Genomic DNA, 144,179 nt, shown 5'->3' with positions numbered 1-144,179 from the left:
TTAACAGCTGATTTCTCAGCAGAAACTCTACAAGCCATAAGGGAGTGGCATGACGTATTTAAAGTGATGAAAGGGAAGAACCTAAAACCAAGATTACTCTACCTGGCAAGGATCTCATTCAGATTCGACAGAGAAATCAAAAGCTTTACAGACAAGCAAAAGCTAAGAGAATTCAGCACCACCAAACCAGCTCTACAACAAATACTAAAGGAACTTCTCTAAGTGGGAAACACAAGAGAAGAAAAAGGACCTACAAAAACAGTTAAGAAAACGGTAGTAGGAACATGCATATCGATAATTACCTCAAACGTGAATGGATTAAATGCTCCCACCAAAAGACACAGGCTCACTAAATGAATACAAAAACAAGACCCATATATATGGTGTCTACAAGAGACCCACTTCAGACCTAGGGACACATACAGACTGAAAGTGAGGGGATGGAAAAAGATATTCCATGCCAATGGAAATCAAAAGAAAGCTGGAACAGCAATACTTATATCAGATAAAATAAACTTTAAAAAAACAACGTTACAAGAGACAAGGAAGGACACTACATAATGATCAAGTGATCAATCCAAGAAGAAGATATAACAATTATAACTATATATGCACTGAACATAGAAGCACCTCAATATATAAGGCAACTGCTAACAGCTATAAAAGAGGAAATTGGCAGTAACACAATAATAGTGGGGGACTTTAGCACCTCACTTACACCAATGGACAGATCATCCAAACAGACAACTAATAAGGAAACACAAGCTTTAAATGACACAACAGACCAGATAGATTTAACTGATATTTATAGGACATTCCATCCAAAACAGCAGATTACACTTTCTTCTCAAGTGAACAAGGAACATTCTCCAGGATAGATCACATCTTGGGTCACAAATCAAGCCTCAGTCAATTTAAGAAAATTGAAATCATATCAAGCATTTTTTCTGACTGGACACTATAAAACTCTTGAGGAAAACATAGGAAGGACACTCTTTGACATAAATCACAACAAGATCTTTTTTTGATCCACCTACTAGAGTAATGGAAATAAAAACAAAAATAAACAAATGGGATCTAATGAAACTTAAAAGCTTTTGCAAAGCAAAGGAAACTACAAACAAGATGAAAAGACAACCCTCAGAATGGGAGAAAATATTGGCAAACGAATCAACGGACAAAGGATTAATCTCCAAAATATATAAACAGCTCATGCAGCTCAATATTAAAAAAATAAACAACCCAATCAAAAAATGGGCAGAAGACCTAAATAGACATTTCTCCAAAGAAGACATACAGGTGGCCAAGAGGCACATGAAAAGCTGCTCAACATCACTAATTATTAGAGAAATGCAAATCAAAACTACAATGAGGTATCACCTCACACGAGTTAGAACAGGCATCATCAGAAAATCTACAAACAACAAATGCTGGAGAGGGTGTGGAGAAAAGGGAACCCTCTTGCACTGTTGGTGGGAATGTAAATTGATACAGCCAATATGGAGAACAGTATGGAGGTTCCTTAAAAAACTAAAAATCGAATTACCATATGATCCAGCAATCCCACTACTGGGCATATACCCAGAGAAAACCATAATTCAAAAAGACACATGCACCCCAATGTTCATTGCAGCACTACTTACAATAGCCAGGTCATGGAAGCAACCTAAATGCCCATTGACAGACGAATGGATAAAGAAGATGTGGTACATATATACAATGGAATATTACTCAGCCATAAAAGGGAACGAAATTGAGTCATTTGTTGAGACGTGGATGTATCTAGAGACTGTCATACAGAGTGAAGTAAGTCAGAAAGAGAAAAACAAATATCGCATATTAACGCATATATGTGGAATCTAGAAAAATGGTACAGATGAACCGGTTTGCAGGGCAGAAGTTGAGACACAGATGTAGAGAACAAATGTATGGACACCAAGGGGGGAAAACCACAGTGGGGTAGGGATGGTGGTGTGCTGAATTGGGTGATTGGGTTTGACATGTATACACTGATGTGTATAAAATGGATGACTAATAAGAGCCTGCTGTATAAAAAAATAAAATTCAAAAAAAAAAAGAAATACAAAAGGGAGTCTTTCAAGCTGAAATGAAAAAACAGTATACAGTTACTTGAATCGACATAAAGAACATCACTAAATGTAACTGCATAGGTAAGGATAAAAGACAGTTTAAAAGGGGTCAGAGGGCTTCCCTGGTGGCGCAGTGGTTGAGAGTCCACCTGCCGATGCAGGGGACACGGGTTCGTGCCCCGATCTGGGAAGATCCCACATGCCGCGGAGCGGCTGGGCCCGTGAGCCATGGCCACTGAGCCTGCGTGTCTGGAGCCTGTGCTCCGCAACGGGAGAGGCCACAACAGTGAGAGGCCTGCGTACCGCAAAAAAAAAAAAAAAAAAAAAAGGGGGTCAGAAAGTACAAACTTCCAGTTATAAAATAAATAAGTAATGGGAATGTAATTTAAAAAATAAAGACAGTTTAAATCTATTTTTGTTTGTAACTTTTTTCTCCTATATGATTTAAAAGACAACTGCATAAAGCAGTCATTATAAATCCATGTTGATGAGCACACAGTGTATAAAGATGTAATTTATATGACAAATAACAGCACAAAGGAGAAGGAGGGAATGGAGGTATATAGGAGCAAAGTTTTTGTATATTCTTTAAATAAAGTTGGTATTAAATATGTAGAGAAGAAATATTTAAGATAATTATATTACAAACTGGGAAGTTATAGGATGCAAAGGGAGATAAGGTTTCTACACTTCACTCAAACTGGTAAAATGATAAACAATGTATATACAATAAAATACTTAGAGCAACCTCTAAAAAGGCTATACAAAGATATACACACAAAAACAGTATAGATAAATCAAAACGGATTTCAAAAAAATGTTTAGGTAATCCCCAGAAGGCAGGAAAAATACAACAGAGAAACGAAAAACACAAAGAACAAACGAAAACAAAAATAAAATGGTAGACTTAAGACCTAACATATCAATAATTACGGTAAATGTAAATGGCCTAATACACCAATTAAAAGACACTGAAAAAATCAAAACAGGCAGAGGGGATTGAGATTGACAGAGTGGTTTAAAAAACATGCTCCAACTAGAATGGCTAAAATTTAAAAAGGTGACAACAGTAAGAGCTGGCAAGGATGTGGAGAATGTATCATTCATCCATTGCTGGTGGAAATACAGAAGGGTACAGCCACTCTGGAAAACAGTTCGGCAGTTTCTTCAAAAAACTAAACATGCAACTACCATTTGACCCAGCAACTGCACTCCTAATCATTTATCCCAGAGAACTAAAGACTTATGTCCACCCACAAGCCTACACAAGAATGTTTATAGCAGCTTTATTTGTAATAGCCCCAAACTGGAAACAACCCAGATGTCCTTCAATGGGTGAATAAACTGTGGTACTAAAGACTTATGTCCACGCACAAACCTACACAAGAATGTTTATAGCAGCTTTATTTGTAATAGCCCCAAACTGGAAACAACCCAGATGTCCTTCAATGGGTGAATAAACTGTGGTACATCCATACCATGGAATGCTACTCAAGAGCAAAAGGGAACAAATTATGGATAAATGCAATGACCTGGATGAACCTCCAGAGAATTATGCTAAGTGAAAAGAAAATAATCACAAAAGGTTACACCATAGGATTCCATTTGTAACATACTTGAAATGACAAAATTATAGAAATAGAGAACACATTAGTTGTTGCCTGGGGTTAATGAGGGGCTGGGGGTGGGAAGGAAGTGGTTGTAGCTATAAAAGAGCAACATGAGGGATCCTTGTGGCCATGGTAATGTTCTGTATCTTAACTATACCAGCCTCAGCAGTTGGGTTAAGGTCAGCCTCTGTACTGGACTCTATCAGGAGCCTGTTCCCATTGGTCAATGCCTCATTCTGGTGAGTTGATGCTATGATGCACTAACTGTCAAATATTTTGACCACGATGCTGGTAAGACATACTCCTGACCCACATGGTCCATGAGGGAGCCTTGAGGAAGTAGCTCGTCCCCTCCTCTGGGTATGTTCAAAATGGCAGGATACATTCTCTTCCCTACATAACTCCCCCTAGGAGAGAAGTCAGAGAAAAAACATGCTGATTCATTGCTCTAAGGACCCTGATCACTTTACAGACCCAGGACACAGACTTAATGAAATAAAATCAGATATCCCCAGACAAACATAGACTCAAAAAGACCATGAGAATTCCACCCAAAAGTGTTTAACCGAGCAGAGTTTACTGAAGGGGACTAATTACAGCGGCGAGGCCAGGATAAGGGAATCCACGAGGGACGTTAGTTACAACACTCAGAGATTTGCCACGGTGGGAAGACGTTACCACCCTGATACTTCGTCACTTGGAAAGGGCAAAGTGAAGAATCAGGGCGGCAGCACTCGGAGAGCTGGCATTGGGGAGGAGGGGACCGTACTTGTGGGGGACACAGCCACTGCCAGAGCCCAGCGCAGGGAGGAAGCAGGAAGAAACCCCCCAGCCTCTGTAGCCTCCCAGCCCCCTATCTTCCACAGGTGCCTGCCATCGGCCAAACCCAACCAGAAGGCAGAAAGCAAAAGGGCCCAGGCCAAAGCGAGCTACTCCGGGCATAGAGCAGGGCACGGAAGGGCAGATATGTATGTGGGGGACACGAGAGGCAATCAGACACCCAATGGGTCAGAGGATACCTATCACACACGGCATTTACACACCAAGTCCCAGAACCACAGGCTTGGTACACGACTGCAAGACTCCCCCGGCTCACCAGCTCACAGCTGTCTTCCGCATCCTCCTGTCCCCACCGGCACAGCCTTGGTGTGTGCAGGGGTGAAGCCACGGTGCCCTCCCTGCCCCAGGCCCCCAGGAAAGGGAGACAGTGAACGAGGGTTTATCCTAACACGGTCAGACCGTCAGCCCGCAGAGCTCTACAGCCAGGCTGGGCTGGCCCCACCCTCTGCCAGGAGCCCAGTAATCAAAGTAATTACTTTTCTTTCCCTCCTCTTGGCCCACTGCCCCTCAACAACACAGCACATTTCCCCCACCCCCCACTGCCAGCTCTTTGCCTGGTCTCTACCCACAAATGCAGCCTCCCCATGGCAGGGACTGTCGCCAGAGACTTGCTGGCAGATGTACTGAGGCAGCCGCCAGATCAGAGTCCCCACTGCCAGGGACTCCCTGCCCTCAGCCTGCACGGGAAGCACCAAGGGTCGGGACTCAAGTAGAGGGCTCAGGCAGGTTACCTCAAACCATGGGATGCAGGAGGCGTCCAAAGGGAGAGAGAGCTGCAGGCTCCAGATAGCTGGAAGGAGGGTGGGCCAGGCTCTATGAGTGGGGTGAGCCCCCTTCCCAGCCATGCAGATCTGCTTGGGGCTTAAGGCGGAGCTAGAGAGGGCCAAGAAGTTGTTTGGTGACATCAGGAAAAAGGGCAAGAAGGAAAAGTGATGGGAGGCAAAGCTTATAAACCCTGCATTGGAGGAGTACTGGTGAGTTACAGCTAACTCAAACCTGAAATTAAAATTCAGAATTGCCCCCCTCAGCCTCTCCTGCTCTCTCTGACCCCTTCCTTGTGAATAAAATAAATGAAATCAGCCAACTAGCTACTTAAGATCATAGGTCATTATAGTTGAACGGGATCTGAGCTAAGAACAATCCTTCAATTTATGGATGAAGAGAATCAGAGAGGGGAAGCAAAATGTCCAAAGTCACACAGCAGGATGGTAGCAGCACCAGAGCCTGAAGTCCTCAAGTCTCCAAATACTGAGCATCTAGTATGTGTTGGGGACTCTTCGAGATGGTAGGGATATGGCAGTGAACAAAAAGGCAAAATTTCTGCCCCCATGGGTTAACAATCTAGAGCAATGCTACCCAACAGAACTTTCTACAGCGATGGAAATGTTCCACATCTTGCTGTCCAATACAGTAGCTTTTGAGCACTTTGAAATGTAGCTAGTGTGACCAAAGAACGACATTTTTGCTTCATGTACCTTGCAGCTCTGTTGTTTGGCGCATAATATTTAGGATTGCTATATTTTTATGCTGAACTGACCCTTTTATCATTATGTAATATCCCTCTCCATCCCTGGTAATTTTCTTTGCTCTGAAGTAGACTTTGTCTGATACATACAGCCACTCCTGCTTTCTGCTAATTAACGTTTGCATGGTATATCTTTTTTTCCAGCCAAGAACTGAACTTTAACTTTTATTTATTTTTAATTAATTTTAATTTAAATAGCAACATGTAGCTAGTAGCTACAGTTTTGGACCATGCCGTTTTAGAGAACTCAGCTCAGTAAGTCACGTCTCCATTCTGCCAGTAGCTGAGCAGCCCAACACCCCCATCCAGGGAAACATTGTCAGTGATTGCCCCATGGTACTCTCAGAGGCCCCAGGGTAGTCCCCCCGCCACTGTCCAAAATGGCCCTGGACCCGCCCCTCTATCTGAGACTCAGAAGCAGTTGGATGTATCCAGGCAGCAGGGGAGACTGAGGGTGAGCTGCCTATTTCTGAGAGCAAAACTTCGTCCTTGCTTCCGGCAGCTTCTCCCTCCCAGCCAGGAAGGGCTGACCTCTCCCAGCTCTGGTCCTCATACTGCGGGGAGCAAGCATTCTTGTCGTGCGTTCTGGACGGGAAGGGTGGGTCTTGTGCAGCAGCGGACAAGCCCTTGTTCTCCTGGGTTGGCCCAGGCCTGTTCAGCTGGAAACGACACAGCAGAGGGAGAAAGGGCAGGCCTCAGGGAGGGGGAAATTGGTGGCACGGTTAATTGAGATTACTTACGCGTAAAGCCGGCCAGGTAGCACCCAGTGCTGCCAAGGACTCTTCAGGCGGAGTGACCTCCTCTCTCCTCCAAACTCCCACCCGCCCTCCTCCTCACTGCATTGTGTTGTGTCTGCTTACTCACCAGCTCGACCCCCAAACCTGGCATCTCCTCAGAGGAGCTCATGGAGCTGTGGGCATCCTTCCTACATATACGGCACATGGAGAGCTGCCCCTTCCCTCCCACGTAACACTGTGCCCAAGACCCAGCTCAGAGTTGGTGCAAAATGAATATGTGCAGAAGGATGATGGGGAGGGGAGGGGAGGGGCAGAGAGAGGGAAAAAGAACAGGATTGCTACCCCAGGTCAAGGGTCCTGCTTGCCAGGGCTGAAGAGCAGAGGGGAGGCAAATTCACAGGGAACCCAGGGAAAGAGTCACAACGTCTTGATCACCATTAACCTCCAGCTACAATACCTCCCCCACCCCTTTGCATGAAGACCAACATGCTAAACCTGAGTTCCAGTCTCAATGCATCTGCCTATCTCTTGACACATCCCAGGATCTTTACCTCCCCTGACCATTGCTTTGTGTCCTTGCATCGGTCACTTTCCTGAGCTTCAAGGGCAGAAAAGTGGGGAGCCCAGGGCAGGGAGGAGGGGAAAATGGAAGGGCCCAGTAGGGGCACCTGAGCCCCTGGAACCTCCACATTGCACCAAGCACACCTGCACTTTAATTTACACATCTTATTTCATTTTCTTACCAAATAAGCTGTCACAATAACACAGGAGCTGATTCAATTCTGGCAGAACTGCACAGATCACATCAGAAAATGACTGATAGTCTTGATGCGGAAATTGCATTTATCATACAGGCAAATAAAGTGGGAAGACATGCACTCGGGATAAAGGTTTTGTCAGCACTGGAGTGCACAACTGACCCGGAATCCTCCCACAAAAGAGACATCAGCACAGGTTCAAGACAAGACGGAAATGGGGAACAGGAGGGTCTGTGGAATCAGGGGCCAGCAAAGACCAGAGGGTTGGGGTGCGTGGGGTCCAGTCAGCCTTGGAAGGAAACGCTCCCCAGATGCACGAGGCCACAGCCTCCACCTCCACTGAGGGAGGGAAGAAGGGAGGGAAGGCCCCTGAGAGGACCTGGGAAGAGTTCCACACTGGTAATTCATGGCAAATTACTCCTGTAATTTACTGGTCCGGCTGGAGAGATGCATCTTTGAACTCCAGCGAGACACTTTGAAAATCACTCTCCACCCTGGCTTTCCAAGCCCCGTCTGAGATGAATTAAAGGGAATTATGCACGTAAAGCCCCCAGATCAAGGGAACACCCACTCTCCTTCAACTGCCTGCAAGCTGATTAGACAGATAGAGTTCACAGCAGAACAGGCAACCAGGCTGGTAAAATAAAATAAATTTGAAATGCAGAGATTGATGGCTTCTGTCACAAAGTCCCTGCAAAACCAGTCTGTAAATTGGAATTTCCATTGATGCTAAGGCAAAGGTGGCAGATCAGTGGCAGCTCTTGGCCTGGTGAGGTCTTTGAGGAAGGACACCAGATCCCCTTTAAAATCCACACACTGAAAATCCCGACAGGGACTTCCCTGGTGGTCCAGTAGTTAAGACTCCACGCGCTCCCAATGCAGGGGGCCCAGGTTCGATCCCCGGTCAGGGAACGAGATCCCACGTGCCTCAACTAAGACCCAGTGTAGCCAAATAAACAAATATTTTTTTTAAAATCCCCCCAGTGCAGGGGGATCCATATTCCAGGGGGGTGGCTTTGGTTGTAAAAGATACCCCGTCACCCCAAGAAGGAGACACTGAGGCACAGGTCAGGTCTCACTCAGGACCTCATGCCCTTCCCACAGCAACATTGTGCCCAGTGTCAGGCACCTAGCTGATCCCAAGCAACAAGATGCTGGCCTGTCTTCTCAGGGTCCTGCTGAGCAAACCCACACCTACCTCAGCCCTTCTCTGGGGCAGTTCAGGTCCCAGGTAAGCCATAGAGCAGAGGCAGTGGACAGGCAAGTCCTAGAACTCAGTTACGCTCAGGCCCTGGTCCAGGCCAGAGGCAGCTGACAGTCGGGAGTGCAGAAGTCTAGGTTTTCCACCCCCAGAGACTGATGCAACTCAGGCTGGGGTAGCTAGAGAGGGGAGGCTGGAGAGGGGACGTGTTGAAGACTATGGTGGGCACCCAGATTCCCCCACCAGGACTGAGACATTCATTCCCAAGTCCCTCTCTGGAATTGCTCCCAGCCAGAGAGAGCCACCTGGCTCAAGGTCATGCCCCAAACCTGAAGGCAGCTGGCTAGCTGGCCAAAGAGAGGATGGTTATAAAGGTCTGGCCTCCTTGCCTCAAGGTGGGATGATTTTGCAGGCCATCCCTGCTGCAGGGCTGCCCCACAGCGGGGCTGAGGGGGGCTCAGCCGCAGCGGGGCTTTGTTGTGACTGCATCACAGCCCAACATCTCCCTCTGCCCCACTGTGCTGTCTACACTCCCCACAGGTGCTAATACTGGGGGCATGAGGGAGACAAGCCCTGATGTGGCAGGTGCCACAGAAGTTGAAGTGACGTGAGCTCCCTTGTCTAATCTAGTCCCTCAGGTCAGACCCAAGGGGACCCAAAGGCGGGGGAAAGAGACTTGCCTCTATCTACACAGCCAGTCCGTGGCAGAGCTGCCCCTAGAACTCAGGCCTCCTGACTCCACATTTCCCCAGGAACCCTCCAGAAAGGTAAGGCCCCAAGCATCTCTCCCTAGAAAGAGGCTCAACCCCAGAAGAGTAATTAAGAAAGGTCACTTCTCAGTCTCTACCCACTCCAGCCTTCACTCCGCCATTCTGTTGGCCCTTAAAGCCAAAACACTCTCAGCATCTCTTGGAGCCTCTCACCAGCATCCTTCTCAGAAGAAGACATTGATGCCACCATTTTGTTGTGAGATTTATTAGGAACCTTTTTTCAACTAAGGAAAGAGATACTTTGATCCTTCTCAGCTGGGTTATTGCAGTTGACAATCACCTGTCTATGTGTCCCCAAAATTTAAAGATGGGGAAAAAATCAGAATCACCCAGCATTTACATTGATTTGGTTAATCCCTAGAGGAAAATACAATTAAACGAAAGGAACAAAACGAAAGCTGACTGATGAGTTGCCATTTTAAGACACTCAGTTCAATTAAGCTAAAAGCCTGCTCTCAGGGTCACAACAATAGTTCCCACGCACTGCCAGCGCACCAGCTCTTCAGCAACAGTCAAGATGCTCTCAAAGCGGAACAGGAGGGAATTCCTGGAATCTGCACCTGTACCTCATTTCCATTTAGGACCAACTTCTAAGAACCCTGCTGACAGCCTATCACTCCTCCCTGCTGGACGGGGCTCTACAGGGGTCCCAGGGTCTAAGGCAGGGGTCATAGGTTCTAGCGCCAAAGTGTCCAACTGCTTGTTTTTTATTGTTTGCTTGCCTGTCTGCTTGCTTTATAAAAGGTGGTTCCCGGTGGGAAGCCAGGGCCTGTTTTGCCACTAACTAGCCTCAGTTTTCTCATCTTTAAGATGGGGAAGTCCTTAGACCGTGGAAACCTAGATGTTAGTTCCCACTCTGTTGATAAATTTCAGCGTAACTTCCTCAGCAGCGAAATCATTCTAAAGTGCCTGTTATTCCCACCACCTTGAAGCTTAAAAGTGCTGGGACAGAAAAGGATAGACTTTTCAACATATGGTATCAGAACAACGTGAAATCCATGGGCAAAAAAGTGAACCTTGACCTAAACCTTATCTAGATATATCGATATAGGTATAAATAAGTCTATAGAGAGATATAAAGATACATATTTTAACACAGAAAGTGTAGACTTAAATGTAGAATGTAAAACCTTTCAGAATAGGGCTTCCCTGGTGGCGCAGTGGTTGAGAATCCGCCTGCCGATGCAGGGGACACAGGTTCGTGCCCCGGTCCAGGAAGGTCCCACATGCCGCAGAGCGGCTGGGCCCGTGAGCCATGGCCGCTGAGCCTGCGTGTCTGGAGCCTGTGCTCCTCAACGGGAGAGGCCACAACAATGAGAGGCCCGCGTACCGCAAAAAAAAAAAAAAAAAAAAAAACCTTTTAGGAGAAAATCTCCTAGGGCAAAGAGTTCTCAGACATGACCCCAAAAGCAGGATCCATAAGAGAAAGAATCAATAAATTAGGCCTCATCAAAATTAAAACCTTTTACTCTGCAAAAGAGAGGGTTAAGAGAATGAAAAGACGTGACAGAGTGGGAGAAAAATTTGCAAATCATGAAACAAAGGATTGGTATCTAGAAAATATAAAGAACTCTCTCAACAGTCAACAATCCAAGTGGAAAATGGGTAAAATACTTGAACTTGAAATACTTCACCAAAGAAGATACACAGATGGCAAATAAGCACGTGAAAAGATGTCCAACATCACTAAAACCGCAATGAGATGTCACTCAGGATCTCACGTCAGAACTGCTAAGATAAAAATTAGTGATAAAAACAAATGTTAGGGCTTCCCTGGTGGCGCAGTGGTTGGGAGTCTGCCTGCCGATGCAGGGGACGCGGGTTCGTGCCCCGGTCCGGGAGGATCCCGCGTGCCGCGGAGCGGCTGGGCCCGTGGGCCATGGCCGCTGGGCCTGCGCGTCCGGAGCCCGTGCTCCGTGACGGGAGGGGCCACAGCAGTGAGAGGCCCACATACCGCAAAAAAAACCCACAAAAACAAATGTTGGCAAGGATGTCGAAAAGCTGGATCACTCGTGCATTGCTGGAGGAATTTTAAACGGTGCAGACACTCTGGAAAGCAGTCTGGCGGTTTCTTAAAAAGCGAAACATGCAACAATTGCATGACCCGGCAATTGCACTCTTGGGTGCCTATCCCAGGGAAATAAAAACTTACATTCACACAAAATCCTACACGAGAAAGTTTATAGCAGTTTTATTTGTAGCAGTCAAAACCTGGAAACAACCCAGTCAATGTGTGATTGATTAAACACAGTGTAGTATACCCATACCATGTGTACAAGCTTGAATCGTGTCCTCTAAATTCACATTCACCCAGAACCTCAGAATATGACCTTATTTGAAAATATGGTCTTTACAAATATAATTAGTTAAGATGAGGTCATACTGGACTAAGGGGGTCCCTAAATCCAACAACTGGTGTCCTTATGAGGAGACCATGCGATAACAGAGTCGTGTAACTACAAGCCAGGAACACCAGGGGTCGCTGACAGCCGGCAGAATCTAGGAAGAAGCAAGGAAAGATTCTTCCCTAGGGCCTTCTGAGGGGGCATGGCTCTGCTGACACCTTGATTTCAAACTTCTGGCCTCCAGAACTATGAGAAAATACATTTCTGTTGTTTTAAGCCACACTGTCTGTGGTACTTTGTTAAGGCAACCCTAGGAAAATAACACACCACGGGATACTACTCGGCAATTAAAAGGAACAAATTGAACCACACAACAACCTGGATGAACCTCCAGAGAATTAGCCAGAGTGAAAAAAGCCCATCTCAAAAGGTTACATACTGTGTGATTCCATTTATATGACATTCTCAAAATGACAAAATTAGAGTGATGGAAACGAGATCAGTGGTCACCAGGGGAGCAGGGAAGGAAGGGTAGGACTATAAAAGGGTAGCACAAGGGAGTTTTGGGGGGTGATTGAACAGTTCTGTATGCTGATTGTGGTAGTGGTTTCATAACTTTATAAATATGACAAAATTCAAAGATACACACACACGTGTACAACGTGTATTCTTGTAAGAACTGCTGAAATCCAAATAAGATCTTTAGTTTAGTTACTAGAATGGTGGTAATGTCAAGTCCTGGCGTTCCGACTTATATTGATACTATGATTATGTAAGACGTTATCATTGGGGGAAGCCAGGTGAAGAGTACCCGAGAACTATTATTTTTGCAACTTCTACATGAGCCTAAAATTATTTCATATTAAAAAGTTTTTAAAAGCAGGATTCAATATGTTTTCAATATGGGAGGATTTCAGTTTTCAATATGGGAGGATTCAATATGTTTTACAACTGTAAAGAAAAAGATGTCGTTACTATTTCAAGTTGACTCCTAACAAGCTCTGAAGGCAGACAAACACAGGCTAGGGTTTCAGCTTCACCACTTAACAAACTCTCTAGCCTTGGGCAAGTCCCTTCACTTCTCCGAGCCTCCGTTTCTTCGCATGTAAATTCTCATACAGGAATAATGACACACAACACACATATTACCTATGAGATGGTGGGTGTAAAAGCATCTGTACTTTCCAACCGTAAAGGAGTAACTTAGTTCCCATCTTTATCCCAACCAGTGCAACTCCGATTTGTCTTCTGGTCCTGCTGTTGTATTTGATTCCACCCTTCAAGGTCAAATGAGCTTCTCCTGAGAACCCAGGTCCCTCTAGAATTCAGGTCTTCCAGATCTCCTCACCTGGCCAACAAAAGGGCTGGGCTACACCTAAAGCTCAAACCTCCATGGAAACAACACCCCCTCTGGGTAGCCCCGGCCAGGCTTTGCAAAGTTCCCCTGCCTTTTGGCCCTCAGAGTTAATAGGGTGCAGCTGACAACCCTCCCAGCTCTGAGACCCCAATTACCATCCCTCCCTTTCTTCCCCTCCATCATGACCCTAGCTACCACTTCAAATGGTCTCGCAAAAACAAGAATTTCTCCTTTATGGTTGCAAAGTACAGTTTACAAAGTACTTTTTACACATGTGTTATGCCTCCTTAGGGCCCCAACAAGACCCTAGCTGGAAGCAAAGCAGGTGTAAGAATCCCAAATTTCCAAATGGAAAGAGGTACACATCAGGGAAGTAGGTGAGGAGTAGGAAAGAGAGAAGCGAACCAGCACAATTAACCACCTACTGTGTGCCAGGCACTTTATTTTCTTTCATTTGATTATTACAACAAGATTATGACATAAGTATTATTAAATCTCCATTTTGCAGATCAGACACCTCAGTTCAGAAAGGTTAAGTAACATATCCAACAACACACAACCTGTGAGGGCCAAATGGAGATCGGACCCAAGCCTGCCTGTGTGCAAAGCAGGGATCTTTCCTTTACACCAGGCACAAAGCCCATCACGCTCTCATCCATCCATTCATTCGTTTCATTCCTTTTTATCTAGAAGCAATTGGAAATCTTTTCTCTCTGTGGGGATTTCCTGAGTTGACCAGACCCATGAGCGTTCTGGCCGCACACATGTGAGGGTCATCAGATGTTCCTCTTCACTCTACATCCCCCAAAGGGTCAATCCACTCATACTGTGTCATGTATTTCCACCCTGGGAATTCACTGGAGCATCCTCTGTCTACCTTAGGCAATGACACCACCATCCCTTCTCAGCCTCACCCTCTAGGTCTCTCCTACAGCTCCCCCAACTCTACAGATGGCCAGAGTCTTGGCTGTGTCAAGTGTCAAGGCTGGAAGGACCCTTAGAGAGCGTTCAAGATGACACCAAGATCCACAGAGGGCAAGGCGCTTGCCTCAGTTCTACAGTGACATAGTGGCAGGACCAGGACTAGCCCCAAGGCCTCCCAGCTCGTGTCCAGCCCTCTCCACCCGGGTCCTAACACAGCATCACTCCATCACCACTGACAGATCTGCCTGCCTCCCTCCTGGCACCTCTCCTGGCTGCCTGGGTCAGGGCCTCACAGTGGTTCCATGGCTCCCTTTTCCCTTCCACACTCCTAAAGCCTGCCCGTCCTCCCAGCCCCAGCTCAATCCTGCTTCTCCCCTGAAAGCTTTCCAGATTATTCTTGCCCACAAGGGTCTCTCCTTCCATCAATCACTGCTGCTTGTACCCTCCATTCCCCTGATACCTCCAGATCTCATGATTTCACAACCATCATGAGCCTCAGTTTAACCTTCCCTCCACCGCCAGACCACCACCCACCCCATGCCCTTGGCCTAGCTGAGTGAACCAAAAACCAAAAAAGTATGTGTGGAGGGGGGAGGGTGGGGGAGGGTGGGGGAGGGTGGGGGAGGGTGGGGGAGGGTGGGGGAGGGTGGGGGAGGGTGGGGGAGGGTGGATAGAACACTGAATGTTTGTCCATCTTATCAGTCTTAGTTGTGGGAGATTTCTCTTATCTTTTCCCAAACTTACGGGACTTGCCATTTCCCCCCCAAAGTACAATCTAGAAGACCCCTCATGCCATGATAGCGTTGCCTAATAACCTACTCAGAATTAAACTTTGGGGTAAAGTTCCACTTTTGAGACTTGCTCCCCTCATGACTAATTGAGATGCCAGGATCAAACCAAGTCTTTCACCCCATTAAATAAAACCACAAAAAAGATGCTCCTGCTAACAGCACTCTCCTAATTTCCTCAAGCTGGCCTGCAATAAGTATTCCTAATTGTGCTTGTTAAAAAGTCGATTTATGAATCCCAATTAGGCCACTTGCACTTACGCGGCAGCAGCTTTCAATACCACCCAACCTTCCTTCTTCCTGGGATGAAATTATTTTTGGTGGGTGACAGGATAATTACTAAAACATAAAAGGACCCACTCAGTACCACAGCAGCAGCTTCAGCAATTCTGTTAGGAGGGCTTAAGGACAAGCAGGGTTTGGATGGCAAATTTAAAGCCATGTTAAGCTTCCGCCACTCCATACCCTCAACCACGCAGGTGCCTCTCCTGGTTGTTTCTCCCTGGATCCAAAACAACCTTCTAGATACCTGGACCCACCTGCCTCACCCTTCCCCCTGCCCTTTATTTCCCAGCTGTTCCCCACCTACACCTGTACCTCCCCCTCCCAGAGCAAGTTCTTCCACCTGAACAACCTTTCCTCATTCCCATTCTCCTCCAGGAAGCTTTCCTTCCTTGACCCAGGCTCTCGCACCTACTGTTGTTCAAGCACTCACCATATCCATCTAATTCCTCAATTGTGTGTGTGCCTCTAGTCTGGGCTGTGAGCTCCTTGAGGGCAAGGACTGAGTCACTCATCTTGACATCCCAGGATCTCACTCACTCACTCCATTCTTTCCTTCAACAAACTTGTTGGAACCCAATTTAAAAATGGGCAAAGGATCTGACATTTCTCCAAAGAAGATATACAAATGGCCAATACGCACATGAAAGATGCTCAACATCACGAATCATTAGGGAAATGCAAATCAAAGCCATAAAGAGATATCACCTCACACCCAACAGAACAGCCACTGTTCTGTTCGAAAAGAACAGAAAAGAACACGTGTTGACAAGTACATGGAGAAACCGGAACCCTGATACACTGCTGGTGGGAATGTAAAATGGTGCAGCCACTTTGGAAATCAGTCTGGCTGTTCCTAAAATGTTAAACGTAAAGTTACCATATGACCCAGCAATTCCACTCCTACATATATACCCAACAAAAATGAAAACATATCCATGCAAAAATGCGTACACAGACTTCATAGGAGCATTACGCATAGTAGCCAAAAGGTAGAAACAACCCAAGTATCTATGAACCAATGGATGAATACATAAAATGCAATATATCCATATGCTGGAATATTATTCCACAATAAAAGGAATGAAATACTAGTTCATGCTATAATGAGGATGAACCTTGGAGCTTTATGCTAAGTGAAAGAAGCCAGTCACAAAAGACCACATACCGTATGACTCCATTTATATGAACTGCTCAGAACAGGCAACTCCATAGACACATAAAATAGATTAGTAGTTGCCAGGGCTGGGGGGAGGAAGAATGAGGAGTGACTACGGATGAGTATTGGGTTTCTCTGGGGGGTAACTGCAGTGATCACGACACAAACTGATTGTGGTGATGGTTGCAGAACTCTGTGAATATACTAAAAAACATCAAATTATAATTCAATCAACGACAGGACAGCTTGCTACTTTGAGATATAAAATAGTGTAGCAGTTAAGAGCAGTTTCTAGAATGAGCCCACTTAGTATCAAATCCCGGCTCTGCCTGTTACCAGCTGTGTGAGCTTGGACAAGTTATTTAACGCCTCTGAGTCTTGGTTTTTGTCATCTATAAAATGAAGGGATAATAGCATTATCCACCTCATAAGGCTATTGAGTAGATAAAATGAGTTCATACATATAAAGTACCTGTCATAACATAAGTGCTATACAAGGATTAGCTAGAATATTTCCCAAGATGGATGAGCGAATCTCACTACTTGGTTTAGTGATGGGCAAGTCTTACAAAATTCATATTCATCTCACCACTAAGCACCCATTTCTCCTGGAGGTGTACGGTTCTTCCCCTAGCCCAAGAACTAGCCCCCTAGTTCTTCCCGCATGGGGAAGGGTCTTGGTCATTCAAGTGCTAAAGGATATGAGTGCAAGAAAGAACATGGCAGCGTTCTCTGGCCATCCTCGAGACGCTGAGACAAGGAGGCAGGTGTCTGGCAGGGAGAGGCCCCGGATGGCAGAGCAGCCCGCCGGAGAAGCCCGGCCCTGCCATCTGCTCTCCCGGCTGAGGTGAGTGGCCTGGCATGGATTTACACTTGGTCACAGCCCAGCACCTCTACCAAGTGCGCATTAGGGAGGAGTGCCAAGGCCCAGCCTGCAGGAGCCATTTCCCATCGTGGGGGAGAGGCAGCGAGCAGCCCTGCCCCAAAGAGAGGCCTCTTCAGTATGCTTGCCCACCATCCACACTCCACATTACTTAAGAACGGCACCAAAAGCCAGCGCTCTCCCAGGAAAGGTGATGGCTGAGGGAGCTGTGCAGTGGGCAACGTGGCATTAGGAGCCCCAGGGAGGAGGTGGGGGACCAGCGCTCAGCGGGTGATGCCACTCTGCACCCCACCAGGGTCCTCCACCAGGTTTGAGTCATTATAATACTTCCCTAATGACTGCCCTTTGGAGGCAGGGACCCCAGGGGCTTGACTCATTCAGTCATATCTGGTTCACGCCCACTCACACCAGGCATACATCTGCAAGCACACACTCACACGTGGTCCCACACATTTAGAACACCCACACTCCATAAATAGCTCACATACATATACAGTCACAGACACACACACACATACGCGTGCACGCATTCACACAATACACTAACCTATATACACTCACAACACAGACATACATTTGCAACACACATGCACATACGGTCACACACATTGAAGTACACACCGTCAGCAAACACATACAGTCAGACATACACACACCCTCATGCACATGCAAACCTGCTCATACCACACGTTCACTCCCATACACGTTTATGCTCAGTCTTCCTCAGACTCACATAAACACACATGCATATACTTACCGCTCACGCGGGCCCACAATCACACATAGGCGTTCACACACACACATCCAATGCTGTCCCACACATACACACTCACACACTTACCCAGAGGCAGCCCTTCGGCCCTCCAGGCCTCCAGGCTCTGCTAAGAGCACAGGTAGCAGGGGGCGGTTAAGTCAGAAGGTTGTCTTTCCCATTTGCCGGGCTCTTTTCCTCCTTCAGAAAATTGTCACCTGGGCAAGATTCCCAGGGAGATGGCAAGAGGAGGCAAAACACACAGGTCCATAAAGACCTCTGAAAAAACCCCACTGTGGAAGAAGCGTCCATCCATCTCCAAGGATGTCCACAGCCCGAGGGGAGTAATATTGATGCTGGTAGGATAGCTTTTCTTAGGTCCACAGAAAACATGTCGGGGTTTGCAATTTATGGAGAACGTCTTCCAACACTATCGCCTCAATCCCCTAGTCTACTGCCCACCCGAGGGTCATCTCGAGCGTCAGTTTCCTCGTGGAGTTGCTGTGAGGCTTAAATGAGATCCTGCACAGAAATTGCTGTGCCCAGTGCCTGCCACCAAGTCTCAATAAATGAGTTTTTATTCTTGACATTATTAATATTGGCTATTAATAAAAATAAATCTTACAGCAATCCCATCAGGCATTGTTTTCCTCATTTTGTATGAGTGAAAACAAAAGCCCGGCACTTTAGATGATCTGTGCCCGAGATCACATCGGCAAAGTGGGAGAACAGGAGTCAGGCCTCCTCCTCCAGGGACTCCTTCCTCTTTCCTGTGCCCACCCCCCCGGGGGCCTGCTTCTCCCCATCTGGCCTCACATTTCGAGCTCTTCCTTGCTTCTCAACATCTCCCGGAAGAGAGGGCAGGGGGGGAGAGGGGAAGGGAGAAAGCAGAGTGTGTCTTTCCTCCCCGTTCATTCCATGGATACGGTCCAGGCTCTGCTGTCTGGGACGTGCTCTGAAACGGCTCTTAGCTTCTATTTCTTCATCCCCATTCTGCCTGAGGCCCCCAGGGAAGGGTAACCCCGGCCCAGCTAGGCAGCAGATCCCTTTATGCTTCAGATTCCCCCTCCTAAGACCCCCTGGGCTCCACAACCCAGCCTCTGGGACTGCCCCTGCTCCCCCCAAAACACCCACCAGAGTAACTGGCGTGGAGGCAACCCCAGGCCAGGAGCTAGTCCAGATTCCTTTTCCTGCTCTAGCCCTACATCACCCTCTGACCTTGGACCGGTCACTTCCCCTCTCTGGGTCTCAGTCTGCCCTCTGCCCAATGAGGGGACAAGAAGGTCATCAAGCTATAACACTCTCTGAGGCTGGGAAGCTGGCAGAATCTCAAAATCCAAGGCAGGCTAGTGTGGAAGGCAATCTGGGGTGAGGGAGCTCTTTAAATCATAGCACAGCAGGAAAGCTCCTCAGAAAATGCCGCACACAGAGGGTATGCAGGTAATAGATTCAGTAAGAGATGCTGCACTGCCCGAGGGCTTACCGGTGGGCTGTCCCCCGCCCCAGCCACAGAGCCCTCACAGACAACCAGACCTGCTCCTCTGGGCTTCCCTTTAGAGCCACTTGCGGAAACCCACGGAGCTCCAGAGAAGGGGGTGGCTGGTGGAGGAGCTCTCTGTGGTGTGGTCCCCACCCTGAATGCCCATCAGCACCCAGCCAGAAACGTCAGTGAGTCCAAGGCTCCCAGGGGACCACGGCGACCCAGACAGCAGGCACCCCAGCTGGACAGGAAGCCACCACTCAGCTTTCTCCACTGTTGGCCAGGCAGGAATGCGGGCCAGGAGTTGCAGATCTTCTAATTATTCAAAGGAAATTGGAAATACATATTTTTATGTGAAATCCTCTCTTGGCTCACACGGTTTAAAAGCAAAACTCGAGCCAAATGCATCTGCAGCCAACAGAGGGTTGTTTGTTCCCCCACGAGTTCCACTCTGATACTGAGATTCCACCTTCTATGTAGACGATTCAGAGCGATGATAGCTTTGGTGGCCCTGCCAAGGCTGCACACTCTGAATCTCTGAGTCTCTGCCTCAGGGAAGGAAGAGGGCCGGCAAGGGTCCTCGAGGAAGAGGGCCCTTGGCAAAGCCCAGACCGCGGGGAGAGATGGGCAATGTCGGCAGTGAGGTCAACGGCCCCAGGTCAGGAACAGGGAGCCGGGCGAAATGGGAAACTGGATTGAGGTGATTAGAAGCGGGTCATTGGACAATGAGCTAGCCTCAAGAAAGGTCTGGGTTACTTGGGGTTGGTTTGTTCATTCATCCATTTGTTTATTACCAAGCTCTGTTTTGAGGATGCATCAAGTTCTATCTGAAAGTTGCAGGGGTGGCATAGTCCCCATCCTGGTGGAAGGTGACAATAGCATCTTTATCTCCTGGGAGACAGGCAAATTAGCATCACTTACAAAGGCCTATAGTCTGTCCTCCTTCAGAACCATCAAATCACTGGGTGCTTAGATGACTGTGTCCCGGAAAGGACATCTTATCCCTCCAGCTGCCTCCAGGCCCAGCCAAACTGCCAAACTCCCAAACTCGCTGGGACAGGAAAACCTCTCCAAAGAGGAAAAGGCTCTAGCCAGACATCCCTTGGCCTTCTGTCCTTTCCTTCCCTGAATTGCTCCAGAATTGCCGATTCCCTCATCTGGCACTGCCCAGGCACCACCAGGTATTGCCAGGCTGTTTTCTGGATCCTCCATCTGTCTCACCTGGCCACTAGATTGTAAGCCCCCCAGGCAGCAGGGTTGGATTTTAAGCTTTACCCCCCATCTAGGCTCACCCTAGCTTCTTACAAGTGGAGTTCCATAAATATCCACATGATTAGGCATTTTTGGTGATATGACTGGGTAGTAATAAGAAATTACAAGCATAATAACAATGATGACAGATGCCTTATGTTTATGTAGCACTTTGAACTTTAGAAATAAGAAATAATAAACCTAATAATAGTAATGATAGATGTCTTACCTTTGTATAGCACTTTGAAGATGGCAAAGCACTTTCACAGACTTAAATTTTATATCATCTTCAAAATCATCTTTATAAAAAGTTAGTGGGGGGCATAGATGAAACAAGATGGGCGAAATGCAAATTACTGCTGAAGCAGGGCGATGTGGACATGCAGATGCACTATACTGTTCTCTCTCCTTGGGGATCTACGTGAAATTTTCTACTGTAAAGAGTTTAAAAAAACAACACAAAACACTGTACTATGTAAGTCAAGTAAGAGGCTTGATCATCACCAGTCTTATTTTAAAGCTGAAGAAACTGAAGCCCAGAGTGGGGGGTTGGCTTGCCGAATCACTCAGCTTGTGTGGACCCGCCTATCTGAGAACAGAGAGGTGGCGTCCCCGCTCCTTGTCACATGCTCTCTTTTCTACATCACTGTTGCCCAGAGTGGGTCCCACCAACATCATTCCCTTGGAATGTTAAAAGGGTTCTACGGGGACTTCCCTGCTGGTCCAGCGGTTAAGACTCCATGCTCTCAATGCAAGGGGCGCAGGTTCAATCCCTGGTCGGGGAACTAAGATCCCACATGCTGCACGGCACAGCCAAAGAATAAATAAATAAAGGGGGTTCTACAGAAACTAAGATCCCATGGTTAAATACGTTTAACAAAGGGCCAAACAAAACAATCAAGTCCTTTTCCTGCAGGACTTGTCAGAGCCTTTACAGAGCACTCTGTAGAGCTAGTGTTCCCTAGCACACAGTTGGGGAACACCGAGCTACATCAGACCCACAGGCACACAAGAGCCCTATTATGTACCCAGACGCCTGCCAGTCCCCAGAGCAGGGCTTTTCAGACATCAGAAGCCAGGCCAAGTGAAAGCTGTATGAAGAGGTACGCTACAGATGAGCCCTGCTAGGTGTGTGCAAAGTCCTGGGTGACAGAAGGTGGACAAACATAATCTGCCAGGGGAGTGGGGGACTATTATGGTGCGTGGTAAGGCCTCTAGATAATGGCTGGGTCAGAACAGGAGTTGTCAGCAATGCCAAGAAGGTACATGAGGCCCAAACTGGGCCTGGCCCTCCAGGCTCCCAAATAACATCAGGGCCCCGCAAGGCTTCCCTTTGGAGGAGGGATGGGGGTTGTTTTTCCTGCACGGGCTGCCCCTGAGCACTCGACAGGAACAGATGCTCCAACGCTCTCCTGTGCCAGGAACTGAGCTGCTGATTCAAGCTGCCACCCGTCCCTTCCTTGCTAATCCTCCAGCCCTGGACACTTTTGTGCTCACACCAGCTTCTCTGGCAGTTTCAAGGACCCTTTGGGCAGCTGTACTGATACTTAATCACTAATGAAGCAGGGTTTTTCCATCTTCCTCTCCACCCTTCTCCTCCTCAGTAGCGAGGCCTTGGGCCATGGAAGAGCAAGTACAAGTAAGTATGATCTGCTTTGTGAAAGCTGGAACGCAATTGTTTATCATCCTCAAAAAATAACAATTGGGCTTCCCTGGTGGTGCAGTGGTTGAGAGTCCGCCTGCCGATGCAGGGGACACGGGTTCGTGCCCCGGTCCGGGAAGATCCCACATGCCGCGGAGCGGCTGGGCCCGTGAGCCATGGCCGCTGAGCCTGCGCGTCGGGAGCCTGTGCTCCGCAACGGGAGAGGCCACAACAGTGAGAGGCCCGCGTACCGCAAAAAAAAATAAAAATAAAAATAACAATTAATCATCATTGAGCACTTATCATGTGCCAGGCCCCATGCTGGGTGCTTACCCACATACAATGCCCATGATAACCCTAGGAGTAGGTTCTGTTTTACATCCCATTTTACAGCTGGGCAAACTGAGGCACACAGAGACGAGGGGATCTGGCCCACCTGACCCAGATGATGAGTGATAGAGCTGAGCTTTGAATCCAGGCAGGGGGCATCTGGAGGCCCTGCTCAGAACCACTCTGCTAAGCTGCCTCAGCTGACAGTCTCTGGTCAGGAGCCTGCAGAGCTGAACTCACCCCAATGGCAGGTCTTAAGAGTCAAGGATGGCCCAGGGGCAGCCAGCCTGGATGCACCAAGACCCCTAGGCTGTAGAGACCATCTCCAGCAACCCCAGCAATTTCCCAGCCCATTGGCTTATTCCTTTGCCTTTGTCCCCTTCCCCACCCCAGTCCTGGTCACCCGTGATCAGGAGCCCTTTACCTGCAGCTGGACCAGCCCTGGTCAAGGCAGACGGTGGGAGCTAGAATTAGCCGCGCGGTCAGAGACACAGCATCTAAAGTCCCCAGGGAGCTCTGGGCAGCCTCACGCCATCTGAGCTCTGGCCTTCCCTTTGCCCCTGGCCTTTGGGCCCCTCTAAAATCCTGGGCTTTGGCCTTGTCTCCGGCCTGGCACCCCAATCCCTTGGGGACCTGGATGCTAACTAATACAGCCTGCTTCACCTTATCACCCCCAAGGGAAGGGACCCTGATCCTTAGACCTCTCGCCTCTGAAATGAGCATTCAGGAGGGAGAGGAAGACCAGGGAGTTTCACTGAGGTCTGGAGTGTGTAAGGCTTATGCCCGCTATTTGCCGTACCTCCCGCCTCATTTACTGAACCCACCTGACTACGTTATGAGGTAATAGTAGCACCATTTTACAGATGAGGAAACTGAGGCTCAGAAAGGTTAACTAACTTCACCAAAGACACAGGTGGGTGGAGGAACCTAGTCCACGCTGCCATCAAGGATGCCATGGGGTTACGACCATAATAAAGCAGCAGGAGTGTTCACAAAGGCAGGTGTGACTCTGGAGGAGATAACACCACCTTCATCTGACACAGCGCTGACACCCAAACAGGGTAATCAGTGGCCTAGACTTCACTCAACTGCTACTATTACTAACACCTAACTTAACACATACTGCACGCCTGGCACCCTGTATGCACTCAGCGTGCATTATCACATTTAATCCTCACAACACTGTAAAACAAGTACTATTATTATCACTTTACTAAGGCTTAGCAAGCTAAAACAAATTACCCAAAGTCACTGCAGTAAGTGCCTACCCAGCAGCCATGCCAACTTCCTCATTCCCAGAGTGCCTGACTTTTGTCCAGGTGCCCCCTCCTCTCCACCATGACTCAGGGAAGCATAACCCAAGTGGAATTTCATTACTCTAAGCCAATCACAGTAATTCCTTTCCTTTTGCTGGTGACTGATTTAGGAAAGAGCACTTGACCCAATTCTGGCCTGCTGGAGGGCTTCTGGGGAAAGCTTCCTCGCTTATAAAAGGAAATGTCCAACAAGAGACGGGCAACCCCTTCTTCCACTGAACATTGTCATTTATGAATGTGATGGCTGGAACTACAGCAGCCATCTCACCACCATGAGGCGCCAGCACGAGGATGAGCCAGCATGCTGAGGAGAGCAGCCGGAGAGGTGGAAAGGACCTGGGTTCTTGTCGTGTAAGCCCCAACGTCCTGCTTTTCTGTTACTTGCAACTTCACAGAGAGAATGTGAACTTGCATCTCTCCCCCTCTAGACTCTAGATTGAGTCCAAGCCCAGAGCCTGTATCTATATGCCCCTCTAGAGATTGGATACCAGACTGTCAGGCTACACAGATCCAGGGATGGTTCCGTCTCCTCGACTGTGGGCCTGTCAATCCTAAGTAGGAAACACAGGCCAGAGCTCAGCCTGGCCACCAAGCCCTGAAGGACAAGGATCCCAGCAGCTGCCCTCAGCAGACACTGCACAGTGCAGGGAGACCCGGGAGCCGGCCCCTGCCCCTTGGGAACCAAGTCTCGTTTCATTCTCCCTTTCCACTGCCTTCCTCTGCCATTGCCCCATAAATCTCCGGTTTATTAATTCTTTACATGAGGCAGTCGGGGTGGGATCCTGATTTACTCCCTGTTCATAAAACGCTGAGAAATTAAAGGTGGAAATTACCCAGAAAGGCACAGAGCCTCCACCGGGGAGCCCCAGAGCAGTTCCTGGCCCAGAACCAGGCCCTCTCTGCCCTTCCCACCTTCGGAACTCAGGATCCGGTGATGTCATTGCCTTGTCCTCCCCCACAGACACCTCTCGGCTCCTACTCTGCGCAAAGCAGGAAAGGGGGTGCCACCGTCTCCCTGAAAACCCATTTCAGAGTCTCCTGTTTTTTGAAGATTTCCTCTTCTTGTTTCCTCTTCTTATATCCCCTCTGCTGAACGTGATGGGGAGGGGAGATCAAGTTCGGGACCAAACGTAGGGAGCTGATTAAAACAATTCAAACGCCCAAATATGTCACAAATCCAGAGACATGACCAGGAGGGAAAACAGAAACTTTGTATTAAATGACTTCACCAACTCAGGTGTCTCAGTGGCCCGGATCATCCTCCTCGTTCCTCTAACCTCTGAGGGCACCTCAAGAGCACTTCACCCCACCACTCCCCAAGACCCTCCAGGTACTCAGAACGCTGACAGTCTCTAAAATCCAGCAAAGCCTGGATCCTCCTAACAAAACCCTGCATGGGTCTCAAAGCTGCCAAGGCTCCCACATCTCACAGCCCACCCGATAATTGGCTGCCAGATCCCACCTCTGCCCCAAAAGTCAGGGAGAGTTACAAGCAGGCATCAGGGTCTCATATCAAGGACGAGGACTATCCTAGTTCAGTATAACAACATATCTTTAGCCCACCTATGTGCCAGGGATGGCACTAGGTACTGAGTCCATTTTTGACCAGGTCCCTGCTCCTGAGGCTGTCACGGCAGTTTTGAAGTTGTAAGACTGTAATAAGCAGAGTGCCAGGGGAGCAGGAATACAGGCCACTTAGCCCAATGGAGGGAGGGGAGTTCAGGGAAGACTTCCTGGAGGAGGAGGTGTCTGGGCTGAATTTTGAAAGACGAGTAAGCGGCAGCCAGACTAAGGAAATAGGGAAAGGCGTTGCAGTCAGAACAGCCTGAGCAAAGGCTTGGAGATGATGTAGCACTCTGTGTTCTCAGGGAGGGGGACTGGAAGCAGGTCATCATCACCAAAGCGTAAAGCGCGGATGGATAATGGAGAGAGGATAGAGAGAGGCAGCTGGGCCTTGACTGCTGTGCTAATGAGTTTTGACTTTATCCCAAGGGCAATGGGGAACCATTAAAAGTTTTCCGACAAGACAGGGACATGATCCGGTTTGCGAACAATCCCCTCTGCCTGCCACGGGGAGTGTGGACTGGGGGGGACAAGAAGCAAGAAGGGAGGCCACCACCAGCAAAAGATGGAGAAGGGTCAAGGCAAAGCAGAGGGCTCCTGAACGAGGAGCAGCTCTTGGTTCTGGAGGCATAAGCCACGTCTGCTATGGTCTGGACAGGACAAGGAAGAGTGACGGGGCAGCCTGGGGGCTCCGGGGGTGAGCGGAGTGAGGGCCTGGGAAGGGCTGCCCTGGAGAGAAGGAAAGCAATTCGAATCCCAGTTCTTTAGCCTGTGAGGGGTCCCCTGTGAGCCTCTGCGCCCACCTGGTCCCAGTGGCTGTTTGCAGGCAGCCTCCCCATCACCCCCAAGCACCCCGGCCCCTCCTGCCTCTGCTCAGCCTCCAGCTCCCCTTCCCTCCCTAGGCTGGGGAGGAGGCTCTGCCCGTTCAGCTCCATCTCCTCCCTGAGAGAGCGGAAGGACAGAGGGACGGAGCCAAGATGGGCAGCCCACCCCAACGCCCCTGGGAAAGACTGGACCCTTGTTCCCACCATCTCACACTCAAAATTCACCTCAGTCCTTATTCTCAGGCCCCTCCCTGTGCTAGGCACAGGCCACACCCCACCCACCACCTGGCACCTCCTTCCTTTGTGCGGTGACACCACCACCCCAGGGCCCCCCGCCGTCAGGGTCCTGCGCCTGTGTGCTGACCCCCGTTATGCCTCAGCACACTGAGTATTGAGTCTGTTCATTTCCACCAGATGCGGTGCCTCAAGGACAGGAACCATGTTTCCTTCATTCCTAAGGCTGATGCCAGTCAAAGCCTGGTGAAGGAGACTTCCCGGGTGGACTCTGTGATGGGAGCTTCTCACGGAGCCCAATCTGCCCAGGGAAGGTGTGTTTCCTGACAACAGGGTGTTCAACACCTGTCTCTTTCCAAAATACTCTCTCCGCCAACAAAGACCACCTTGCTGGCAAAACAATACGCTCAAAAATGATGTTCTCACCATTCACTTCCAAAAAAGGAAAACAGTAAGCACGTTTCCAGTGCCTAACACGTGCCGTTATCTCTAATTCTGGAATAATCCTTCAAAGGAGCAACTGTGGCTGCCATTTTATAGGCTAAGAAACTAAGACTCAGAGAAGTTAAGCCGCTTGCCCAGGTCACACAGCTCACAGTCCAAGCCTGGACCTCCAAGCTCTCCCGTGCAGTCCACCGACCTGCAGAGAGGCCCAAGTGTGACCTTGGGTCGCATTACCTCTCTGGCCTCGGCTTCCTCATCTGGAGAGTGGGATAACAGGAGGACCTCCCTCACCGGTCAGTTCACGAGACAACCCATGAGGAAGCTGGCACGTGGTACCCTCCCACACGTAGCCATCCTCCTGCTTGGCTCAATGCTGTCTGGAGGGCTAGCTTCCTACCTTCATCCACTCTACGGCCCCTTCCTGGGGAAGGAGGGAGAGGCATACTCCTGCATGATAAGTGAACCAATAAACCAATCTTTTTGTTTGGGTGGGTATAAATTATAGCAGGAAGCTTTTTCAGTTAGTGTCCTCTGTGGCATTAGAAGTATCATTAATTATGTATTAGGTGTTTGAAAGGAAAAGACATCAGTAGCCTATAGGATGCATTCGCCTAGTAATAGAGGATTGATTAGATGCAGTATCTATACTGAGGGCGACTGAGATTCAGGTCCCCGGCTTCACAGTGGTGGTAAATTACAGCCACAAAAATCTCTGCGATAGTAAATAACAGCGTCCCAATTGCTGAAGGAATTCCCGGTGCCTGTTGATGGGAAGTGGGCAGCCACCCAGTCACTTCTGGGGAAAAGCAGGACAGGGCCCCACGACTCCGCTGCTGGGGGTCTGGTTCTCATGGTGGGCGACTCCGACCCCCAGCCCAGCTCTGAGCTGGGCCATAAACACCTGCTCAACTCAGTCTGCAGATGCTCCAGAGAAAGGCTGGAAGCTGCTCCCTAAACCTGGATTTTGCTAAAGGCTCTTCCACGACTCCCTCTGGGAGTTAGATGCTCGAGGAAAAAGAAAGTGCATGTGTCGCTTCTCCAACTGCAAGGGTGTGTGTCCCCTTTTAATGAGGAGGGGTGGAGGAGAGCTGCTTCCACTCCTGGAGAGATGAAGGCCACTGAAACTCCTGTAGTCTGGAGCCCAGGAGTGTTGCCCAGAGGCGGCAGGGACAGGGTCCTGCCTGAGCAGCAGTGACAATAATAACAGGCAACATTAATGAGTGTTCACTGTGTGCCAGGCCAGGTCTAAGCCCACTACATGGATTAACTCAACCCTCAAAGCAGCTCTGTGCAGCAGGTGCTGTCATAACCCCACTGTACAGGTGAGGAAACTGAGGCACAGAAAGATCTCCCCTAGTGATCAGCATTGTCCCCTCCCTGACTTCCTTTGTGCCTTAACTTAAATGCCACCTTTTTGTTTTAATTAATTTATTTATTTATTTATTATTTCTTGGGTGCATTGGGTCTTCATTGCTGCGCATGGGCTTTGTCTAGTTGTGGCGAGCAGGGGCTACTCGTCGTTGCGGTTCGCGTGCTTCTCATTGCAGTGGCTTCTCTTGTTGCAGAGCATGGGCTCTAGGGGCATGCGCTTCAGTAGTTTGTGGTATGTGGGCTCAGTAGTTGTGGCACGTGGGCTTAGTTGCTCCACCATGTGTGGGATCTTCCTGGAGCAAGGCTCGAGTCCGTGTCCCCTGTCTTGGCAGGCGGATTCTTAACCACTGCGCCACGAAGGAAGTCCCAAACGTCACCTTTATATTGAGACCTTCCCTAACCACTGTTTAAAACTGTATTCCCATCCCCATTCCATCACTCCCTTGTCACCTTCAGATATGCTCTATCGTCTACTAACTTATTTTGTTCATAGGCTGGCTGCCTCCACTAGAATGTAAGTTCCACAAGGGGAGGGATTTCAATCTGTTCATCTTGTGTCATTCACTTCTGTATCCCCAACAGCTAGAACAGGGTCCAGCACGTAGCAAGTGCTCCATCAAAGTGCGTTGAATAAGTAAAGGCTGAGTCACCTGCTCAAGGTCACCCAGCTTTTAAATGGCAGAGCTTAGGTTCAAACCCAGGCACCCTGGTTCCTGACCCAGGAAGGACCTTCTCCCACTGCTGAATGAAACTCCATGGGCAACGGTGATCTCTGAGTCTTTTCTGTTCCCCTGAACTGAGTTGGGAATACCAGGGTTTCTGATAGCAGCCCCCATCTGACTTTTTGTGGGCAAAGACAAGCAGACTTGAAAACAGACCCTCTCCAAATAACCCTTGTGTCATGGACTGAATGTTTGTGCCCCCCTCCAAGATTCTCAAGTTGCAGCCGTAATGCCAGGATGGTTGTATTTGGTGTAAGGAAGTCATTAAGGTCAAGTGAGGTCATAAGGGTGGGGCCCTGATCCAATACGATTAGCATCCTTACAAGAAGAGTCACCAGAAAGCACTCTCTCTCCCTCTCTCTCTCTCTCCCCCTGCCACCTTCTGTGAGTGAGCACATACCCAGGAAAAGCCATGTGAGCACACAGGAAGAAGGCAGCTGTCTGCACGCCAGCAGGAGAGCTCTCACCAGAACCCAAATTGGCGGGAATCTTGATCCTGGACTTCCAGGCTCCAGAGCTGCGAGAATATGAATTTCTGTTGTTTAAGCCACCCAGTCTGTGGTACTGTGTTATAGCAGTCTGAGCAGACTAACATACTCTGTCACTGCTGAGCGCTGAATGGGTCTCTCGCCTGCTGAAGAATGCCGATGGCTCCCCACTGCCTGCAGGGTAAGGCCCAGACTCCAGCACCTGGTCCCAACTGGGTATTAATTAATTGACTAATGGTGGCTGAAACAGACCCTACTTAGGTGCCTTCCTGGACTTGCTCTGCCACAGCTTCCTCCTATACCATCCATCAGTTACTTTCTCAATGGAGAGCCAGGCTGCCACCGTTGCATCTCACCTAACACCACCGCTGTCTCAGCCTCCCCTAGGATGAGACTCTGGCACAGCCTCCCCTGCATCCAACACAGGAGCCATAGCAGCTCCAGTGCCCAGGTTCAATCCACTGGACATAAGGAGGTGCTGGTGGTTCTCACTTCTGGACTCAGCTGAGGCACCATACCACAGGGCGTGGGATTTGGCTTCCCCAGTGGCTGCCCAGAAGGGCCAGGTGATATGACCCAGAAATGCAAGGGAGTTTCCTCATGGGGAAAACTGGGACCAATGAGAGACCAAGATGCTGGCTGATAGACTCTCTGCCTTCTTCTACCCTGGGCAAACTGTTCTGAGTCACACTGGTTCCACTCGGCTTAACCACAGACATCCCTCATGAGTCAGCAACTGACTGGCTTTCCTTCCTCACTTCCTTACAAAGCTGTGGCTGGTCGGCATTTGCTTTTCCTCCTTTGTTGCCTCCCTCCCTTCCCTTCTCACTCTCCTTGCCCTGGGACTATACCCCTACCCCCAGGATAGCACTAGCACTAAGTTTTGCCTCAAGCTCTGTTTTCTGGGAACCTAAAATATACTCAGTCATGGATGGCCCTTGGTGCCAGTAGGGCTTTACTCAGAGTTAAGACCAAAAGAGAAGATGAATTATTGACTTTGAGAAGGAAACAAGATACTGCTGACCCTCTGATGAGGGAAAGTGACCCAAATCCATGGAGACACAGACAAAGAATCTCTCCCGCTTCCCATGCTGCTCCTGGAAATGTTTCCACCCATGGGAAGGCAAAAGCAGCCCAGGTTCCCCGGGGACTTGACTTCCTGAAAGACGTTGAAGGGATTCGAGCCTGTTGCTAGTCTGAGGAGCATCTGATAAACAACGTATACGAGAGTGTAAAAGACATACTACGGAACCTCTGTTTTCAGAGGGAGCCCATGAGAACTGCTGATGCTAACATTCGCTGAGTCTTTATTGTGTTCCAGGAACGAAGCTAAGCCCTTTACCTGCACTGTTCATTTAATCTCCACAAAAACCCCATGTACTGTTATTAGTATTAAGTACTATTATTATTGCCCCTTTCACAGATGAGAAAATGGGTGCTCAGACAAGTTAGGTAACATGCCAGAAACCACGCAGAAGGGGTTCAACCCATATCTACAGAGGGAATGCTGAGCATAGTGATGGCCCGTACGGAAGATACTTTGGGGGGACAGCCCTCCTAAGGAAGCCTTCTGGGTTGGTATTTTCTGTGGCATTAGAAATATCATTACTTCTGTACTAGGTAGGGATGTATGTACAACATGATAAATATAATTAACACTGCTGTAGTTATACATGAAAGTTGTTAGGAGAATAAATCCTAGGAGTTCTCGTCACAAGGAAAAAAATTTTTTCTATTTTTTTTAACTTTGTGTCTACATGAGATGATGGATGTTCACGAAACTTATTGTGATCATCACTGCGTGATGTATGTAAGTCACATCATTATGCCATACACCTTAAGTTTATACGGTGCTGTGTGTCAATTATATCTCAATAAAACTGGAAGAAAATTAATGAATATACGTATATACATATATATATACATAATGTATTAGGTATTTGAAAAGAAAAAACATCCTTTGCTCCTTTGTTTCCCATAAGGCCAGCCCTGGCCTCAAGGTCCCTCCCCAGCCAGAGATGGGTAGAGAGGTGCTGAAACATCCAAAGTGACCCTTCCTTTTCACCCTCCCAGGGGGAAGTCGGTGGGGGCTTGAGAAGCAGGCAACAGGGCACATGTTGGAGTGTATTTGTCTCTGGCTCCCATAGGACATAGGTGGCTCTGGTCAGAAGCAGCTGCCGGTGGAATAAGAAAAGTCTCCTCCCCCCAGCTGCTCCTCCCAGGGTCCCAGGGCCTCTACCCACCAACCAATCCCTCTGCTCAACGGAGGGAAAAGCAGAGGTTTCTTGGGCTTTCATTCTCCCCCAGTTCCCCAGTTCTGAGAGGGAGTTCTGGACCAGAAAGAATAAAAGAAAAAGCAGCAATTCTTAATATAATGACCTTGAAGAAGAGCAACTCCATTTTACCTTGAAAACTGCATAACTGAAAGCAGAGTCTATGTAGACAATGCAAATGATATGCATGTAATATGCAAACGTAATGCAAATGATCCAGGGCCGGGTCAGGGCTAAGGCGCCCAGTGGCCTCTAGAGGGAGGTAGAGGAAAGCGAACCCAGGGTAGTTAGGACCTGGGGTCAGGAGCCAGGTGAATGCTTTGGCTGGGAGCATCTTTGAGAAGACCCACGTCCGCGGCACTGTGAACCTTCCCAACCCCACGGACTCTTCCAGTCACACCAGCACTGCACTACATACACGTGTACACACACACACACACGCACACACAACTTGTCACCACACTGACACACACATTAAAACACACACACACTCACAGAAACACAGTCATGCTGTCATGAAACACTGACGCACAGACACCCAGCCATTCACAAAGACACACAGACTCACTTACACACCTACCCACTCCACCACACACATGGATGAACGCAAACACATACGCAGACACACACACGTAGAAACACACCAACACAGACGCAAACACAGACGTACGCATCTCCATGCTGACCCAGTGCATCCAGTCTGATAAATCTATCTGGAAAAGAAAACAGTCTAGACGTACTAATACCTACTTTGTGCCAGGCATGGTGCAGGAACTTTAAATCCTCATTTGATCTTCACGAAGCAAGATTAAGAAGTGGGATGTAGGGGGGTGAATATTCCAATATTTACTGACAAGGAAAAGGAAACCCAAAGGTGAGCATATAGGCCGGAGCTTACCCAGTAAGCGGCCGGAAAGAGAGAGACCCAGCTTCGTAGGGTACCATGAAGCCACGCCATTCCCCCTCCCCCAGCAGAGCCTTCCCTGTACACAGTGGGACACAGACATCACTGCCAGCTCTTCACTCCTCCACCTCGCAGTCCTCCCCAGACAGCGGTTAACCTCTGGCTTCCTCAGAGACACTCCTGCCCTTCTCCATCTGGCCCTTTCATCACTTTGGCTGGGGTGTGCTCTACCATGCGACCTCACGTTAATTCTGGCCTTAGTATAATCTAATTTGGAAATCTCCTGGGGGAGGAAGGCAACCACTTCTTTCAACCCAAATGGGATACAAGACTGGATTTTCAGTCTCTGCCTGTCTCTGGGTGAATGTTCACACTAGAAAAAGGACTCTTTCCCCAAAAGTATACAAACTTTAAATGCCACTCTGCCCACCACTTCCTACACACACACACACACACACACACACACACACACACACACTGAAAAGGAAATGTGCTTTTCAGGGCAAAGAATGAGTAATATTTGTCACTCCCTGCCATAAAGTCACCATGTCACTTTGGGCAAGTCACCCACCATCCCAGGGTCTCAGTTTCCTCATTTGCCTCATTTGAGAGGTAAGACAAGCTGATTCTCCAGGCCCCTCCCTCCCCCACCTTCCATCTCCCTGATAGCACAAGAGCCTGAGGCTGGCAGCTGCCCTGCGATGTTCCCCAGAACTGTCCCCTGACATTGGGGACTCACTGCTAACGCTGGGATCTGACAGGAGCGCGGGCCTGGGCCCTGCCAGGGAAGGACAAGGTCAACCACAGCCCCAGGGGTTAGGATTCAGCCATCACCCCCGGGCCTCTGGCCTGCCTACCTGAGATATTCTATGTCCCCCTGGTAGCCTCAGAGGTTCAAAAGGGAGGTCAGCTTGGAGCAGGGGAACCCTGAGATATAATAAGGCCGTGATTTCGGAGCAAGCTGGAAGAGTTGCAAAATGCCACATTGAGGGTTCTGAGTGTATTTTAGGACCTTGGGCTCTCTTTCCAAAGTAATATTCATGGGGACAGGCGTGCCATCTATTTGCTTATGTAGAGTGTTGCTCATCCACTGCAGGATAAAAAAGTTTTGGGGTGTTATTATTTACTATAGTTATTTTAAGCTTGGATGATAAACCAGTCGAGTCAGGCAGGGGGAGGGCAGCTTCCAAGGGCAGGAGTAGGTTTTAAATAATTTTCGATCTGAGGAAAGGTGGGTTCCAGATACCCAGGAATGAGTCACGCCGACCCTGACCGGCAGCATCAATTCCAGGACAGCCCTTCCAAGGTCATCCCATTCAGCCCCTACCTCAGAAAGCCTGGCCACCTCACATGGTCCCACAGAAGCCTTTGGAAAACCAAGCCCACCACTATCACTCAAGGTCATGGTTGAGAGGCAGGCAGGCAGGCACAGGTTCGGGGTGTGACTTTGGGCAAGCCACTTGAGCCCTTGTTTCTGAGGATAATGACCTGCTTTGCAAAGTTGTAAAATACACACTAGAAAGTTATGGAGAGGGATGGTGGTGATGGCTGTGTAATATTATGAAGTATTTAATACTAGTGAACTGTACACTTCAAAATGGTTAAGATGGTAAATTTTATGTTATGTGTATTTTATCACAATAAAAATAAAATTTAAAAAAAAAAAAAAAAAAGGACAGGGCTTCCCTGGTGGCGCAGTGTTTGAGAGTCCGCCTGCCGATGCAGGGGACACGGGTTCGTGCCCCGGTGCGGGAAGATCCCACATGCCGCGGAGTGGCTGTGCTCCGCAGCGGGAGAGGCCACAATAGTGAGAGGCCCACATACCGCAAAAAAAATAAAAAATAAAAAATAAAAAAAAAGGAGAAACTTGAAAATAAATGCACCAAAAACGTGCTTGTTAAAGTGTGAAGCCCTAATCAAGGTAGCCGTTGTTAAGGTATCTTCTCTCCTAGGGTAACTGGCATCCACTCCTCCCACGCACCTTCAGGGAAGCCTCCATCCCCTGCCACTGCCATCCAAAGCCACCCGAGGATCTGAGAACCATTATCCTGCTCTCTACTAGCTTCACTTCTCTTTTCTGCATCAAATAACACCCTAACTACTCCACCAGAAAGCAGTGAGTCCATTGGGAGAATCTAGAGGTTCCCAAATTACTCCAGAGTCCTTGTACTCTGATCAAAGAGCCCTGAAACCTGGTGAGGGTCCGTAGGGAAGGAGGCAGTGAAGCCTGGTAGCAAATTCAGGGGCCCTGAGTCATGCAGACCTGGGTGGAATCCAGACGCTGCCAGTGTCCAGTGGGACCTTGACTGCTCAATTTCTCTGCGCCTCAACCTTCTCGTCTGTGCGATAAGGCCAATACTATTCTACCTACCTCTTGAGATAGTGGTGCATGCAAAGGTCCAACATGTGGTTTCTATTATTAGGATTGCAGAACCATCAGCCACAGCTCTAGCATTAACTCTTTCAGACCCCTGGGGGCACTCTTTCAGAGCACTCAACATTTGTTCTCAAGCAGGGGTTCCTTAGGCACTGAAGTACTAGTGCTGCGGTTTCATTTCAGCGATCAAGTAGTCACACTCAGTCGCAGGGCAGCTTTGCGTCAGCGTCTGTTGTTGCACTAGAATTAAAGAGAGCTCCTTTAATTGTTGTGGGCTAATGACAAAAAAGTGGCTGCCTGACACACAAATGCTTTTGTGCCAAGGGCTGGCCAGATGACCCTTCAGCACGTTGTAGGAACAAAAGCTTCACAGTTGTTCAAGCTAAGAGAAGCAGGGGGAGAGCTGAGTCACCACAGGGCGTGTGGTGGAGGAAGCAACCAAAACCATGATCGTGTAGCAAGGGCTGATGTAGTCTTAGCACAACAGCATCTATCACGTTAAATTAATATTGTTAATCTGAATGTTATTGGCTTTGTAGTTTGCATTTTAATTTATAAACTTGTTTGGGCGCTAAGACTATGTATGAGCTATAGGCATCAGTTGTTTATGTCTAGTTTTGTGTTTATATATAATAATATATATATTATTATATTAGTAATTTAAGACAATATTGGAGGTCTGTGGGAAGCATTTTCCCCCTTTATTTATTTATTTTTTTAATTTATTTTTGGCTGCACTGGGTCTTCATTGCTGCATGCAGGCTTTCTCTAGTTACAGTGAGCGGGGGCTACTCTTCGTTGTGGTGTCTCATTGCGGTGACTTCTCTTGTTGCGGAGCACGGGCTCTAGGCACGTGAGCTTCAGTAGTTGTGGCGCACGGGCTTAGTTGCTCTGCGGCATGCGGGATCTTCCCGGACCAGGGCTCGAACCGTGTCCCCTGCCTTGGCAGGCGGATTCGTAACCACTGCGCCACCAGGGAAGTCCCTCTCCCTTTAAAATGGAACCATCTGTACATTTCTCAAGTTTTAAAACCATTGACCTAAAGATTAATGCAGAGACCAAGCCTAAAAATCAGGCTAATTGTCCATTTTCTTCTACAGTGGATGGACAGAGGGGAGGTTTGGCTGAGAAGAAACTGCAATCGGTGAAGGTTAAGTGATTTGCCCAAGGTCACTCATAGGTCAATCTCCACACTCAGGATCCCTACCTTGGATGTCAGGGAAGTCTCTGGACTCCTGGGTAAATTCCTTCCTCCTTTGCTCCTGAAACATCTTATTCTACTTTCACTGAACAATAAAGGCTAATAAACAAGTGGCTTTCTCTGCACCCCAGCTCCTCTCCCCACCACACCTCAGAGCCAAAATTTCATCCAAGTCCTGAGGAAAAGTGGATTCCTCTCCCAGCTCCAGGCAGAGGCTTCCAGAGGCCCCCAGCTCAAAGTGCTCCAAGGACGTCCAGAATAAAAGATTTCCTGTCTATTGTGAAGGGATAATGAACATAGTATGAAGAAAATCCCACCCACAGATCTTTGCAGAGCCTGCCCCTTTCCCACTTCTGACACCAGCATCACCAACGGGTAGACACTGAGCCCTGCTCAGTGCTGGCTCCTGGGGAGAAGGAATAAACCAGTTTCAAGGAGCTGGTTTGTTAGGGAGGTGAGACCTACACAGACAGAGCCCAGGTGAAGATGAACCAGCCAGCAGATACTCAACAGCTCGGTTGTGTAGTGGAGAGATGGGAGTTGCAGGAACTCAGGGGAGAGGTAGATCAATGAGAGATGGCAGAGATGGAAGCCCCCTAGAAGGTGGGGGGCCAGAGCTGAGCTGTGAAGGCTGAGTGGGACCTGGCTGAGTGGAGGGAAGTGATCATTTCAGCCAGTGGCAGAAGCTGTGAGAAGGCAACAGCGTTCCTGAGGCAGTGAGAAAGCTGGAGGTGGGCAGCCCTCACCTCCTACCAAGCTCCCCTCCTTCTCTCCACTGTCACCTTCCTGCTTATCCTTGGACGTACCAGGGGAGTTCTCACCTCAGGGCCTTTGCACTTACTATCCCCTCTGCCTGGTGTCCCTACGTCCAGATACCCACATGGCATCCCTCCTCTCAGTCTCTGCTCAAATGTCACCATCAGAGAGGCCTTCCCTGACCACACTGCATCCCATCACCATACATACCCCTTCACCTTGCTATTTTTCTTCATTGCAACAAGTGTAAAGTATATAATGTGTTCAATTTTTACCACCTGTCTCCCCCACTTCAATGCAAGCTCCATGAAGGCAAGGGCTTTGTTTTGTTCCCTGCTATACTGAGTATGTGATCAATGATCAGTATTTACAGAATGAATGAATGAGAGGAAAGAAGAATGCTATAAAGGATGGAAGAATGCCAGTCAAAGCTCCTGGAGGTAGCAGAGACCTCCTTCCTGTTGACAGGTCAGCAGTGTCTTCCTTCCACATGTAAGACACCAGAGACACAGAACAGGAGTGGTGGCAGGCGAGGGTGGATGGATACAAAGGGTCAAGTGGGGGTAAAGGGAGGGCAGAGGAGTTCAGAAACCCTGGCTCAGATCCAGCTTGATCCCACTAGCAGAATGTTTTATGCTATCAAAGGAATCTCTGGCCCAGGCTTGAGGGTGGCAGGAAAGATAGTCAAGGTAAAAAGGTGAGGGGTCAAAATGAGCCACAACCTAACGGGGGCTGGAAGGTCTTCAGGAAAGAATTGTTGTAAACATCAGAGTTTAAAAAGTCCCCCAACACACAAGAGAGGGCCTGAGTCTTATCAGAGACAAGAGACAGAAGGAGGCTGTGGGACACGGCAAATGGGGAAAAGAGACTGGGAGAACAGGGCACCCATGGGTCAGGAGAATGTCGGGAAGGAGTCACTTAACCTCTCCCAGCCTCCACTTCCTCACCTGTAAAATGATGACCATAATTCCGACCTCACAGGGTGGTTACAAGGCTGAGTTAAAACAACTCCCCAAAATCACTTAAACTAGTGCCCAGCATATAGTAGGCAGGCATTCATCGAATTGAGTCCCGCCTCCAAAGTGAGGTTAAGGTAAAAAGGGTGAAGATTACCTGACTTTTCAAGTAAATAATCTTATTTCCCTTATTCCTGTGATTTATTAATTCAATAATTATTCACTGAAGTGCCCTGTGCTTGCATGTCATAACTGGATACAAAGAAGGACCCACTCCCACCCCATCTCAGACCTCGACGGCCTTACCTCCAATTGGGAAGACGAGGAACATTTCAACAAAATGCTGAACAATGACCCTAGAGTGTATTATGAAGTACCGAATTTGTGGTGTAGGCAATAATTGCTACAGAAGTTCAGGGGAAGGAAAGATCAATGCTTCAAGATGGCTGTGGGCTCTGGTGTCAGGGAAGGTCAAATGAGGATGTGGCTCTAACAATGGCCTTGAAGGAAAGGATGGTTTGGCTTAAACACGGAGAAAGGCAAAACTTGAAGCAGAGTCAAAGGTGGTGGTGAGTCCTGACAGGTAAAGATGGGGAGAAAGGATGCAGGCAGATTGTGGAGACTTACAAGGGTCAATGTGAGGAGTTTGGGCTTCATCCAGCGAATACTATGGGGAAAATTGTAAGGTAAAAACGACATTTTAGGATGACTTGAAGGAGGGAGATAGAGGCTGGGAAATGGCACCTCAGGCCACATAATGTGTCTACAGCACAGATTCTAGGCTCATTGCCGCCTCTGCACTAGAATTCCAGACGATCCTATTTGCAGAGCCCCGTAGACTGCTCCTGTAGGAGATGTACGTCCCTATGACCCCCAGGCACTATGCCTTGGGGCTTGGAGGTCAGATCAGGAGGCCAGTGCCACCACCCAGCACGAGGTGGAAAGAACCTGTACAAAGGGGAAGTCTCATGCCAGAAAGGAGGACTTATGTTCAAGAAACATAATGAAAACAAAAGAAAGTCGGTGCTTGAATACAGGAAATAGAGGAAGGAGGCAAAAGTGTTGCTAAGGTTTTGAGCCCAAGCATCTGGGAAGACGGTGTTGCCAACAAGAATGAAGAATCCAGGGGGGCAGATGGCTTGAGAAGTGGGAAGACATTAGATTTCATTCTAGGCATACAGACTTCATAACGGCAGCCAAACATCATCATCGTCATATCATCTAATCGGCAACTGAAGATAAGATAGAGGATCTCATCTTGGCCTAACGGTCCCATTTTCCCACTGAGAAAAGAAAAGCAAGAGGCAGCAAGCTGGGCAGGAGCTCATAACCCATCCATACTAAGATGCTGGAGTTCCTGTATGCACTATGAACAACCTCCTCCAGGAAGTCTTCCCTAACTACTGTGGCTCCTACTGATGTCATGTTCCTCCTACCATGGTTGGTCTGCAAGTCATAATTATTTGTTTACTCTCTGGGTGTGTTCTCTGATTATTTGATAGTCTACATGGTCTAGTCCTCACATGTCTCCTGCACTAGATTATAATCCTTTGATGTCAGAGATCAAATCTTCAAATAATGTATTTCTTCCATACTAACCAAGTGCAATTATTGAGTTAATTCAGATTTATCTGCCCAATAAATCCCTATTGCCCAGATGAGTAAACTGAGGCACAAAGAAGTGAAATACTTTGCTTAGGGTCACAGGACTAAAAAGGAGTACAGAAAATTCAAACCCAGGTCTTAAACTCTAGAGGAGATATTGTTGATCGCTCCTTTCTTCTTTCCAAAAGCGCCCTAATTTTTTTCCTCTCTGAGGCTCAACACACAAATAAGATTATTCTAGATCAATTATGATGGTCTCCTTCCTTTGCCTGTGTCTGGCTTATGCATGAACATGTGACTCACAATTCCAGCCAACTGGACACGAGGGAAAGTCTGCTGAGCCTTCTGGTAAAGGTTCCCCTCCTGCCTTTTCTGCCTCTGCATATTGTAAAGGTGTAATACATGGATCTGTTACAGCCATCTTGTGACCATGAGACCAAGAAAAGATGAAAAGAATCTGAACCTTTGATGATGCTGTTGAACCACTGAAAGAACTAAGCTTGGGGCAGACAGCCCACACCTGTTGTACTGGGAGATACTAAGTTCCTTATTGTTTCAGCCAGTTGTGTTCAGGTTTTTTGCTACTTGCAGCCCTGACTGATACCCACTCCAATCAAGGGCTCTTGTCACTACAGGTACTGAGCCAAGCATTATGGGAGATATACAAGTAAAAGTCCTGGTCCCTGCCCTCATTGTTCCTTTCCCAAGATTAGACGTTCAATAAGTATTCAATCTATCTCTGATTCATTGATTCTCCCTTTGCTCATCAGTTACAAAGGATATATTCCCTGAAGGCATCTTTCTTCCCTTTACTCAGACTCACTGATTATCTCTAAATTTCAGCCTCACGTTTGGACTGTGGTCTCAATACTACCAACCATGTCCTTCCCCATCACCAGGCACCACCTCTAAGGATCAAGCTAAAAGCGAGGGACTCACGCTTAGTCCAGAGAGACCATCAGCGAAACCCCGCATTCCTAAATATTTGTTCTTTGAAATGTCTTTCTCAATTAGATCTCACCCAAATGTTTGAGAGTCAGGCTGAGTTCCAACTTCCTGCTCCAGAACAAATATGTTGAGCCTGCATAATTACTGCAGCCAGCTTTATTTGCTATAAAAACATGGATTTTTTTTTTGCTCCTTCTCGACAGTAAAATAATAAATAGAATCCAGATGAAAAATACCAGCATTTAGTAGAACAACTCTTTTATGGTTCTTTTCTTTGGGGCCTAATTAACACATTGGGGATAAAATGTGTTTTTACATTTACCCAACCAGCTAAGGTGAGACACAAACTCTCCTTTCCTCCTGCTGAGATACAGCTTCCCATCAGAAACACAGGTGAAACAGACAGACAGTTTCAAAACATTTTGAAATGTTCCACAAACAGATCTGTATACCTGTGAGGTGGACCTCCTCCAGTCCCTCTCTGTTCACACTGTTCAATTTTTTTCTCTGCCCCTTAAAAACACATTACATAGTTGCTGTCAAATGAAACACAGATAGCCCCATTAGCCAGAGAAGCAATCTCTCTTTCTTTCTTTTAAATGAGGAAGACATGCCTTTCAGGACAATGACCACCGGGGCCATGAAAGTTTCATGAGGGGCTCTTGGAGTGGATGACACCTTTACAATTGTAACAGTGCTATAATAAACCCCCGCAGAGCCACAGGGCATGGAGTCTACATCCAACACACAACACCTATTTATTCCCTAATTATATTGCAATATATTCTCTCTGTATGTGTACTGATGAAGATAAAATATTCTTTTAATTCTATGGCCTCCTGGGAGGTAAAGGAGAGGGGATCATGCATAGGTGAATTCTGGGAGTTCCTAGAGCTCAATCACAGCCTTTGTTCCAGGCTCCCTCATTGTATAATCTCGAGAAAATCACTCACTTTCCCTTGTTCTAACACAGTGGTTCTCTCATTGCGGGTCCCGGGGCCTAGAGCATTAGCATCACCTGGGAACTTGTTAAAAATTCAAATTACTGAGCCCGCTCCGGACTCTTTGAGTCAAAAATTCTGGGGGTGGAGCACAGAAATCTGTGTTTAAACAAGCCTTCCACATTGAAGTCTGAGAAGCACTGGTCTACAAAACAGGAAGGAAAGAGCATTATTTTAAATTGAATCAGGGATCAGGGATACCTGGACTCTACAGGGCCTGGGCTCCTTTCTGAAGAGCTGTCTCAATCTAAATGGAGTCAGGGCTCCATTTACCCATCTGTATACAATGGGGCTACAGCGTTCACCAAGAAGCTGTGGATGCTGGAATTTGACAGGTACATGGTTACCTGGCACCAGTCTCTATGGATAGCAAGATCACAGTTGCCAATACTCACCAGCTCCCTCCCGCAATACTCTGACTGGCAGAAGCTCTGCAGAGTGGTCCTCCAATGCCACATCTAAGGTCATCATTGCAGCTGCCTCTGGGTTACCCTTGGCAACCAGGAGCCGGGGTCATGGAAACCCACAGAATCTCCAAATCTCAGAGTCAGTAGCTTCAAGCCTTTTCACCTCAGAGCCTTGAACCACTAGAGGGGAGGCTCAGGACTATTTTTTTTTACATTGTCCCATTTCAGCACTTCTTCAGACATCTTTTGTGTGTTTGCCTCCACTCTACAACTGGACTTTAAGCCTGTGGAGGATGACGCCTAGAATGTCAGCATCACGAGGTATGGGACTCTGACTGACTGGCTCACGGCTGTCTCCCAAGGCCTAGGCCAGTGCCTGGCACAAAGTAGGAGCTCAAGAACTGTTTGTTGACTAAATATTCCTAGCACGTTAAATGCCCTGACCATACTAAGTCCAGTTGTAGGCCCCAAACCTTCAAGCATCTAGAAGTTATGTTTGGAAAGGGGCAAAGAAACTATTTGAAACCCCAGGGAAGAAGGAGAAAAGGGAAAAGGAGAAGCAAGAGCCTGAATATTTCCCAGCTGGAGCCACAACGCTTGGTTCATAGAGTGCTCACTACCCAGCCAATTTCTCACCCTGAATTAGGAACTAGAAGACCTCTGGGCCAGGGTTGGGTTTTTTGTTTTGGGGTTTTTTGTTTTTTTTTGGTTTGGTTTTTTGATATTAGGATCCTTGTGCAGGGAGGGGCCGGAGCTGAAGGGTGATCAGGCACTGACCACAGCTTCTGAGCTTGAGTTCTAAGCAGCTGGGTCTTCTAGCTGCTCTCATGCTTCTCACTCAAAGGCCAAATTCTCATTGGTGCTGACTCTACTGTCTTTTGACCAGACACTTAAGGAGAGCTTTTCTAACCTCTTAGGACTCAAGCCTCGTGCCCCATGATCCTTCTCCCTCAATTAGAAATCTACCCAAGACTCAATTCCAAATCATCCCTTCTCCAGGTGCTATCCCTAATCCTGCCCCCTCCAAACAGTGATTTCACCTGGGAAGCCTTCCTTGACTACAAAACAGTGGCTGCTCTTTCCCTGTGGACTGTACTTTATGGGGCTGGGCCGAGTCTTAAGGGTTTCCTTTACCCCCAGACTTCAGTGCAGGGGCAGGATAGATATGCAACCAACTGTCACCTAAGTGATTTATCCTGGGGGATGATCACAGCACAGCACCTGACAAGAGACCAGTCCTCTACCTCTAACCTCACACACACCCAGTCCTGCAGCCTCCGAAGGCCTTACAGTGGCCTGGCTGGGAACACTTGCCCTGTGCTGAGAAAGTGGTAAGGACAGCACAGAGTACTAGAAAAAAAGCCCTGAACTAGGAGTCAGGAGACCTGGTTTACATTCCCTCACACCCTTAACTAGCTCTAAGCGAATCCTTTCACTTCTCTGTGCCTCCGTTTGCTGATCTGTGAGTTGGGAGGAAGAGGTGGAGACTGCAGTCGCGGACCTGGAATTTCTAGCGGCTTAAACAGCATATGATCTAAGGAGAGAGCTGGTGCGTGATGTGCAACCAGGGAAAAACCCGCCAAAGGAGCTGAAGATGGAGTGTCTGTAGACGGTCGATTCGACGCCCTGCGGGGACCCCGCCCAACTGTCAGGCGACAAGGGCCGAGGGACCCTCTCCGCAAAGCCCCCAACTCTCGGTCCCACTAAAGCTGCTCTAAACCCTTCAAAAGAACCTCTCCAACAGCACTCCCCGCGACCTCCGCGGAAGCCGCACCGAGTTAAGTCCGGCCTCCCGGACTCCGGGAACGAGAGGACACGTGCCCCCAGCAGGCTGCGAAACACCCGGCCAGCCTTCGCTTGCCGACACCCCTACTTTCCCGGCAGAGTGTGGAAGGGGCAATGATGCTCGCGCACGAGTACCATGGCCTGAGCGAGCAGAGACGGCCCGGAGCCCAAACCACCTAAAGGCCTCCTCCAACCTCCTGGAGGCCTTGCTCTTTGCGTCCCCGTGGGGTGGGGGGGGGGTGGGGGGGAGGACGGTACGGAGCGGGAGATCCTGAAGCGGAGCCACCCAGGTTCCGGTCGGGTGACGGCTCCGTCCCACTCACAGACCTTGACTCCCGCGAGGAACGATTTTGCGTGGTTTTCGTCGTATTTTTTCAAACAAATAAGGAAAATAAACCAAGCGCGGGAGGAAGGCGGCTGCGTTCTGCTGCTCCAAGGGACCACAACCGCCACCCGCTCCACCTCCAACACCACCGCCCAGGGCTAGGCGAGAACTTGGGAACTTCGGAACCGCGCTCCAGGCGCGTACTGGGAGTGACTAGCTTCTCTTAACTTCGGGAGCTGGGGTCGCCGCCGAGGGCAGGAGGGACGTCCGGGGAGTCGACTCGGACTTCCCCTTAGAGTCGGGACGACTGGATGAGAAAGACAGGAAAGGGGTATACGTACAATTTCGCGCCTCTAAAAAGCAAAAGTGCACATGGTACCGCCCGGGGCTCAGCGGCAACTAGGCGCACCGCTGGCCACCTCGGGGGACCTGGCCGCGCCTCGCAGGCTCTACGCCCGGACCCCGGCTCTCCCGGGCGTCTCGGGGCGGCTTCGGGGGCGGGAGTCCCGAGACTCAGAGAAGGGCGGGCGCCTTCCCTGGGACAACCGCGCCGCGCCGCTGCGCTCGGGTTTTCCCTCGCCGCGGGCGCTGCGTCCGGACTGAGGCCAGGGAGTCCGCGCCTGCCCACGCCGGGGCGCTCCACATCCTGCCCCGACCCCTGGCGTTCTACCGGCACTCACCTCCTCCCGCGCCAAACTCGGCTTCCGCAGCCCGGACCCCGGCAGGGCAGCGGGAATCCACGGGGCTGGTGTAAAGTTAGTCGCGGGGATGCAAAGACCGTTCCCCGGGATCAAAACCCCCAAACCCCGTCCCCCTGTGCCCACAGCGCTCCGAGGCTCCGCATCCTTGCCGTCCCCGCCCAGCCACCTACCTGCTTCGCGGCCCGCCCGGGGCTCAGTCGGCCAGTCGCGGTCCTGTCCTCCGGAGCCTGAGCCGCGCCGGACCAGCAGCCGGAGCAGCGAGCGGGCAGCCCAGAGCCGGGCGGCGGGCGGCGGGCACCGCGCACCGCGAGAGAGTGAGCGAGCCGGCGCGCGGCTGGAGCCGCAGACGCTGCCGCTGCCGCCGCCGCCGCCGAGCCAGCCCCCACCCGCTTCGTCCCTCGGCCCCTCCCTCTCTCCTTCCCTCCCAGCCTCCCTCCTCCCTGCTCGTGGCTCCCTCCCTCCGTTCTCTCCCCCCACCCACCGCCTCTTTTTTTTTCTCCTTCTCCCTCTTCGGTCCTTTCAGACCCTGCTTTCTCGCTCTCGCTCTTGTTCTTTTTCCTCTTTCAGTGTCTCCCTCCAGCCTTCCTTTGGTTTCCTTTTTCTCTGAACCTTTCCCAGTCCCTCTTCTCACCTCCCTCCACCACCACCCCCCAACTTTACGTTCATTCCCTCGTCTCTCTCCGTTTCCTCCTTTCTCTCTCTTGCCCCTTTCTATCTCTTTTCGCTATTTTCTCCTCCTTTTAACCTTCTCCTGTGTCTGCCCTCCTCTCTCATCCCTACTCCCCCTCTCCCTCGGGTGGGTCAGAGTGGCCCGCGTTCCGCCTCCGTCTCCCAGCTCCGGTCTGGCGATCCCCCCGGGGGTCAGGAGGACCGGGGGAGCCCCCGGGCCGTGCTGGTGACAGGCTGAGGAAGGAGGGAGAGGGACGAGCCAGGGCTGGAGACGAGGGCTTGAGAAACAGCTGGGCAGGGGGCGGGCAAGAAGGCCGGGAACTCAGACTGTCAGGCCTCTAGGCCAGCTGAGCCATGCCGGGTAAGATGAGGAAACTGAGGCCCTGAGAGAAGAGAGCAGGGACTTGCCTTGCTGAGGTCTACTCCAGAGGCAAGGCCCAGACCATCACTGCTCCTCGCAGCCTGGGAAGGACTCCTCCGCTGACAAGAGGCCCATCCACTGCTTCCAGCCTCTCTGCCTGGCCCCAGCCCCAAGCTCCCAGGGCCACCAGGAGGAAGCCTTCTCGCTCCAACAGCACCTTACGCCACTCCACTGCCCGCACAATATTCTTAGGGGGTCTGAGCCAGGCAGAAGGGAGCACCTGGCTTGGAAGTAACAAAGGGAACCCCTTCTTCCCACCCGCACTCCTCCAAGCAATGAGGGACTTGCCGACTACTGCTTATCAGGGATGGAGTAGCAGCAGGGTGCTTTGCTTGTGTGGTTTGTCTCCTTTTCTCCCTGAACTACATTGAGAGCAGGAAGGCCCAGACTTGGAAAAGGTGCTGTACACACCTCAGGAGAATAATTATTTTGTGAATAAAGCAGACACATTGTCTGAGGCTTTGGGAAATGCATGTCTGTACATGTGTCTGAGCACCTAGCCCTCTCAGTTCAACCATTGATAATGGACTTCATTCTGGGTCTGATGGGGTAAGTCCCACCCCTAGAAGTTCTTCCTGGCACTTCCCCATTTCAGCCCAGTGGGATCCAGAGGAGAGGTGTAGGGTTCCGGTTCCCATGGACCCCGTTCTGCAGCTCTGCTTTGTCAAGACAGGATCATGATTCTCCTACTTTCATCCCTAATTGCTGAGGCCAGAGTTTGTTCCCCTTCAGTACTGTCCCTTCCGTGGTACCAACCAGAAGCAGACCCTCCATCCAGCCCCTGGGTAGAAACCTACCTTGGGATATTGACAAAACCCCACACAAATATCACACCGAGTTACCTGCCTTGGGACATCAAATCAAATAATTAAACCCATGCCTCGGCCTCTGTTGTTCACACCACACAACCAGAAGGAGAGTCTGGTCAGGACTGGGGCCAGGTTGAAGCCAGTGAGACACACCTAGGGCACAAAATTCAAGGAGGTGCTCACTCTCTGGGTCGTGCAGTCAAATCTTAGGGCTATCACCAACCACCTGTGTCACCTTGGTCCATCGCTGCCCCTCTCTGGCCTTTCGTTTTCCCACCTGACTCTGAAGAGGCTGAAATAGATGTTCTATAAGGGTTTCTCCAGCTCTCAGGCAATGCAGTTTGTGGGTATCAGAGATGCTAAAGGTTAAGAGAATGGGTTCTAACTTTCTCGGTTTGTATTCCTGCTCCACCACTTACTAATTATGACACTGGACAGACACTTAACCTCTCCAGCTTCAGTTTCCCTATCAGTAAAATGGGAATGATAACATTACGGTGAGCCCTGTGAGGAAATATTACACGTAGTAGCACGGGATAACTGTTAGCAACTAATATAATACAAGATAGGTTTTTGAATATCTTTTCTTCATCCTCACATTCCCTTTTGGATTATGAGTTGCAACTCCCACCTTCTCAAACTTCAGTTCTAACAGGTTTGGGGAGGTGGGCAGTTCTTCCTGGATAACCATTGCCCCCCACTCAGCAAGCAAATGCATGGGAAGCAACCCACTTCCCTGTCTCTCTCTCACACACTCCCATGCTGCCAGGTGTGAATTGCGTGGCTGAGTGTTGCTGGCCCCCTCCACGCGGGGCTGAGGATTGCCTGGTTTTCTGTCATACTCTAAAAAGCCACACGGATCTATAAAGCTACACCTTCTCCACCCAGCTGGCAGGCCTCCAAGGACACATGTCCCAACAGAGCCAGGAACACTTTTAGCAGATATCTCTGAGGGTCAGCTCCAGGTCACGCTGGAGCCCGCCATCCATCATTCGTTTGCCAGTCCCTGAGAGCCTGCTTATGGGAAGCACTGCTTTGCACATCCTATTGCTGTATAATATTCAACCCAACTGCAACAAGTTTATTTTGGAGTTACGACAACATCTAGGACCGCTCTACTCATCTGAAGGTATAACTGGAGACTAAAGTCCACTATTCTAAGCTATAAGCCCTGATCTCTGAAAGCTTACACTCTAACCGAGCAAGAAGACATTAAAACAGAGGAGTCGAATGAGGTGATTGAGAGCAGGAGCCCTGGAAGCATCTGCTTGAGTTCAAATCCTGGCCCTGTCACTTGTTAGCTATGTGACCTTGAGTGGGTGACTTCATTTATGCCTCCATGTTCTCATCTGCAAAATGGGAAAAATAATGAGGTCAGCACTGCTATCATCCTCATCTCTTGGAGGAAACCAAGGCTCAGAGAGAATTCCCTAGCTGAGGGTCACACAGAAAGCAAGTAGAGCCCAAGCAGAATTAACTTCATAGCCCTGGCTCCCACCCTCTACCTTCTCCTCTCAGCCTCTCTAATGCTTTTTTCTACCGGGCTCCAGAGTGTATCTTCTCCAGGGGGGTGGCATCTGAAACCCAGTTCCATTTCCACCTCTGCACACTTCAGCCTGGACAGGGGTGGGAGGTGAGGAGGCCAAAACTCTGGTGACCAAGGTAGGAAGACCACCTCCTCCTCAGAAGTAGATTGTCAGAAGGCTACGTTGCTGGGCAGAATGTCCAGGCTCAGACCATGATAGTCCACACGTTTTCCTTGCTCAAGTGTGCAGGAAATTCCCTTCGTTTTCCTTCCCTCTCTCTCCTTTCCTTGCTGAGGGATCCCCCTTTTCCCCTCCCTCTTTCTGCAGAGCTCTGGCTCAAAGTCCCAGGGAGGAACACCCAACACACGCCAGGGATGGCTAGAATCTGTGAGTGGTGGAAAGATTTTTGGAACTTGCAGGGTCTTTTATTTTTTTTATTTTATTTTTTTTTTATTTATTTTTTTTGCGGTATGCGGGCCTCTCACTGCTGTGGCCCCTCCCGCTGCGGAGCACAGGCTCCGGACGCACAGGCCCAGCTGCCATGGCTCACGGGCCCAGCCGCTCCATGGCACGTGTGATCTTCCCGGACCGGGGCACGAACCCGTATCCCCTGCATCGGCAGGCGGACTCTCAACCACTGTGCCACCAGGGAAGCCCTTGCAGGGTCTTTTAAACTCCTCAAGTGACACCTGACATATTAGAGCACTTGAGAAAATGTCTATCTTTCCACCAGACTCTAAGATTTGGGGTCTTATTTACCTTCATGTCTATTATGAAGCCTCACATTGGGCCTTGCCTTGTAAAAAGAATAAGTAAAATATTTACAATTTATTAATAAGGCCTATACATGATCTCATTTAAAACTCCCAACAATGCTATACACCAGGCATTATTATCCCCCTTTCCAAAAGGGTTAACTGAGGGTCCAAGAGGTAACTTACCCAAGGCCACATAGCTAGAAAGTGACAAAACCAAAATTTGAACTCCAGCCTTTTCAAAGCTCTGTCCTCGATGCTATAGTGTCTCTCACTGCAGGGCTGGGACTAGGGTAAGGCAAGCAAAGGGCCAACTCTACCCTTGCACAACCGTGAGAAAAAGCAATCTTTGGATACTTCCAAAGAATTAGAGGGGACTGTGGGATCCCTGGGTCCTAGCCATTGACAAGGTGCAAAGAAGAAACTGTGGAGCAGGCAGAATCTAAGGCAACTCACCAGTGCTACATCTGCTCACATAACACACACTAACACAGTACACTCAGCACATCCTCAAATATGCCCCCACACAACAACCCTGCCCAGGACACAAATTTCTAAGAGATAACAACCCAACACTCCTACATATACACCAACACAGCCCAAAAAACGCCTACATGCACGTATAATACAATTCCTACACTCACTTAAAGACAGGGGAGGGAGACAGAGGATCAGGAAAAACTCAAGAGGAATGACTCTTTCACAAGCTTTTTATGAACCCACAACCACCAATCAAAGTCTTGATTAACTTGGTTGTATTTATTAAATCATGTTCACTATTTAATAACTTTGAACATGGATTGGATATTTAATGAGATTGGTTGAGATCTATTTACGCATAAACGTCAGAAGTGCCAATCTCTTTGAATCGAGAATTGAGTTTGTGAATCGTTCTCAGAGGCTAATGCTGGAGATCTCTGAATTCTACATTTCATGGGTTTCTTGAAAGTATAGGTTATCATCATGAAATTGTTACACTATTTGTTATGATGCTCCACTATTATAGATTATTATACAGTCCCAAGAAATGTGGCATTTAGACACCAGATTTTCTTGCATCCAGGCAAACTCGGATTGGGCCTCTTGTTCTCTTTCCTCCATGTTTACCAGGAAAAGAGACCAAATATGATGCTGTGAAATGCATCTTGTCTCAAGCCCTTTGTCCTTCCACAGGCACAAGGTGATCTGGAAGCAATTTATGTGGCATACTTTGCCCAAGACCAATTTGTCCAAGAGAGGGAACTCTTCTTTGTGCAATGGAGACAAGCAACATGAATTTCTAATTCTTTTTTATTGCAGTAAAAGGATCGGATGCAAAACGAGGCCTTCTGAGGCATCATGGAGATTCAGGAAAATCCTCAGAGGATTCGAGATTCTGGAAATCAATGAATGAACTTAATATACCCATATGTGCAGATTTCACATAAGTTACAGTTATATCATGGATGCTATCTGGGTAAAAAGTCATTATAAAATGTGGTTTGTTAGGGGTCAAATTTAAATCATTGGAAATAGCTCCTATACCACAGCAGTCTGCAGCCCAGCAGGATATAAACTGCTTACAAAAGGGAGCAAATGCATTCTTCATCAAATAACTCATCTCATCCACACACCCTTGTCATATTCTGATTTGCTTTGATTTGGGGTCCAAAGTAAACATAAATAAATGCTCCCAAAAGAATAGTAATGACAATAAAACCATCTGGAGGAGAGTAAACCTCTGACTCAAGTCAATGTCGGCATATTTCTTCAATACTACAGCATTTTAAAATTTTATTTGCAACAGTTAATTGGGGAAACTATACCTCTAAACACATACCCCCTCTCCCCATCTTCAATAATCTGTCAACCATTACATCCTACCTGGTAGCCGCACCAGTTTACTGCAGGTCCCGAAGTCAATACAGTGTTCTGAACCCCCTGGTTTTATTTCTGCTGTTCTCAGAGCCTGAACGCCCTTCCCATCTTCTCTCAAGCTTGGCGAACTCCAGTCTCATCCATTAAAAGTCTGCTCATTGACAAGGCCTTCCTTGGCCCCCTCACCCTACCTGTTTACCTACTTCAATTAGCACTCTTCTCACTGTCAGTTGACAGTGGTGAACTGAATGACGAATTCCATAAAGTCATTTCAATATCTCCAGTGTCTTGCACAGTGCCTAGCCATGTTGCATGGATGCATGGATGGTAAAACTTGGATGGGTGAATGGCTGGTTGAACTTGGAAATAAAGGCTTTTTTTTTTTTATAAATTTATTTATTTATTTATTTTTAATTTTTTGGCTGTGTTGCATCTTTGTTGCTGTGTGTGGGCTTTCTCTAGTTGCAGTGAGCAGGGGCTACTCTTCACTGCGGTGTGCGGGCTTCTCATTGTCGTGGCTTCTCCTGTTTCAGAGCTCGGGCTCTAGGTGCACAGGCTTCAGTAGTTAGGGCACGTGGGCTCAGTAGTTGTGGCCTGTGGGCTCTAGAGCACAGGCTCAGTAGTTGTGGCGCACGGACTTAGTTGCTCCGCGGCATGTGGGACCTTCCCGGACCAGGGCTCAAGCCCGTGTCCCTTGCATTGGCAGGCAGATTCTTAACCACTGCGCCACCAGGGAAGCCCAGGCACATGGTTCTACTTGTGACATTTTATCCTTTGACTTAAATTGAGCAGGGTGTTGGTACAGTAACCATCTTACTTTCCAGGATGTTCATAATGCCACTCATTCTTAGGCTGAAGTCAAAGCTCAGAGGGATTAGCCACTCCTTTATTTTACAGATAAAGTCATCACCCTCATGTTTTCATTCCACAAACATTTATGAAGTTCTCACTATGTACCAGGCTCTCCACTCACAGCCTTGATTCAAAATCCAATTACTGAATCAACCCAGGGGGATTTCTAGGAGTACACAGGGTCCAGAAGCAGCCACTTTTCTCCAGCAGTGTTGGCAGTCTCCCTGCAGCAACCAAGAGCCTCGGGGGGAAGCAGAAGAATCTCCTCCTCAGGACGGGGTTTGGGATTCCTGCCCAGTGGTAGTTTGATTTGGCAAATCCTTAGCTTTTTATGTGCCTCAGATCCTTTGTGGAAGTAGGTAGGGTATCAACTCAACTCTTCCACGTAAAACAAACTGCCCACCTCCTCTTCAGCTTCCTCCACCATCACTCCCTGCTCCGCACTGGGTCCTCCAGCAATGCTGAAAGGCCTGTGGCCCCTGTGTCCAGTAGAACACAAGGTCCGCCAGGAAAGGGACTTTGTTTTGTTTGCCACCATATATCCAGCACCTAGAACGACACCTGGAACATAATATGCCATCAGTGAATGTTGATGGGATGGATTCATGAATGAGATGTCATACCTTTATCTTTCCTAGTGACATCTCCTCTGTTTAGAACGTCCTTCCATCTTTCTTCAGCCTCACTCTTGTCATCCAGCAAGGCAACTCAGGCATGACCTCCCCTAGGAAGTCTTCCTTGAAGCACCTGGGCTGGATGGAGCACCCTTCCTCTGGGTTTCCTGTCACCGTGTACATAGGCCTCTCTTATCACTAACCTCAGCATACTGCATTTATCTGTTATGTGTCTGCCCTCCATACTGGACTTTGAGATCGTGAAGACAGGAACCGTATGCTATTCATCTTCATACTCTCCGCTCCGTGGCAAAGTATCTGAAAGCACTCTATAAAGATTTGTCAGGTTGAACTAAACAACCCCCCACAAGCGGCTGCAGATTGGGTCATACCAAATGTGATTGCTGATTCATTTGGTCATTTGGCAAATACTGATTGAGGACCTACAATGTGCCAAGCACCATCTAGGTACTGGAGAGCCAGCACTGAGCAAACAGACAAAAATAATGATAACGATAGTGCTCGTCTATTAGGCACAACCCAGATACTTTACCAGGCTAGTCAAGTGGTATGTGGAGTCAATATGAAGGCTGTTTTAAATTTCAGCTTTAACCATAATATTATTTAAGTTTAGGCAGGAAATTCAGGCCCTAATAACTCAATTGTCTCTCTTTCCTGGGCTTCCGTGTCCCCACCCATATAATGAACACATTCTGTAGTCTCCCATGAGATATTCTGATATATGTTTATACAGGGTCCACTGAAATTCCTTGCACATTTTAAAATCTCAATAATTTGCCTGGAAATGATTTGCAAATAGCAGTAAGTACTTCAAGGCCTAGAAAACGCTCCACAATAGAACAAAATGCATTTGTACTTAAGATCCCATGGTAAATAAAAAATTAAAATCCAATCAACTATCAATTCAGTTGAAATTCAATTTGCCTTTAAATTCCATTCATGGCTTTCTTTGATCAAACCCACTACCTATGCTACATTTAACAAACTTTTATTGAGTCCTTGTGTTGTATCAGGCACTGTAGTAGGCGCTAAAGAAAACCAAGGTTAATAAGACATGATCTTGACCTTTATAGAGCTCCCAGTTTAGTGGGAGAGGCTGAAACACACCTTACCTTCTGTAACACATGAGATAGAGATATTCTGCAACCCAGGTACACAGGAGCACAGAGGACAAACATACGCATCTTGCCTGGGGAGGTATCTGGGAAGGTTTGGGGGAAGTGGTGAGCCTAAGCCGAGCCTAAATCCATGAGCAGAGTTTGATAAACAATGAAGAGAATGGAAAGGACAGGCTAGAGAGAGAAGTGACATGGGCACAGTGATCGAAGGCATTCGGCGCAGTCATGAAGGATGCTTGTCATAGGCAGCTGGGACAAACGCAACTGCAGGGGAAAGGAGAGAAAAAGGTGGGGCAGGTGAGACAGGATCTGATATTGACCAATAATAAGTTAGAATTTTATTCCGGAGATAACAGAGACTATTATTAAAGCTCAAATGTTTTAAAATTATATGACATCTTTATGTATACATGTTATAAAGACATATATTATATATATGTATAACTGAATCACTTTGCTGTACACCTGAAATTAACACAACATTGTAAATCAACTAGACTTCAACTTAGAAAAAAATTTTAAATTATCATACGATTTTGCTAAAAAAAATACATAAAATATTCTGTCACTAAAAACTGAATAAAGACCAATATTATCTGCCTTTTATGGAATACTTACTGTGTGTCAGGGGGTGCTGTGCTAAGCACCTGATAACCACTGTTACATTTTCTCTTCACAACAACCCTGAGACATAGGTATCATGATTCCCATTTTACAGATGTGGCAATAGAGGTTCTTTTTCTTTTTTTTTTTAAATACCCTCCTTCTTTCCTACAACATCAATTCTTTTTTTTTTTTCATTCATTTATTTTTTGGCCATGTTGGGTCTTCGTTGCTGCCCACAGGCTTTCTCTACTTGCGGTGAGCAGGGGCTACTCTTCGTTGTGGTGCACGGGCTTCTCATTGCGGTGGTTTCTCTTGTTGTGGAGCACGGGTTCTAGGTGCATGGGCTTCAGTAGTTGTGGCACATGGGCTCAGCAGTTGTGGCTCGTGGGCTCTAGAGCACAGGCTCAGTAGTTGTGGAGCACAGGCTTAATTGCTCCACAGCATGTGAGATCTTCCCAGACCAGGGCTCGAACCTGTGTTCCCTGCATTGGCAGGCAGATTCTTAACCACTGCGCCACCAGGGAAATCAACAATAGAGGTTCTGAATGGCTGAGTCTCCCAGTTAGTCTGTAACAGACCTGGAACTTGAATGCAGATGGATCTGACTTCAAAATCCATGATTTTAACCTCTAGGCTGCAACTTGTACAAACAATTAAAAAAATCAGGAATGAGGGGTTTACATAAAATTCTCTTCTTAGCCTTAGTATATATCAAAAATCATAAAATGTTCACACTCTTTAACTCAGCAATGAGATTTCTGGGAACAAATCTTAAAAAGATCATTAGAAATTCACCCAAATATGCATGTACAAAGATGATTATTGCAATGTTATTTATAATGGAGAAAAGTTGGAAGCAACCTAAGTGCCCAGCATTAGGGAAACGGTTCATTATAAAATGGAGTATTATATAACCAGAAAAATTATGATGGCATAGGATAGAAAATTGTGTATATATAATCTGAACTGTGTAAAGAAAAAATGCACAGCAAAAAAAAACAAAAACAAAAACACGGTGGAAGACACATGCCAAAATGTAATTAGGCAGTGACTTCTATGAGGAGGTTAGGATTTTTTTCCCCACATTCCAAATTTTCTACATTTGAGCACCTCATTCTTGAAATCAGGAAAAAATTAAGTTTAAAAAAATCCATCCTGTGTCTTTTTTTTTTTCCATCCTATGTCTTGACTGGAGTCTTGTAAGCTGGGTCAGCCTGGGCAGTAGGTGAAATGAGAGATGTCACAGCCAAATCATCTCCCTGCCACTTGATCTCAGGACATGTAGATGTCAAAACATGGACCTAGCTGGTGTCATGGCCATGACATGCAAAGGTCTGAATTCAAATCATTCCATTTACTCAAAGATTCAAAGAAAGCAGAATCACTCATCTTAAAATCAAAAATATAGGGGCTTCCCTGGTGGCGCAGTGGTTGAGAGTCCGCCTGCCAATGCAGGGGACACGGCTTTGTGCCCCGGTCCGGGAAGATCCCACATACCACGGAGCGGCTGGGCCCATGAGCCATGGCCGCTGAGCCTGTGCGTCCCGAGCCTGTGCTCCGCAACGGGAGAGGCCACAACAGTGAAAGGCCCGCGTACCGCAAAAAAAAAAAAAATATATATATATATATATATATATATATAAAAATTGCAATGTTCTTGCAATTTGTTTAACACTTCTGTTAAATATTATCGTGTTTGTTCTTTAGCCTGACAGTGTTAATTCTTCAGGGGAGGTGGAGAGAAGGAGGAGAAAACAAATCCAGAACCTTGGGGTCCAACCTTGGGAAATGAACTGTCTGGTTAAGTGCTGAAACTTACCATAAGATTGGTGGGCCCTCTCAGAGGAATTAGAATTAAAGCAAATAACCCAATTTGGAATAATTTAAAGCTCTTTTTAGGGAAGTTTTTGACTCAACTGGGCTCATTATGCATGGGTTTAATGTGTAACAATTTGTTCTTGAAAGATAACATTATTGTTGGCAATAAAGATAGGAAGTGGAAATAAGTTTCAAATATGGAAAGCAGATTTATCTCTTGTTTCATATGGACTTGTTCCGGGTCTCTGCTTATGAATTACACGGTGCTCCCCACAGTAAGATGCTGTCCATGCAGCTGGTTATGATAAATGGCCTGTAATTGCGAATCTGATATTGGTTTTCAATGTTGAATTTATCATTCTGTCCTCTTAACAGATATTAAATACTTTTAAGAATTTATCCATTTGCCTGACCCATCTGTGATTTTTCAGTATGTAAAATTTATTAGTTACCTAGTTTTTTGAGATTTTAATGGCCGATAACATAATTAATAACACTGAGTAATGGAGCTGACCTCTTTTAAACCTCATTCCCTTCCACTAATCCAGACCATCCAAATTGAATCAAAATGTATTCGACGTAGAGACCCGAAAAGAAAACGGCCCTGGTGTGGTGCCTGATTTGAAACGCACCTCCAGTGGGCTGGTCACCCTTTCACCTCTTTACCCCCTCCAAGCCCCCCAGAGGGAGCCAAGCAGAGGCTGCCTGCACCTTTGCTCTCTCCTCCTTCTCATCCCACTAGATGAGCCAACTCAGGCAGCCCTCCTCTCCCTCAGCTGCCTCAGTTTCTTCAGCGCGAGATGATTGATAAGGATAATAATGCAGCTTGTCTGGCTCCCTTGTGGAGAACGTTTTGTGAATTAATGGAAGCGTTCAGGCTGTGCACTTGAGGACAGCTCCATGGCTGCCCTGGAACTCCCATCAAGCTTGGCTGGGAAGGATTCCTGCGCTTCGCTGAGGGGGAAGTGCGAAGGACAGCTGAAAGAAATCGGCCTGGGGGAAACAAGGCTGTGTGGAATACCAGCAATAATGCAGGACTTACCCTGACCCCTGGTTCTGTGCGTTTAAGGACACCCCTGCATGTTGCCCCCAGAACAGCATGAAGCTAGCCCAGGGCCTGTGCCTTTGCTGGGTTTTGTTATTCCTGGGTTCTGTAGCCTACAAGACTACCTCTCATGGTTCCTGCAGTGTCTGCTGTGTTCAGTGGACACTTAGAGACACAAAGGCCTACAGATCTGAGCTCCTGAGGTCAGGGAACACGTTGGCCACCAGCCTTGGGGGACCCTCAGCCAGGGCCTGGGAAGGGGATGGAGCCAGGGCTGTGCACACACACAGAAGGACAATGAGCCCCGTGAGAGGCCGGGGGATAGACAGAGCAACCCAGAGAGGGGGCCAGCTGAGTTTCCGGTCACGCTTAGGCAAGACAGAGGGTCACTTCTCAGGGTGACTCCAGATGAGCAGCCCCACTGCTGCCTCTGACCTGTGGATAATTGAAAACTAACTGCCTTTCCATCCCCGGAGGCCTAATTTCATATTCTTGCAGTGGCCCGATTGACTTTCAGTTCAACGCAAACCGGCTTCCTTGGAAGTTGTGTCTATTTAAGGATTATGGGCCAAGATCAAACCTATCAGAAGAAACCGGGAGCTGTCCACAGGGTCACTGAGAGGTGACAAGTTTCCAAAGGGCCCCTGAGTCAAGAGGAAACTTCTTTTTTACTGCAAGCCAGAGGCTACCTGGTTCCAGACCTGGCCCACGTGTCCATATCAAATAAATTGTCCCAGTCCAGACCAGAAGCCAAGGCTCCAAACTCCCAATGCTGTTCTTTTTCTGCCCTACCAGGACATGATTTACAAACTGTTATAAAAGAAAATACGTCTTCCCCAAATCCCAGGCATTTCACAACCTTTTGTAGATTCAGCTTTTATTCCCCAGGTCTCGTGTTATACTTTTCATATCAATGGCTTAACTATCCCTCAAACCCATCGTCCTTCAACAGCAAAAGCTAATCTCAATCTGACAGATGTTTACTGAATACCTGTGAGTGCCTAGTTGCTTAGCACTGGGCAAACCGCTGTGGAGACACAAAAAAAAATATATAGGGACTTCCCTGGTGGCGCAGTGGTTAAGAATCCGCCTGCCAATGCAGGGGACATGGGTTCAAGCCCTGGTCCCGGAAGATCCCACATGCCGTGGAGCAACTAAGCCCATGCGCCACAACTACTGAGTCTGCGCTCAAGAGTCTGGGAGCCACAACTACTGAGCCTGCGTGGTGCAACTACTGAAGCCCGTGCACCCTAGGGCCCATGCTCTTCAACAAGAGAAGCCACCGCAATGAGAAGCCTGTGCACCGCAATGAAGAGTAGCCCCTGCTCGCCCCAACTAGAGAAAGCCCACGCAGCAACGAAGACCCAAAGCAGCCAAAAATAAGTAAATAAAATAAATAAATTTATTAAAAAAAAAAATATATATATATATATATAAAATACAGTCTCTACCCTCAGGTAGAACTAGTATTGGCACTGCACTTAATAATCAATTATTAAACATTTACCGCATGCGTGGCACTGTGCTGAATGCTGCAAAGACACAGGAAAAAGAATCATGCTTAGTCGCTTCCCAAGGAGCTTACCTTATTAGAGAGAGAAGATCTTAATATACAAACCAAGACTTCTTATAGTGAAATGTTAAGTCGTGTGGTTGAGGCAATAAGTAGAAAAGAGTTCAGCAGGATCCATGTGGGCTGGAAATAATCAGAGTAAAGCTTGTGGAAGAGGAGGCAGTGAAAAGGGGCATGAGAAAAGCATGGGATGGGGACAGGCAGAAAGGACAAGATAGATATTTTATGAGTGTGTGTTTGTGTGTTCTCAGGAATTGCTGTCTTTATTATTCCAGCCTTCAAATATCTGCCCACGCTTCTAGGTACTCACCTATACCTATCAGACTAAGGAAAGGGGCTACAAACATTTATGGAGCACCAACTTCATGCCAAGACGCATTCTTCACTTAGCATTCATTACCATATTCATCCTGCACAACCACCCTCCCAAGAAGACATCACAATCCCCTTTTATGAAGAGGTCCCCAGAGCTCAAACAGAAAATCATTTGCCCAAGACTACATCACCAGTGTTGCCCAGGCTGGGCTTCAAACCTTGGTCTTGGCCTTCAGTGCTCAAAATCTTTTACCACGGAATCACATGGACTCTAGGAAGGAGCGAGTGGCAGTATTCCAACAAGGCCGCGATAGACCAGGATCCAGAGGAAAGAGGAGGAGGAAGGGAATGGCATGGTGACTGTCCTTCTAAGCATGACCAGCCAGGTGCGATGAAGCGCAGGGAAGAGCAACCAGTGGATCAGTCACTTTTAGAGACAGCCCATTTCCTAGAGCTGACATCCCAGCTCTGGCTTCCCACCATGATGGCTGCTCTTTCTGGCAAAATGCCAATTCTCCTGAAGATACAGGGCTCTCTCCTGCAGCAGCTGGGGTCCCTGCATGGTCTCCCTGTCCTTCATCCAGAACAAAGCAAGCTTAGTTAGGTTTGGTGCTCAGAGAGGGGCCATCTCTCAGCTCTGTCCTCTTCTAAGAGGCGTGGGAGGGGAAAACCCTCACTGAGCCAGAAAATACATATCTTCTCAGCACTTAAATGGGTTCTGTTTTAAGCTAAGATCAGTGTAATTAAAACTGTAAAAATAATAAGACCAAAGGAAACCCCCTACTGTCCTTAATTAGGAGCAAGATGAGAAGGAAGAAGCTCTGGTGTAGCTTATTTAAAAGGCAGAACCCTGAAGTGGGACCAAAAAAGAGAATTAAAATAAAGGTGTCATTATTGTTTTTTTAAAGGGTCTCTGCGGACAAAGAGGTCTGATTGGCAGACAAAACGCATGAGGGGCATTTGCTCATTCTCAGAGTGACAGTTCTGAAGATGAACATGCAGGAAGCCCTGGGCTCCAGGACCTCTTTCCTACCTCCTACCTGCTTTCCAGTCAGATGGGAAAACAGGAAAGTACCATTTGGTCAGGGTTTGCCAGACAAGGAATACTACCCCTGGGTATATTAACATCAACCACAAGAAATGGTTGAATCTCTTAAACTCCCTTGGCATGAAGGAAGTGGGGTTACCACGTTATCATTGTCATCATCATACGGCTGTTGTTATTAACATTTATCCAGCACCTACATCGCACTCAGCACAGTGCAGAGCACAAAGGAAGATGCAGCTCCTGCTTTGAAAATAAATGTCTAGGATCCTCTACTGGATTTATGCTCCAGCAGGGCGTAGGTTGGGGGGCAGGGCGGGGGGCAGGGACCAGCCTTCAGCACCACCACCCCCATACACTTTTTTTTTTTTGCGGTACGCGGGCCTGTCACTGTTGTGGCCTCTCCCGTTGCGGAGCACAGGCTCCGGACGCGCAGGCTCAGCGGCCATGGCTCATGGGCCCAGCCGCTCCGCGGCATGTGGGATCTTCCCAGACCGGGGCACGAACCCGTGTCCCCTGCATTGGCAGGTGGACTCTCAACCACTGCGCCACCAGGGAAGCCCCTACACTTTCTTATTTCCCTTGAGCAACTTGGGGTGTTCTCGAATCTGCTGTGTGTTCTGAGGCCTTGTCTGGGTTCTGAGACCAAATCAGGACTCAAAGAACAGGGCAGAGGGTGAAGCAGATGTGGGCAGCCAGGACTCTGACATGGAGTAAGAGCAGGCAGGGAGCACGGGGAAAGAAAGCACAGTGTTTTCTCATGACTAGAGTGTGAGTCAAATTAAATACTTCACTTAATGTCGCCATACTACTGTTCCAGTCCCCGTTTCTCTTACCACTTCATTCTGCGATCTCGCACTTTACAAATCCTGACGTATACTTTAAAACTCAAGATCCACACCATAGTAAATTTTAACCGTGCAAGTCTTTGGAACACAGAAGCATTGATAAGTGTCCATGGACATCTAAGAAATACACAAATATTATACACGCACATCAGCTCCTCAAGCAAAAGTCCCACTTCCCACTGCCAAATGTTATTTTTTACAGCAGCTCTGCGAGATGAGTGAAGGCGTATATTTCACGAGTGAGCCACTTTTTATAGAGTGAAAGAAAAAAACAAAGCCCCAACACTTTTATTGCTTTTTAACCAACAGGATTTCTGAATGCAGATGAGTGAATCACCTTTGCCATGATTGGCTGCCTGAGTTTCCTTGTCACACAGACAGCAGGCTCAGTGGACGTGACTTGTATTCTCATGAGTCCAGGGAAAGATAAAAGACTGACATTGCTACCAGTGAATTATGAGATTTGTCTTTATCAGTAAAAATAAGGTCATAACTGAGCACAGCCATCGCCTATTATATGTATGTTCCATCTACTTTTCTGTATAATATGATCCAGTGTGCCAGGGTGAACTGGAGTAGCCTGGTGTATAAATTAGCTATTTTAAAAAGCTGCATTAAGACTTTAAGGCCACCAGTGTACCTTTTAATGCATTGATGCCACTCTTCAATAGATACCTGTCTCCTTTACTTCTGACCTGCATTTTGATGACAATCTGGTGAAAAGGTAGCTGGAAGGACTCTCCTAGGTATATTCGAAATTAGAGAGAGGAAAAAAAATGTTGCACCACAACCAGATCCTCAACGAAAAACTACCCAATCATGGAACTGAGTTCCTTGTAGGAATTTCTGAAGAGAACAATTCACTAAATAATTAATTATTTTGGCATTCACTTCTGGAGCAATTTCTCTGTGCAAGGCACTAGGCAGACCTCTGAAGTTCCAGCTCTTCCAAAGCTAACAAGAGGAGATGTGTTTTACATCATGGAAGTTCTTTAGGAGGAGAATGATAAAGGAGATCATGGATATTTTCTGAAACATCGTTTTGGAAATAGTTTGAGAAACTTGTTTTTGTGTCTAAAACAAGCTGACAGACTCGGGCACGGGGAGCCTGCTGAGCTCCCAGGCCAATCCACTGCCCTCCAAAGACCCCTCCAGGCTGTGTGGGCCCTTGGCATAGGAAGGAGGCTGAGGGGAGAACAGGAGAGGCAGACAGAAGAAGGGGCCCTCAGGGAGGAGCAGGAGAGGACTGGAGGGAGATTGCTCCGCCCACTCAGGCACGGGAGCCTGCTGAGCTCCCAGGCTGGTTGCCCGCCCTCCAAGGCCCCCTGTTGCCCCCACCCGCAGCTGCACTGGTCTTGGGTGCATAGGAGGGAGGCCCGGGAAGTCAGGAGAGGCAGGCGGGAGGGGCCCTCCCAGACCCCAGACGGGAGGAGCAGGAAAGGAGAGGAGGGCGTTTGCCCCGCCCACTCCAGCCCAGGAAGCCTGCTGCGCTCCCAGGTGAGGTCCCCTGCCCTCTGAGACCAGGGGTGGGGAGCACGCCTGGGCCCCTTCTGTTCCTTGAGCCTAAGCCCCACCCCGCACAGCCCCCAGGGCCTTTTCCAGCCCTGTGGGTCCTGAGCATTGGCTCTGCCCACCGCCCAAACCTCGCCCTTGCTTAGGCCCTGCTCTCCACAGCCAAGGCCTTCCACCACCACCACCCCCCTGCCCCCCGCTTTTATTTTTTTCCCTCCTCCTCTTTTTTACTATTGTGGTACTGATGTACCTTCTGGTTGTTGATTCATCTATATTTTTATTTTTACATTCTTTCTAACATATCTGTTAGTTTCCTACTCTAATTTTATTTTTTACATTGTTATTGTTCTCTTTATTTTTTTTTTTTTTTGCCACCCCACGCAGCTTGCAGGATCTTGGTGCGCAAGCCCCGGGGTCAGGCAGACGCTCCTGCAGTGAGAGCTCCGAGTCTGAACCACTGGACTAACAGAGAACCTCAGACCCCAGGGAATATTCATCAGAGTGAGGTCTCACAGAGCTCCTCATCTCAGCACCAAGACCCAGCTCTACCCATAGCCACAAACTCCAGTGTTGGAAGCCTCAGGCCAAACAACCAGTAAAAAAATATGTCACAGATGAAGGAGCAAGGTAAAAACCTATAAGGCCAAATAAATGAAGAGGAAATAGTCAATCTACCTGAAAAAGAATTCAGAGTAATGATAGTAAAGATGACCCAGAATCTCAGAAATAGAATGGAAGCATGGATTGGGAAAATACAAGAAATGTTTACTAAAGATCTAGAAGAACTAAAGAACAAACCAACAGAGATGAACAACACAATAACTGAAATGAAAAATAAACTAGAAGGAATCAATACCAGAATAACTGGGGCAGAAGAACAAATAAGTGGGCTGGAAGACAAAATAGTGGAAATAACTGCCAAGGAGCAGAATAAAGAAAAAAGAAGGAAAAGACTTGAACACAATCTTGGAGACCTCTAGGACAACACTAAATGCACCAACATTCGAATTATAGGGGTCCCAGAAGAAGAAGAGAAAAAGAAAGGGTCAGAGAAAATATTTGAAGAGATTATAGTGGAAAACTTCCCTAACATGGGAAAGGAAATAGTCACCCAAGTCCAGGAAGCACAGAGAGTCCCATACAGGATAAACCCTAGGAAAAACACACCAAGACACATACTAATCAAACTAAAAAAAATTAAATTCAAAGAAAAAATATTAAAAGCAGCAAGGGAAAAACAAAAAATAACATACAAAGGAATCCCCATAAGGCTATCAGCTGCTTTTTCAACGGAAACTCTGCAGGCCAGAAGGGAGTGTCAGGATACACTTAAAGTGATGAAAGAGAAAAACCTACAACCAAGATTACCCAGCAAGCATCTCATTCAGATTTGATGGAGAATCCAAAAGCTTTTCAGACAAGCAAAAGCTCAGAGAATTCAGCACCACCAAACCAGCTTTACAACAAATGCTAAAGAAACTTCTCTAAGCAGGAAACACAAGAGAAGAAAAAGTCCCATAAAGACAAACCCAAAATAATTAAGAAAATCGTAATAGGAACACACATATCGATAATAACCTTGAATGTAAATGGATTAAATGCCCCAACCAAAAGGCACAGACTGGCTGAATGGATACAAAAACAAGACCCGTATATATGCTGTCTACAAGAGACCCACTTCAGACCTAGGGACACATACATACTGAAAATGAAGGGATAGAAAAAGATATTCCATGCAGATGGAAATCAAAAGAAAGCTGGAGTAGCAATACTCATAACAGATAAAATAGACTTTAAAATAAAGACTGTTACAAGAGATAAGGAGGGACACTACGTAATGATCAGAAGATTAATCCAAGAATATATAACAATTATAAATGTTTATGCACCCAACATAGGAGCACCTCAATACATAAAGCAAATGCTAACAACCATGAAAGGAGAAATCGAATAATAGTAGGGAACTTTAACACCCCACTTAAACCAATGGACAGATCATCCAAACAGAAAATAAATAAGGAAACACAAGCTTTAAATGACACAATAAACTAGATAGATCTAATTGATATTTATAGAACATTCCACCCCAAAGTAGTAGGATACACTTTCTTCTCAAGTGCACATGGAACATTCTCCAGGATAGATCACATCTTGGGTCGCAAATCAAGCCTCAAAAATTTAAGAAAATTGAAGTCCTATCAAGCATCTTTTCTGACCACAATGCTATGAGATTGGAAATCAATTATAGGAAAAAAACATAAAAAACACAAATACCTGGAGGATAAATAGTGCACTACTAACTTACCAAGAGATCACTAAAGAAATCAGAGAAGAAATTTTTAAAATACATAGAAAAAAATGACAATGAAAACATGACAACCCAAAACCTATGGGATGCAGCAAAAGCAGTTCTAAGAGGGAAGTTTATAGCAATTCAATCTCACCTCAAGAAACAAGAAAAATCTTAAATAAACAATCCAACCCTACACTTAAAACAACTAGAGAAAGAAGAACAAAGAAAACCCAAAGTCAGTAGAAGGAAAGAAATCATAAAGATCAGAGTAGCAATAAATGAAATAGAAATAAAGGAAACAATAGCAAAGATCAATAAAACTAAAAAGCTGGTTCTTTGAGAAGATAAACAAAATTGATAAACCGTTAGCCAGACTCATCAAGAAAAATAAAGGAAGAGGATACAAATCAATAAAATTAGAAAGAAAAAGGAGAAATCACAACTGACACTGAAGAAATACAAAGGATTATAAGAGACTACTACAAACAACTATATGCCAATAAAATGGACAACCACGAAGAAATGGACAAATTCTTGGAAAGGTATAACCTTCCAAGACTGAACCAGGAAGAAATAGAAAATATAAACAGACCTATTACAAGTAATGAAATTGAAGCTGTAATTAAAAATCTTCCAACAAACAAAAGTCCAGGACCAGACGGCTTCACAGGCGAATTCTATCAAACATCTAGAGAAGAGCAAACACCGATCCTTCTCAAACTCTTCCAAAAAATTGCAGAGGGAGAAACACTCCCAAATTCATTCTATGAAGCCACTAATCACCCTGATACCAAAACCAGAAAAAGATATCACAAAAAAAGAAAATTATAGACCAATATCACTGATGAACATAGAGGCAAAAATCCTGAACAAAATACTAGTAAACAGAATCCACCGGCACAGGCTTCTCTGGTGGCGCAGTGGTTGACAGTCTGCCTGCCAATGCAGGGGACATGGGTTCGAGCCCTGGTCTGGGAGGATCCCACATGCTGCGGAGCAACTAAGCCCATGCACCACAACTACTGAGCTTGAGCTCTAGAGCCTGCGAGCCACAACTGCTGAAGCCCGCACACCTGGAGCCCGTGCTCCGCAGCAAGAGAGGCCACCGCAGTGAGGCCTGGGCACTGCAATGGGGAGTGGCCCCCACTGGCCACAGCTGGAGAGGGCGCGCACTCAGCAATGGAGACCCAACAGAGCCAAAAATAAATAAAAATAAATTAAATTTAAAAAAGAAAAGAATCCACCAGCACATTAAAGATAATACACCATGATCAAGTGGGATTTGTCCCAGGGATGCAAGGATTCTTCAGTATACACAAATCAAACAATGTGATACACCATATTAACAAATTGAAGAGTAAAAACCATATGATCATCTCAATAGATGCAGAAAAAGCTTTTGACAAAATTCAACACCCATTTATGATAAAAACTCTCCAGAAAATGGGCATAGAGGGAACCTACCTCAACGTAATAAAGGCCATATACGACAAACCCACAGCAAACATCATTCTCAATGGTGAAAAACTGAAAGCATTTCCACTAGGATCAGGAACAAGACAAGGATGTCCACTCTCGCCACTCTTATTCAACATAGTTTTGGAAGTCCTAGCCACAGCAATCAAAGAAGAAAAAGAAAGAAAAGGAATACAAATTTGAAAAGAGGAAGTAAAACTGTCACTATTTGCCAATGACATGATACTATACATAGAAAATCCTAAAGATGCCACCAGAAAACTACTAGAACTAATCAATGAATTTGGTAATGTAGCAAATACAAAATTAATGCACAGAAATCTCTGGCATTCCTATACACCAACAACGAAAAATCAGAAAGAGAAATTAAGGAAACACTCCCATTTACCACTGCAACCAAAAGAATAAAATACCTAGGAATAGGGCTTCCCTGGTGGCACAGTGGTTGAGAGTCTGCCTGACGATGCAGGGGACACAGGTTCATGCCCCAGTCCGGGAAGATCCCACATGCGGCAGAGTGGCTGGGCCCGTGAGCCATGGCCGCTGAGCCTGCGCGTCCGGAGCCTGTGCTCCGCAACGGGAGAGGCCACAATGGTGAGAGGCCCGCGTACCGCAAAAAAAAAAAAAAATACCTAGGAATAAACCTGCCTAAGGAGGCAAAAGACTTGTACACAGAAAACTATAAAACACTGATGAAAGAAATCAAAGATGACATAAACAGATGGAGAAATATACCATGTTCTTGGATTGGAAGAATCAATATTGTGAAAATGTCTATACTACCCAAAGCAATCTACAGATTCAATGCAATCCTTATCAAACTACCAATGGCATTCTTCACAAAATTAGAACAAAAAACCTTACGATTCACATGGAAACACAAAAGACCCTGAATAGCCAAAGCAATCTTGAGAAAGAAAAGCGGAGTTGGAAGAATCAGGCTCCCTGACTTCAAATTATACTACAAATCTACAGTAATCAAGACAGTATGGTACTGACACAAAAACAGAAATATAGATCAATGGTACAGGATAGAATGCCCAGAGATAAACCCACATACATATGGGCGCCTAATTTACGACAAAAGAGGCAAGAACATACAATGGAGAAAAGACAGCCTCTTCAATAAGTGGTGCTGGGAAAACTGGACAGCTACATGTAAAAGAATGAAATTAGAACACTTCCTAACACCATACACAAAAATAAACTCCAAATGGATTAAAGACTTAAATGTAAGACCAGACACTGTAAAACTTATAGAGGAAAACATAGGAAAAACACTCTTGGACATAAACCACAGCAAGATCTTTTTTGACCCACCTCCTAGAGTAACAGAAATAAAAACAAAAATAAACAAATGGGACTTAATTAAACGTAAAAGCTTTTGCACAGCAAAGGAAACCATAAACAAGACAAAAAGACAACCCTCAGAATGGGAAAAAATATTTGCAAATGAAACAACAGACAAAGGATTAATCTCCAAAATATACAAACAGCTCATGGAACTCAATATCAAAAAAACAAACAACCCAGTTAAAAAATGCACGGAAGACCTAAATAGACATTTCACCAAGGAAGACATACAGATGGCCAGGAGGCACATGACAAAGATGCTCAACATCACTAATTATTAGAGAAATGCAAATCAAAACTACAATGAGGTATCACCTCACGCCAGTCAGAATGGCCAGTATCAAAAAATCTAGAAACAATAAATGCTGGAAAGGGTGTGGTGAAAAGGGAACCCTCCTGCACTGTTGGTGGGTATGTAAATTGACACAACCACTATGGAATACAGTGTGGAGGTTCCTTAAAAAACTAAAAATAGAACTACCATATGACCCAGCAATCCCACTACTGGGCATATATCCTGAGAAAACCATAATTCAAATAGAGATATGCACCACAATGTTCATTGCAGCACTATTTACAATAGCCAGGACATGGAAGCAACCTAAATGTCCATCAACAGATGAATGGATAAAGAAGATGTGACACATATATACAATGGAATATTACTCAGCCATAAAAAGAAACGAAATTGAGTTATTTTTAGTGAGGTGTATGGACTTAGAGTATGTCATACAGAGTGAAGTAAGTCAGAAAGAGAAAAACAAATAGTGTATGCTAATGCATATATATAGAATCTAAAAAAAAAAAAAGGTACTGATGAACCTAGTGGCAGGGCAAGAATAAAGAGATAGACACAGAGAATGGACGAGGACACGGGGTGGGAGGGCGAAGCTGGGGCAAAGTAGGAGTACCATCAACATATATACACTACTGAATGTAAAACAGTTGGCTGGTGGGAAGCAGCCGAATAGCACAGGGAGATCAGCTGGGTGCTTTGCGATGACCTAGAGGGGTGGGACAGGGAGGCTGGGAAGGAGGCTCAGGAGGGAGGGGATATGGGGACACGTGTATGCATATGGCTGATTCGCTTTGTTGTGCAACAGAAACTAACACGGTATTGTGAAGCAATTATACTCCAATAAAGATCTATTAAAAATAGAAATAAAAAAATAAAACAAGCTGACACTGAATCCTATAGAAAATGAGGCTTTTTATGTGTAGGATTGAAAACAGTGAAAGATTCTGAAAACGGTATCTCTTCCACATAGTCTTTGGCCTCGAACTTGCAACCTCAGTTTCCTTGCAGCTACTTCTGCGATAACAAGTGCCCCTATTCACTGCCACAACACAGGAGACGAGATTCCCTCAATAAAGTCTCCTCTCCCACAGCAGCAACAAAGGCTGGGCAGCCCAGCAGTGGGACTGGGGCTGTGAGGGTGACAGAGATAAGAGACACAGGTCTGGGTCCTCAAGCAGCTCACAAATCATTCACTGAATAAATAATTCTTGAGCACCTACAACGTGCAATTGCTCTATTTGGCTAGCTGTGCTTTGAGGGCACAAAGTCAAGGGAGAAAACAATTGAGAGCCTTTTTTTAATATACAAAGAACCCATTCATTCGTTCCCTCACTGATTCATTCAATTCACTTTTATTGAAAACCTAATATGTGCCCGACATTGTTCTAAGCCCTGGGGAACAGTGAACAAAACAAAGTCCCTGTCCTCGTGGAGTTTACACCCAATGGGAGAGAGAGACAATAAAAAGCACATACATGATATATACATATTTTACACATATACATTTATATTGAGGTGTGTATAATATAGTGGATTCTGGATCCCAATCGCTTTGATTCAATCCCAGCTCTGTCAATTACTAGCTGTAGAGCCTTAGGGAAATTATTTAGCATATTTACGTATAATATATGCGAAGTGTTTAGAACAGAGCCAGGCACTTGGTTAGTATTATATGTGTGTGCCATTAATATAAATTCCCTACTTACCAGGTAGAGATAAAGTGGAATTTTAAAAAAAGACATACAGATGATGGGGGTGATCAGAGAAGGCCTCTCTGAAGGAAGGGACATTTGAACTGAGACCTGAATGAGATAAGGGTGAGAGCCATGTTGGTAACCAGGGAAGAGCATTTCAGGCAGAGAGAATGGCGGGTGTAAAATCCCTGTGGTAGGGTCATGCCTGGGGTGACAAGGAGCAGTAAGTCGCTGAGAAAGGCTGAAGCAGAGAGAAGGAAGAAGGAAGGCTGGTGAGGTGCCCGTGGGCTGGTTACATCAGGCCTTGTAGGCCAGAGTAGGGGTCTTGGATACTATTCTAAGAGTAATGAGAAGTCAACAGAGAGTTCTGAGCAACGGAGTGACAAAATTTATGTTTTAAAATCTTCTTTGTATGATGGTTCCTCAAAGCATTAAAAATATAATTACTACGCAATCCAACAATTCCACTTCTGGGTGTATACCCAAAAGAATTGAAAGTAGGGCCTCAAAGAGATATTTGTATGCCTTTGTTCATAGCAGCATTATTCACAATAGCCCAGAGGTAGAAGCAACCAAAGGAAGGACATTCTGACACATGTTAAACCTGGATGAAACTTGAGGATATCACGCTAAGTGAAACAAGTCAGTCACCAAAAGACAAATACTATATGATTCCACTTATACAAGGTACCTAGAAGTGTCAAATTCATAGAAACAGAAAACAGAATAATGGTTGCCAGGGACTGGGGTAAGTGGGTAATGGGGAGTTGTTTAATGGGTACAGAGGTTCAGTTTTGCAACATGAAGATTTATGGAGACGGGTTGCACAACAATGTGAATGTACTTAACTGCTGAACTATATATTCAAAAATGGTTAAGATGTTGTATGTACTTTAAAACAATTTTTTAAAAATCTGTGTGGAAAAGAGACCGGTAGCAAGTGAGAGTGGAACAGGTGTTTGTTTTCTATTGCTACACGACAAACTAACCCAAAACTTAGTGGCTTAAAACTACGATCATTCTATTCTCTCTCACAATTCTGTGGGTCAGTTGGGCTCAGCTGGATGGTTCTTCCGCTCCAGGTGACATCAGTCTGGGCTGCAGTCTATGAGGGTACCACTGGCTGAAATGCCCAGGATGCTCACCCACAAGCCTGGAACCTCTGTGGGGACCATGAAAAGGCTGGGCTCAGCTGGAACTCTGACAGGGGGGCTTCTCCCTCACTCCACAGCCTCAGGGCCTCTACCCCCTCATGTGGACTTTCCACGTGGCCCCTTCACTTTGTCTCTCCAGCAGAGTCGCTGGACTTCTTACAGGGGGCTCAAGGGCTCTCAGAAGTACAAAAACGTTCTCAATGCTTACACCAGAAATGCACCGAATCACATCTTTCCACGTTCTGTTGATTAAAATGGGTCACAGACCAGCTGAAATTCAATGTTGCAGAACCAGACGGGCATGACTCCTAGGAGGCCTGATTCATTGGGGACCATCTTTGGACAGTAGCTAGGTGGTTATTGCAGCAATCCAGGTGAGAAAAAGCAAAGGCTTCGACCAGGATAATAGCAGTGGAGGTGGTGAGAAATGGTTGATTTAGAATATATTTTGAAGGTAAAATCAGAAAGATTTACTGATGACTCAGATATAAGCTAAGAGAAAATAAAAAGAGCCAAGGATGAGTCTAAGTTTTTTGGCCAAGCTGGTGGTGTCCTTAATCAGCCAGCCAAGTGTCACCAAGAGCAGTGGGCTTGGAGCCTTGGGGTCAAATCCTGCCTCTGTTATTTATCACCATATTATCTTGGTAACTCGACGTCTCTGAGATTCTACTTCCTGATCTGGAAGATGAGGATAATACCTGCTCACCCTTGGTTGTAAGGTCAGCATAGGATCCAATGAAATCTTGTATGTGAAAGCAACCGCCTTGAGTTCATCACAGATGCAGTGGCCGTAGGAAAACCACACACCTTGAAATCATGAAATCTGGTTCCATCCCAGGTCCCTCTTAGACTTGCTGTAAGAACTTGAGCAAGTCATTTACCCTCGCTTTGTATGTTTCCTTATAAACTCAGGCCGTAATATTTGCACTGCCTGCGTCAAACGCATTCTGTGAGAATCAATCACAAGAACGTGGAAAGCACTTTTGAAAAGGCATAAGACGGCAAATGGAAGGTATTATTATTGCATCACTAATGACAGATCCAATATCTAGGCTTGGGGTAAAAAACAACAACGATAGGGTAGAATCTATATAATCCACCGTTTCTCATGTGACCCAGGGGTTCCAGGCTTGGCTTAAGGAACAACCAGGGGAGAATACCATTCAGAAGCCGCTGTAAAAAACACAACCCATAATTGCAAGTCAATCATAAGCATGGCATGAGAGTTGGTGAGTTATTCATAATAATGGAATACAGGTACCGAGCTTGTATTTGTAGCACTTTCACTCTGAGGGAAACTGTTTTGTTACTTGATTTTTTTAATGCACCGGAAAACTAAGGGGTGAAAGCAGCAGGTCATGTCATGGAAGCAAAGAAACAGCAGGAGCTGAGAAAAGAAAGGCCCAAATAAACGTCTTTCTTCAAAGGCGAGTGCGTGACATCTGGGACCAGGCCAGGTTCTGGAACCCAGGGCAAGGACAGCAGGACAGGAAAAAAACTCCAACATCCCCAGCAACCAAAGACAGCCTTTGGATTTTAAGGGCTCATCTGAAAGACACCGGCGCAGTAAATAGCCTGGTATTCAATTTATTCTCTGCAGAGGAATAAAAGACTGAGTCAATGCTGCAAGGATGTGAACTTGGGTTCTGAGGGAGTCAGGTGCGCCGGATGGTTTAAACACTAAACCGGCCCCTTCAGGCAGGGGAGCACAGGACATGGAAAGCAGTCATCGCCTTTTAAAAAGAGTGTTTCTGTTTTCATTATCTTTTAAGACTGTAGTCAGTGTTGAACGATAATAAGAAACTGGCATGGGGAAAAACACGCGCCCAATCACAGGCGTACACAATAAAAATGCTATTATAGACTTTTGTGAATATAAATAGTTTTTAAAATGAGGCTGCTATGACTGGCATCTTAGATGCTACCTGAAAAAGAGTCACGTTTATATATTCCAACAGTTGCACCAGTCCCTGGTCTCAGCTTTCCACCGCAGAATGGGCTGGGTAATTTTTTTGGAATGAGTATCAATGCAGACCAGTTGTGGGGTAAAGAAGGGGGGCGAGGATTGAAGTGGAGGGAGCACAGAGAGCAGAGAAAAAGGACTTGATGCCCGACAGGCGAAAGCTGAAGAGGACAAAGAAACAGGAAGAATAAAAAGGAATAAGGACGGGTTTACTCAGAATCCCGTTAACAATGCATCCTCAATCGGCCCTTAGGAACAGGCTTCGCTTGGTGATTTTGTCCCTACATTTAGCCACAATCCCAAACAGTCAGGGTGGCTGTTCCTTTGCTTTCCCCATTCCGGTGAAGGCATGGCAGTAATTAATGAGTATTCATTAATTACCTGCAAAAACATAATAATGTCCCTGCCGAAATTTCCTTTAATGGAATTACTCCCCCCTGCCCCCATATACACATGAGCTCACAGACGTCAAGGGGGCCTAGTTGAAAAGCAGGGGCACTTTGAAACGCCATTGCGGGGAATCTCCTGGTGCTCCAGTGGTTGGGACTCTGCGCTTCCACTGCGGGGAGCACAGGTTCGATCCCTGGTTGGGGAACTAGGATCCCTCAGGCCTTGCGCCCAGCCAAAAAAGAAAAAGAAAAAAGAAACGCCATTGTCAAGGTCAAAGCTCGGTGTGAATAATATGAAGTGAGTGTAAGCAAGGGTTTTCTGACACTGGGGAGTGCTGAACCCTGGAAGCATAATCAAAAGAGCTTGTAGAATTTCAGAGGCATGGGCCTTCCCGAAGGTGGAGATACGGAGTAGAATAACCACTGCACATCTCTCATATCATTCAGGTACAAATACTTACTCAACCAGGCAACGATTCATGGTGGTTGGTCTGCTGACTCTGAGACTACTGGGCACCAGCTGGAAAGGCAGTGGGGGCGTGGATATCTACCGAGTGAGTTTCAGCATCCACAATAGGTCCCATCCACTTACTGGTGTTGAGCCCCCAGAGTGTGCGTTAAGAGATGAACACATACAGGTGGAAAGCACCACAGGGTAGTTGAGAATGTGGCACCAGAGCTGGGTCATTGCCATCTGGGCACCCCATGAGGGCCTCAAAGCAGGACTCAAATCAGCCTGCTCTTCTCGCCATCTCTCAGTGGACCTCCCGCCACTCTTGGCTCTTTTAGCCCGTGGCACCACCGTTGTCCTAGTTTCCGACTCCAAACTGAGAGTCAGCCCTCCCTGATGCCGTTGCTGCCCCTTCTCCTCCTCCCCGTTCATGGCAATCTGTCTGCCACCAAGTCCTTTAAGACTCTCCCCCATCTATCCCTTCTTTTCAAGTCCCTCTGACCTACCCAAGCTGAAGCCATTTCTCCTCCGTAGGAGCTTCCCTCCCAGTCTCCTTCTGTTCTCATTTCCTTCTTCTTCCTCCAAACCATCCTGACATTGTGTCCAGATTGATCTCCCAATGTATGAATGGGCTCATACCATTCCTCTGCTCAAAAACTTTCAAGGGCTCCCCACTGCCTATGCAACAAAGCCCAGGATTAGGTACCCTGTCATTCAGCCAAAGCCACCTTCCATTCTCCCACTGTCACATGTCTGCTTGGTGTTTTACCTTCTGCTCTGCTTACACTCGGTTCAGCCACCACCTCCACTGCCTGGCCATCCCCTGGCCTGAAATGACATTTCTCTTCCCTGAAGCTATAGACAGTATACTTAGAGTCTCTAAGTGTATTTGGCAATACTCTTCCACATACACGTCCATGCGGCAATTCACGGCTCACTACCTGTGGCATCTTATCTGTTTCACATGACATTGTGCTGTTATTTAATGTTTTGCCTCTTTGTGTCTCCACTGCCTGATCAGGTTGAAAGCTCCTTGGTCTGCAAGCACTGCCCACATCTTAATTTGTTGGTGTATCTTAACCAACTGCTATGAACAGAGTAGGTGCTCATTAAATACTTATCAACTTAGGAGGGGAAAACCTTAAGAGCATTCTTCTCACAAAGGTCTTGAAAGTCAGCAATCTGTTCTGAAAATTACGGAAAAGGACTGCCTTCCCAAAAGGCTCCAGCTCTGGATAAGGCAACACTCCCCCTATGACCCACTTCATTTCACCTCCACAGCTCAACTCAAATTAAAAATTCAAGAGCTTTGCTGGAAACACCTGCCAGGAGTCAACACAGATCCCAGAGAGGAAATTCTGTAAAGGCCCCCGGATCTAACCCAATCATGATGAGGTTAATTTTGGCTCAAGCCCTACAGTTGGGGTTACAAGGACAGGCTCTGGCCTGAGCAGAGTGACAGCACATCCAGGCCCCCAGGGGTACACACACGCCCACCTGCATGCAGACTCAGACATACATGATCATCCTCAGCAGAATTTTGAAACTCCATTCCCAAATCGCCCATGGAATTGAATTTCTGGCATCTGCGTGCATATATGGATATGCGTTCTCCATTGCTTGTTTACACAGAGCATAAAACATCACTGTAGAGGAGTCGCCAATTTATGAACAGTTTGTCTGCTTCAAGTTCATTTGTTGGCTATTTGGAACTCAGATCGCATTCTTCCCTGGAAGCAACAGTGTGCCCAAGCCCACTTAACCCTTCACGTACTGTGTCTTAGTACCACAAAATGATTTTCATTCTATTCATCGGGGGTTTGCAAACTCAAATGCCTGCAGTGGCCAGGTGGACAATGTAAATGAGGAGAGTTGGGTCAGGAGACCAGGGAATGATGGAGACCACTGCGCATGTCCCATCTAAAGGGTGCAGCCCCTCCCCAGCTCCAGCAGTGGCTGCCCTGGGAGAATGCAGGCCCAGTGCAGCAGGTCAGGAGAAGCAAAACACCAAAATCTCAGGTGAAAATAGTTGGTGAAAAGATTTATACACAGTGTAGATGAAATAAGACACATCGTTGGGCTGAAATTGGGCTCAGGCTTGCAACCTCTACTTAATAATGTTGCTTCTTTGAGGAGAAAAGCATTTTAAAAAGAAAGCATTTTAATTTCTACAAATCAACACCAGGAAAGTACTTCCCCTCTTCTGGTGAGGTGGGTGGCTCTTCCTGGGTACCAATCCTTGCATGAGAGAAGGCTAACGTCTCTGGGGTTCTTAAAACCCAAGGCTGCTGTAGGGTCCCTGGTCTAAATCTAAGCCCCACACCTGGCCCCATCGCTGAGTGTGAAGATGTGACCTTTCCACTCCTTTCTGATGTGTCAGGGTCATTTGTTAATAGGGTATGTGTAAGTCAGGACCTGCCCGTGTTTTGCTTTATGTTATGGTGCTGGTTGTTACTATTGCTCTATTATTTTGTATGTTTTTGTTTGTTCGTTTGTTTGTTTTTACTGATTATAAATGTTATATAAGTTCACTGTAGAAAATCTGTACATTTTTCCCTCCTTGAAGTAATCACTGTTAATAGTGATTTCCCATTTTTCAACCTTTTCCTTTCCAATTTTTTTCACATTACGTAAGGGTAGTGGGTTGAATGATGCCCTCCACTCCACTTCCCCCTAAAAAAATTATGTCCATATCCTAATCTCTGGAATCTGTGAACATGACCTTACTTGGAAAAGGAGTCTTAAGGATCTTGAGATGAGAATTTAGCCCATGGCACCAACGTTGCCCTAGTTTCCAGCTCCAAATCTAGTTATCCCTCCATGATAGATTATCCAGGTAGCTCCTAAGTCCAGTGACAAATATGCTTAGAAGAGACACACAGAGGAGACACACAGAAGAGGAGAAAGCAATGTGACCATGGAGGCAGAGACTGGAGTGATGCGGCCACAAGTCAAGGAATGCCAACAGCTACCAACAGCTGGAAGAGGAAAAGAACAGATTCTCCCCTAGAGCCTTGGGAGGAAGCACGGTCCTGACAGATTTCAGACTTCTGGTCTCAAGAACTGTGAAAGAGTAAATTTCTGTTTTGTCAATTTTGTGGTAATTTGTTGAGGCAGCCCTAGGAAAATAATACAACAATACGTGAATAAATGGATGTAATTAATTCAAACAATACAGGATTATGTAAAGTAAAAAGGGTGATAGTCTCTTACATGCCACACAAATCCCTCTCTGTTCCCCATGAGTAGTAACTGTTTGGTAATAACCTTTCTAGGCCTTTTCCTATGCATGTCACACACACACCCACAGACACACACACACAGAGGCATATGCACATAAATATAATTATATGTCTTTTTTCAAATAAATGATAGCATGGTATTCTGCTATTTGCTCTTTTTAAAATTCAATATTTCTGGGGGATATTTGCATGTCTGTACATAAAGATCTGCCTTATGCTTCAAAATGACTGCAGTATATTCTATGAACATAGGCTATGTCATTGTTTTCAGTGATTCTAAACTTAGTAACAATATTACAATGATAAACCAAAGTTGACTGTATTCACTTGGCTACAACTGAACTTATTTCCCCCCTTTTCAATCTACACATTAAATATAGATATATAGATATATATATAGAGAGAGAGTGTGTGTGTGAGAGAGAGAAAGAGAGAGATATTAGTACTGTTCACCAAATATTTCTGGCTGTCTTCTGCCCTTGGAATTGGGTGTGACCCAGTGACTTGCTTTGGCTAGTGATATGTGAGCAGAAGTCACTAGTGTCATTTCCAACTGGAATCTTTAAGAGTGTGTCCACAATTTGTCTCATTCTTCTTCCCCTGCAGAGCAATTGCAGAAGCACTAAAGGGAGCCTCCATCAGCCTAGCTCTCTTGGTAAGGATGACACAGAGTGGAGGGACAGGGAATTCCCTGGAGGTCAAGTGGTTAGGACTCCATGCTTTCACCGCCGAGGACGTGGGTTCCACCCCTGGTCAGGGAACTAAGATCCCACGAGCCTCATGGCGTGGCCAAAACAAACAAACATTTGACACCCCAGAGTGGAGGGACATATAGTGTGAACAAGAAATAACCTTTGTTGTTTTAAATCACTGAGATTTGAGGGTTGTTTATTGCTGCAACACAACACAGCTAATCATAACTGATTTTACATATATAATATATATGTGATATATACATTATATGTCATTGTACATATCATATTAGTTAAACTATATATACATTTACATATTTTATATATTCATATATATATATATATCCTACCCTTCTAAAATTGGAGAAAGCTTAAAACAAGTAGTTTGAAAGAGAAATGTGTGGTTTATTACAGCCTGCTCAGTATTAATCAACAATGCAATTAACAATATACTTTTTACTTCCCGTTTAGTTATTTATCCTTTTTACATTTTCCCTAAGATGATGAACTTAATGCCAGTGGAAATGAAACACCATGCTATCAATATCAGGCTTCTCACACTGGCCATAAGTAAACAAATACGTTGTGTGGATATGTGGGTCCGTGGACTTTTTTTAAATCTCTAAATGCCACTATGCTCTGCATCTATTAATGAGGCTGTAGGTTTCAGGTTATTTTCTTTGGTTTAATGTACATTTGAATTAACAGTGCTCTGCGGGCTCAAAGAACAGCCCTTCTCTCTTGCTTCTGGATGGGGGATTGGCAGGTGCTGTTTGCATTAGGGAGTGAGGAAGTGCTTTTCTCTGATCAAGTGATGCCTCAAGCTGATTAAAGAACGTTGTTTGTAGAACTGGAAGGGGATCAAAATGCCTTCAGTGCTCCAAGTCAGAAAAGACAAGGCCTTGAAGCCTAATATGGTGAATATAACAAGAGCCTTATGGTTTCAATGAAAGATATTGAAGAGCCAAGCCCTTTCTCTCCTGGGGAGAAGAATATTTTTTAATGATATCTCTTAAATTGTCAGATTTAATAGAAAAAAATTGAGAAGAAAACCCTCCTGCTTTTCCCCACCCAAACACTGCAATCAGAGAAGTTTCCTTAATCGTGGCTCTGACCCCATCACAATTCTACACGGAAGATGGGCTGCAAATACGGGCAGCCTCCCGCTTTCCTGGGCTTGATGACGGCAGTCAGTGACACGATGAATGACGCCTCTGATGATGACATTTTAAATTTAAAATTCAAATATTCAAAAATGCCAGGGTGACCTATCACCTGTCACAGTGGGATTTTAAGAGAGGATCTTAATCTGGGGGATACAGCATCACTCCTCTTAGTAGCAACTAAGGGGTAAAACAAAAGGAGATGGTTCTTACCCACCAGATGCCCTAGACACGCTGCCCGCTCCAAGTTGATCCTGTGTTAGCAAAAGGGGCTGGACGCTATGCAATGATTCCTCAGTGAATTCTGGGCCCAGCGTAAATCAGTGCTGCTTGAAGATTAATAGAACGTGAGTTTGTATTGGGGGAGTTTTCTCCTCCTTAGCTTGAACTAACCAAGGCAGCATTATCTATCATTCATTTACTTTCATATAGCCTCTGAATTATTGGCTTGGTTCTCTCTTTATTTTTTAAGTCATTTATGCTGCTCTCAGATACTTAATAAATACCATCGTTTTAAATATAACTTATTGAGTTCAAATGTTTGTTATAAAGCATTATTATGGTAGTGCTATGGTCTGAATGAACAAAATTCATATGTTGCAATCCTAACCCCCAAAGGTGATAGCATTAGTAGGTGGGGCCTTTGGGAGTTGCTTGAGGTGGAACCCTCATGAATGGAATTAGTGCCTTATAGAGGAGGCACCAGAGAGACTCCTAGCCCCTTCTGCCATATGAGGATTCAATAAGAAATCTGAAACCCAGAAGAGGACCCTCACCCAACTATGTTGCCACTGTGATCTCCAACTTCCAGACTCCAGAACTGTGAGAAATAAATTTCTGTTTTTTATAGACTACCCAGTCTGTAGTATTTTGTTATAGCAGCCTGAACAGACTAATAAAGGTAGGCAGGATTCTAAGATGGTCTCAGGATTCCTGTGCCCCAGTGTACACACACCTTCCCCAGGTTACTCAGTTAAACACTGATCTAGGTGCTGCTGTGAAGGGATTCTGCAAATGCAATTAAATTCTCAAATCAGTTGACCTTAAAATAGAAGATTATCCTCAGTGGCCCTTAAAGGAACTGGGCTCTCCAGGTGAAAGAGATTTTGAAGTGTGAAAGGGCCTATGGAGGGGCCACATGGCAAGGAACTGTGGGTGGCCTCCTAACATCCAGCCCATCTTTAGAGCCCTGCCTAATATCCAGCAAGAGAAGAGGGGCCAGGGTCCTACAGCTGCAAGGAACTGAATTCTGCCAACAACTATGTGAGCTTGAAAGAAGACCCCAAGCTTTAGAAGGGAATCAGCCCAGCTGACACATTGATTTCAGTCTTGTGAGACCCTGAGCCAAGAACCTAATTCGGCCATGCCCCGGCTTCTGATTCCAGAAACTGAGGTAATGAATGAGTGTTTGAAGCTGCTAAGTTTATGGTAATTCATTATGCAGCAAAAGAAACCTAATACGAACAGAAATAGGCCTTGCTCTGGCCTAAAATGTAAAGAAAGTTAAGTATAATGTAATTTTAACTTTCGGCCCTCATTCTTCTTCCTTTAGAACAAGATAACAAATGTGTAGTTTAACATGCCTTTTGATTATTAAGTAACTAAATTTAAGGTTTAAAATCTAATACTTTGTTTATATTTATCCAAAACCTGGAGGATTTCCTAGAGGTTAGGATTATTACTAAGTACTCCTTATTCTCTTTTCCATTTTTTTTCACAACATTTCTACCATCATTATTAGGTTTTAGAATTCAAAGTTTATCATTGTAAGATATAAAATGGAATTCACTTTCCCAAATTCAAACATACGCAGTAACAAAACAGTAAAATAAACAGGAGAACTCCTTGTAATACATTCATCCAATGAAATAACTCTTCACCATGACTGGTATTTCACTGGTAATAATAATCCTACAAGATGAATGAAAACAATTTCATCAAACAACACCAATACAAAAAAATTAAAATGACAAATAGTAACGTTCCTATATTTGAATTATAAATGGCTATCCACATAACTGAATTTTCTTTTAGTCAGCTTCAAGACTTAAAGGATTTTCTTTTTCTTTTCTGTATTAATCATTGAAGCTTAGTTTCTAATTAATTTTGGAGCATCTGGATCTTTGAGCTCCTTGGATGAAGGTATTGTTTAATGCTAAGGTTATTTGCTGGTTTGTTTCTTGTCTCAAATAATTGGTTGCATTTTAATGGCAACATGTGAAAGGCCAAATTTCAACAGCTCAGATACCAGCGCAGAAGGTACTTTAGCTGAAGCACCCTCCCCGCAAACAAAAATCAATGAAACAGCGCCCCTTTGTGGTAGAAGGGCAAAATTATCGGTACGTTAACAGTACAGTAAAAATCTTGGCGAGATACAATTGGTAGGCACAAAATAATTTTCTCTTTTAAAAAATTAGAAAGAGTTAAGCAGAACATTTTAGAGTAATCATTGCAAAGTGGATTATGGGGATTCACAGGGTGTTTAGAGAGCCAAAAGGGAGTCATTGTATCTGCTGAGAAAAGTGAAAATCAAGGATTAACAGCCTTTAACAGATAGGAAATTAAATTATCCCTAACACAAGTAAGTAGCAGAGCAATCTCAGCAGCAGTTTGTCCTCCAATGACTCTTCCACTGAGATGGAGCACAAATGAAGGTAAGCTGATTCTTCAGCTAAATGGGATAATGTTACACGTTTGCATGACCCTTTAGAGTCATTGACGCGTTAATACTGATACTCAGCAACATCTGTTTTGCCAGCTGTATTTTATAATTGAAATCACTAAGGCCCAGGGAAGTTAGGAAAGTAGTAGGGTCAATATTTGAAACCCATTGTTTCCAATTCCCTAAACTAAAATAACTGAGTTTATCCAATGGTCCGCTACGAAGAATGTACCCCATTCTGTACCTGGCTGTTTACCAGCTGAAAGGTGGCATGGCTGGGTCATCACTGCCTGGACTCTGTAACCAAACTGCTTGGGTTCCAAGTCTTGCTTGAGTGTGTGGCCTGGGGCAATTATTCAGTCCTCCTGTACTTTGGTCTCCTTGCCTGCAAAATGAAATTGGTAACAGTATTACAGCCCAGGCATTGTTTTGAGGATTAAATGAGAAAACACAGGAAAAGTGCTTAGAGCAGGGCCTGGCACCTAGTAAAAGCTTGATGCGGCATAGATTGACAAGCTCTTCAAAAAGTTGCCAACTTTGCCTTATATTTAAAGACTTCTAGGATGCATATCAGATATCAGCAGTGGTAAATTACTTGGGAGAAGTAGACTTTGCATGCAAGCAGAACTTCACCGTTTTTACTTGGCATCCTTCAGAATTGTTGGAATGTGTTGCAACAAGCAGGTTAACAAATAAAGACAGAATATTTCAAAGCCTGCTTCAGTAATCCCCTCTAGCCCTTGGAGCTCACTGTCCAGAATTCCTTTTATATACTTAACCTCCCTGCCCTCTTAGCATTTTGTAAAGATGCCCCACCCTCTCTGGGCTAACCCTTGGATGAGTCCTTTTGATAATAATCCAGTGGGGTTGCTGATGTCTGCACTCCCAGGGCGCCTCTGCAAAAAAGGCAGGCGAACACTACAAACCCTGCAGCATAAACACGCTCGTGTTCAGCCTGAAGGAGACTGCAGTCAGGCACCAGGTAAACCAGACCACAATCAGAGATTTCTATCAGCAAGAGAGCACTACAAGCTGTCACAGCATTATGCTATCTGGGCACCAGGTTGTCCATCTGCGCTTGGATTGACAAGGAAAGGGAAAACTGCAAAGGAAGCAGGCCACCAAGCATCCTTCCCAGTGTGGCACTGAAATTTAGAACTGCTGGAGGATCCTGAAGCAGTTTCATCAGGACTTTTAATATCCAGTGAGGAGTTTTTAAACAAATAGGCAAGTCTTCGGCAAGTTCCTTAATCTCCTTTGTAAAGTGGGTGTGTATTCCTTAGGGTAACACAGCTGCTATAAGAAAAGTTTATTTCTCCCCTGCAAGAGACCCCTGTGGATGCTCCTGGGTAGGCAAGGCAGGGCTGTGCTCTGCACAGTTCTTCAGGGAACTATAAACAGTTCCCTGAAGAACTGCACAGTTGGTGCGAGGGGTCGGTGTGTGTGCTGTCTAACATGCAGGCTTCCAAGATCTCCTGGGCTTTGGCATCCATTCAGGAACAGGAAAGAGCAATATCCATGGGAGGTTTTTAAGGGTCAGGCCTGGAAAGGGTGCCATTCCATTCTGTGGCCACACCTATCTACGTGCAAGGGAGGCTGGGAAATGTGTTTCACCTGTGCCCAGAGGAAAAAAGGACATGGATTTGGTTAACAGAGAGCCAGTCTCTGCCACAAGAAATCACATGTAGACCAGCACTGTAAAAAGAGGTGAGACCAGAGTGGGCCGAGCTGGAGTCGTCATAGGTACAAGTGCTGAGGTGATGGTAGAGCCAACTGACTTAGGGCTAAGGGGTCTGAGTTAAGGACAGACAAGGAGTCACCAGTGCCGCTCACCAAAGGGTCTCAGCGCACTGCCTTCAAGCCAGGAGGGAGCATCTGCACTACGCAACACAAGCACCCCACCCCACACTTTTTCGACCTTGGATGTGTTTTCACGTGACTAGCTCTGGCCAATAGGCAGAAGCAACATGTATCACTTCTGGACTGAGCTTTTAATTGCCGTCGTGGGCTGTCTCGAGGGCTCCCTTCCCTCTGCCAATGAACAGCAAACAGTGTTCCAGTGAGGACTGGCTCCATCAGCCTGGGCCCTGGAGAAAGAATACAGAATGGATCCTACAGGTACCCACGCAACATCTTGTTTTAAGTCACTGGTATTTTTGAAGTTGTATATTACTGCAGCATAACCTAGTTTATTCTGACTGATAGAGAAGCATATTTGTATCTACAAACGAATCAACAAAAAGGCATTCTTGTCCATTTTAGATCATCAGCTCGAAGAACTAAGGGAGCATGCTTTTGAGAACATACTTTGTCCATTATTGCTGCCATGCAAGCAGAAGAAGTGCTTGATGGGCCTTGGATTATTTTAAATACCGATAACATCAACTTTCAACAGGCCCCAGACATACTCTCGACCTTAAAAGATCATTAGTCCCAATTTAGAGAAAGTTTAAAGTTACGAAATGCTAAAGAGAGAGGTTAAGGACATATAATCAGAAGTAAAAGAAAAATGAAAATGGGAGAGCTTTGGAGGGAATCATGGGCAGCTGTTAGAAGCATTTTTATGTAGGGGTCAAATCCTGTTGCTTGTCTGTCCTCTGGGGTCTCTAGAACTGACCTCCTGCACTGTTGGTTGCCTATGGGCCCTCCTAGTGCTCTGGTCTGTGGACCAGCACTGTAATGTTCACCTAACTTGTGAAATTCTGTCTCAGATCTCACTCATATCGTCCCACACTGCAGATAACTTGACATTAAAATGCAGTGAGGGGAGTTCCCTGGTGCCCCAGTGGTTAAGAATCTGCCTGCCAGTGCAGGGGACACGGGTTCGATCCCTGGACCAGGAAGATCCCACATGCCACATAGCAACTAAGTCCGTGCTCCACAACTACTGAGCCTGCGCTCTACAGCCTGAGAGCCACAACTACTGAGCCCGTGTGCTGCAATTACTGAAGCCCACGCGCCTAGAGCCCAAGCTCCGCAACGAGAAGCCACCCAATGAGAAGCCCATGCACTGCAACAAAGAGTAGCCCCCTCTCGCCGCAATCAGAGAAAGCCCACACGCAGCAACGAAGACCCAACGCAGCCAAAAATAAATAAATATTTTTAAAAATGCAATGAGTGAGGGAACATGACTTTTTAATATGTTCCCCTAGAGTAAGTGATCAAACAGGATACTCTAGTTCTGCTCACTTTAGCATAACAGGAAGTGCCAATGTTCCCAGCCAGCTGGTTGAGCTTCCTTAACTATTGCTCAACAAGTTGACTAGAAACTCCTTGGATACAAGAGCTATATTTTATTCATCTGTGAATAGCATGGTAATTAGTGAAGAGCCTGTTTTGGATTCAGCCAGATTCTGTCTTGAATATTGATTCCATCATTTAATAACTGTGTAATCTTGGACACTTAACCTCTGTAATCCTGTTTCATCGTCTGTAAAATGGGGATAATAGTGCCTGACTCCACTGACTTGTTGTGGAAATTAAATGTGACACTTCTTTGTAAAGCTCCTGATGCAGCTCAAAAGTCTTTGTTGAGAGCTTGGCGGAACAGTGGCTTCCATCCAGCCAAGAGTATGATCTCAGAAGAGACTGTGTGTTAGTCTCTATCAAATTTAAAGGAAAATTCCTTTGCCAGAGGCTGCAAACGCCATCATGTTGAGGTTGAATAGATAATGTTTACCTCAGAGGAAGAGATTAGTTTCCATTTTATCTGCACTGTTTGAATTTTTATATGGATTAAAAATACAAGAAATTAAAAATAAATACAGCTTTTTAAAGGGGAAAAAATGTTGGGCTGGCAGGGGTGCTGGCTTATTTGCTGGCTCTTTTAGCTCTTTCAGTGATAGCAAGAGCAACAAACAGAACATACTAACAATTGTCTATATTAATACAAAACACTAATAATTATCCATATTAATAAGGCAGCCCCATTCCCATATGAACCTGAGGGTAGAAACAAAGTACAATAATCCTTCAGAGTTGCACCAAATCTTCGCAAGACTTTAAACTAGCTTCCATGTACAGACGGTTCCGACTTCCCATGGTTCCACTTACAATTTTTGGACTTTGCCACGGTGTGAAAGTGATACCCACCTGGAATTTTTATCTTTTCCGGTCTAGCGTTACTCTTGCCTGATGCTGAGCAGGCGGGCAAGTCCCAGCTCCCAGACAGCACAGGGTAAACAACCGATACGCTTGCAACCATTCTGTTTTTCACTTTCAGCAGTGTTCAATAAATTACTTGAGATACTCAACACTGTCATAAAATAGGCTTTGTGTTAGATGATTCTGCCCAACTGTAGACCAATGTCAGTGTTCTGAGCAGGTTTAAGGTAGGCTGGGTTAAGCTGTGATGTTGGGTAGGTTAGCTGTGTTAAATAAATTTTCAACTTAGATGGGTTTATCAGGACGTAACCCCATCGTTAAGCGGAGGAAGACCTGTATTATGGTTGTCTCCCTTAAGTCTTTTGCGTGGTTTCCACCCCTCCCAGGCAATTCCACCCCCAGGCAATTGTAGGGAGGGGAGAAACTGAGGCGGGGTTGGGGGGAGACTGTGGGCCCAGCTGCAGCGCCCACACCGCCGGCCTCCTGCTGCTCGCAACCCCAGGACGCGGGCCGTTACGGCGGTTTCGGTGCGGAGCCCGGAGCGCTTAGGCCGCCGCCAGGAGGTCCCACCGGCCGGGAGCTCCGCGGAAACCAGGCCGAGGGGGCGGGCCCGAAGCCTCGGCCTCGCCTCCGCCCGCGCCGCGCTGCGCCCGCCGCTTCCCAGCCGCTTGCTCCGGGCGGCCTCGTGGGGCCCGGAGCTCTGCCCGGGGAGCGCCGCCAGCATGCTGCAGAAGCGGGAGAAGGTGCTGCTCCTGAGGACCTTCCAGGGCCGGACGCTGCGGATCGTGCGGGAGCACTACCTGCGGCCCAGCGTGCCCTGCAACAGCCCGCTCTGCCCGCAGCCCGCCGTCTGCCGCAACGGTCAGGGCAGGGGGTGGAGGCTGGGGAGGGTGGGCAGACGAGGACCGGCGGGAGCGGGGCGGCCCGGGCGGGATCGCCGGGGGCCGAGACCAGGCGGGCGTCAGGGCGGCGGCGCCGGGGTAGAGCGTCGGCCGTGAGGCGGAAGGGCGCGTCCCAGAGGCGGAGCGCGAGGCCGTGGTGGCGACGAGTCCGAGGCCCCCGGGCCTCCGCCGGCCTCCAGGCATCACCTCCGGCCCGGCTGCAGGTCGGGCGCGAGGGGCCGGCGGCTTCCGAGCCGCAGAGAGCTGGGCCACGGCTCCGCTGTCGCTCCACAGCGACTCCCGACTGCTCTGCCCGGGAAAACGGAAGGGCCGAGAGGCAGGCGCCCCCGCAGCGCAGAGGCCGCGGTTTGGGGCTTTCCGAGGGGCCTGTGGGCGCTGGAGCGTCCTGCCCCCAGGCTCGCCGCAGTGAAATCCGGTGGACCCGAGCTGTGGGCCCTGCAGTGCGAGCCGGGAACGCGGAGCTGACGCTCTGCCGCTCCTCGTTGTACATTTCTTTGCTTTGCTCCCTGCCAGCACCTAGGCCTCAGACATCCAGTGGAGAACCCTCTTGACTGTAGGATTTGTGGATCATCTGGGCCCTCATTGTACAGGAAGGTCATGGGGAAATTGGATTTGGGTCGGCTGCCCACTACACCTTCCTCCACTTGATTTCTGGGCTGCTGGGGTGGCCGAATTAACGATGGTTACTGGTTCTCTTCCCTATGGTGGGAGAGGAGCGTGGTGGTCCTTTTCAGCGAATATTTGGGATCCTCAGCTTACGGTTAAGGTGAACATTTCAATTACAGCTTGACTAACCAGCTCCGAGACGCGGGCTAGGTGGAAATGCCACCACCGCCCCTGCTTGCGCTGAGCATCTTTTCTAGTCAGTTCAGTCTTTTTGGCCCTTGGAGACTTTTGAACACGTTCACAAGCTTGAGACACAACCGACTTGAAATGGCTGGGCATAAACAAGTGGTTAACGTGTATTTGGGGAGCCCGATTGGAATGTGAGTGTAGGTCAGTGGGTTAACAATATATAGTTAAGTTGTGCTGAAGATTTGGTTGTTTTTGTGTGTTTTTTTTTAATCCGTCATCTTTTACATTACTGGAAACACCATAAACCACGTTGAGCTTTTATTATCACAGCTTCAGAAAAATGAAGGTGCTGAATTTACCTGAACGTTGGGCCTCTACCAAAGTAGATTTGTCTTTTAAAAACTACACAGTGGGGCTTCCCTGGTGGCGCAGTGGTTGAGAGTCCGCCTGCCGATGCAGAGGACATGGGCTCGTGCCCCGGTCCGGGAAGATCCCAAATGCCACGGAACCATGGCCAGTGAGCCATGGCCGCTGAGCCTGCGCGTCCGGAGCCTGTGCTCCGCAACGGGAGAGGCCACAACAGTGAGAGGCCCGCGTACCGCAAAAAAACAAAACAAAAACTACACAATGTAGTTAAGATTGGAAGTTGTTCTGCACACTGGGGCACCGTGACATTGAAATCATATTAAACTAAGTTTGCAAACGTTGTCTAATCTCTTCTGTTTTGAATTATGCTTCAGATGGGAAACTCTTGTCTAGTGACGTGACTCATTACATGATCCCAGATTGGAAAGTCGTTCAAGATTACCTCGAGATCCTTGAGTTTCCGGAATTGAAGGGAATTATTTTCATGCAAACGGCTTGTCAAGCTGTGCAGCATCAAAGAGGCCGGAGGTATCTGTTTTGCATTATTTATTTTTTTATGGTGCAGATTTTTTTTCCCCCTTTAGAAGAGGTTCCTTGTTGGAGAGAAAGGGGAGGAATTCATTATTTTCGTCGGAAAAGACTTTTTGAACTAATTTGGCATTCTTTTTGCCAGTGAGGAATGCAGTAACATTATTTTATATTTCTGCTTCAACACCTGGCCAAAAGGTCTAACTGCAGTGTCCCCACGATGTGGGTATTTAAGATTCTTGGCTTTTGGTTTGCATTTTTATAGTAGCAGAGCTATTGCCTATATCATGTTGAAGACTGCATGTTATTTAATCTTCTTATTTATAGATATATTGTTTCAGAAACTTACATTTTTTTCCCCTTGGGAAAAAGAAAGTATTTTAAAATTTGAGACTCCTTTATTGTGGAGGCAAGTTGTACTTGTGGTGATTTATTCAATGAAACCAGAACTAACTTGTTTTATTTTTAGATTATTAGTATAACCACCAACCATAGGAACTGTATTTGCTAAACAAAGAATTTCTGATTGAAATCAGTCTAAAATGCTTGCCTTGTACCTAAATGAAGAACAGTTGTTCACCTTTTAAACAAATACTCTATAAATGGTTTTGCTTCCTTTACATTGGGAAAAGATCTGTGATTTGAACTTGAAGACTGTATGGAAACAGCATATTAGAATTATATACCCAACCTCTTAACACCACAAGTTAAGCAGAAATTGTGTGTTTATTCTTTTTCAAATGTTGTGGTTTCTTCAGACCTTGGTAGTAAAAGATGAAGTGTGTTTATTTGTATATGAAAATGATAAGTTGTTCTTATTATATGCTCAGTTCAAAAAAATATGCATTAACTAGGTTGTGTGCAGGTTTTTCAGATAGAATATTTTTATATGAGCTTGAAGTTGATTTTGTTCAGACACAAAGATATAGATGTTTATACACATCCAGGTTTAAATGCTGTTCCAGGTGTCGTATTTCAATTTCTGCTACTAAAATCAATTTGTTGTTATCATGTGGGTTGCTAACACACTGCCGAGCCTTTTCAACTTGTTTTCTAAAATATTTTTAATATTAAGGATTGTTTTAAAAATCAATTCCTGGGGACATTCAAAAGCAAAGAATTGGAATTTAAATGTCTTTTTTCCTGAACATTTCAAAAGTAGTTAACTTGATGAAAAACGATTGGTTTTCCATTGCTTTACCGTGTCTCTGAATGCACTAAACGTGAAAACAAAAGCTGAGGAGTTATGGAACAGGCCCACAGGATAATACTCTGGTTTTGCCATTGGTGAGCACTTTTCGAGTTCCTAGTTCCAGGCCTTCTGGAGTACAAAAAGAAGTCTTGTTCCCTCCCTCAACAAACTTGTCTTGTTGGGATTAAATGCAAGAAGCAAGAAGGTAATTATGACATACCTTGGACGCAAGTAAGATAATTTAATGTGGACTATGTAAAGTGCAGAAGTAAACATGGGGTGTGGGGATTTAAAAAGCCCTCTGAAGGAAGTAGGTTTGAGACTGGTCTTAATGCAGGGAAATGAACATGATTGATGAAGAGGAACAAGAGGCAGGAAAAGGAATCAGCAAGTTGGGGACTTTGTGCTTTCTTTACCTGTTAAGCGACCAGCAGGTGTATTCAGGTTGAAACAGCTAAAGGACCACAATTACCTAAGCCCTGGAAAGTGTCATATATTAAAAGCTAACTTTAAAGTTGATGAGAGCCATTCAATATGTAAGATCCAGGAGATTTGCTTGATTAATTTGGCCTTCATAAGTATTAAGCATAAGTCATTTGAGTTTTTGTATTTAACCAAAGGTGGCCTAGCAGAGGCTCTCTGGTGCTTTGCTTCATTTAATGTTGGAAAACATTTTGTTTTTCAGTTCTTCCTCCAAGATTTTTGAGATGCTGGTAAATAATTCATTCTATTTTATATGCTTTTAGGAATATTATTGCTTAGGAAAGGTTTGTCAGGTGAAAATACCTAGTCTGGTCTAGTGTCTGGTAGAAGGATGCCTTGCTTTCTCCTTTTGACCCCCTCCTGAATGCCTTCTGTATAGCTTGAATCTCAGTTTCTTAGTACATAACATAAGACTGGAATCAAAATATTACAGTTGGAGAGGACCTAAGAGGTCAACGTGATCCCCATCCTACATCAGTGTTACTCAACATGAGTAATGTAGTCGACTTTGTTTCTAAAAGAAAAAAATTCTCATGGATACCCAGTGTTAATGTAAATTAATTTATTGTATTGTTACTTAAATGTGTTTCAACATAAATCTAGGCACAGATCCTCATACCTAAATACTTAATGCAACCCTAAACCCAAATCAGACCTTCAAACTAAACAAGGCTACAAATGAATATTAATTTAATGTGACCAGTGACATTATTTTACTGACATGAAATCACCAGAGTTGGGTTTAATACTAGAAAGACACAGCCTCTATGGCTACAGGCATAAGCTCTATATTTAATATGATTTTGTAGTTTGATTTCAATAATATCAATGCAGAAAAATGTCCTCATAAGTATATTATACAAAACAGTATGAAAAATGTCAAGTTTTTGATCAGGATAATCACACATTCTGCTATCTAACAATCCTCAAGTGCTTATTTACTGAGGGCTCGTGTGATATCCCTGTAAGGGTGACCTGTCCACTGCCTTCAATCATGTGTTCAGGCGTTAATCTGTGTATCTACAAATATTTATTGAGAGGCTCTATGTGCCAGAAACTGTGCTAGCACTGAGCATACAGTGGTGAGCAAAGGCAGACACGCTCTTGAGGGGGAGACTGGCAGTAATCGATAACCAGAGAAACAGATGGAGAAGTGAGCTGTGACAGGCGCGCTGAGGGAGGGGTGCTGGGCTCAGGAGAGCCCAGACTAGGCAGGGAGGAAAGGCTTTCCTGAGTGAGGTGCGTGTGCTGAGCTCTAAGGGATGAGTGTGAGGAAACCAGGCAAAGAAAGGAGAAAAGCTTTCCAGGCGAGGAAACTGCTGTGCAAGGCCATGGGGAGAGAGAACGTGGAGAATGAGGGAGGAGAGAGCCCTGGATTGGACTAAGGTAGGCCCCCATGGGCCTCGGGGATGTGGTGAAGCGTTTTAAGTAGGGGGATAACATGATCAGATTCCTGTTTTTAAAGGATTACTAGGCTAGTGGAGAAGAGGCTTGGAGAAAAGAAGAGGAGGCACTTGGCTTTACTTCACATGAGAGATGTTGGTAGCTTAGAGATGGAGAGAGAAATAGACATTTCTAAAAGCTGTTTAGTAGGTAAGATCCATAGAACTTCCTAAGTATATAACAAAGCGAGTTGAAAATATGTCCACACAAAAAGTTGTGTGTGAATGTTTGTTCATAACAGCTCTATTCATAATAGCCAAAAATGGAAACAACCCAAATGTCCATCAACTGATAATGGTTACACAAAATGTGGTTTAACCATACAATGAAATATTACTCAGCCATAACAAGGAATGAAGTACTGATACACGCTACAACATGGATGAACCTTGAAATTATTATGCTAAGTGAAAGAATCCAGCCCCCCCACACACACAAAAATCATATATTGTATGATTCTGTGTATATGAAATGCCCAGAATAGGTAAATCCAAGAGACAGAAAGTAGGTTAGTGGTTGCCAGGGGCTAAGGGTCAGAGGGAATGGGGGGTGACTGCTTAATGGGTATAAGTTTCTTTTGGGGGCTGACAAAAGCGGAGTTAGATAGTAGTGATGGTTGCATAATGCTGTGACTACACTAAAAACCATTGAATTCTGCATCTTAAAAGGGTGAATTTTTTGGTATGAATCATATCTCAATAAAGCTGTTTTTTTTTAAATTTTTTTATTTATTTATTTATATTGGCTGCTTGGGGTCTTAGTTGTGGCTGCGAACTCTTAGTTGGGACATGCATGTGGGATCTAGTTCCCTGGCCAGGGATCGAACCCAGGCCCCCCGCATTGGGAGTGCAGAGTCTTACCCACTGGACCACCAGGGAATCCCCACTGTTTTTTTTGTTTTTTTGTTTTTTAATCTATAGGACTTAGTAATGGATTTAGGTAAGTGAGATAAAGGAGAAGGTGGTGTCAAGGATGACACTAAGGTTTCTGGCTTATGTAACTGGATAAAGAGGAGGAACACTGGAGAAGGTGGGGGGTGGGAGGTCATGAGTTTGAGGTGTCTTGAGGCTTCCAAGAGGGCAGACACTGACACCAAATGGCATTGCAGCCTGAAGCCTGGTCCAAAATATACTCCATTAAAAATGTTTTAAGAATATCACCTAATATAAATGGAAATAGAAACTTCTGAAATTCTTGGAGAAAACTCAAGGACCTCTGAATTTAAGTCTAGGAGACCCTACCTGGGTTCTGCAAAAACTGAAGGAATGCAACATTGAGTACAGGACTCACTTCCTTGTACCTCTCGCCACTGGTTGTGGGACACCCACTTCTAATCCCCAGAGACTGTAGTCAGCAGGGGGAAGGGATGTTGCATCTGAAGGTAAGATCACCATTGAATAAAAATAGTAAAAAAAAAAAAAAAAATCAATCTAGAGAAGGTAAGTTTTGCTGTCCCCCTAAGAAATTGTCTGAAATGTTTAGATAATGGAGATGTCGAAAACACTTTAGCCAGACCAGGGAAACTTGGGTTTTTCTGTAAGCCTGGAATTTTTTAAACTTCAGATAGTTTTATTGTACTTGACTATCTGGAACTGTTGTCCTGTCACTCAGGCCAGACTTGTTCAAGGCACCACGACGTTCTTTGCTGGCTCCATGCAGAATACTCATATATCTAATTCCATCATATGCACCACCAACCCTAACTAGCAAAAACTACGACTGTGTTGTATGGATGCACTATTGAATTATAGCCGTAAGCCCACATGCCTACAAGACAACCCGACTGTCACACTCAGAGTGATTCACTGTTTGTTTCCTGCTTTCCCCATTAATATTCTTGTGCCATTTGTTCATTCGTTTTATCTGGCTGATAGGTAGCTGACAAATGGAAGCACACACTAAAAGTCTAAGGAAAATACATGGGAGTGAAACTTAAAACTGAGAAAATTCTTTTTGTTAAGTGATATGTTATTCTAAACATTGGCAAGGATTGTCATTACTTTCATGTGGTGGTAAAGCCCCCGGGTCTGGCTTGTGGAGCATCAGTATTCGGAGAGGACAGGATTCGAGAAGCCCCAGGTTTAAAGTACGGGTGTGCTGACCAATGCAGTGAGGTATGTGAAGCCTAGCAAAAGAGTAACCGGGCTCTGAAAATATCAGTTTGTCCCAAGACATTTTTATCTTGTATTTGGATCACTGTTGTCACAAAGGGTTGTGAGTTCATGGATTCATTTGGAAAATAGTTATTGAGCGACTGCCGTGGGTTAAGTACTAGAGATACAAGGAGGAAGCCTACTGTCTGCTTTCTTGAGCTTTCTGTCCCCTCTCTCTCCTCCTTTGGGCCCTTTGTCTACCTAACTCTTACCCATCCTTCAGGTCTGTTGCCTCCTCCTGGGTGCCTCCCTCATCCCTCCCATGTTCCTGTCACACCTTGCACTTTTCCTTTCGTGGCACTCATCCCGCTGAAATGGGTGGTTCTATTTTTTTGTTTGTTTTATTTTGTTATGACAATTAGTATAGCTATTTTTTTTTAATTGTGGTAAAATATATATAACATAAAATGTACTATGTTAACCATATCTAAGTGTACAATTTGATGGCATTGACTACATTGACACTGTTGTGCAACCCATCTCCGGAACTTTTTTCATCTTCCCAAACTGAAACTCTACACCCATTAAACACTCATTCCCCATTTCCCCCTCCCCCAGACCCCTGGCAACCACTGTCCTACTTTCTATCTCCAGGTATTTAGCTACTCAAAGAAACTCCTATGGGTGGACTCATACAATACTTGTTCTTCTGTGACTGACTAGCTTATTTCACTCAGCATAATGTCTTCAGTGTTCATCCGTGTTGAGGATATGTCAGAACCTCCCTTTTAAGGCTGAATAATATTCCACGGTATGTATATACCACATTTTGTTTATCCATCCATTGCCCGACAGACACTTGGACTGCTTCCACCTTTTAGCTAATATGAATAATGTTGCTCTGAACATGGGTGTACAAATCTCTCTTTGAAACCCTCCTTTCAGTTCTTCGGGGCCTATACCCAGAAGTGGATTGCTGGATCATATGGTAGTTCTACTTTTGACTTTTTTTGAGGGATGGATGGTTGAGTTGCATTCACCGTGAGCAGGACCACGCAGACGAAGGGCAGCATCGGGAATGTCTAGGTGTGTCCCCTGAGGGCACTCAGTGGAGCACAGAGGAGGAAGTTTGTAAACAAATACCTGCCCTGGGTTCAGGTGCTTTATTAGGGGTGTGGATAAAGGGAGCAAAAAGTGGAAAAGATCAGGAAAAATAGTCAATATTTTTTCAGTGTTTTCTCTGAAATAATAAATTTCAGATGTTTATAAAGCTTCTTCTAGAATCTTTTATTGCTTAACCAAAAAAGTGCTCATTTTAAAAAATTCATGCATGACAGAAATGCGTAAAGCAGAAAGTGAAAGTCCTTGCCTTTCCCTCCTGCAGGGACGACCCTGTCACGGTGATGGAGACTCTTGTATGCATATTCTAAGAGGTTTTGAAAAATGATTTTAAGTGTATCTTTGTGAAAGTGGGAAAATTACAAACTTAATGTGTTCTAGGCGCTTCTGCGGGTGGGGAGGCAGCTTTTGTTTACACAAGTGGAATTCTGTTAAGGAAAGCTGCCATTCACAGAAATGAAACTGAATCCCTTTGTTTATTAGGACATTTTGTAAGTTGTAGTTACTTGATGATTCTTTTTAAGGTGGCTCAAAATTAGAATGACTAAGAAAGTAAAATCAGTGTTTCTTGTTTTCTGATGAAGTGTTGAGACGACGCAGATACTGGTAGTTGGCATTTATTTAGAGGGAATAAGTTAGAGAGTTCTGCGTTTGCTTTAATGAAAAGACTCATTTTTAAAAATCCGTGGTGGCAGGCTGGAGGTGGGAATGGAAGGGCACAAATGTTATTATGTTAAATGCCAGTTATCTACCTTGGATAATTTATATGTTAATTTAACATCTGGTTTAATATCAATCCATTTTTAAATAAACAATTGACTTCCTTTAAGATAATTGTGAATATTATGTATTTCACATTATCTAGACAATTGAAAAGCACCTTCTTAGAAACTGACCCATATGAGACTTCATATTTTATTTTCTTTGGCTAAGATTATTGGAAAGATCTCCTGATGGGTTCTGAAAAACCTAGGGGCAGGACAGGAATAGAGATGCAGACATAGAGAATGGACTTGAGGACACAGGGACGGGGAAGGGTAAGCTGGGACGAAGTGAGAGAGTGGCATGGACATATATACACTACCAAACGTAAAACAGATAGCTAGTGGGAAGCAGCCGCATAGCACAGGGAGATCAGCTCGGTGCTTTGTGACCATCTAGAGGGGTGGGATAGGGAGGGTGGGAGGGAGACCCAAGAGGGAGGAGATATGGGGATATATGTATATGTATAGCTGATTCACTTTGTTATAAAGCAGAAACTAACACACCATTGAAAAGCAATTATACTCCATTAAAGATGTTAAAAAAAAATTGAACATCTCTCTTCCATTGTACAAGGGATTAGAAAAATTGTATGTCCTAGTTTGATAGAGCTACCTGTTCACACTGTGTGTTAAGTATAATTATTTTAAAACATAAAAAAAAAAAAAGTCTCGTGATGGGGAAAAACCTTAAAACTTTCTCTTAGTTGTCTGATAGATGAAGCTAGCCTTCATTCGTTTAAACGATGTGGCTGCATCAATAAAGTTCACAGATAAATTCCCAAACTTACCTTACATGTTCTTTTCTAGGGCTGCCAGCAAAAAGTAAAACATTAATGTCTAATACCATTTACAGAACAAAGTGAGTTACAAAAATAAAGCACTAGGGCTTTTCGGGTGGCACAGTGGTTGAGAGTCCGCCTGCCGGTGCAGGGGACACGGGTTCGTGCCCCGGTCCGGGAAGGTCCCACATGCCGCGGAGTGGCTGGGCCCGTGAGCCATGGCCGCTGAGCCTGCGCGTCCGGAGCCTGTGCTCCGCAACGGGAGAGGCCACAACAGTGAGAGGCCCGCATACAGCAAAAAAATAAAAAATAAATAAAGCACTAAACTCTGCTTGCCTCATTGTCCTTTGTGAGCCTTTGATGAAGGGGCTGTGTGGGGCAGGGTTGTATAATTACATAATAAATAGCCAGAAAGGGAGAGGGGAGTAGAGGAGTTTAACCGATCCACAAACTAATTAACGAGGCCCTGCTCCAGCACATTCTAGCAGGCAAAATGGAGAAACAGCAGCCCAAGAGCGCAGCACACATTAAGGCCAATGTAAATAAGTGTTTCTCAGGTTTTAAACAATCAATCTTTCGCTCTAAAATACCTCATCTTTTCTGAACCTTAGCAAGAGGTGGCAGGAGATGAGTACCTGCTAGATTAGATTTACTTTTCTCCTCTGTGTCACAGACAGTATAACAAATTGCGAAATCTCCTGAAGGATGCGCGTCATGATTGTGTTCTCTTCGCTAATGAATTCCAGCAGTCCTGCTATCTCCCTCGGGAGAGAGGGGAGTCCATGGAGAAGTGGCAGAGCAGGTATGGCCCTGAATAGCTGGGTTTTCACACGATCATCTTCTTTAATTTCTTTATCATTGGTTATTTGGGAGTTGATCTAAACAGTATGGCAGAACAAACCAACAATTTTTCTGGAACCGTGATTAATACTGAAATGCTTAATGTGTCAATATTCTAGATATGTCATTTAATACATATATTTTAGAAATTGTAATTAAGGAGCTATAGGTGCCCAGGGTAAGTTTGCCCCAGACCTCTAAAGGCTAGTAGGATCATTCATTCCAGTGACCCAAAAGTCATACATAGCTTTAATGCTGTGTGAGTGCGCGCGTGCGTGCGTGCGTGTGTGTGTGTGTGTGTGTATGTGAGAGAGAGAGAAAGAGAGAGCGGCAGGGACACGTCCTACTTTTAAGCTAAAGTCATCTCACTTTTTCTGGTATAGGTTGCTTTAATATCCCAACCAGTCTTAGTAAACTGAAACGGGTAGGTTAATTCTAGTAAAGCTGTTTTAGGAAGTGCAGTGTCCTAATTGAGATCCACCTAAAAGCAGAACCTGAAGCAAGGATTTTGGAGGTGAGTTGTTTATGTGAGAAGCAATTCCCAGAAGCAGGAGTGGGGAGAGTGACCCAGAGAAGGAGGGAAAGCAGTAAAGGATGTATTACTGCTGAGGGAAACTGAGGCTCAGTCCTCTGGGAACCTCTAAGAAACCATGTAGAGTGTGCCTCAGAAGTCACCTCCAAGAGTGGAGGCGAGGGCATTTAGTTAGTTACCCCTTTAGCTGAGGGCCATTCCCCAGGGGTGTTAACTCCAGTCAGTGGGCCATTGATGAGGGATGGAACTGCCACCCAGCTGCAGCTAAAGTCAGAGGTGGGCTTAGGGTACAGGTGCGAGGCACCCATAGCCTCTGCTTCAGTCTTCTGTAGAAGGCAGAAGAGACCTTAAGCTTTAAAATAGCTTATCCATACAAAACATTTACACCATCTTCTTCCTTATAATTCTTTATCTGTATAGCCATTAAATATTTAAATTCTCTAAAGCAAAATAAGCACTGATATATATTGAGTCCTTAATAGAACCCAAGTTCCCACCAGCAAGGGAAAGCAAATCTTTCCCTAGATTGGGTCATATGTGAGTACTCACACTTACTAACTACACAGCGTTGCACACAGTCAGTACTCAGTGAATCTTTTTTTAAATTCTAGAACTAAAGGAACCTTACATAGCATCTTAATTTGCAGAAAGGGAAACAGATGCCTACAGAAATTGACTCTCTGAGTTGATCCACTTCATTGGACACATGATCCTTTTTTGAATACGTGTCCCCTGACCTAGACTCCATTTTCCAATTCAGATTCTTTTCAGGAAGATTTTCAGACATTTCATATTGGTGATGCCATATTGGATTTTGTCTTTATTGGATTATGATATTCAGCTACTTGCAGCCTAGTTTTTTTCTTAGCCAAAGACTTGTTTCTTTATCTTTTAAGCCTCTCACAATTTAGCTTATCATCCCTGTGGTGCTGTGTGGCTCGTCCCACCAATTAAAATGTGTTAAAAGGTGGCAGAGCCTCACGGTTGCTAGGCCATATCAAGAAATGAAGGCGGTTTCTGTGGTGGTTGGATGTCTTAGAGAAGAAGAGATGTCAAGCACTTTGTGATTCATCTTTGTATCCCCCAGCGTACCCAACCCAGGGCATGTTTATAATGGATGCTCAGGAAGTATTTGTTGAACGAATGAACGAATGACTGTCTATATAAACCAAAGGATAAAAGATTAAAAGCCAGGTGTGAAGTTCTGAACAAGAGCTTGGGTTTGTCTGCCTCGGGAGAGCTCACGTGCCTCTTGCTTTCTAGGAGCATCTACAATGCAGCCACTTGGTACTATCACCACTGCCAAGACAGGATGCCAATCGTTATGGTGACAGAAGATGAAGAGGCAATTCAGCAGTATGGAAGTGAAACGGAAGGAGTGTTTGTGATTTCCCTCAAGGTATTTCCAGCTGATGTGTCTATATAAGTATGTGCGTGTGCGTGAGTGTGTGTGTCTGTGTGTGTTCATTTCCATAGTAGTGCCCGTGAGGCTCTAGATGGCTTTGGCAGTACAGAAAAGGGAAAATAAAGAATGAAGGAAAGGAATAAAGACACAGACCTACTAGAGAATGGACTTGACGATATGGGGAGGGGGAAGGGTAAGCTGTGACAAAGCGAGAGAGTGGCATGGACATATATACACTACCAAACCCGTAAAATAGATAGCTAGTGGGAAGCAGCCGCATAGCACAGGGAGATCAGCTCGGTGCTTTGTGACCACCTGGAGGGATGGGATAGGGAGGGTGGGAGGGAGGGAGACGCGAGAGGGAAGAGATATAGGGACATATGTATATGTAGTATAACTGATTCACTTTGTTATAGAGCAGAAACTAACACACCATTGTAAAGCAAGTATACTCCAATAAAGATGTAAAAAATAAAAATATGAAAACTGAAAAAAAAATAATAGTTTAAAATAAAAATTAAAGTAAAAAATAAATTAAAAAAAAGAATGAAGGACGACTTTAAGAAGTTCCATGTCTTCATCACTCTCCAGCTAATTAATCTTGAGTTTGCCAAATTTGGGCAAACTCCCTGTGACTGTAAGGCCTCCGGTATCCAAGACTGCAGCCCCATAAACTCCAGTTCATAGTAAACTCATGTTTATAGTTATAATAATAATACTAGTAGTAATGATGGTGATGACAGGTTGAATCTGATAAAACTGCCAATATTCTGTTGTTTTTGACTTACAAAATGGCTATTCTACATGGTTCCACCTAAGAATAATACCCAACGTTGATCTATGCCAGGCACTGTTCTGAGTGTATTATTTCATTTAATTCTTGCAACAACCCTATGAGGCAGGTGTTATAATCCCCATTTTATTGGTGAGGAAGCTAAAGCACGGAAAAGCTAAGCAACTTGCCCAGAGTCACAGGGAGAAAGTGCTGGAAGTGGGTTAGAGCTCAGGCAGTCTGACTCCAGCACTCTGAACCACCATGCTGCCTCCCAGACTGTCTTTCTGAATACGCACAAGACATAGGTTTTGTTTTTTAACATCTTTATTGGAGTATAATTGCTCTACTGTGTTAGTTTCTGCTTTATAACAAAGTGAATCAGCTATACATATACATATATCCCCATATCCCCTCCCTCTTGCGTCTCCCTCCCACCCTCCCTATCCCACCCCTCTAGGTGGTCACAAAGCACCGAGCTGATCTCCCTGTGCTATGCGGCTGCTTCCCACTAGCTATCTGTTTTACATTTGGTAGTGTATATATGTCCATGCCACTCTCTCACTTCGTCCCAGCTTACCCTTCCCCCTCCCCGTGTCCTCAAGTCCATTCTCTACGTCTGCGTCTTTATTCCTGTCCTGCCCCAGGTTCATCAGAACCATTTTTTTTTTAGATTCCATATATATGTGTTAGCATAGAGTATTTGTTTTTCTCTTTCTGACTTCACTCTGTATGACAGACTCGAGGTCCATCCACCTCACTACAAATAACTCAATTTCGTTCCTTTTTATGGCTGAGTAATATTCCATTGTATATATGTGCCACATCTTCTTTATGCATTCATCTGTTGATGGACACTTAGGTTGCTTCCATGACCTGGCTATTGTAAATAGTGCTGCAGTGAACATTGGGGTGCATGTGTCTTTTTGAATTATGGTTTTCTCAGGGTATATGCCCAGTAGTGGGATTGCTGGGTCGTTTGGTAGTTCTATTTTTAGTTTTTAAGGAACCTCCACACTGTTCTCCATAGTGGCTGTATCAATTTACATTCCCACCAGCAGTGCAAGAGTGTTCCCTTTTCTCCACACCCTCTCCCAAAACATAGTGTTAAAGGCCAGTCTTATTTGTCCACTGTTCCTCACTCTTCTCTACTTGTGACCATGGGTGGGGGTCAGTAGGGATAAAGGAAGGGGTGATATGTGATACTACTTATGTGAAAGCTGTTGGACCAGCTTGGTGTACATGTAACAGATAGAGGCAGCATTATCGGTGACAGTTTTTTGAGCTGTCTTAAGGACACAGTTCTCCTATTTCTTAGGCACCTTTTCAGAGAGTAGGATGCCTGTTAATCTCTAAATAGATTACTGATCTCTTCTGCCTGCCCAGTTGGTCAGTCAGGTTCCAGTGGTTGATATTGTTTTTTGATTCAGAAACTAGACTAAGGCCCTCCATTACCCCTGTCAGTTTACAGAGAGTCTAGTTGGATTTTGAATTGTAGATCCTATGAGGGTTCCCATGTGCATGTATTGCTAAAGATTTGCCAATAGAATTTTCTTGCCCTGCTATAAAAAAGCGTTCTGGCATGCCAGAGAATTCCAGGGGCGCTGGATATTAATGGCAGTGTCACTTATTTTTTCTGTTGCAATACATCATGTCTTGTTCCTGCAGAGGACAGTTGACTAAAATTATATTTTTCTACTTTTTATGAAAATTACTTTTCTCTGCAGTCTGGCAGCATCGTACCGTTTGATTTTGTATAGCATTTCCTAAGCAAACTGTGTGACCGAGGGCTTCACAGAGGTGTATGATAGCAGAAAAAAAAGAGATGCTATGAAGTTCAGATGAGCAGGAAGCCCAGAATTTTCTGTGGAGACTTGAAGGTAGATGGGGAAGAGTGAGGACAATAAATCCCTCTTGAAGAGTTGGTTCGTAGTGGCAAAAATTTGGTGTTGATGAGTGATTAGTGACCGTAGAATTGCAGTGTTGTTAGCACAGACAGAACTTCTGAAAGGACTAGAGAAAGAAAGGAAGCAGTTTGAACAAGACTCTGAAATTAGTGGGAGAAGTGCTGGAGTTGACAATAAGGATAATTGAGTTCATTTTAGTTTGAGAAAAGAGAATGTGCCAGCCTCTAATTTAGGCTTAAAGTAGAGTTAAAATCATACGTAAGTTTGATTTTATTTAGTGAGGGTCCACCATGCGAGGGCATGTATTCTGGACACAGGAAGTAGATGGAGCACAGTCAGCCTCACCACACCAGCCCCCTGTGGGTGGTCGCCTTGGTGTCTTGTCTAGGGCCTCTCTGAAAGTTACACCAAGAAGTGCAATAATATTCAATAATGTTCTACTTGGAGGGGACCATGACACTTGTTTCAGAATTATGTTTCGTACTGGGTTGTCACATTGACAGAGCATCAAGTGTCCCCACGTGAAAAGTGTGACTACATCTGTATAGTCACAAAAGAAGACGCAGTCCTTGGGGAGTTTATGAGGCTGGAAAGCCTAACACCAAAGAATAGAAACATCTTTCCCCTTCTCTGCTCATCCAAGATTGCCAGGGGGTTGGGGGAGGGGAGACACTTCCTTATTACACTTTACTCCTCGCCACCTTTTTTGCCTGCTGATTTAGGTTTCTTATAAATTTTAGATATTTCAGGGTGAAAAAAAAAGAGACAGTGCACACGTAGGAGCTTTTCCTCTCCATTCACTGTGGTCCGTTATCTGCAGCAGTGAGATACGTGTAAAGACAGGCATCCCGGCCGTGTGCGCGTACACGCTTGTGTGTGGAGAGGGAGATTTGAAAGTGCAGAGTAATCAGGGAGGTAGAAGCGTTCCACAGTAGGAGTGGCCTCCCTGGGTTCCTTTGGCAAGGCTGCAGGGATTAGTGAGACGGTAGAAATGAACTGGTAGCAGGAGGCTTGGGAGGGTAATGCTCATGTAACACTTCTTCAAAACTGCATGCCAGCAGTTCCTGTTCAGGATTTTTTGTAATGCTGCTATAACAAAGAATCATTATCTTCTGACCATGTTTCTCTTGTGCCTTTATTAAATGCAGAATTACCTGGACAATTTTTGGCCTGATTTAAAGGCCACCCACGAGCTTTGTGAGTCTATCCTTCAGTCTCGACGAGAAAGAGAGAATGAGAGTCAGGAGAGCCACGGGAAGGAGTACCCAGAACATCTACCCCTGGAAGTGTTAGAAGCCGGCATTAAGTCTGGGCGCTACATCCAGGTGAGGGTGGTAACGGGGAATCGGCGCCAGGATCAGCCAGTGTGTTTCCTTCTCTTTACTTGCCTCCTGTCACAGGCCTCTGATTTCAAAGGCTGTCAATGAGATGGGCCTCAGGAGGCCAGGGCTGTCGATGTTCAAGTTGACGTGGGAGTCTCCTCTGTAGACAATGCCCTCCGGTTTGGACCTACTCTCTGCTCTTCTTTCTTTTTTTTTTTTAATTAATTAATTTTATTTTTGGCTGTGTTGGGTCTTTGTTGCTGTGTGTGGGCTATCTCTAGTTTTGGTGAGCGGGGGCTACTCTTCATTGCCGTGCGCGGGCTTCTCACTGCGGTGGCTTCTCTTATTGCAGAGCACAGGCTCTAGGCACACGGGCTTCAGTAGTTGTGGCACGCGGGCTCAGTAGTTGTGGCTCATGGGCTCTAGAGCGTAAGCTCAGTAGCTGTGGCACACAGGCTTAGTTGCTCTGCGGCATGTGGAATCTTCCTGGACCAGGGCTTGAACCCATGTCCCCTGCATTGGCAGGTGGATTCCTAACCGCTGTGCCACCAGGGAAGTCCCTCTAGTGTTCTTAATTCGGTTACATACCGAGCATTACACAGTAGGTTTAAATGCTTCCTGTCACTGGGAAAGAATATATTTTTGAATCAAGGTCTGGAGGTTTGGCAAAATTTTAAAGTTGTTGAAATTTGGCTTCTTCAGGCCTTTGCCACTTTCCTGCCTCTTTCAAGGTCCCCTTTGTGATCCCTCAAAACCCAGGACCCACGTGCTGTCAGGGTCTTGAGAAGGAATCAAATAAAATTGCTATTCAGATTTCAACAGCTTTATACGCACTCGTGTGTGTGTCTGTGTGTCTGTGTGTCTGTGTGCACATACAGTTTTATCACATTCATGGATTTGTGTATTCACCACCACAATCAAGATACAGAACTGTTCTACCACGAATTTTACATTTTCTAACCAGCAACTCAGACAATTTTTATGCAGTCTGAAGGTTGAGCCTACCACTGTAAACTCCTTCCCTAAAATGTGGGTGTTTTAATGAGTATATCTATGGAGAGGCTAATGCTTCCAATTGGTAATGAAGTTTACAGCATTCCTGGGAGGATATTTTGAGGAAGAAGATTTTTTAAAGACCGCTCATCACTTAGGTAAGATAAATCCTGGCACTTGCAACACTTGGTATAGCTAAGAGTATGTCAAAATGATGGTACATTCTCTGGAGAAAATAAACTTTGGTGATGAATTATTATTCCTAAAGAAAGGGATCACAAACCTTATAAGAATATAATGGGGATATTTTCATAAAAATTTTTAACTGTACCTTTTGGAGGGTAAAGCAAGCAGAAAAGAAATTTTTCACACTGATTTTTATTTTGATTTTAGGGAACTCTGAACGTCAACAAACACAGAGCACAAATAGAAGCTTTTGTTCGACTTCAAGGAGCCAGCAGTAAAGATTCAGGTTCAGTGTAAACCTTACATAAATTTCCGTACCACTTTTTAATTCTGATATTACACATTGAAGAAAGCAAAGTTGAAATTGTCAGATCATATGTGCCATGTCAAATGTCCCTACCTACACTGGCTGTGTGGGATCGCGGGTTGGTTTTTTTTCCTCCCCAGCTTTTTGTCTATAATTTCTGATTTTATGGCAATAACTCTAAAAAATGGTAATAGCTAATATTTTATTGAGTGCTTATTATACATCAGATACTGTTGTAAGCACTTAAAGGAGGTATTATTATTGTTTACCACCTTTTACACGTGAAGAAACTAAAATACAGAGAAGCAAAGTGACTTTACGAGGATCACTCACCTGGTACGCGGCGGGGCTAAACCTGAGGCTGAGGCAGGCAGGCTGTGATTTTAAGATTTTGCCCTGTACTGCCTCACTGAGCTGTATTGCCTCATTGGAATTGTATAAAAAGTAACGTCAATGAAAAAAAATGTGTAAATAAGTTTTATCATAATAGAGTGTATTGTTAGTTCTGCAATGACAGGGTGAAAGTAACCCTGATAGATAGTCAAGGGCACCTGGCGAGGTTGAGGAGAATGAGAAGCAGTGGCTTAATCCGGGCTTCTGCTCATCAGACTTCTCCCTGTCAGTTCTGCAGTGTCCATAGTTCAGCAGCCTGCTGACCGCTCCCTGGCCGCATGGCCCCTGAAGTTATGGGAGAGAGTCCCAGTGTGGGCTTACATTGTCTCATGCAGGGAACCTACCTTAAAAGATGGTTGAGAGTGGCCTTATGAAAGCACATTATACAGCATGGCATAGCAGCAGTGTTTCTTCCTTCCTAACCTGCGGAACAAAAGTTTCACTTCGGTTTAACTTCACCTTTGAAAGGAGGGAGCTTTTATTTGCAGGAATGCTGATTAGATCTCGAACGTGTTGTGTCTGAAAGGCCTCACTGGTGTGGCCTACCCCTTGACGTTGTGGGGTTTCTCTGTGCTACCCCCAAAACAGGTCTAGTCAGTGACATCCTAATCCACGGGATGAAGGCTCGAAACCGCTCTATTCACGGGGACGTGGTAGTTGTCGAACTGCTCCCTAAAAATGAATGGAAAGGAAGAACCACCGCCCTGGGTGAGAATGACGGCGAGTCCCCGAGTGAGCCCATGCCCACAGGTGAGCCAGCTGTAAAGTTGCCTGGTCGTCCATGTGGAATGTTTATTTTTCCTCTCTTTAGTCCAGAAATACTGCAGTTATTAACATATGATATCATCTCTTTTCCTACATTGTCAGTTTCCCCTCTCTGGTTTATTTTATTCTCATCAGCACCCAAATATGCTATATAGTATGTCTCATCTTAAAATAAAAACCCTCTTAGGGGGGCTTCCCTGGTGGCACAGTGGTTAAGAATCTGCCTGCCAGTGCAGGGGACACAGGTTCGAGCCCTGGTCCAGGAAGATACCATATGCCATGGAGCATCTAAGCCTGTGCGCCACAACCACTGAGCCTGCACTCTAGAGCCCGCAAGCCACAACTACCGAGCCTGAGTGCCACAACTACTGAAGCCCACGTGCCTAGAGCCTGTGCTCTGAAACAAGAGAAGCCACTGCAGTGAGAAGCCTGTGCACCACAATGAAGAGTAGCCCCCGCTGGCTGCAACTAGAGAAAGCCCGCATGCAGCAACGAACGCAGCCAAAAATAAATAAATTTATTTTAAAAATAAATAAATGTCACACCAGGCCCCACAAAAGAAGGGGCACACTGACAATGTTAATTTAAAAAATTATCTATCTTAAAAAAATGATCCATTTAATAATAAAATAGAAGGAAGGCAAATGTTTAAGCATCTCTCAACTTGTGTGGATGTGCTCAGAAAAATGGGATGTTGCATTTCCTGTCTTCTTCCTCACTGCTGAACTGGTCAGAGTCCAGATAGGTGACATCTTACCAGTTAAGGCTTTATTTTGTTTTGTTTTCCCAAAGGCAGAGTGGTGGGTATCCTTCAGAAGAACTGGCGGGATTATGTGGTGACATTTCCATCCAAAGAAGAGGTCCAATCGCAGGGCAAAAATGCTCGGAAAATCCTAGTTACACCTTGGGATTACAGAATTCCCAAAATCCGAATTAGCACTCAGCAAGCAGAAGCCCTCCAGGTACCTTTACTCTTTGCCTCTTGTCTTTGCCAGCTTTTGAGCAGTACCAGGAACTGTTAACTCCTTTGCCTAGGAAGGGATAAATTAGTGATGGCATCTGGTGTTCTGAGATCCTGTTTTCTAAAAATTCTAAATATATAGAACCATCTGTTAAGTAGTCCTTGGTTAAAAAATGAAGGCCAGAGAGAAACCGTCCTAGAAAGAGCTGTGTAGGACAGCTAGAGAGAACATCTATTATCCAGCTGTCCAACACAGAAACTTTTCAATAGATACACTTTGCCAAAACTAACAAGCTTTCTTTCAGCAAGCGATATAGAAATACGATGGCTCTGCCCTGTAGGGATGATATAGTGGTACTTCACAGAATCGATTACCCTTAAAGGAATAAGAGCCCTGGAGAGAAGACAAAAACAAGAAAGTTAGAAATTAACCTTTACTGTGGCGAAGGGTGTAGGCATCGCCCAATTTGATTTGCCCGATGTTTTGCAGTTTGTAAGTGAGACAATGAAGCAGGATGTCCCCAGCCAGTAATCTGGTCGTTGTGTACCTTTCCATCCCAAAGCCTCACGCAGGCTCTCTGAAGCCAGTTGTAACAATTGCTTTCCATGTCTATGGTTTGCTGGAATCCGGGGGCAGTGGGGTTCAGTTCATACGGATAACCTTCTTCTCCACCAAAAGATGTCTTAAGAAATTAGAAAGTAACTTTAAAGAAATTAGAAAGTAACCCCCCCACACAAAAACATTGAGATTTTTTGTTTTGAAATTTAATTTGGACTATGCATAGTTGGGTTTTTCCCTTGTATCACAAATGTTAACTCGAATGTGTCACAGTTGGCTTTCTGTCTCAGGCTACGCTCTCCAGCCCACTTATTTGGTGCGGAGGGGTAATGCCTCCCTTCAAAGCATTGCACTAAGCATTTACCTACCATCTGGCAATTTAGTAAAACAGGAAGAACCCAATAAAAGAATAGAAAAGGGGCTTCCCTGGTGGCGCAGTGGTTGAGAGTCCGCCTGCCGATGCAGGGGACACGGGTTCGTGCCCCGGTCCGGGAAGATCCCACATGCCGCGGAGCAGCTGGGCCCGTGAGCCATGGCCGCTGAGCCTGCGCTCCGCAACGGGAGAGGCCACAACAGTGAGAGGCCCGTGTACCGCAAAAAAAAAAAAAAAAAAGAATAGAAAAGAAAGAAAAAACGCTATTTGCAAATTGGCCACTCTCTTTGGAGCTTGATGCTGTTTATCGCTCGCTTGTTTGGTGCTGCTAATTGACCCATTCGACTCCTGGTGCTGGGTTCATGTTTCCCCCTCTTTGTTCAGGACTTCCGGGTGGTTGTGCGCATTGATTCCTGGGAGTCGACATCCATGTATCCAAGTGGACATTTTGTGCGTGTTTTAGGAAGAATCGGAGACCTGGAAGGGGAAATTGCAACCATCCTGGTGGAGAACAGCATTTCAGTCGTCCCCTTCTCAGAAGCTCAGGTCAGACTTCCGCCAGTCCTTTGTTCTGATAAAAGACTTTTTCTACTTTTTTTTTTTTTTTTTTTTTTGCTTTTGTTGTCCGTTTTGTCATTAAGAAAAATCTTAGTACTATGTAACAACCCACTGTCTAAAACCACAGATAATGGAAAAATCTCACTCTTCTTTATTCTGTGTTTGAACCAGATTGAAGTCAGCTTCCAGTGCAGAGTTAGTTTCCTGCAGCCTCACAGCTCTCAAATTTTTACGTTTTCCTACTGTGCTTACAAATGGTATGTCAGTGTCCTACAGTCAGTATACGTCCATCCCCCATGGTACTACACGGGTACCTGGTTACAGACCCAACTGGGCTCTAGTCCCTGTCATAATCATTGAACCAGAGGTCTGCAGAAAGCTGCAGGGAGCAGCTTCTTGGGTTCCATACATCTCTGACCCATGGGTCAAAAAATCATGCTCATTATGAAACTGTTTTTGTAACCTTTACAGAAAACAAAAATTCCGTGAACATAAAACGTCAGCTATTTTCATCACTTTATGATCTTTTAAAATCCCCGTAAATCTTGTTTATTATTCTTGCATAGCTATACTCACAGTGTGCACAGTCTATTTTCTGCTTCTTTCACTTAAGAATCATTTCTCTGTATTGACATAGCCTACTTATTTTTAATAGTGATGGCAATTACTCTATAGTGATGTACTCTAGTTTGCTTAAGCATTCCTCAATTGCTGAGCGTTGGGGCTCTTTCATTTTTCAGTATTATAAAAGGTGCCACTTCAAACATTTCATAAATATTACTTTTTTTTTTGATCATTTTCTTCTGGAATGTAATCTTTAAAGTGAGATTACCAAGTCAAAGGGCATAAAAAATTTAAATAGCTTTTGCTATGAATTGGCAGATTGTTCTTCAGAAAAATTGGGCCAGTTTGCACTGCCATCAAGAGCATATGGGTAGCAAGGACCTCCCTGGTGGCGCAGTGGTTAAGAATACGCCTGCCAATGCAGGGGACAAGGGTTCGAACCCTGGTCCGGGAAGATCCCACATGGCACGGAGCAACTAAGCCCGTGCACTGCAACTACTGAGCCTGCACTCTAGAGCCCGCGAGCCACAACTACTGAGCCTGCGTGCCACAACTACTGAAGCCCGTGAGCCTGGAGCCCGTGCTCCGCAGCAAGAGAAGCCACTGCAATGAGAAACATGCACACCGCAACGAAGAGTAGCCCCCACTCACTGCAACTAGAGAAAGCCCATGCACAGCAACAAAGACCCAACGCAGCCAAAAATAAATAAATAAATAAAGTAAATTTATTTTTTAAAAAAAAGAGCGTATGGGTAGCAAATGAAGCAACTGACAAAGGATTCATCTCCAAAATATACAAGCAGCTCATGCAGCTCAATATCAAAAAAACAACCCAATCCAAAAATGGGCAAAAGACCTAGACAGTTCTCCAAAGATATACAGATTGCCAACAAACACATGAAAGTATGCTCAACATCACTAGTCATTAGAGAAATGCAAATCAAAACTACAATGAGGTATCACCTCACACCAGTCAGAATGGCCATCATCAAAAAATCTACAAACAATAAATGCTGGAGAGGGTGTGGAGAAAAGGGAACCCTCTTGCACTGTTGGTGGGAATGTAAATTGATACAGCCACTATGGAGAACGGTATGGAGGTTCCTCAAAAAACTAAAAATAGCGGCTTCCCTGATGGCGCAGTGGTTGAGAGTCCGCCTGCCAATGCAGGGCATGCGGGTTCGTGCCCCGGTCTGGGAGGATCCCACATGCCGCGGAGCGGCTGGGCCTGTGAGCCATGGCCGCTGAGCCTGCGCGTCCGGAGCCTGTGCTCCGCAACGGGAGAGGCCACAACAGTGAGAGGCCCGCGTACCAAAAAAAAAAAAGAAAGAGTCATGTACCACAATGGTCATTGCAGCTCTATGTACAATAGCCAGGACAGGGAAGCAACCTAAGTGTCCATTGAGAGATGAATGGATAAAGAAGATGTGGCACATATCTACAATGGAATATTACTCAGCCATAAAAGAAACGAAATTGAGTTATTTGTAGTGAGGTGTATGGACCTAGAGTATGTTATGCAGAGTGAAGTAAGTCAGAAAGAGAAAAACAAATACCGTATGCTAACACATATATGTGTAATCTAAAAAAAAAAAAAGAATCTAGGGGCAGGACAGGAATAAAGATGCAGACATAGAGAATGGACTTGAGGACACCGGAAGGGGGAAGGGTAAGCTAGAATGAAGTGAGAGAGTGGCATGGACATATATACACTACCAAATGTAAAATAGATAGCTAGTGGGAAGCAGCCACATAGCACAGGGAGATCAGCTCGGTGCTTTGTGACCACCTAGAGGGCTGGGATAGGGAGGGTGGGAGGGAGATGCAAGAGGGAGGAGATATGGGGATGTATGTATATGGATAGCTGATTCACTTTGTTATAAAGCAGAAACTAACACACCATTGTAAAGCAATTATACTCCAATAAAGATGTTAAAAAAAAAGAGCATATGGGTATTCTTATTTTCATTATAATTTTTGACAGAGTGGTGGCTACAATAGTAAAATACTTTAGAATATTTTACATTATTAAGTTTTTATGTTTACCGTTAGTATCTGGAAATTATTTGTTGACTTGTTTTGACAGCTTAGTGAAAATGTTAGAGCAAAATAAAGCGTGGGTTAGACTTCACAGGACTAGAATTCTTCCCTTTTAGCCTACTTAACTGCAAATTGATGGCTTGAACAGGTAATAATGCAGAGAAAATGCTCGAGATTGATCCTGCTTCAAAAAGGAATATGCTTTTAATATTTGGGACATGTTGGTTTTTATCCGGGCTTGACTTGAATTAAAAGCTCAAATGGATCATTTGAAAATGGGGTGGATATTGTACTCTTTATAAGCCACCCATTCATTCTCCAGCCTCCACGACTGAAGAGGCTGTAAACACCCTGGGACATTTCCTGTCTGACTGTAGCGCCTTCAGGGGCATGGGGATTGTGTCCTTCCTATTGACTCCCATCTTTCCAGAGCCTAGCACAGCTCCTGACATATTTTAGGCACCTAATAAATAATTATTGCTCAAAAAAAGCAAACATAGGTTAATTGCATAAGGTAATGGGTAATGAATGGGGTTTCCATGAGGTCACATTGAGAATGTTAGAGAGTGGATTTTTATAGGAAATTTCTGGTGCATGAATTGCTGAATTTGGGGACTCTCCTTGTACAGATGTGTGAGATGCCAGTAAACACAACCAAAAATCCCTGGAAGGTGAGTTCCGAAGAGGAACGAGAACGTAAAGACCTTAGGAAAACCCATCTGGTATTCAGCATTGACCCCAGAGGTTGTGCAGATGTGGACGACACCCTCTCAGTCAGAGCCTTGGATAACGGCAACCTAGAGCTCGGGGTCCACATCGCAGACGTGACGCACTTTGTGACATCGCATTCTTATATTGATATTGAAGCTAGAACAAGGTAACGCTGTTTGAAATCAGCACTGCGATTATGTGTGACTGTAATGTATTTTGTAACTGCTAGTTTCAGATTTTTAAAACAAAGATTTCACAGTTGGGAACAATTCTGAAGATCTCTTCCAGGAAAAAAAAAAATTGAGGTCCACTTCCCCTTTTCCTTTAGAAAAGTACTACCTTGATCAATTTACCTTTCCTTTTTTAACAGAATCTTTTCATGTGTTGTTTCCTTCTAAATTGAAATGGGTTAAATTTCTCATGTAGTAATAGCCTATTTTATATAAATACTAGATCATTACACTCTAATTTTTCTTGTACAACTAAGATTCGTACCACTTTTTCTTTCTCTTTTATATCAGTGGAAGAATATTCAGCCCAAAGCGGTATCACTTAGAAAAGTGGGAACATGGGAATAGCTTTATTACCCAGTCTGCTGCACTTGATGAAAAAGCAACAGCCTTGGGGAGTTTGTGCTGAACTTTCGGCCATTTTCCTCACTGCAGCCCGTACCGTCAGCAGTCCTGCTTCTTGCTGCTGAAGGTCATGTGCCTGCATATGTGTCATTCACAGGGCCACCACTTATTACTTAGCGGACCGTCGCTATGACATGCTGCCCTCCATCCTCAGCGCTGATGTGTGCTCCCTCCTGGGAGGCGTTGATAGGTGAGTTTGTTCATTACTTTTATCATCAGAGCTTGTCTTGCCCCTTCTGTGGTGACTAGTGACTCTCGCTTGTGGCCTTTTCCTCGTCTTCTTTCCGATATACTCTCCTGCCCGCCTCCCCACCCCTGCTTTCCCCCTACATCCTCTACACCCTGCTGCACCACTTATTTGGGGGCAGCTTTGTTTCTCTCACCTTCCCTTCCCTTCTGCTCCTCTTTCTCTTTTCTTTCTGTCCAGCTGTGAGGCTGCTTCTTCCTCTTGTTGGCTTTTTAAAGTCAAAGTCTAGGAACAAATGTATATACCTTTGTACATATGTGTTCCCTGGTTGAGGCTGTTTTGCAATGAGGATCATGATCTTAGGGAGTTTTTTGTTTATTTGTTGTAAAGTTTATGTCTGTCTTTGAATAGATAATAAAACCATGTAGCCCAAAATTCATACGTTCGAAAAGGTGTTTAGTGAAAGGCTCCCACCTGCCACTTTCCCTCAGTTACCGATTTCTTCTGTATTTTCCTAGACATAATACTGTAACAAAAAAAACCCTCAGTTTTCCACCTTCCTATGTAGGGAAAAATCCAGCTCTTCCCCGCTATGTCTTTCTTTCCTGTGAGTCTCCTTTGCCTTTACAGGGAACACGTCATATCTGACACTTCTGGTCACCAAACGTGTGGAGGTGTTTCTCTACACCAAGCAGTTCTCTGCAACCCCAGCTGGGTGTCTTACAATTTAATTCAGTTCTGATACTGTCTGCCCAGAGATGGCATCAGGTTCCACAGGGTAAAGGACTCAGTCCCACAGGACTGTCCCCACTCCTCAACTTCAGACACCATCACAAGCCCAGATTGTCAGCATGCTTCTGAACGACCAGCTGTAGATTAGAGGTTCCCATGACCCCCTCTTTAGACTTCAGATGCCAGTTGCAAGTCCACATTCTTACCTGTACTTCTGACCAACCAGCTATAAATCAGAGGTTCCAAGACCCCCTCCTCAAGTTCAATTAATTTGCTAGAGCAGCTCTCAGAACTCAGGAAAACAGTTTACCTACACTTACTGGTTTATTATAAAAGTATATGATAAAGGATACAGATGAACATCCAGATGGAAGAGATGTGTAGAGCAAGGTATGTGGGAAGGACACAGAGCTTCCAGGCCCAAGGATGCCACTCTCCCCAGCACCTCCATGTGTTCACCAATCCAGAAGCTCTCCGAACCTCACGCTTTGGGGATTTTATGGAGGCTTCATCACGTTGGCACGATCGATCAGTAACTCCATTTTCAGCCCTTCTCCCTTCTCAGGAGAATGAGGGGCAGGGCTGAAAGCTTCTAATCATGGCTTGGTCTTTCCAGTGACCAGCCCTCATCCAGGAGCCCACCCAGAGTCTCCTCGTTAGAACAAAAGACACTCCTACCTCCCAGGAAATTACAAGGGTTTCAGAAGCCCTGTATCAAGAGCTAGGGACAAAGACCAATATCTATTTTCTATTATTTCAAAAATAAACACACACACACGCATGCATACCTATGGACATGTGGTCTTTCTTTGTTATACAAATGGTGACCATATGTATGTATGTGTGTGTGTGTGTGTGTGTGTGTGTGTATATATATATATTATATATATATATATATATATATATATATACTGTTCAGACCTTGCTTTTTTTTTTAATTAACAATGTATCTTGGAGATCATTAATATGGAAATCATTCCATATTAATAAGTTATCTGTGGAAATTTAGATTGTTTCAAACTTTTGCTATTATAAACAAAACTGTACTGAATTACTTGGAATATAACTCATTTCACATTTTTAAAAGTACAGTATCTCTGGAAGATAAAGTCCTAGAAGTGGAATTTCTGTGTCAATGGGTATATGCATTTGTGTTTAAATAGATAATAACCAAATCGCCTTCCACAGAGGTTATACCAATTATATTCTCTCCGTCAATGTATGAGAATGCTAGTTTCCCCACAGCCTTGCCAGCACAATATGTTGTGTTTTTTTGTGTCTTTGCCAATTTGAAAAATAAAAATGGTATCTTAGAGTGGTTTTGATTTGCAGTTTTCTACTATGAGTAAAGTCAAACATTTTTTGTATGCCTAACAGTCATTTGTATATCCTTTTCTGTGAACTATTTCATGTTTCTTGCCCCTTTTTCTTTTGCTTTCTTGATCTATTAGTAATTGATATCTAAGAGCTCTTTATACATTAAGAAGTTAGCCCAGTGTTTTTTATGTGAGTTGCAAATATTAGAGTGATTTGGTGGTAAAGTGATTCTTTACTAAGTGAACTTTTTGCTAATGAACCTACCATCAAGGCTGATATCCTAGTTCAGTGTCATCCTGTAGCATTCGAAAGGCTTTGCTCTTCTTTGCTAGCGAGCCCAGTAGACTTAACTCTATCAGTGCTATGCTGTTCTAAGGAAAATGGAGAACCGTAAAGTCAGGTTTGTAACATTCCATGTGAACTTATTTCAGATTTGCTCAGAGCTCCCCAGAACCTAATCTAACCTTGTTTTAATTTTAAGTATCTTTTGATTTAGCAGTGGAGTGTTGGATTGAAACATCAGACCAGAGCCCTGTAGCAATGTCATTTTTTTTCATTACATTTAGGGTCTAGTTCTGTTTATTTCAAAAATGCAAGAATTAAATAATGATGTGAGTGTGACTGATTTTGTAGGTATGCTGTAAGCATCATGTGGGAATTGGATAAAACCTCCTATGAAATTAAGAAAGTATGGTATGGCAGAACCATTATTCGATCAGCATACAAATTATTTTATGAAGCAGCCCAAGAATTACTGGACGGAAACGTCGACATTGTTGATGATATTCCAGAATTCAGGGACATGGATGAGAAGAGCCGACAAGCCAAGCTAGAGGAGTTACTGTGGGCAATCGGAAAGTTGACGGACATAGCCCGCCACATCCGAGCCAAACGAGACCGATGCGGAGCCCTGGGGCTGGAAGGGGTAGAGGTTTGCATCCAGCTCGATGAGAAGAACATTCACGACCTCATCCCCAAGCAGCCCCTGGAAGTCCATGAGACGGTGGCTGAATGCATGATCCTGGCCAACCACTGGGTAGCCAAGAAGATCTACGAGAGCTTCCCTCGCCAGGCCTTGCTGCGCCGGCACCCTCCTCCACACCAGGAGTTTTTTTCTGAACTCCGAGAGTGTGCTAAAGCAAAGGGCTTCTTCATAGATACACGGTAATTCCTCTTTTGAGGGGGCAGGGAACTGGAAGGGGATGCTGTGCACTTATTGATCTTACAGTAGTTCTTAAAATGTGACAGCCACATCTTTGACCAAAAATAGAAAACTTCTTGGCTTTCTTCATTTACTACAATGTAGGTATAGAGGCTTCAATTTTTTTTTTTTTTTATTTTGCCACATCACGTGGCTTGTGGGATCTTTGGTCCCCAACCAGGGGTAGAACCCATGCCCCCCCTGCAGTGGAAGCTCGGAGTCCTAACCACTAGACTGCCAGGGAATTCCCTAGAGACTTCAAATTAAAACAAGTTTATTTAGGCGTAATTTTGACCCACTACAGTTTGTAATATAAAAGTAAGGAACCTGTTATCCTTGATTTAATTTCATCTGCCCCTTAGGCAAATGCGAAGACTTAATCCTCTATTTCAAAACTTTAAAAATGCAGCCTATCTCTGTGGCAGTATCGTAAGACACCACACCGATGGTAAATTTATACCATACCTCCGTAGAATGAGACGTTTTTACTCCCCACCTCCAGGATAAAATATTTTCCCTGTTAAAAATGATGTATAAAGGGGATTCTTTTTTCAATATTTTGTTGTAACAGGTGCTAATTAATATATCTTTTATTCATTTATGAAAATTGATTTTTTTGCCTCTCTCTTTAGGCGATAGTATCTCTTAACTCGTTTAGTCGGCGGTTGAGCTCTGAGTGCGTGCCAGACGCACATGCTAAGGGCTTTCAGGTGTTAGCTTGGATCATTCATTCATATTTTACAGATAGGGAAATTAAGTCTGGAGAGGTTAATTTGCCAATAATTTAGCAGCTGGTTAGGGCAGAGCCAGGATTGGCATCCATGTCTGTCAGACTTGAAAGCTCACATTAGTGCCCACTCTGTCACATTGCTTCTCCTTTCATCATCCACCGTTCTCCTTCCCCATTTCTCTTGGCAGGCTATGGTACAGAACTGAATTATATACTATATTATTAAATTGTTAATATAACTCTATATTTCCTGGGTTTTAAAAAAACTACTTAAAAGTAAGTAAATAGATGCTTCCTCTCGCCCTCTTTAAAAAAAGAAAAAGGTTTTCTTTTTCTAGGTTTCTTTTACTTGTGTACTTAGGTTTAGTTCTGTTTTGTTTTTGAAATCTCTCTGGCTCAATAATTTTTTTTTTTTTTTTTTGGCTGCACTGCCTGGCATGCAGGATCTTAGTTCCCCGACCAGGGATCAAAGCATGGAGTCTTAACCACTGGACCACCAGGGAAGTCCCTGGCTCAATAATTCTTGATTTAAAAAAGGAAAAAATCCATTATTTGACCTGTACAGGATGTTTAAGGTTAAGGGTGTTAGGAATTTAATTCAGCAAGTACCTGGCCACCCACTATGTGCTGAGCATAACTTCATCTCATAAGTTCAGCACATTACTCTTCAGTACTTAAGAAATGTATTTGAGGGAATTCCCTGGTGGTCCAGTGGTTAGGACTTGGCGCTTTCACTGCCATGGCCGGGGTTCGATCCCTGGTCGGGGAACTAAGATCCTGCAAACCACGCAGCATGGCACACAAAAAAGAAAAGAAATGTATTTGAATTCTGACACTCTTTGTTTAAACCTCAAAAGCAAACTAGATTTCTTTCTTTTTTTTTTTTTTGGCTGCGTTGGGTCTTCGTTGCTGCACGGGCTTTTCTCTGGTTGTGGCGAGCAGGGGCTACTCTTCGTTGCCGTGCGCAGGCTTCTCATTGCGGTGGCTTCTCTTGTGGAGCACGGGCTCTAGGCGTGCAGGCTTCAGTAGTTGTGGCACACGGGCTCAGTAGTTGTGGCCTGTGGACTCTAGAGCGCAGGCTCAGTATCTGTGGCACACGGGCTTAGTTGTTCCATGGCATGTGGGATCCTCCCTGACCAGGGCTCGAACCCGTGTCTCCTGCATTGGCAGGCAGATTCTTAACCACTGCACCACCAGGGAAGCCCCGCAAACTAGATTTCTATAGTTGAAAAAAGTTGCTTCTGAAATGTGTCCAAAATAAATTTAACTACTGGCAGATGAACGTATTCAGATGGTGAGTGAAGGGTTCCCCTCAGAGTGTTGACTTGTAAATTATTGCTGGGGACTAAATAAAAGTTTTTACATTTTTTTGTCAGGTCCAATAAAGCACTGGCTGACTCTCTGGATAATGCAAATGACCCCAACGATCCCATTGTCAACTGGTTGCTTCGATCAATGGCTACACAAGCCATGTCTAACGCACTGTATTTCTCCACTGGATCATGTGCCGAGGAAGAGTTCCATCACTATGGTGAATGATAAAATTTTACTCTGTGTGCCCATAACCTTGAGCAAGTTGTTTAAAAAGTATATTTTTTTGTTTATTTTGATTTTTTGGTTTATTTTTGAAGGTCTAGCATTAGATAAATATACTCACTTTACCTCTCCGATAAGAAGATACTCAGATATTATAGTACACCGACTGTTAATGGCAGCCATTTCAAAAGATAAGAAAATGGAAATTAAGGAAAATTTGTTCAGCAACAAAGATCTTGAGGAATTATGCAGACATATCAACAACAGAAACCGAGTAAGAGGGAATTTTTAATTCTCTTACCCATCATCTCTTTTGCTAACAGAAAAGCTTTATTGTATAGTGGAATGAAGTACCGTATATTCTAGCAAGTTAAACTCTAGAATTATTCCAACCAACGAAATAACATGAAACATCATAAAGTTTGTTGAGTAGCTCTCAATACATTTACAAATGTTCTGAAGTGACTTAATGTGAATTTATGAGATTTACCACGGGTTAGATGTTTTTCCCAAAATGTAGAAATGTGAAAGATTATTATCTTACTACCCAAAGATAATAACAATTCTAGACACTTCTTTTTATTTATAAAATTATCCAATCATACCTGCTGTTTGAAACCTGCCTTTTTTCACTTAACATGTTATTGATAGCACACCATGTCAATATAGTTACATCATTGTTTTAGAAACTGCTTTGTATTCTATTTTATATTGTTGCTAGTGGCCATAATGTTGTACAGCTTGGAACTAGACCATTTGGTGATACATAAGATTGGAAGCTGCCTAAATGTTTAATATTATTTTCTGTATCCAGGGTTCTAGTTTGATACTGTGCAACATTATAGCCACTAGTCAGGTTGGTTTAAATTAAAATTTCAGTTCCTCAGTCACACTAGCCACACTAGCCCAACAGACACATGTGGCTTGTGGCTACCTATGGGACAACACAGATACAGAACGTTTCCACCATTGCAGAAAGTTCTGTTAGGCAGCACTGTTCCAGGCAATCTAGTTTACAACCATCCTTGTGTATACACTTTTACAGACTTCTTACATTTTGCCTGGATAAATTCCTGGTAATAATGAATTGCTGAGTCAAAAGGGCTGCACAAATAAAACTTTCATACCTATTACTAAATTGCCCTTCAGAATAGTAGTTCTAATTTGCACTTCTACCAGCAGGATTTGGGTAGGACAGACTTGAAAATAAAGGTAAGACATAGACCTGGATACTTTTCCTCTTCCTGTATGAACTATAGACAGTTTTTAAATAACAAGTTGTTTTCTTAAAAGAATTTTCTAAGACATTTTTGAGGGAATGATAAAGGGTCCCTCAAATTTGACTTAATTCATAATAGAGAAGAATGTTTGTATTAATAGTTTTCTAGAACCTAGCCTTTTTTAAGTCATTGTTTCTGTGGGAATATGAATCCCATGTTTCTTGTGGGGATGTCAGGGAAGTCCACCATCATGCTTTGGGGTTGTGCTTCTTCTTAGGCAGCACAGCATTCTCAGAAGCAGTCTACAGAGCTCTTCCAGTGCATGTATTTTAAAGACAAAGACCCAGAAACTGAGGAGCGTTGCATAGCTGATGGGGTTATTTATTCAATTAGGACAAACGGTGTGCTTGTGTTTATACCAAGGTATGTTATTTCTAACACAATAGTTATTAAGAAATCATGGTTAACCTTAAAGTATAGACATGGTATATAAATGGTACATTAGATGTAATTTATTAAAGCATTTATTTTAGCAACTGTTTTGTAGTTATCATATGTACATAATGTAATACATAATTCATTATGTAAGTATAAATGGATATTAGAATCTAGTACATCTGTATCAGTCTTAGAGTTTTATTTTGTTATTTAGCAAAATATTTTGTTTCCATCTGCTCAATGAAATAGATATTTGGAGGTAAATCAGATGAAAAGTTCTTTTTTTTTTTTTGGAAAAGTTGTTTTTAATCTGTAAGAAAAACTAGCATTCTAGATAAGTATACAAAATCTGCATACTAAGAATATATTATCTCTGGATTTTTATTCTGACAATGATTCAGGTTTGGGATTAAAGGTGCTGCTTATCTAAAAAATAAAGATGGTTTGGTGATCTCATGCAGCCCAGATGGCCATTCTGAATGGAAACCAGGATCCCTTCAACGATTTCAAAACAAAATCACCTCTACCACGACAGGAGGGGAATCTGTTACGTTCCATTTGTTTGACCACGTAACAGTAAGTCTGTATTTATGTTAAGTATTGCTTTCACTGCAAAGAACAAAGACTGTGATTTAGTAATATGCATTTTCTCCTGTATGACAGGTGAGAATATCTGTACAGGCCTCACGTTGCCATTCTGATACAATAAGGCTTGAAATAATAAGCAACAAACCATACATGATGCCAGATACAGAACTTTTTCAGCAGAGTTCCTTCTTGCTAAAGAGTGATTTAGTGAAAGAAGTAACTAGATCAATGGAGGAAGCTCAGCTTGCTCAAGAAGTCAAAGTAAATGTCATCAAGAAAGATTATCAAAAATATTGCCAGACAAAGGGAAGAAGCCTGTACACACTTCTAGAGGAAATAAGAGACCTAGCTCTCCTGGATGTTTCCAGCAGTTATGGAATATGAAACTCTTCTTACTTCATTAAAAGACCTTTGTCTTACGTGAATATTTTACCTTCTTTTAAACATTAGGATATAATTTTCTGCATCACCCAATGTCACCCAATCCCTGAATGGGATTGGGTAGATATTTCAGATATTTGTGAAATGTTTTCTTATCATTAATTTAAGTTGCATGAGATAAAGTACAGTTAGGTCACTATGGAAAGTGGTTTTTCAGAGATAAGTAGATACTGAATCCTGGCTCTGCAAATCATGTTGCTGGTCTTGTTAATAAACCCAGAATTGACTTTTGGTTAGCTTGTCTCAAATCCATTCTTTTATAGTATTAATTTTTACAGTAATTGCTACATTTGGGTCATAGGCCCCTCTGACATCTGCCAGATTAACTTTTCAGTCACTGTCAGATAATAAGCTCCGTCCTGTCCACGTATCCACTTTAAAACTCCCTATTTCGTATTTGACTCAGTCACCCCTGCTGTCCCCAGCACCAATTGGGGATAGGGCTTAGGGAGCCGGGTGGGGTGCACAGGGTAAGGTCTGTTCTCTCAAACCTCCATTCCCACCCTCTCCTTGGATGTTGAGTTGCATTGGACTTGCCCTCGCTGGAGACTTGTTACTTAGCACCATCACTCTGCCAGTCTTCCCCCAAAAAAGCAACCTTCCCATGTCCTAGTTTGTAAAAACTAGCTTTGCCTTTCCCTCTCCCCCATGGGAATCTCCTGCCAAGAACCAGACCAACCTCTAAACTTGATTCTCAACGTGGTACTTTCTATCTGCAGCTACCCTTCCACCAAGTTGATAAACTCAGGCAGGAAAAACTCCAATTAGGTCCTCCCACCACGTGGCCCTAACACTTCAGCCTCATATTCACCATTCCCAAAGCTCTCATTTCCTAGATTTTCATTTCTATATTATTGTACATGTTCTTCCCAATCCTTGGCATCTCCACTGAATCCTCCCTACGTGCTCTGTGTTCTCCATTATACTTTGCAAGTTTCTCTCCAACTAACTAGTCAGGAAGGTACCAAGGAGCATGTGAACTTCCCCAGCACCTATGCAGGCCAGGCAATGTATCAGCTTTTCACGTGACCCTTTAAGTATTAAAGTGATTCCTCAAAAGACATGTAAACACATATAACAACTGTGAACATTTTACCAAAAGTGTAAAGTGTAGAACTAAATAGCAATGAGAAACTTTTATAAAGCCTCTAGGGATAGTTTGTGAGCTTATTATTTAAAAAAAAAAAAAGAACATTAGCATTTATTACATATTTACATCTTAAAACACCACCCAACTTAGTAAAAACAGGGCATTCAATGGCACACTAGCAGTTGAAGCTACTTATTAACTACCAATCATTTTTACAAGGTCATACCCATATAAAAATAAACACTAAGGAGAATAAATAGACAACGAAAGTGAATAAGAAACAAGTATAGATAATACCAGATTTTAAACAGGAATCTATAAAAGTTTCACTATATAAGGATTTTCACTCAAAGTAGGCAAAATGCATAGTCATCTCAAATTTGGAAGACAGCAAGTTAATAGATTTTCTCATTTGAGGCCTATCCGACCTCAGTAACATTTCTAGATGAAGCCTTAACTTACTATTATGTATTTTAAAAGGACTGGTCCAGTTGCATTTTCTCTATTTTTAATTCCTCCTCTTCACTTACAGTATTGGCAGCAGCATCACTATGTGGATAATCTAGAAGGTCTTTGTTAAATCCATTTGATTCTTCCTCCTTTTGCTCCTCACCTGTACTACCCTCTTCAGGTGTCTGTGTACTGGGTGTGTTCATTAACAAGTCTGCAAGAGAAATCATTATTATTCATTACAAGCACCTGATCCAATCTTACCTAATACAAACTTCTTCACATGTTTAAATCAGTAGAGATGAAATCTATGATCACTTTAGTTAATGTTAATTATGATAACTTTCTTCCAAATAAAGCCATTTTTATACATGTATAAAATCCATTCAAAATGCAAGTCTTGAACTCAGACTTTTGAATCAGTCAAATGCAACTGTTCTCATTTTAAAAATCACAACTACTAGATAGAAGTTTTTAAAAATCAAATGTTCTTATGAGATGTATATCAAAGGGATCTACAGTAAAGAACATTTAAGATACTCATTTCTAGTGAAAAATTTTAAAGGCATATATTATAAATATCTTTTGTTTAATCTTTATTTTTTTTGGCTGCGTTGGGTCTTTGTTGCTGTGCACGGGCTTTCTCTAGTTGCGGTGCGTGGGCTTCTCATTGCGGTGGTCTCTCTTGTTGCGGAGCATGGGCTCTAGGGCGCATGGGCTTCAGTAGCTGTGGCACAAGAACTCAGTAGTTGTGGCTCATGGGCTCTAGAACACAGGCTCAGTGGTGTGGCGCACAGGCTTAGTTGCTCCATGGCATGTGGGATCTTCCTGGACCAGAGATTGAACCCATGCCCCTGCACTGGCAGGCGGATTCTTATCCACTACACCACCAGGGAAGTCCCTTAAAGTCATATATTATAAATAGAAGATGAGCCTTAAAATGCTTATTGCCACGTAAACTTTGATAATGACAGCAAGGAAGAACTGTCATCAACAATAGTTGTATCTTCATTAAATTTTTCACAAGGTAGTACAAAACATCCATTTGTTAAGTTAAAAGTTAAATTCATCCTGGACTTCCCTGGTGGCACAGTGGTTAAGAATCCTCCTGCCAATATAGGGTCTACACAGGTTCGATCCCTGGTCCGGGAAGATCCCACACGGCGCGGAGCAACTAAGCCCATGCACCACAACTACTGAGCCTGTGCTCTAGAGACCACGAGCCTCAACTACAGAAGCCCACGCTCTAGGGCCCACGTGCCGCAACTACTGAGCCCACGTGCTGCAACTACTGAAGCCCATGCGCCTAGAGCCCATGCTCCGCAACAAGAGAAGCCACTGCAATGAGAAGCCTGCGCACTGCAATGAAGAGTAGCCCCTGCTTGCTCCAACTAGAGAAAGCCCACGTGCAGCAACAAAGACCCAATGCAGCCAAACAAAAATAAATAATTAAAAATTTTTTGAAACTTAAAAAAAAAAAAATAGTGCTTGCTTCAGCAGCACATATACTAAAATTGGAATGATAGAGAAGATTACCATGGCCGCTGTGCAAGTATGAGACACAAATTCGTGAAGCATTCCGTATTTTTAAAAGAGTCATGTACCACAATGTTCATTGCAGCACTATTTACAATAGCCAGGACATGGAAGCAACTTAAGTGTCCACTAGACAGATGAATGGATAAAGAAGATGTGGCACATATATACAATGGAATATTACTCAGCCATAAAAGGAAATGAAATTGAGTTATTTGTAGTGAGGTGGATGGACCTAGAGTCTCATACAAAGTGAAGTAAGTCAGGAAGAGAAAAATACCGTATGCTAACACATTTATATAGAATCTAAAAAAAAAATGGTTCTGATGAACATAGGGACAGGACAGGAATAAAGATGCAGACGTAGAGAATAGACTTGAGGACATGGGGAGGTGGAAGGGTAAGCTGGGACGAAGTGAGAGAGTGGCATTGACATATATACACTATCAAATGTAAAACAGATAGCTAGTGGGAAGCAGCCACGTAGCACAGGGAGATCAGCTCGGTGCTTTGTGACCACCCAGAGGGGTGGGATAGGGAGACACAAGAGGGAGGAGATGTGGGAATATATGTATATGTTTAGCTGATTCACTGTGTTAAACACCAGAAACGAACACAACACTGTAAAGCGATTATACTCCAATAAAGATGTTAAAAAAAAAAAATCATTCTAACTGGAAAAAAATCATAATAATACCACTGAATAATTTTCACTTGAGAATTTCATTATTTTGGGTGAAACTTGTTTTACAACATGTAATCTTCACTACTTACTGTAATTCCTATTTTCCTATTTCAAAAGGAAAAAACTGGATTGGAAATTGACAAAGATAAATGCGACTGTGCGTGCTTCATTCAAAACCAATTTGCAATTATTTTTAAATATAGTTTTAACAAACTTGTCTAGTTTCCAAACCCACAGTCTGTTTAAAAAACAGCAAATTTTAAGGCAGTTTTAAAAGAGACAAGGGAATCAACAAGAAATCAAACATGACGGCTCACAACAGAAGTGAAACGCTGCAATAAAAAGCATTTTTGGACCTATTCATGTCACAGCAAATGGCTCTAAAGTCCTCAATGGGTACAAAGAATTTTATATGTTTAGGAAAGTACCACAGTAATGTTTTAATTATCATAACGATAAAATTGTATGTCACATGTTTTAAGGAGTCAGGGAAGAATATGTTTTCGAAAGATCCAGAATCAATTTTAAATGATTAAAACAATTTTTTAAGAGACACTCAGCTACCCAGAAAACCATCCTGGACGCATATATTCTTTGAGGATTCCAGCTAGCTCTCAAGCCCACTCTCTCTCAAATATACGTAAGCTTAATATACTATATCACATTTGTCTATTCCTAGAGGTATTTTATTTTGGGGAAGAGTAAAGAAGTTAAAATGTCTAACATGCCCTTGATATATTAATGGTAGCACATAAAATCCAGCATAAAATTTACCATTTCCTAGGGACTGACTATTACTCAGTAGCTTTGCCTGTCTTCTTTCCAAGGCCAGTTGTTTATTTCTCTCAATTCTTTGTTGTTGTTCTTCTGTTAGGCTTCTACTCGACTCAGAAGCAAACTTTGCACTTTCAGATGAGTTTGTCAGAAAGGGATCTAACTCGGTAGCATTTACACCATGGCCATTATTTTCCCCTACTTCATCTGCAGTAGAAAAGAAAAAATTAGTACATCTGTAGTGTTAAATTAGTTAGAAAAAGAGCTTATGCAGCTATTAACTGAAAACCAGTTTAAAGCAACAAGGTGCCAGACCTGAAGAAACAATTTGTGAGGTATGAGAATGTTACATGCTTGATTCAAACAAGTAGAAGGAATATTTATTAATCACTTTAAAGAGGCATTTTAAGTCAAATGGAATACTAGTTTAAAAACATGCATGAACAGAAAGCAAAAGTTCTTAGTTGCTAATAAAAGAACTTAAAGAATCCAAAGTATATCCTTGTTGTGTTTTTCTTTTAATTAATTTATTTATTTTTGGCTGCGCTGGGTCTTTGTTGCTGTGTGCAGGCTTTTTCTCTAGTTGCGGCGAGTGGGGGCTACTCTTCCTTGCGGTGTGCGGGTTTCTCACTGCGGTGGTTTCTCTTTTGTGGAGCACAGGCTCTAGGTGCGCAGGCTTCAGTAGTTGTGGCTTGCGGGCTCTAGAGCACAAGCTCAGTAGTTGTGGAGCACGGGCTTAGTTGCTCCGCAGCATGTGGGATCTTCCGGGACCAGGGCTCGAACCCGTGTCCCTTGCATTGGCAGGTGGATTCTTAACCACTGCGCCACCAGGAAAGCCCTATCCTTGTTTTATATTAAAAACATTTTAGTAGCTTGCCATATTGTCTGTATGATACACAGTAATGATTTTATATAGGCTATTTTTTGTGTACGGTAAAACTGAGACACAAAGTGAAAAAGGGGAAGAAATTTAGAGATCTGTGGACATATTTCCAAGTTAACTTTTTAAAAAATTCAGTGCTCTCTACATGATTAGTCTTAATAAATTCTTAAAGTCCTGTACACCAGTTATCTCAAAGTAGGATGTTCCTAAAATGATCCGCAGGGTATGAAAAGTAAATACTAGATCTTCCATTTATATTTCATTTAAGAATTACGAAAAATTAAGTTTTACTAACTTATATTTAAAAGAACTGGCAGTGACAAACTATCACTTATCCATATGACAGCTAATCATCTGGTCTGTAAGCTACCTTCAAGACAGCAAGCTCATACTGCGGAAGGGTGGAATTGGGTCCTCACTCATTTTTTAATTTCAGCATACTATGATATATGGCTAATTCTGACTACCCAGTTAGGCAACCTGACACACTATCTATTTTAACCAAAACAACCCTAACAAAATGCACAAATGGTAGCTTTAAAAGATTTCTGCAAAATAACAAAACACCTGTAGGTAGAAGATAACAGAAGTACAAGCAAGAACTAAGAAGATGGCAAAGCTGACACTTCACCTTCTCTCTGTATCATTCACATTATGGTGTTAAAAAAAAAAAAATAAATAACCTCATCAGATCTGACAAGTAGGTAAAAAAAAACTTCATTATCACCAAGACCACCATTTGAAATGAGCTTACAATTACTCTCCTTGTCCTATGCACATATTGTACAGTGAGGTATTAGCTAATGCCAGTAAAAACCATCACAACTAGCAAAACATTTAAAACATAAAGACAAACCAGTGAGGTTTAAAAATCATGTATTTAATCCAACATTTTACAATCTAAGCCCCTTTTGAGGTTTCTTCCTTAATAGTGAAAGACAGAAAGCCATATACTTTTCCTTCCTGATATGGAAAAAAATGTGTCAAGAAACTAAAATACATTCCTTTGTCAGGAAATATTGATGGAGTACATTTAGAAAACATTGCTGGAAAAGTTAAGAAACAAGTATTAGAACCAACTATGCAATATACAGGATTTCTAATACGCTTCACCTTATAGGGCTTATAGGATTCTGAATTAATAGTAATGAAATACATAAAAAACTATTCAATACTTTTCTGTGAGCCATGAAAGGAAAGATCTCTTCAACAGTAAATGACCTCTTTAGTACAAACAATGTCTTAACAGAAAATCCATGTGAATATAACCACTTTTGACTAGGATAAAGGTGGCATTAAAAAAAATTAGAACCACACATGAAATTCATTCACTGCCACATTCATAGGCAAGCTATTGTGGCAAAGAAGCTAAAGCCAAAAATATTCAATGTGCTACAGGATGCCATCACTCTGGTACATATAAACTAACAGATAAACTACATAATAATTAAAGGGAAATAAGAGCTATTTAAAAAAAGCATAGTGAAATCAGGAATGGGGCTGAGGGTCCAATTTTAACAGTGTGGTAGGGGAGACTTCACTCAACTGACATTTGAAAACAGTTTGACACGGGTGAGAGAGTTAGCCATGCAGATTTAGGGGCAGGAGGGAGGGAAAGGACAGTGTTCAAGGCAGAGTGCAAAAGCCTTAAGATAGAAATATGCCTGGAAGGCTCAAGGAACAGCTAGGATGCAAGTGTGGCTGAAGCAACGGAATAGTAAAGATACCGTCAGGGAGGCAAGAGGAATGGGATAAGGACACAAAAACAAGATTCTATAGGGCCAAGTAGGACAATATAAAGACTGTGGCTTTTACTTTGATTGAAATAAGGAACTACTACAGGGCTCTGAGCAGAGGAATGACATGACGACACATGCTAAAAATATAAAAACTAATTTTAAGTAAAACGATTGAAAAGGGGCAGATGAAAATTTGCTAGTAAACGTCAACAAAAGTCCTTGCACTGGTGAATGAGACTGAAAGATGAATACCAAGATTTACTAAGTGCAGTTAATGATGCTCTACTTCCATTTGGGTTTACGCATCTTAGAAAGGTTAAAACCAAGATTTGGGAGAAAAAACTGAATCTACAACCAAACCTTCAAACCACTGATCAAAAAGTATTAGCCCAAAATTTTTGGTAAAAATTATTCAGTAGAATATTCAATCATATTGTTCTTACTTTAAAACTGCAATGTTAAGATCAAAATGTACATTATATATCATATCAGTACAGCAGTACATGTATTAGAAAAATAAAATGTTCAAAACATTTTTACTGTTGTAGTGCCTCATGCAAAAGTCTGGAGACTATTCTCTTAGAATACAAAGAAAACAGATTCAACAACTAACAAGGCTCTCTGATACAGGCCTCCTGTATGTACCCTATACCGCAACTTGCCTGTAATTCCATGAATGGTGCCATGTTCATTTATGCCTCTGCATAAGTAGCTGCCTCTATCCAAAATCACCTCTGCCTAACTTCTACTGCTTATCATTTAAAGTACTTGTGATACCTCCTCTGTAAAGCTTTCCCCTCTCCTACCAAGCTTTCCTCTCCCCTAGGTAAAAGTAACTGTGTTCTCCTTTGCCCCGTACGCTGTCCCCTGTTCATCTCCAATTACAGCACCTTGCAGACTACTGGCATGTTACTAGTTCACGGTATGTTAGCCCATGAAGCAAGGGGTCTGATTGCATTCACCTTTATCCCTAAACCTTTAGCACATAGTACGCAGCTCAAAAAGTTCGATGAGGGCTTCCCTGGTGGCGCAGTGGTTGAGAGTCCACCTGCCGATGCAGGGGACATGGGTTCGTGCCCTGGTCCGGGAAGATCCCACATGCCGCAGAGCGGCTGGGCCGCTGAGCCATGGCCGCTGAGCCTGTGCGTGCGGAGCCTGTGCTCCACAAAGGGAGAGGCCACAACAGTGAGAGGCCCGCGTACCGCAAAAAAAAAAAAAAAAAAAAAAAAAGTTCGATGAATAAGCTAACTGACCCAGTAGTATACGCTGTGGGATTTAGACTCTAATAACTAATTCCTTTCCATCTATCAAATCCCATAACATCAATTCGTACCATACCTTACCAAGTAATTAAATCTTGGATTATTTAAATCACAATCCTTCACACTTTTAAAAGCAGTTTATAAATAATTTGGGGGGATTCTATATGGAGCCTGTATTTTCTGCTACATCTATTAAATTTTTTAAAAACAAAAAACAAACATGTATGGAGCCATCGCACAGAAAATCTGACAACTATACAGACTCTGTCGGCAGGAACCATATGTTTTGATGTGTGTGACTGCCTATGGTTGCATTGTACAACTAACAAATGCAATCAATACCAGGAACAGTCACATAGGTCTAATTAAAGTCCTATATACAAGATCTGTACTCTTGTGTGAGATGTGACCTATTTCATCATCAAATTGTTCTGCCTAATTCCTCAGAGCCACTTTTTTTTTTTTTTTTTTTTTTTGCGGTACGCGGGCCTCTCACTGTTGTGGCCTCTCCCACCAGGTAAGCCCCAGAGCCACTTTTTTATAATGGTGGACATGTATATGAACACTGTATCTTGTCATATATTTTTATTAGCAAGCACTACAAAGGATCAATGGGTCATCATCATGAATTCTCAAAAGCTCATGTTCTGTGGCTAAATATATTTTACAACATCTCTTAATGGCATACCACCATGTCTTTAAGAAACAAATATCATGCACAACATTCTAGACGTACCAAGGCATCTTAACTCATTCCTATTTACTGTACTTTATATACTCAAAATAGACTAAGAACCCATTCCTGTAACACTGCCTACCCCAACTAGATCTATTTCTAAAAGCAAAATTATTATAAAGTAGATAAACCTATATTCTTACCATTATTGCTAACAAAATCTTCATGTAAAATAGGGAGATCAAGTCGAATTCGTTTTAAACAGGTCTGAAAATAAAAAACATTTTTACATTTTCACTTAGATTTGGGGGAAAACGGTCACTGATTTTATTATTAGTTTCAAAAAAAGTTGTTCAAATAGCTACTATTAGTTCCTTCTCTCTACTAAGACTGAAAATGAAGACCCCCAAAGAGCTACTTAGCCTCACTAATCTATCCTTATACAATTTAGCATTGTGAATGATATTCATAATGATCTCAACACCAACCTGAACTTCCTTTTTATTTCCCAGATATTCAACTCTGTCAATAAAATCTTCAAATTGCAGTTTAGGGAATAGCCTATGCGCCCAGTGCTCCATGTGTCTGATTAGTGTCTTCAAGTCCTCAGCCTGGAACATAAAAATAAAAATGCTAAATAGAAGACTCATTCTCACAACTGACCTTGTCAGCAGATTTTAGAACTGAATAATAGTATCAAAGTCACTCGTGTCCTTTTATATTTATAAGGTTAATAAACTTTTAGAAGAAACTTTAAGAAGAAAAATATTTATCAAGGGCTTAGAGCAGGTGTCCCCAACCCCCGGCCATGGACCGGTCCATGGTGGGTTAGGAACTGGGCCGCACAGCAGGAGGTGAGCAATGGGCGAGCAAGAGAGCGAAGCTTCATCTGCCGCTCCCCATCGCTCACATTACCACCTGACCCATCCCCCACACCCCTCACCACCCCTCGTCCCCCGGGAAAAACTGTCTTCCACGAAACCAGTCCCTGGTGCCAAAAAGGTTGGGGACTGCTGGCTTAGAGGACTGCAATCTATAGCACTGGATAGATTTTTTAAAATCAGAGGAAAAAAGAAACCCAGTATGAAAACTTAATAAAAGTTAAAAGATAATCACATGTGTCTTTTCAGACCTATAAATACTTGAAAATAAACTTCAATAAAATATGGCAAGATAGCTTTTAGAAATAACTATACAAACTGACAGGTCTCTAAACGATATACAGAAAGCATTGAGAATCAGCTCTGTGAAAATATATTCAGAAATCCCAAGGGCAAAGTACCAAAGACTAGCAAGAACAGTGTAAACATTCTCAGACCACAATACCTCTCTATATTTGAAATTTCAATTTAACATTAAAAAATTTTTAATGCAAATGAAAAACAAAGTTTAATAAACTGGAGTAATAAATGAAAAAAGTTCCAAGTTCCTGATTTTACTGTACAATATTTTTTTATTTTCTTATAGTATTTTAAAATAGGAGACTGGTTAAAAGCTCTGGATCAGACTGCATAGATTCAAATCTAAATTCTACCACTTAATAGCTGTGTGACTTTGAACAAATCACTTTACCTCTGTGTGCCTTTTTCTTCATGAATAAAACGAGAACATACATACCTCACTGGGTTGTTAGGAGGATTAAGTAATACAAGTAAAGTGCCTGACACAAAGCAAGTCCTCAAATGTTGGCAATTTTTGTTTGTGGTGGTATATGATCTTGTCTAAGAAGCTAATGGTTAAAACAATCAACTCTACCAATAACTCAATATGTAATGCTGAGAACATAATGTCATTTCATTCTCATTCTGATAAAGATAAAAGTTCTTTCAAAAGTTCAATCATCCGGCTTCCCTGGTAGCGCAGTGGATAAGAATCTGCCTGCCAATGCAGGGGACACGGGTTCGATCCCTGGTCCGGGAAGATCCCACATGCCGTGGAGCAACTAAGCCCGTGCGCCACAACTACTGAGCCTGCACTCTAGAGCCTGTGAGCCACAACTACTGAAGCCCACACGCCTAGAGCCCGTGCTCCGCAACAAGAGAAACCACTGCAATGAGAAGCCCATGCACTGCAACAAAGAGTAGCCCCTGCTCGCCGCAACTAGGGAAAGCTCACGTGCAGCAATGAAGACCCAATACAGTCAAAGATAATAAAATAAAAATTTTTTTAAATTAAAAAAAAAAGTTCAATCACCTATGACCATTTTCCAGTCGTTGGGATAGCTGATCAGCCACCTCACAATATCACATTACACCCAAGGGACAGAGAAGAGAAATACCTAAATACAGTGTGAAGTCCCAAGTCATACATGGAGAAAAAAGCATCGAGGATTCAACTTCGTTAGAAAATAGTAGAATTTTCAAAGGCAAAGTACAGAAGACTAGACAAACTCAGAGCCCAACCTCACCCAGTGAAGGAACACAAAATATTTATCCTTTGTATAAGTTTATTTATCTTTTAAAGTACTTATTATGAAAGTGATGAAGAGGTCATAAATTCAAAGCACCAATTCATCACTACTACCTGGAAATTTCAATAAGAGCAATGAATTAACCGAGCTGGGCATGGTTTTAAAATATCTTGATTTATGTTTAGTTTTGTGGCAAAATAGGACACAGACTTATATTCTCCCTTCCTGTCCACCAAAACTAAGCAAGTGTACTACAATTTTCAGCCTCCCAGGTTTGAAATCTTGGGATTAATTTTTACTTTTGTACCTCCCAATCACCTCCAAGTATTATATATTGTTCATCTCTCTACTATTACCCTATCCAGGCTATTTCACCTCATTCTGCTGGTAGTGAAATAGCCTCTGAATTGCTATCTGCCTCCAGCTGCTTCCCTCTTTCCAACTATCCTGAATACCACACCAAGATCATGCTCATGCTGTGTTAATGTTACTCTAGCTGGGCTGTGAAATGGAAAGTCGAGGCTCTGCCCTTAACCACCGGCAGTGGAGGCTTAAAACTCTAAAACTCAGCGTCCTTCACTAGGTAACGGGACCAACACCTACCCCAGAGGTTGATAATGAAAGAATATAATTGAAAATACTTCATAAACTGCAAAGCTCTACAAAGGTATCATCTGCAAACAATTGTACCTACACGCTGCACGATTCAAAGAGAATTTTTAAATGGGATTTACATTTGTGCAGTTCCTAAATGTCTTCAAATAGTGTCCTTTCTACTACATCATAGTTTCTAAAGAGACATGATGATGAATGATGGTATCTGTGAAACATTCTAAGATTCCTAAGAACATGATAATGGGCCCACAGTCTTATCGATATTTTAAAAAACAAAGGTCTAAAATAAAAATCAGACACTTCTTACCTCATGACCTTTACCTTTGAATTTTGCCTTATCAAACACATGCCTTAAGGCTGGAAGCCCTCTCTCTGAAATTAATCTGTGAATAGAAATATGTTTTAAATTTCAAGTTTTCTAAAGCCATCAAGGCCAAACCAAGACCATAAGAAGAAAAAAATATTAACTACTGAACTGAGAAAAATGTCTGATCTCCAAATCATCCCAACCAAAAGCCTGTAACATAAAAGGGAAAAAATGATGGAAAGAAAAGTATAAATACTTAAGGAAATAGTAAATGTACCTCTCAGCATTCAGCTTGGGTATATTCCTTTTAACTGTTCTCTTTGGAGGTACAGGAACAGGTGCTCCTCTCCCTAACTCTGGTGAAATATACCAAGATTTAATATTACTTAAGTAATTTAAGCCTCATTTATAAAATGTATCATTTCTAAGCTGTTAGATGGATAGCTGAACATGGACACCACTTTGGAACCCCATACAGACCTTCTTCAGGTTCAGCTCCTTCACCATCTTCTCTCTCTGGAGAGGCTGGAGGTGGGAATGGAGGAAAAGTTTCATCTTCTATATGCTCATAATCTGGTAGGTCAATCAAGCCATTCTCCTGTGGTTCTAGCATCTTTTCCTCTAGGGGGGAAAAAAAGTAAACATGTTTATGCATCCAAGTAGTCTTCTTATTACACAGTTAAGTTCCACTTGCAGCAAAATGCACGTGTTTCAGTCAGTTAAACCATATTTCAAACTCACACATCGTGAACTGAAGTGAAGAAGATAGCAGTTATGGAAAAAAGAACAAAGTTAGAAATTAGAACTGAGTTCTAATGTAGACCCTACCACTAAATAACAATATGATTTTGAGCAAATCATTTTACCTCAACTGTTGAGTTTCCCCATCATAAAATGATGATTTTAACTTTTCAGAGGGTTTCAAATTGTGGTCCAAAGGGGTGTGAAATAGGCAGGGTACAATACCTCACCCCCACTTCAACCAGAGAAGCTTTTTAAAAATACTGTTGGGAATTCCCTGGTAGTCCAGTGGTTAGGGCTCTGTGTTCTCACTGCTGAGGGCCCGGGTTCAATCCCTGCTCCAGGAACTAATATGCCATAAGCTGTGCAGGAGGACCGAAAAAGGAAAGATAAAAATAAAAATACTGTTTACATATTGGTTTTCTAGTAAGGTTTCCTTTGAAGAAATGGAAATAATCCTTAAGTTGGTAACTTGAAAGAATGCTTTTCAGTACCATCTTACTTGACCTCTCAGAAACATCTGACACTTTTGATCAGTTCCTTTTTCTGGAAAAGTGTTTTTGTTGACTCCTGAAACACAGTACTCAACTGGCTTTCCTCCCTTCCTGGACACTCCTCCTGGATCTTCTTTGCAGATTCATATTCCTCTAACCTGGTCAGTTAGTATCCAAGACTTCATCTTAGGCCCTCTTCACTCAGTTATGCACATGGCTTTAATTTATAGATGACCCATTAATTTTTTATCTCCACCTGAGCATCAAATCCGAGCTCTAAATCCCTACTTCTCATTTTACAGCTCTAAAATTTCTCAAAGGCACCTATAACTCATCATGTATAAAACCAACCTTCTAAATTTTCCCAATTCAATGAATGACACCTATCCAGCTATATATCAGAAACCTGCAACACTTCATTAACACTTCATTCCCCCATCCTAAATACCCTGTCCATTTTACTTCCAGATTAACCCTTGAGTCCGTCCATTTCTCCCTATTTCCACAACCACTTCCTAACACTTCTTGTTTGGATTACACCATTACTCCTATCCATTTTGCCCTTTCAATCCATTCTCCATATTACAGCTAAACTGAACCTTTGGAAATGTCAAGGTGATCACATTACTGTTAGGCTTAAATACTTCAATGGCTTCCTACTGCTCTTAGGATAATGATAAAACTCCAAGGCCCTGCAGGGTTTAGCACTTTCCTACTTCTCCAGACTTACTTCACACCATTCTCCATGCTTTTTCTTTCTATCCCTCAGGCCACTAGACCTTTACAAAAGCTGTTTCCTATCTTGAAGGCTCTTCCATAACTCCTAATCTTTTTCAGATCTCAACCGTCACCTCAGAAAAGTCTCCCCCAATTTTCCTAAATTAAATCCTCCTATGACAAGCATTCAAAATGTCAAGTACAAGTTTTGTAGCACTCACCCAGTTCCAATATTAGGTTCTATTTGTGTGATTATTTGATTAATGTCTGTCTCCCATCATAGACTGTAGCTCTAAAAGGGCAATGACAAGGTGGGTCTCTGTGCTCCTCTACTGTATCCCCAGAAGTGATATACAGCCAGTGCTCAAGAAATAGCTGTTGATCTTGGTCCTCCCAACTCGAACTAGCAGAAAACCTGAGCAGTTCTGCAGCCCCAAAGGAGGGCACACCTCCTAACGCCTACTTCAAATGTGGCCAAGAGGGAAATGCACAGGCAAGGGGCTCCTGGAGGGCAAGGCTGGGACCCTGGAGGAGGGGAACAAGGGGGTGGCCCCAGAGAGCAGAACTGAGGTGGCCAATTGAGCTTTCTCATTTCACTGCCAGGGCAGGTAGCCCAGGAATCCTCACTGTCCAAATCCATGTGCTTCCTGAATTCAGACGGTGAGGATTATTTTTAGTGAGTTCAGGTCATGGGTAAGTGTAATGCATTACCCAAATCTATCAGATTCCTGAGTTTGGGATAACATGAGAGTTCATGAAGGAAAGATATCTCAAAAAATTATCTGAATCTGTTCAGTTCCTGAGTTTATGGACAGGGAGAGTTCTGATGGCAATGATACTTGTAATTCCTGTCTAGCAGGATTTAATAACTGCAATCGGCCACTAATAAAAGAAAGAAAGAATTTGGTTTTTTTTTTAATATTTATTTGGCTGTGCCGGGTCTTAGTTGCAGCACTCGGGATCTTCGTTGCTGTGTGTGGGACCTTCGTTGTGTCATATGGGGTCTTTAGTTGCGGCATGCGGGATCTTTAGTTTCAGCATGCAAACTCTTAGTTGCGGTATGTGGGATCTAGTTCCCTGACCAGGGATCGAACCTGGGCCGCCTACATTGGGAGTGCGGAGTCTTAGACACTGGACCACCAGGGAAGTCCCAGAAATAATTGTTGAATGGAGGAATGAAGAGTTCCAAAGCTTCCCCAAAACTGTAAAACTACTGGAGCTAGAGGATCTCCAAAGTCTCTCCAATTCTAAACTTCCAAGACCACAAGTACATAAAAAAATATATATATATATCAACCATAGGTTTTCAAAATTGGAAAGGCAGTTAAAGGTCATATTGAAGTTCTTTCGGTTAAGTAAAAATGAAAAACACATTTTTCATTTTTACCAAGAAATTTTTTGAACAACGTATTCACCATTTTGTTCCACTACCTTCTGCCATTTTTCAGGTAACTTCATAATTCCATCTTTCCAAAACTTTTTAACCTTTTGAGCAAAGAACTGTTCCAGGTGCCTTTTACAGTCTTCCAGGGAATTGAAATTTTTTCCATTAAGAGAATTTTGTAAAGACTGAAATAAATGGAAATCCGAAGGTTCAATGTCCAGTGAATATGGTGGATGAATCAGAACTTCCTAGCCAAGCTGTAACAGTTTTTGCCTGGTCATCAAAGAAACATGCAGTCTTGTGGTATCCTGATGGAAGATTATGCGTTTTCCACCAATTCTGGACTCTTCGTCAAGTGCTGCTTTCAGCTGGTCTAATTGGGAGCAGTACTTGTTGGAATTAATCTTTGGTTTTCCGGAAGGAGCTCATAATGGAGGACTCCCTTCCAATCCCACCATATACACAACATCACCTTCTTTGCATGAAGACCAGCCTTTGGTGTGGTTGGTGGTAGTTCATTTCCCTTTCCCCATGATCTCCTCCATTCCACATTATTGTACAGTACCCACTTTTCATTGCCCATCACAATTTGTTTTAAAATGGAACATTTTCTTTACATTTAAATAGAGAATCGCGTGCGGAAATATGGTCAAGAAGGTTTTTCGCTTAACTTATGTGGAACCCAAACATCAAAGTGATTCACATAACCAAGCTGGTGCAAATGATTTTCAATGTTTGATTTGGATATTTTGAGTATGTCTATCTCCCACATGGTATAACTTTGATTGTTCTCAATTAATGTCTCAGTTTGGTCACTGATCTACCTGACTGTGGAGCATCATCCAGAGAGAAATCTCCAGCACGAAACTTCACAAACCACTTTTGACACCTTCGATCGGTCACAGCACCTTCTCCATACACTGCACAAATCCTTTTTTATGTTTCAGTGGCATTTTTACCTTTCTTGAAATAACAAAGCATAATTATGCCAAAAGTGTTGCTTTTTGTCTTCCATCTTCAATATTAAAATGGCTACACAAAAATTCACCAATTTTGATAAGTTTTTTTAAATGCACGTTGATATTTCATTGTTTCAAATGAAGTTAAAGACAACTAAGAAGCGCTACTAGAGCCATCTTGCAGAAAAAAGGAACGAACTTTTTGGCCTCACTCTATCAATAGTTAAGCCTTCTGGGAAGAAATGGGGCTCACACCTTTGAAGCCAACAGGGAGCGATGAATGAGATAACAGGGCACACACTATATTAAGTGTGACGATGCAATGCAAGGAACCAGCCAAGCCTGGGGTAGGACTTGTCAGGAAATTTGTAGTGAATAAGATAGCTTTGTCTTGGGCTTCCCTGGTGGTGCAGTGGTTGAGAGTCGGCCTGCCGATGCAGGGGACGCCGGTTCGTGCCCCGGTCCGGGAGGATCCCACATGCCGCAGAGCGGCTGGGCCCGTGAGCCATGGCCGCTGAGCCTACGCGCGGAGCCTGTGCTCCGCAAAGGGAGAAGCCACAACAGTAAGAGGCCCACGTACCGCAAAAGAAGATAGCTCTGTCTTTAACTTCTTGACAATGGTTGCCTAGTCTCTTTTTAGACATTGATTAAGGTCTCTTCACTTCCTTCTCTAGTCCTCAGACTCGCAGAAGAGTGAAGGTAACAAAAAATTTTAATATCCAAATTCGTTCCCAGACCCTTAGGTGTCCAATGCCCAACTTTTCCTAAGTCACCAAAACAGAAGTCCCTGTCGCTAGGAAGTCCTACCAAACTGACTCAATGACCTCCTTGCTACCCAGCCCTAAAACCACAACACTTCCCATCCCATCCCTCTTCTCCGACCTCCCTTCATCCTCACTCCCCTGTCTGTCCTCTCACATCAACCACATTCATTCATTCATTCAACATTCACAGGACGCCTCCAGTGTTTAGAAGCCCCGGTACAGAAACTGGAGATATAAAGATGTATCTGACACACGTTCCCTTGCACTAAAAGGCCTGGTTTAGAGAGAGACAGACCCGAATCGTAAACAAGAAGTAAAAGCGCCGGCCCTGGTCCCCACCAACCTTCTCTCCGCACAGGTCGCAGCCGGTCAGGCCTCCTTCCTCTCCAGTCCCGATCAGCCCAGGTCCGTCTCAGTCATGTCCTCCTGCTTCCTCACTCCCTCCTTGCGACTTGCCGGCATCCCCGCTCCCCAGCCTGACTCCCTCGGCCAGCTCTCCCCTCGGGAACTTCACTCTCCCGCCAGCCCGCTCTCACCTCGAGCAGACTGCAGTAGCCACAGCACAGGGATCCGCGCGGCCGGGAAACGGTGTATCTCGCGAAACTCTCGCGAGAAGAGTCCTTGGCTTTTGGCGCCAAAAGCCTGGGCGGTGCCTACCGGACCCACCTCCCCCAGGTCCCGCCCACCCACGTCTATCCCCACCTTTCCGGCGTCCGACCCATCCCACACTGCTTTCCCTACCGCTTCCGCCCTCCCGAATTCTTCCGAGGAGTTTAGTCTCCTTGTCCGCGTGATGTTCGTGTTTGTTATGCTCTATGCACTTCAGACTTGGGAAGTAGATCTCAGGTTTTTAGAAAACTGGGTTGTGGACGGAATATAAAGGATGGAGGCAAACAGAATTTGACGAGAAACTACCGATTCTTCAGAGTTACTAACAAAATTCCTTGAACATAAGAGTTCTATTAATTGAATAAAGAGCCGAGAAAAGAGGCAGTAAAGAGTTAGTGTTAGGATTGTGGGCACAAAGAAGAATGTCAAAAATATGTTACCTTTAATTTTTTTTAAGTGAGTCCAAATATATTCGTGCAATATATATTTGCTTGCACACACATGCACACAAAATAAATATATAAGTAAGTGGAGATGGGAACTGGACATACGGGACAGAGTGGGATGGGGACTTAACACCATACTTTTTTGGAACATATAAATGTGTTAACTATTCAGAAAACTAAAAAAAGTTACCTTTAGCACCTATAGCATCAAGATTTGACAGACCAAGAAGATGAGTGGTGTTTGCTACATTCTTTCTCTACTTTTATGTAGCTTGAAATATTTCATTAAAATTATAGAATATGTGAAAAGAATAAGAGAAAGTAAATTGCAAGCTCTATCTAAAATTATGTATGCAAATATGTATATGTACCACATTTTCCTTAATTTTATGGTTTTATTTCTATAAATGCAAGATAAAAAATATTAAGCAATTTATAAAATTAACATTAATTTAAACGGGAAATATGTTAACTTCAAGAGTCCGGGTAACTGAGGCAAGCGGCATTCTTCTAATTATCCAGATAACAGTCTATATTCTCCACTTTATATCTAATAAAATAAATATAAAAGCACTTTGAGGGAATTCCCTGGCAGTCCAGTGGTTAAGACTCAGTGCGTCCACTGCAGGAGGCATGGGTTTGATCCCTGGTGGGGGAACTAAGATCCCACAATCTGCCTGGCCAAAAAAAGAAAAAAAAAGCACTTTGAGAAATTAAGAAGTTATATGCCACCCCGCCCCCCAAAAAAGCCCAGAGGTGAAGCTCTGAGGGTTTGAATCTCAGTTTCATCATTTACTACTTGTTGACATTTCTGCTTCAGTTCCTTATTATTAATAATAGTATCTACTTCATAGGGTTATGAGGAGGATTAAATGATAGTACTTAATAAATGTTACCTATTATTATCCATATAATTTGTAAATTGTTTGACCCTTTCAGAAAATGTAAAGGCTTTGGTAATTGATTGTAAGTCTGTGTGAATATAACTACCACAGTTGTAAGGCACTGGCATATTAATGTCTAAGACTGTCCTCTTTTTCATATGTGAGGAATACTAGAAATATATTTTCCTTAACAATTGCACCAGAAATATAAAAAATAACTTTCTCATAGACCATGTCATTAAAACTTTTAGAACTGTTTGATGTTTTTAAAAGTGAATAGTGTTGAAAACACATGAGGCTGTCAGTTAGAGGAGCTACAGATGGAATTGGAACCTCTGGCTTCAGTGTGGTCGGGTTTCTCCAGTATTACCTCAACGAGCTGGGAGACCGGGTCTATATGCTGAAGAAGCTTGACCCTATGGGACAACAGACCTGCTCGGCCCATCCTGTTCGGTTCTCCCCGGATAAATATTCTAGACACCAAATCACCATCAAGAGACACTTCAAGGTGCTCATGACCCAGAAACCGTGCCCCATCCTCTGAGGATCTTTGAAAATTTCATGTCTCTTCTGCCTGCTAGCCTTCGAGAGACTTTCTGAAACCAAGCTCTCCAATCCGTGAGCCTTGAAGCCTTCCTACAACCCTTGCTCTTTGAAATCCAGTCTCATCATTGCCTTTGATCATGCTTGTTGTGAGGCAATGATGGTAGCATCCCCTTTAAAGGGAAAATGTTTGAATCTTTTCATACTTCGAACCTCCCAGGTTATTAAAATGATTTGAAAGAGCTAAAAAAAAAAAAAGAGTGAACAGTGTTAAAGGAAAAATAGACTATCAAAGAACAAGGATTGAGTATAGAGTGTAAAAGTTTTTCTGGAAAGCTGGAAACCCAGTCCAGAGGTGAAGTTTGAAAGAAGAAAAATGGGGTAAATCTTTTAAAACTAAAAGACCATGAACTATTTCTAAACCACATTTGAAAAGCAAAGTCTCTGTGTCTTATCTATTGGCTGGTGTCATTTGGGCTTATCACTTAGGTAAGTACTGGACTGGCTGGTGGTAGTGATTTGCTATGTACTTGAGGACTTCATCTCAAGACTGTGGCATCAACTTGCCCCTGCCTTGTACATAACATGCCCAGGTTGGGATCGTATCACCCAGTTGGGTCTGCATCAGCATTAGTAATCAAGGTGACGAGCCCAGGGATTTTTTTTTTTTTTAACAAGCAAATATTTTGGTGTGTCTTTATTTTTATTTTTTATTTTGTTAACATCTTTATTGGAGTATAATTGCTTTACAATGTTGTGTTAGTTTCAGCTATATGTATACATATATTCCCATATCCCCTCCCTCTTGCGTCTCCCTCCCACCCTCCCTATCCCACCCCTGTAGGTGGTCACAAAGCATGGAGCTGATCTCCCTATGCTATTCGGCTGCTTCCCACTAGCTATCTAATTTACATTTGATAGTGTTTATATGTCAACGCAACTCTCTCACTTCGTCCCATCTTACACTTCCCCCTCTCCATGTCCTCAAGTCCATTCTTTACATCTGTGTCTTTATTCCTGTCCTGCCCCTATGTTCATCAGAACCATTTTTTTTTTAGATTCCGATATTTGTTTTTCTCCTTCTGACTTCACTCTGTATGACAGACTCTAGGTCCATCCACCTCACTACAAATAACTCAATTTCGCTTTTTTATGGCTGGGTAATATTCCATTGTATATATGTGCCACATCTTCTTTATCCATTCATCTGTCAATGGACACTTAGGTTGCTTCCATGTCCTGAGCCCAGGGATTATTAATTAGGATCTGGTCAGCTACAAATAACAGAAAAACTAAAACTAAATAAACTAAAATAACAATAAACAAGGTAGAAAGTTTGTCTCTCACGTACAAGAAGTTTGGAGGTAGTAAGTTCATAGTTGGTATGGTGCTCCATGGTGTTAGGAAACTGGTGTCCTGTTTTCTTGCTTTACCACGTGAGCACTCCATTCTCAAGTTCACCTTATTTTCTGAGATGGCTTCTAGAGCTCCAACTGCATTCCAGTCAGCAGGAAGGAGGAAAGAGAAAAGGGCATGACTCAACATTTTAAGAATGTTTCCCAGAAGATGCATACGATAATTCTGGTTACATCCAGAATGTAATCCCATGGCCACACACAGCTGCAAAAGAGGCTGGGAATATAGTCTTTATTCTTGGTGGTCATGGCCCAGTAAAAACTCAGGGTTTCTATTACTGTGGAAGAAGGGGTGAAAAGATGTTGGGGGAAAATTAGTAGACTGCCACATACAATAAAATAGAAAAAAATAAACGAATGTTTTTATTTTGCAAATCTAGAACTTTAGAGTGTTTCCAAAAATATTAAGAATGTGAATAACTAGTACTTTCACAATAAGGCACATAAGCAGTTCTCGGCACAAGAAGGCTATTACATCACTGTACATTGTATTAGACCTTTGGGAATCTTTCCTGGACTACATCCTCAAACCATAACATCAGCTCTACTAAGAACTAAAAGTCTGACCACAGTCAAATCACTTTATTGCTCTGAGTCTGTTTGCTCTTTTGTAAGACAGAAGGTATGGATTAGATCAGTGGTCCTCAACCTTTTTGGCACCAGGGACTGGTTTCCGTGGAAGACAATTTTTCCACAGATGGGGGTGGAGTGGGGGAGGATGGTTTCTGGATGATTCAAGCGCATTACATTTATTGTGCACTTTATTTCTATTATTATTACATCGTAATATATAATGAAATAATTATGCAACTCACCATAATGCTGACAGGAGGCGGAGCTCAGGCGGTAATGTGAGCCATGGGGAGCAGCTGTAAATACAAATGAAGCTTTGCTCGCTTGCCGCTCACCTGCTGTGTGCCTGAATCCTAATAGGCCATGGACCGGTACCCATCCATAGCCCAGGGGTTAGAGACCCCTGGATTAGATGATGCCAAAGGTACTGTTTTAATGGAGGATACTGAAGAGTAATAAATCAACAGGTATTTATTGAGTGTTATGTGTTTTAGGTAATAAGCCATATTGGTAAGATAAGATAACCTTTGAAATACCCTTTCTATGTTTGGAAGCTCCTACTTTATGAGTTCATCCCTAAGATAGAAGCAAAAAACTCATCTTCTCAGGGTTGCACACAGCTAGATATATCCTGGGTACCCCAGTTCCACAACAAAATGAGACTGCAGGTCAGAAGAGGGTGAAGTGAAAATGGAAGCACTGCTTGCAATCCATTCTGGCAAAAAAACAACCAGCTTCCAAGGGCAGCAGAGCTAGACATGCTAGGGGTCATGTTCAGTGTCCAGTGTCAGTGGTGAGAATACAAGTGCACTTTTTCCCAGTGGTGGCACCAGGAGTGTCTCCACTAGAGCAACAGAACAGCACAGTTTTGGCATCAGCCTGGTATAGCTGCCAAGCCTCATTTCCTGCCCACTCAGAGATTCTAGGAGCCATCTGTATCCTTTAATAAATTTCTTTTCTGTTTAAACTACTAATGAGACCAGATTCTGTTATTTGCAATGAAGAGCCCTAACACACATTGACCAATTATAAATGATAGAAGACAATATACAGTTACATGCTGATTTGCTTGGAACCCAAAAGTTGTTTAAGTGCTTGAGGAAAGAAAGATGAACAAGAGCTGGAGAAGTCAGGGAAGACTTCTGGAAAGATCTGGAACTTGACCAGAATCTTGGAATTAGGTAGGATTTGGATGGGAAGGTGCCCTAAAATAAGAGAAATAACAGAAGCATAAAAAATATTGGGGAAATTGATAAATAAAGTTAAGATAGCTATTTTGAACAGAAGGATCTCATCATAGTTTTTTTTTCATAGCTCCTAAAAGGTTTTAAATATTGTTTTTATATAGTATTTGATACCTACAGTATAATATATATAATATTTATGTATGTTATAAAGCACAATAGAATATACATACTTGTGAACATACCATCCAACCTAAGGACAAGCCAACATCTTACATCTAATTATTTGTTTATCCCTTCTCTGATTCCCCTTCCTACTGAGATCACTATTGTCCTGAATTTTCTATTTATCATTTCTTTTTTTTTTAATATTTTTTTAATTTTAATTTTTATTTTTTTTATATATATATTTTTATATATATATTTTTTTTATCATTTCTTTTAAAAATAGTTTTTGTATATAGGTATAGGCCTAAACAATGTAAGAATATGCTGTTTACTATTGCTTGTTTTTGAGCTTTATAGAGATGGTATCAAACTATATGCAATCAGCTTGGGCTTACTTCCTCACTTCATATTTTGTTCTGTGATTCTTCCATGTTGTTTCACACAGCTGTAGTTTAGAAAATTTTCACTGCTGTGTACAATTCTTTACTGAACGTACCACAACTTATTTAACTGTTCTCTTGTTTGATAAACATTTGAAATGGTTTGAGGTTTTCTGCAACTCTGCACAGCACAGCGGTGCTATTTAGTATTCTTATACATGTATTTTATATATGCATTCTTAGATATGTATTGTTACATATGTACTTATATATATGTGTGTGTGTGTGTGTGTGTGTGTGTATAGGAACAAAGACATTGAGAGGACAGGTGGAAGGGATAGCCTTTGATGGCAGCACTTCTCTCCATTCAAATATGAAGGATGAGGTGTTTAGATATAAGTGTGTTATTAGGTTTTTGATAGGAAGTTAAGAATCAGAGAAGATGACTGAGTCACTACGTGGCTGAAGTTTTCCCAGGTAAGTGCAATGGAAGGAAAAAGGAACAAGGGACTTGAAGTATTTTCAGGAAGTGATGGACCTTGGAATCTGAAC

At 44.2% G+C, this 144,179-nt stretch overlaps 2 protein-coding genes, 1 long non-coding RNA gene, 2 other non-coding genes and 1 pseudogene across 13 annotated transcripts; 3 read left to right on the top strand and 3 right to left on the bottom strand.

The window, feature by feature from the left end:
* Positions 1–49,844: 49,844 nt before the first annotated feature.
* Positions 49,845–85,802, bottom strand: LOC111177743 (uncharacterized). Its single transcript, XR_002645450.3, has 3 exons — positions 85,251–85,802; positions 81,403–81,543; positions 49,845–80,407 (listed from the first exon to the last, which is right to left on the bottom strand). It is a non-coding gene; the product is annotated as an uncharacterized LOC111177743 (long non-coding RNA).
* Positions 85,795–120,175, top strand: DIS3L (DIS3 like exosome 3'-5' exoribonuclease). Of its 8 annotated transcripts, none has more exons than XM_022579833.2 (17): positions 85,795–86,123; positions 87,700–87,853; positions 96,400–96,528; positions 98,362–98,497; positions 102,331–102,507; positions 103,891–103,969; positions 104,972–105,133; positions 105,941–106,110; positions 107,426–107,587; positions 110,833–111,080; positions 111,647–111,739; positions 114,419–114,949; positions 117,093–117,247; positions 117,348–117,526; positions 118,750–118,895; positions 119,372–119,486; positions 119,574–120,175. In XM_022579833.2, the coding sequence occupies exons 1-17, from the start codon at positions 85,985–85,987 to the stop codon at positions 119,880–119,882; spliced, it is 3,084 nt and encodes a 1,027-aa protein (XP_022435541.2). In that variant the 5' UTR covers positions 85,795–85,984; the 3' UTR covers positions 119,883–120,175. The 8 variants fall into 8 exon arrangements, with proteins under 8 accessions (XP_022435541.2, XP_089763210.1, XP_022435540.2 ...); XM_022579832.3 differs by having other exon boundaries at positions 85,808–86,123; positions 119,312–119,486; XM_089907080.1 differs by lacking the exon at positions 85,795–86,123 and adding an exon at positions 86,378–86,717 and having other exon boundaries at positions 119,312–119,486.
* A 937-nt stretch (positions 120,176–121,112) lies between these two features.
* On the bottom strand, positions 121,113–138,062 carry TIPIN (TIMELESS interacting protein). 2 transcript variants are annotated; one of them, XM_022579838.3, is made up of 8 exons: positions 137,962–138,062; positions 132,847–132,987; positions 132,644–132,722; positions 132,367–132,442; positions 129,523–129,645; positions 129,238–129,301; positions 124,475–124,681; positions 121,113–121,693 (listed from the first exon to the last, which is right to left on the bottom strand). In XM_022579838.3, exons 2-8 carry the CDS (start codon positions 132,977–132,979, stop codon positions 121,503–121,505), a joined length of 873 nt encoding a protein of 290 aa, XP_022435546.1. In that variant the 5' UTR covers positions 132,980–132,987; positions 137,962–138,062; the 3' UTR covers positions 121,113–121,502. The 2 variants fall into 2 exon arrangements, with proteins under 2 accessions (XP_022435546.1, XP_022435545.1); XM_022579837.3 differs by lacking the exon at positions 137,962–138,062 and adding an exon at positions 137,769–137,945.
* LOC115802781 (U6 spliceosomal RNA) lies at positions 122,964–123,068 on the top strand. The gene has a single exon (XR_004023332.2). It is a non-coding gene; the product is annotated as a U6 spliceosomal RNA (small nuclear RNA).
* LOC115802794 (small Cajal body-specific RNA 14) lies at positions 128,578–128,713 on the bottom strand. Its single transcript, XR_004023343.1, has one exon.
* On the top strand, positions 138,063–140,102 carry LOC149750173 (H/ACA ribonucleoprotein complex subunit 3 pseudogene; annotated as a pseudogene).
* Positions 140,103–144,179: the final 4,077 nt, after the last annotated feature.

This window comes from Delphinapterus leucas, chromosome 2 (assembly GCF_059928025.1).
Source record: "Delphinapterus leucas isolate spDelLeu-1000000601 "Yukka" chromosome 2, BTC_Dleu_Yukka2, whole genome shotgun sequence".
In the NCBI taxonomy this organism is placed as follows: Eukaryota; Metazoa; Chordata; class Mammalia; order Artiodactyla; family Monodontidae; genus Delphinapterus; species Delphinapterus leucas.
The sequence above is the reverse complement of the archived record's forward strand: the minus strand, read 5'-3'. Positions and strand labels throughout refer to the sequence as shown.

What these genes read in the sequence shown, in the direction of transcription:
- TIPIN (XM_022579838.3), bottom strand. Translation starts at nt 132,979, where the DNA reads ATGCTAGAACCACAGGAGAATGGCTTGATTGACCTACCAGATTATGAG. An exon ending in CCCAAGCTGAATGCTGAGAG is followed by an intron (nt 132,443 to 132,643) that starts GTACATTTACTA and finishes TTCTATTCACAG; the next exon opens with ATTAATTTCAGAGAGAGGGC. An exon ending in AGATTTTGTTAGCAATAATG is followed by an intron (nt 124,682 to 129,237) that starts GTAAGAATATAG and finishes TTTCTACTGCAG; the next exon opens with ATGAAGTAGGGGAAAATAAT.
- DIS3L (XM_022579832.3), top strand. Translation starts at nt 85,985, where the DNA reads ATGCTGCAGAAGCGGGAGAAGGTGCTGCTCCTGAGGACCTTCCAGGGC. An exon ending in CAGCATCAAAGAGGCCGGAG is followed by an intron (nt 87,854 to 96,399) that starts GTATCTGTTTTG and finishes TCTGTGTCACAG; the next exon opens with ACAGTATAACAAATTGCGAA. An exon ending in ATGGAGAAGTGGCAGAGCAG is followed by an intron (nt 96,529 to 98,361) that starts GTATGGCCCTGA and finishes CTTGCTTTCTAG; the next exon opens with GAGCATCTACAATGCAGCCA.